The sequence below is a fragment of the Mixophyes fleayi genome, chromosome 3, assembly GCF_038048845.1.
Source record: "Mixophyes fleayi isolate aMixFle1 chromosome 3, aMixFle1.hap1, whole genome shotgun sequence".
NCBI classification, from domain to species: domain Eukaryota; kingdom Metazoa; phylum Chordata; class Amphibia; order Anura; family Limnodynastidae; genus Mixophyes; species Mixophyes fleayi.
In genome coordinates, this window is record NC_134404.1 from 6,633,796 (window position 1) to 6,777,974 (window position 144,179).

The window sequence follows — 144,179 nt, forward strand, 5'->3', positions numbered from 1 at the left end:
GTGTTTACGCAAATTTGGCTCATGCAGACCTGCAGAAAGACGTATATACCCCTGTTAGGAGGTGTGTGTATGATACCTGCTAGAGGGCAAGAGGTAATACTCGTTGATAATGATAAACCAGGTGCACGTCCTGTCATGCAGGCGCATCGTACAACTCTGGGCAGAAATATTCTTGTTTTCCTTGATCTTTTATAAAGAGTAAGTTACTCCCATATTACGACCCACCCTATATCAGCCGCTTTTGTTTATGTCACCGACCACCCCAGGAGGAGAGGACAACACAGAGACGTCTCTTCTCAGAGACACTTACACAGGGCCGGCTGCTCCTGTACACCTCATTGTTACATTATTGGGAGCTGGTCACTGTTGTACATAAAACTCACAGCCCAGCACAGACTTCCTGCCAAGTGTCACTTTTCTGTCTAATTATAAAAGCTGAGAAACTAATGTTCCTGTATGTATATACCTCTGTCTGAGACCCCCCAGAAGTAGTGACAATCCCCTTCCCCGTATTTCCCTGCTGACACTGTCTATGCAGACCAGTTTCTAGTCTACAACGTTATCACGCTCTGAGTATTGGGATTTCTAGTGGAATACTCAGATAAATCTTATGTATACCGATGTCCTCCACCTGTACAGCATTAACCATCTATTAGCAGCTGAATGTATGAATATTCCTCACAGACTGAGTTACCGGCAGCCTACGAACTGACACTGAGAATAGTTAAATTTCCGCTGCTGATGTGATTAATCATTTGTGACATCTCTGGTGTTTACATTGTACTCTAGGACTCCGAGTCTGACTCCTTCTCCATTACACACCAGCCCTTAGTCTGCCAGATGAGGGGCTGTGTCATCATTAGAGCTGTTAGCTTACACTCACTGATAAACTGTGAGGTGCACAATGTACTTCTGTATAAAGTGTTCTCTGGTATTAATACTGCTGGAAACAAGTCATTGGTCAGTATGGTGGAATATTGTAGATTGACATGAATCTGTGGATCTGGTGATTTCATGGCTGAAGACAGAGGGTGATTGTCACATTCATCTTCCACCATCAACAGTTGTAGTGAAAACTATCTTGTAGCATAAAGTGTCTGTGTCACCTAAACGCTGAGGTCCGTATTTATGAAGTGCGATGGTCGCACCCTACAAGCACTTTATGGTGTCTCAGCTTTCAGGAGACACCTCCACAAACTAGAAGTGTTTTCTTGGGAAGAGGAGCATTAGGTCAGAGAATAAACGTCACATCAAAGCTCGTCAAGAAACTCCCAACTCCTCCCACCAGCCGCCGCATACGTCTGCTCCACCACAAATGCCACCATCTTGCTCCACAAACTCACGCTCTTTAGGGATAAACTAGACGGTCCTGCGCATATTGGGGCAGTATCACCAAAGAGAAGTTTCGCACTGCGCCTTGGTCATTTTGTAGTTTCAAATGAAGACCTCTGGAGGCAGCCATCTTGTGGACTGCACCAATAGTTGCGACAATGCAGTCAACTGATTCACTAGGAAACAAAGCCACTAACTTGTACTAAATATATGGACAGCCCACAAAACGGCTGCTTCCCATATACTGTTTATCATTGCTGAAAAGAAAAGTGGAATTAACGCTTCATTGTTCAATACACGAATATCATAAATTAAGGGTGTGCAGACAAATTGTACATTTCTTTGTATATTTGTATCACTGTTCCAGTTACTGTTCTAGATTATTATTATTATTATCCTTTATTTGTTAGGCGCCACAAGAGTTCCGCAGCGCCGTACAATGCACAAACAATAGACAGTACAGGGTAAAATATTACTGAGCAGTAAACAAAAATACCAAAACTTCGGAAGCTCCAAGCAGGCTAATGCAGAAAAGACGGAGCAGAAGAGTAGGTAAGGACACAGGAGGGAAGAGGGCCCTGCTCGAATGAGCTTACATCCTAAGGGAGGGTGAACAAGACTCAGGTACAAAGGGGGCCAGATGATGTAAAGGAGAGAAGAGGGGACGGGAGGAGGGAGGGGAGAGCGGGTTAGGAGGAAGGATGGTAGGCTTTGAGGAACAGGTGGGTTTTTAGTGCCCGTTTAAAGGAGCTTAGAGTGGGAGAGAGACGGACGGAGCAAGGGAGGTCATTCCAGTGAAGGGGGCTGCTCGGGAGAAGTCTTGGATTCTGGAATGGGAAGAGGTGATTAGAGTGGAGGAGAGATGACGGTCATTGGCCGAGCGCAGGGAGCGGGCAGGAGTGTGAATGGAGAGGAGGTTGGAGATGTAGGGGGCAGTAGACTGGGAGAGTGCCTTGTATATGGTGGTCAGGAGTTTGAAGATGATTCTATAGGGGATGGGGAGCCAGTGTAGGGCAAGGCAGAGAGGGGAAGCAGAGGAGGAGCGGCGAGAGAGGAAGATGAGTCTGGCAGCCGCGTTCAGAATAGAGCGGAGGGGGGCGAGTTGGGAGAGGGGGAGGCCTGGTGAGAAGGAGGTTGCAGTAGTCGAGGCGTGAGATAATGAGAGCGTGAATGATGGTTTTGGTTGCATCCTGAGAGAGGAAAGGCCGGATGCGGGCAATGTTGCGAAGTTGAAAGCGACAGGCTTGGGCAAGGGATTGAATGTGGGGGGTAAAGGAGAGAGAGGAGTCGAAGGTAACGCCCAGGCAGCAAAGTTGGGTGACAGAGGAAATGGAGGTGTTGTTGACAATGATAGAGAGGTCATGGTGAAAGGGGAGCCTGGGGGGAGGAAAGACAATTATTTCAGTTTTAGAGATGTTTATTTTAAGAAAGCACGAGGACATCCAGTATGAGATGGCCAAGAGGCAGTCGGATACACGAGAGAGAAGGGAGGGGGAGAGATCGGGCGAGGAGATGTAGAGTTGGAGTCTAGATTGTTCTGTTGGGGCACCATGCTGGCCTCATGTATTCATATCGTTCCTTCCTCCTGGAAAAAAGGACACTTCCACACACAGGGTACACGTAGGACAGGTGTGCTGTTAGTCAGCAAATACATTACATGGAAAGTGTTGAGGAGGACACCTACTGTCCCTACATAGCAGTCATTGTCTAATCGCCATCTACACCGTGGTGGGTGAAGGAGGTTTGGAAAGGAGGTGACCATGGGGGTATGTAGATCCTGGGAAGATGATGGTAGCTCAGGATGAGACAGTTAGAGTGGGGTTCCTGGGGGGACAGATGGATCGATTGTGAGCAGGAAACAGGGGACGTTGTTGAAGATGATTTACAGTGAAAGGAAGGAGGTACTTTGGATGAGTAAGAAGTGACTTTATGGTTCATTTACAAAGTTGCGACTTTTGAGTTGGAAATCTTGAAGTAAAGTGGTGAACTTGTTAAAGATTTGTAAGATCTCTACAGACAACTGAAGGACACATTCTAGATGTGAGGCAGATACATAAAACTCCAACCCTCTGAGGATAAATGAAACTACAGGTGGCTGTATCTGCATCACGGCAGCAGGTATGACGGAATAAGAACGGTTCTGTAAGTAAACCATGAGATTCGGAAATGTGCTTTTGTGATTGGAGGGGGAAGTGATTGATACAGGGAGCTTGTCTTCCCCTGTCCAGCACATCGATACTGATATGAGGACACCGAGCTCTCCACTGCCCTCATCAGACTGCAGACACCGAGAAGAAAGTGTGCTAGAATCTGCGTAGATAGATCACTGATAATAACAACACATAGGACTCAATTTTGCTCTCTGATTGGGTGTTATTGATTATGTCAGTGTGGAGATCTGTCATCAAAATCACCCACAAAAGGAGAGGTCGGGGGTGTCTGAGTCATATTATGTTATGGTTGTTATTATTAGGAAGGTCTATGCAGTCTCTATGGTACTATCCCCTCATGCAGAGGACACAATGCTGTTCATAGTCCACACAAATGTCTTTCAGTGACTCTAAATCTGTCATTGAAAAATGGTCTCTGTAATGTGAGGCTTTTCAGATATTGGGTTTGTGTATGGACCCCAACCATAGGTACATTTCCATTGTAGACCAATCCTCCCTTCCTCACACACTCACCCTATGAAGAAAATCAGTGTAAAGTAAAATAAGAACTTGAATATTCCTATATTCCTATCTATAAAATATATATATTATGTATGGAATATAGCTCTATGTGAGAGTATAAAGAACACATTGGAGCTTTCCCACCATGTTCTCTAAAGTGTTCTGGCCATGTCAATTTAAACCAAATGTCCCTCAAATCATAGCATTTATGGGCCAAACTAACGGCCAATCACAAGCAAGGATCGATAGGGATCTGCCAGCTGTCCTTCATGTGGTCAGACGATGACTGTACAAGGTCAGGGTTTCCAACTGCAATGATCGTATATCCAGCCTTTCAGTGCTCAAGTGTTGCCAAATCTTTGTGCCTGAGTTATGGCCAGATCTTATCTAACGCTCTGTTCTCTTTCTTGTTTCAGATAGTGAGGATCTGGATAGACATTGTGAGAGAACAGGAGGGATGTGCATGGGAATCTGCTCTTACCCATTCACCCAGAGGGGCCTATGTGATAAAGAGATGTGCTGCTCTCTGCTGCTGAAATAGCACCCCAGTTATACTCATCATCGTCATCATCACCATCATCATCATCATCATCATCGTCCTCATGAGATAACACATTCCCACTCACCCAGAGCGGCCTATGTGATAAAGAGATGTGCTGCTCTCTGCTGCTGAAATAGCACCCCAGTTATACTCATCATCGTCATCATCACCATCATCATCGTCCTCATGAGATAACACATTCCCACTCACCCAGAGCGGCCTATGTGATAAAGAGATGTGCTGCTCTCTGCTGCTGAAATAGCACCCCAGTTATACTCATCATCGTCATCATCACCATCATCATCATCATCATTGTCCTCATGAGATAACACATTCCCACTCACCCAGAGCGGCCTATGTGATAAAGAGATGTGCTGCTCTCTGCTGCTGAAATAGCACCCCAGTTATACTCATCATCGTCATCGTCACCATCATCATCGTCCTCATGAGATAACACATTCCCACTCACCCAGAGCGGTCTATGTGATAAAGAGATGTGCTGCTCTCTGCTGCTGAAATAGCACCCCAGTTATAATCATCACCATCATCGTCATCACCACCATCATGAGATAAACCTGGGCGATGTGACATCTTCCACTGGATGAATGAGCACAATAAACACAGATGTTCATTTGCACTTTTCCTGCATATTCTATGTACATTAAAGGGTAAGGTAAGGGTATAATATATCACAATAGTTGGATTGGGAAGATTAAATACAGAGCTGGTTTCCTCACTAACGTTCTCCTGAGAGGTTTGTACATAGACATGTCATGAGAACTGTGACTGGATGGGCTTACATCACCACCCGGTCTGTTGGGGGAAGAGGAACGGAGGGATATTCTTCCTGCATAGTTTATGTGGGTTAGCTGGCACCTCCTGGCCACTTACTACGGTTTAGGACTGCTGGGTAACGGGCAGAGCGTTGACACAGAGACGCTGGGTTCAACACAGGACAGCCGGGGAACGGATTAGAGTGTAAGCTCTTATCTGTTGGTCGCAGGATACAGCAGGTATTAGGCATCAGGCAGAATCTTCAAGCAGTGATGTTTATTGCTCAAGGAGTCCTAACAAGGACCTTTACACACTAGTTAGTGGGACAGAACACACAGGATAGAAAGATAACGACCCCCTGTTGTGTATACAGGCTAAAAAGATTTGCTGGTCACTCTGATGAAAGACTTAATTATCATGGGATTTCATTTCTTCAGAAGAGTGCAAGAAACAAATTTCCTCCAAAATCTCAGAATAAATCAATACGTGGCCAATATGAAAATAAATACATTTACACTCCCAGGGCCCAGCGTCGGGACTCATCTTTTACGGCGGCCCACGATGGATACTAACCGGCGCCACAGCGCCTGTACATTAAATATATACATTTAAATTGATAAACGCTCACTTTAATACATGTTTACATCCCCTTCTGCTGCAGTTTAACCCCTGTGGTGCTGAGTATTAACCCTTCCAGCACTGGAGCACAGTTCAAGATGGACCCTGTCACAAGAACTTTTCAGCATTTTATCCTCCCCCATAGGACATACATAGAGTATACAAATATCTCCTGTGGGATTTCAATCCGTGTTCTGTTTTAAATAATGTCACTGGTTGCAGAACAAAACTTATCAGGAAAGATTTGTGACACCAACGTGGGAGCATCCGAGATAAACCTGTCAGGGGGCGCAGCCAGGCTCTGTCGCCGCTGCTGATTGGCTGATGACAGATTGACCTCTCCAGCTGATAGCACTTTATCCATTAGTGTTGTTACAATATTGTATGAGGTCAGCACAGTCCGTTCTCATGGCCTCACTTCCATTGTCTTCCTCAACGCTGTCTCTACACTTTCTCTGCGCCATCTTGTACACACTTATATGCCTACTTTACGTCTGTCTCAGATGCTGCTGGGTGCAGACAGAACATATACACGTCAATACGCTTTATCTTGGCAGAGTCTGTTCTTATTTATGTTCAGGACGCAAACCCAGCTCTCAATGTTCCCATTTGTAAATTTGCATTTTGCAGAATCTATAGTATATAAACACAGCTGGAAAACTGCTGATCTCCCCCATCTGATCTGTGACGGGTTCTAAATCCTGCTGGACTAAAAGGTTGTGGGCCTGAGTCATTAAGGAGAGCAAAGCAAAAAAAAATGAGTAACTTTGCACCTGGACAAAACCATGTTGAACTGGAGGGGGAGGTAAATGTAAAATGTGGGAACAGATTTATAGTTGGGGTAGGGCATTTTCTAGACAAACTTTTTCATTGTAAAAATAAAGCTATCAAGTATTTGTGTGCCAATATTTTCATTATGTGCAAAATAATAAACTCATTTGCACCCCTTGCATTGTAACATGGTTTTGTCCAAAAGACTGGAGTAAGAAAACTTACTCAATTTTTTGCTTTACTTTCCTTAATGAATCAGGCCCTGTATCATCATCACAGCAGCTCTCTCGCTTTTTTCTTCTTTTTTTTGGGTGGGAGAGAGAGAGATTGCTGGTTTTAAATTGGCAAAACCAGGACCAGGCAGCGGACCTTAATCCTACCTCTAACCCTATCCATAAACCTAACCCTAACCGCAAACCTAACTCTAACCCTATCCATAAACCTAACCCTAACCGCAAACCTAACTCTAACCCTATCCATAAACCTAACCCTAACCGCAAACCTAACTCTTACCCTAACCCTAAACCTAACCCTAACCATTGCTTAGATTATATATTCATAGGGGTTAGGTTTATGGACAGGGTCAGAGTTAGAATTAAGGTTTGCTGCCGGGTCCTGGCATTGCCACATTAAAACCGGCAATCTCTCTGTTGCCATGTTAAGTGACGCGAATCCCCACTGCCGAAATTTACTGCTGTCGTACATTTTACTACACCTGTTGGATATGTTACCTGTCTTTCTTGTGACAAGTCTGTCCTTACAACATATCTAGATTCTAAGCAGCGGAATTTTCCTGTCGTTTAAAGTAATGTTACAGATGTAGTCATCGCGATAATGACTATAATCACCACCGGTCTATATCCCATGTAACTGGTGGATATGGCAAATTATACAAAAAGTCCACTGACCAGAATACAACTCTCCCCCAACCAAAAGATAGTAATGAATAACCACCAACTCACATTCCCAAAACAGCAGCCTCTGAGCCAGACTACAACCTCAAATGTATTATTATTATTATTATTATCATTTATTTGTTGGGCGCCACAAGGTTTACGCAGCGCCGTACATAGTACAAACAGTAGACCATACAGGGTTAAATAGTACAGAACGATAAACACAAAGTACCAATACTTCAGTAACTCCAGAACAGCCATATGGAGTAAGGACAGAGCAGAAGAACAGGTATGGAGACACGAGGGAAGAGGGGCCCTGCTCATAAGAGCTTACATCCTAAGGGAGGGTGGACAAATCAGACATGAGAGGGAGCTGGTGATGCCAGGGGAGAGAAGAAGGGGCCGGGGAGAGAGGGAATAGCGAGCAGAGTAGATGAGGGGTTAAGTGGATGGTTGATAAGCTTTGAGGAACAGGTGAGTTTTAAGTGCTGCGAAGTCCAAACTCCTTTGCGGGGGTTCCTGGTGAAAACCTCCCTCTCCGTTTTACACTGCACCTCTTGGAGGGTAACGTAAACTCAAGAAGACCACATGGGTCCTTATCAGACCCATGGTTGTGACCATAAAGGACTAATACAGGGATCTAGATCTCTGCTTAAAGCTTTATTAAAGGCATTCTTGAAACCATCTGGACCTAGGGCTGTAATTTCCTCTAGGATATCTTTTTCTGTCCAGGGGTCATTCATTTTAGTAAGTTTTAAAGGTAGATTGTGATTGATTTATTAAGTTGAGGAAATCATTGATCAAATTTGTAGTGGGTTGATGTGTCAGGGGGAGATTATATAGTGAAAGATGGTATTCAACGAATGTATCAGCTATGTTTATAGGGCTGGTTTCGTCAGCTCCCCCTTAGATCCGGATGGAAAGTATTGGGGCGCAAACCTACCTGTCGTGTTCCTTCTGGTGTACAACATACTTGTCATTCTGCCCAGTGACCTATTTACTTCTGCCACAGATAGTGTTATATTCCCCCTCATAACCTACTTAACTCTTGGAGATTATCCTAGACGGCCTGTCTTACTTACTGTTACTAAAGTACTTACATGCTCCTGTAGATGGAGAAGGTACGACTGGCTCGGTTTTTCAGTCTGCGGGATATAACTTAACCTCATGCTGCTGTTTTAGAGGCATCACTAGGTTTATTTTACTGAATAAAGTTAGATGTAGTGGAAATCATGTTACATACACCTAAAGAACATTTCCAGAATACGCACATATCTGACACAAGACACCGCAAAAACACTAATTCATGCACTTATCATCTCCTGCATCAACTATTGCAATTCCCTCCTTACTGGTCTTCTCAAAGTCAGACTTGAACCCCTACAATCTATTTTGCACGCAGCGGCTAGACTGATTTTCCTTACAAACCGTTATTCCTCTGCTGAGCCACTCTGTCAGTCTCTACATTGGCTGCCTGTATTTCAACAAATCCAATATAAAATTCTTCTACCTACATACAAGGCCATCAACAAAATTGCACCGACATACATTTCCTCACTTGTTTTGAAATATCTCCCTACTCGACACCTCCGTTCTGCACAAGATCTACGTCTCTCCTCCGCTCTCATCGCATTCTACTATTCTCGGTTACAGGATTTTTTCCGGGCTGCACCTACTTTGTGGAATTTCCTCCCACGCACAGTAAGACTTTCCTCTAGTCTTCAAACCTTCAAGCGTTCACTGAAAACCCACCTCTTCAGACAAGGTTATGATATTCCTCATTTGAGAAAGTGCCCTGTGCAGGCACGAAAAGCGTCAGCGGGGGTTTCTTGTGTGATTGGATCCGGATGTCTGAATACCTCATCACCTGAACCACTACCACCCTGTGTTCGTCGCTAGAATTATACTGACACTAACCCTTCATCATCTGAACGCCCCGCTCTCTATTGCCAGTGTGTATATTTACCTGCAAATCACTTGGCAAGACTCACTTTCTACCATGGCGTGACTCACGCTAGAGTCGGGATCGAGAGACTGTGCTATGGGTATTATGTATTTACTCTGAAGTCCATGAAGGAGTTGGTCCGGATATCTCAGAAGGAGGCTATAGGAACACAGGCTGTGAGATTTACCTTGACGGACTTTTGGATTCAGGTGATTGGTGATATCTTTGTTCATTCATTATCCATCTACACCTGTGGATATTACTATTCATTCATTTGTGTTTATAACAAGCTGAGATTTTACTGACTGTATCTCAATCTAGATATCCTTGCATGTATATGGATCGGATCCTACAAGTGATGGCCACACTTTTCATTTTTTTGGTTGTGCATTCCAATATTTAAGTGTTCTATACAGCTGCGGTTGTTTACATTTTATTCCAGTACTGGATCCCATATGTCTGTTGCATATATGTGACAGAGAGATTTTTTCCAACTACCTATTATCGTGTAGTGTTTTTGGTTTTGTTATATTTTGATGTGGAATTTTTATAAATATTTGTATATATTATTATTCAGTGCCTCTCCTTATTTCTCAAGAGAACACCTGTCTGAATAAGGACTATTTTCCTATGCTCATACAGCAGCGCTACCTATATATAACTTTTTGTCTACATGTGCAATTTACACATACCAGCTGGGGCTTTTTATCTTTTTATGGAGCTTGCTCCTGTTTGGTCATTTTCAGTATTTAAGGCAGGGAGGGCTTAGCCTCTCTGACGGTTATAGCGTTCAGTTTCCTGTCTGCTGACCTGCTGTTGTTCTGACCTGTATTCCCGGATAGACCTCTCTTTGTATGACCTTTGGCTTGTTTATTGAATTGTGATTCTCTGCTGGTGACCCTGACTCCTGCCTCTGACTCGGATATCCTGTCTTTCTGCCGGACCTGACCCTTTGCCTGGACTCCACTTCGCTGCCTGCTTGTGCCCTTTGACCTCGGTCTGTCCCAGACTTCGTTTGCCTCGTGCTGCCATTTCCTTGCCGCGCTAAACCATAAGCTTGTTCTATGCAGAGCATAAGACCTGGGAGCATCTGAGTACCTGTGAGCACATCAATCTCTATGGGAAAGGCGGCTGCTAAAGGCGAAGACCTCTAGCACCTGTTCTACAAGCTTATGACTATAACCGGTAGTCATGACATAAGCATTATACATATAAGATAGAAAGGTGTAACCCTAGTTTATGGATTAAGGGCCAAGGGATAAAAAGACATGGTAAAGGCCATATTGTGCTATACGAGAGGAAGTTAGAGCTTAATTTGGGCAAGGCGTTTTTGATAAGTAAGCTGGCAGCCAGATTAAAGTCACCAAAGATTTTTACTGGTCCTGACTGTATATATGAGACGAGGGAGAATAGTCACCTAAGGATTTTAATTTGCTTTGTATATACTGTCCACATATTGGCCTTGGTGTAGGGAAAGGCATCAATAACCTAACTAGAATCAGATTGTGGCATTGGTTATCCAACACCATTTAATGTAGTCTAAAGGAGATGTGGTGTTAATCACTATGGCTTCTCCATGCCATGTAGCCGGGCCATTGGAGAAGTACTCTTGGGGTAAATGTTTACCTAAGAGGTGATTGGGAGCTGTCTCTTGTAACTCAATAATATCCGCTTTGTGAACCCAGCCTGTCAAAAGTGTAATTTGACTTTTGTTCAGGGAATTAAGCCCCTTATTGTTAAGAAAGAAAATATGTAGGACATATTGGCATGCCAGGAGGAGGAAGTGGATGCAAGTAGATGACGCGTATTTTATATATCGTTTATCTATATATAAATTTATCAAAATTGTGGCTTTCTTTGTTATTATGTATATTAACTTATAGTGAAACTCTAAATGTTTTTCTTCTGCTTTTAGACTATGCTGATTGCTATTCAATTATAGTGCTCCGATAAGCTGGGAGCCACAGCTGCAAATTATTGAAATGAGGCATTATAGGGACGAGGCAGACCCTCTAGTGAGACATATGTCACGAGCCGCGGCTTCTCCAGCAGCCGCCGCGGCTCGCTTTCTGCTCACACCTCACGTCTCGGCCGTCATCATGACAACCAGGACGTCACTTCCGCCAAGCACCCCGGCTGTCACCATGGCAATAGCCGAGACACTTCTGATATCACCACCGCGGCCAAGCTATTTTGACAGCTGAGCGCACGTGAGCTCTGTATTTATTAATTGATCATCATATGAGCCTTTTTGCCACCCCTGTGACTCCCCTCTCCTCATTGGCACTCTTATCTTTATAAGGGCTCCCTGCTGGTTATAGCGTCCTGTTCCTGTTAGTTTGTCTGCTCCAGTTGTTTGCTGAACGCTTTGGATTGATTCTCTGTGCATGACCCTCTGCTTGGTTCCTGAACCTTTGATTGTTTGCTTGTTGCCCTGACCTCTGCTTAGTTATCCAGACACTCGCTGATTGCTGCCAGTCCTGACCACTTGCCGGTACCTTGCCACGTTACCTGCTTCAGACCCACGGCCTGCTCCTGACCACTTTTCCTTTGTCATCTTCCGCTATCTCGTGCTGCGATACATTCATAAGCTTGTACTACGCTGAGTGTAAGACCTGGGGGCATCCGATTACCTGTAAGCGCAACGAGCTCTACGGGAAAGTCAGCTGCTATAGGTGAAGACCTCTACGTCCTGTTCTACAAGCTCACGATAATAGCCGTTAGCCTTAACAGTATCTACATGTAGGATACACCAACGTATGGGTATCTTTCAGAAAGTCATTGGAGTGTAATGAAACGCGTCAGCTGAAAGGGGATAGAAAGGAGATTTTACAAAGTGCCACATCTTCGGTGTTAAGCAGTCCACCTTCAAGTGTTATTTAGCATCTGAAAAATATCTTACATGGGACTGACTGTTCCTAAATAAGAAGTAAACTGGCCACTTACTTGTAAGTATGTTAATTTATATATTGATTTATATTTCCATTTATGAAATTCGAGATACAGAAAATCTACCTCAGGCTGTGTGCTCACTACAGAAAATGTCTCCTGATGCGATATTGATTTAGCCAACGACTGAAAGTCCCGATAGCAGCCGATTCCTTGTACACACTATAAACGTTTTATTCTATTTTCCATCAGATCCGTGCTCTTCATCTGTCATAACCATCGGCTTAAAAGTTGGTGACTCTGTAAACTTGATGGAGATCTCCCTACAGTGCTGGTTGTTTATCGTTGGAGTATACACACTAATGTGATATCGGGCTGAGCTGTCGGGTATCGAGTGATTGGCCCGATAGTCGGCTGAAGACCCGGTAGTGTGTACCCAGCCGCACTCAGAAGTTGCACCATCGTGTCTCTGCCTCTATGGCTACTATTGAGACTTCCGAATAACTAATGTAGGATTTATTTGCACATGGTGATATAGGACACTACCAACAGGAAATTAATTGTAAAGACAACATAAAGGAAGGTGAAACCACAGAGCATTGCCCCGTGTTACCAGAGCGCAAAAATACATATATCCATATAAATATCACAGGCCGGGGACATAGAGTGATGGGACAGAACATTGTCTATAATTGGGGTAATCAGTGAGAACCCTGGATGCTATAACACAGAATAATTACATCATTCTCAGTCATTGTTATGGGTCCATCATGTATAAATATTAATTACAGTCAGGAGAGACAGGTTACCAGACTTTAATGTATTTTATCATACTCCCATGTAATTATAGGTGGATCATCCATCATTACACATGTAATAACTTCCTTTAATGTCATGCCAGATCGGAGCTGGCCTCACCGAACGCGTCTCCTCTCCATCACTGTTTAATCTCTTACACCACCTAAGAAATTGTTTATTGTTTTTTCCCCATAAGATTTTCCTTGCATAGTATATTGAAATAGACAGCTTTTATTTCATGGGCATTAGATAAGAAAAGACCAAAATAAAAAAAACACCTCTTGTACATCATTTAGAGTTATATCAGCATTGACAGAGTCCATGAATAAAACCCACCCGTGTGCTGAAACACCCTTGTCCCGGCCACTAAAGCCAAAGTCGCTATTCTATTATTTCCTATCAATCGACAGTCCTGATTCCCGCCACCAAAAAGGGAGGGGCTTCAAGTTTTATGGGTGGGACCTATCCAATGGAATGCCTAAGGTAGATGACTGACGATTTGGGTGTCGATTGGAATGTCGGGATTTTCAAACCAGTAATGTTGGGATGATGGTATTTCATAAAGGTACATTATATAATTCACTATATTTTACATGTGATTACCTTTGACCTTGCTAAAAAAAAAGAAAAGATGTAACCCATGGATCGAATATTTCTGGATTTATCAGTTTATTTACGGAATATGTGTCATTGGCTGACGAGTTACTGAAGGTAATGAAATAAAAATGTAACCTTATCGTAAAACAGAAAAACGTCAGACTGTAAATGGAAATAAAACAGGACAGTTTTATCTCTGTGTAATCCATAAATACCAGGGAACGAGGCTCCACCGACTACCCACATTTTCCTTTATAATGTTTTCATTTATCTGTAAAGTCAGAAAGGTGGACATGAATTCATAAAAAGTAAAGACACTGCTGGGACTATCTGACATTATACTGAGATCTCACCGCTGGTCACTAAGTAAAGACACTGCTGAGACTATCTGACATTATGCTGAGATCTCACCGCTGGTCACTAAGTAAAGACACTGCTGGGACTATCTGACATTATACTGAGATCTCACCGCTAGTCACTAAGTAAAGACACTGCTGGGACTATCTGACATTATACTGAGATCTCACCGCTGGTCACTAAGTAAAGACACTGCTGGGACTATCTGACATTATACTGAGATCTCACCGCTGGTCACTAAGTAAAGACACTGCTGGGACTATCTGACATTATACTGAGATCTCACCGCTAGTCACTAAGTAAAGACACTGCTGGGACTATCTGACATTATACTGAGATCTCACCGCTGGTCACTAAGTAAAGACACTGCTGGGACTATCTGACATTATAGTGAGATCTCACCGCTAGTCACTAAGTAAAGACACTCCTGAGACTATCTGACATTATACTGAGATCTCACCGCTGGTCACTAAGTAAAGACACTCCTGAGACTATCTGACATTATACTGAGATCTCACCGCTAGTCACTAAGTAAAGACACTGCTGGGACTATCTGACATTATACTGAGATCTCACCACTAGTCACTAAGTAAAGACACTCCTGAGACTATCTGACATTATACTGAGATCTCACCGCTGGTCACTAAGTAAAGACACTCCTGAGACTATCTGACATTATACTGAGATCTCACCGCTAGTCACTAAGTAAAGACACTGCTGGGACTATCTGACATTATACTGAGATCTCACCGCTAGTCACTAAGTAAAGACACTGCTGGGACTATCTGACATTATACTGAGATCTCACCGCTGGTCACTAAGTAAAGACACTGCTGGGACTATCTGACATTATACTGAGATCTCACCGCTGGTCACTAAGTAAAGACACTGCTGGGACTATCTGACATTATACTGAGATCTCACCACTAGTCACTAAGTAAAGACACTCCTGAGACTATCTGACATTATACTGAGATCTCACCGCTAGTCACTAAGTAAAGACACTGCTGGGACTATCTGACATTATACTGAGATCTCACCGCTAGTCACTAAGTAAAGACACTGCTGGGACTATCTGACATTATACTGAGATCTCACCGCTGGTCACTAAGTAAAGACACTGCTAGGACTATCTGACATTATACTGAGATCTCACCGCTAGTCACTAAGTAAAGACAATGCTGGGACTATCTGACATTATAGTGAGATCTCACCGCTAGTCACTAAGTAAAGACACTGCTGGGACTATCTGACATTATACTGAGATCTCACCGCTAGTCACTAAGTAAAGACAATGCTGGGACTATCTGACATTATACTGAGATCTCACCGCTGGTCACTAAGTAAAGACACTGCTGGGACTATCTGACATTATACTGAGATCTCACCGCTGGTCACTAAGTATAGACACTGCTGGGACTATCTGACATTATACTGAGATCTCACCGCTGGTCACTAAGTATAGACACTGCTGGGACTATCTGACATTATACTGAGATCTCACCGCTAGTCACTAAGTAAAGACACTGCTGGGACTATCTGACATTATACTGAGATCTCACCGCTGGTCACTAAGTAAAGACACTGCTGAGACTATCTGACATTATACTGAGATCTCACCGCTAGTCACTAAGTAAAGACACTCCTGAGACTATCTGACATTATACTGAGATCTCACCGCTGGTCACTAAGTAAAGACACTGCTGGGACTATCTGACATTATAGTGAGATCTCACCACTAGTCACTAAGTAAAGACACTCCTGAGACTATCTGACATTATACTGAGATCTCACCGCTGGTCACTAAGTAAAGACACTCCTGAGACTATCTGACATTATACTGAGATCTCACCGCTAGTCACTAAGTAAAGACACTGCTGGGACTATCTGACATTATACTGAGATCTCACCGCTAGTCACTAAGTAAAGACACTGCTGGGACTATCTGACATTATACTGAGATCTCACCGCTGGTCACTAAGTAAAGACACTGCTGGGACTATCTGACATTATACTGAGATCTCACCGCTGGTCACTAAGTAAAGACACTGCTGGGACTATCTGACATTATAGTGAGATCTCACCACTAGTCACTAAGTAAAGACACTCCTGAGACTATCTGACATTATACTGAGATCTCACCGCTAGTCACTAAGTAAAGACACTGCTGGGACTATCTGACATTATACTGAGATCTCACCGCTAGTCACTAAGTAAAGACACTGCTGGGACTATCTGACATTATACTGAGATCTCACCGCTAGTCACTAAGTAAAGACACTGCTGGGACTATCTGACATTATGCTGAGATCTCACCGCTGGTCACTAAGTATAGACACTGCTGGGACTATCTGACATTATACTGAGATCTCACCGCTAGTCACTAAGTAAAGACAATGCTGGGACTATCTGACATTATACTGAGATCTCACCGCTGGTCACTAAGTATAGACACTGCTGGGACTATCTGACATTATACTGAGATCTCACTGCTGGTCACTAAGTATAGACACTGCTGGGACTATCTGACATTATACTGAGATCTCACCGCTAGTCACTAAGTAAAGACACTGCTGGGACTATCTGACATTATACTGAGATCTCACCGCTGGTCACTAAGTATAGACACTGCTGGGACTATCTGACATTATACTGAGATCTCACCACTAGTCACTAAGTAAAGACACTGCTGAGACTATCTGACATTATACTGAGATCTCACCGCTGGTCACTAAGTATAGACACTGCTGGGAATATCTGACATTATACTGAGATCTCACCGCTGGTCACTAAGTATAGACACTGCTGGGACTATCTGACATTATACTAAGTTCTCACCGCTAGTCACTAAGTAAAGACACTGCTGGGACTATCTGACATTATACTGAGATCTCACCGCTGGTCACTAAGTATAGACACTGCTGGGACTATCTGACATTATACTGAGATCTCACCGCTAGTCACTAAGTAAAGACACTCCTGAGACTATCTGACATTATACTGAGATCTCACCGCTGGTCACTAAGTAAAGACACTGCTGGGACTATCTGACATTATACTGAGATCTCACCGCTGGTCACTAAGTAAAGACACTGCTGGGACTATCTGACATTATACTGAGATCTCACCGCTGGTCACTAAGTAAAGACACTCCTGAGACTATCTGACATTATACTGAGATCTCACCGCTGGTCACTAAGTAAAGACACTGCTGGGACTATCTGACATTATGCTGAGATCTCACCGCTAGTCACTAAGTAAAGACACTGCTGGGACTATCTGACATTATACTGAGATCTCACCGCTAGTCACTAAGTAAAGACACTCCTGAGACTATCTGATATTATACTGAGATCTCACCGCTGGTCACTAAGTAAAGACACTCCTGAGACTATCTGACATTATACTGAGATCTCACCGCTGGTCACTAAGTAAAGACACTGCTGGGACTATCTGACATTATGCTGAGTTCTCACCGCTAGTCACTAAGTAAAGACACTGCTGGGACTATCTGACATTATGCTGAGATCTCACCGCTAGTCACTAAGTAAAGACACTCCTGAGACTATCTGATATTATACTGAGATCTCACAGCTAGTCACTAAGTAAAGACACTCCTGAGACTATCTGATATTATACTGAGATCTCACCGCTAGTCACTAAGTAAATGCACTCCTGAGACTATCTGATATTATACTGAGATCTCACCGCTAGTCACTAAGTAAAGACACTGCTGGGACTATCTGACATTATACTGAGATCTCACCGCTGGTCACTAAGTAAAGACACTGCTGGGACTATCTGACATTATACTGAGATCTCACCGCTGGTCACTAAGTAAAGACACTGCTGGGACTATCTGACATTATACTGAGATCTCACCGCTAGTCACTAAGTAAAGACACTGCTGAGACTATCTGACATTATACTGAGATCTCACCGCTGGTCACTAAGTAAAGACATTGCTGAGATTATCTGACATTATACTGAGATCTCACCGCTGGTCACTAAGTAAAGACACTGCTGAGACTATCTGACATTATACTGAGATCTCACCGCTGGTCACTAAGTAAAGACACTGCTGGGACTATCTGACATTATACTGAGATCTCACCACTGGTCACTAAGTAAAGACACTGCTGGGACTGTCTGACATTATACTGAGATCTCACCGCTAGTCACTAAGTAAAGACACTGCTGGGACTGTCTGACATTATACTGAGATCTCACCGCTAGTCACTAAGTAAAGACACTGCTGGGACTATCTGACATTATACTGAGATCTCACCACTGGTCACTAAGTAAAGACACTGCTGGGACTGTCTGACATTATACTGAGATCTCACCGCTAGTCACTAAGTAAAGACACTGCTGGGACTGTCTGACATTATACTGAGATCTCACCGCTAGTCACTAAGTAAAGACACTGCTGGGACTGTCTGACATTATACTGAGATCTCACCGCTAGTCACTAAGTAAAGACACTGCTGAGACTATCTGACATTATACTGAGATCTCACCGCTAGTCACTAAGTAAAGACACTGCTGGGACTATCTGACATTATGCTGAGATCTCACCGCTGGTCACTAAGTATAGACACTGCTGGGACTATCTGACATTATACTGAGATCTCACCACTAGTCACTAAGTAAAGACACTGCTGAGACTATCTGACATTATACTGAGATCTCACCGCTGGTCACTAAGTATAGACACTGCTGGGAATATCTGACATTATACTGAGATCTCACCGCTGGTCACTAAGTATAGACACTGCTGGGACTATCTGACATTATACTGAGTTCTCACCGCTAGTCACTAAGTAAAGACACTGCTGGGACTATCTGACATTATACTGAGATCTCACCGCTGGTCACTAAGTATAGACACTGCTGGGACTATCTGACATTATACTGAGATCTCACCGCTAGTCACTAAGTAAAGACACTCCTGAGACTATCTGACATTATACTGAGATCTCACCGCTGGTCACTAAGTAAAGACACTGCTGGGACTATCTGACATTATACTGAGATCTCACCGCTGGTCACTAAGTAAAGACACTGCTGGGACTATCTGACATTATACTGAGATCTCACCGCTGGTCACTAAGTAAAGACACTCCTGAGACTATCTGACATTATACTGAGATCTCACCGCTGGTCACTAAGTAAAGACACTGCTGGGACTATCTGACATTATGCTGAGATCTCACCGCTAGTCACTAAGTAAAGACACTGCTGGGACTATCTGACATTATACTGAGTTCTCACCGCTAGTCACTAAGTAAAGACACTGCTGGGACTATCTGACATTATGCTGAGATCTCACCGCTAGTCACTAAGTAAAGACACTCCTGAGACTATCTGATATTATACTGAGATCTCACCGCTAGTCACTAAGTAAAGACACTCCTGAGACTATCTGATATTATACTGAGATCTCACCGCTAGTCACTAAGTAAAGACACTCCTGAGACTATCTGATATTATACTGAGATCTCACCGCTAGTCACTAAGTAAAGACACTGCTGGGACTATCTGACATTATACTGAGATCTCACCGCTGGTCACTAAGTAAAGACACTGCTGGGACTATCTGACATTATACTGAGATCTCACCGCTGGTCACTAAGTAAAGACACTGCTGGGACTATCTGACATTATACTGAGATCTCACCGCTAGTCACTAAGTAAAGACACTGCTGAGACTATCTGACATTATACTGAGATCTCACCGCTGGTCACTAAGTAAAGACATTGCTGAGATTATCTGACATTATACTGAGATCTCACCGCTGGTCACTAAGTAAAGACACTGCTGAGACTATCTGACATTATACTGAGATCTCACCGCTGGTCACTAAGTAAAGACACTGCTGAGACTATCTGACATTATACTGAGATCTCACCACTGGTCACTAAGTAAAGACACTGCTGAGACTATCTGACATTATACTGAGATCTCACCACTAGTCACTAAGTAAAGACACTGCTGGGACTGTCTGACATTATACTGAGATCTCACCGCTAGTCACTAAGTAAAGACACTGCTGGGACTGTCTGACATTATACTGAGATCTCACCGCTAGTCACTAAGTAAAGACACTGCTGGGACTGTCTGACATTATACTGAGATCTCACCGCTAGTCACTAAGTAAAGACACTGCTGAGACTATCTGACATTATACTGAGATCTCACCGCTAGTCACTAAGTAAAGACACTGCTGGGACTATCTGACATTATGCTGAGATCTCACCGCTAGTCACTAAGTAAAGACACTGCTGGGACTATCTGACATTATACTGAGATCTCACCGCTAGTCACTAAGTAAAGACAATGCTGGGACTATCTGACATTATACTGAGATCTCACCGCTGGTCACTAAGTAAAGACACTGCTGGGACTATCTGACATTATACTGAGATCTCACCACTAGTCACTAAGTAAAGACACTGCTGAGACTATCTGACATTATACTGAGATCTCACCGCTGGTCACTAAGTATAGACACTGCTGGGAATATCTGACATTATACTGAGATCTCACCGCTGGTCACTAAGTATAGACACTGCTGGGACTATCTGACATTATACTGAGTTCTCACCGCTAGTCACTAAGTAAAGACACTGCTGGGACTATCTGACATTATACTGAGATCTCACCGCTGGTCACTAAGTATAGACACTGCTGGGACTATCTGACATTATACTGAGATCTCACCGCTAGTCACTAAGTAAAGACACTCCTGAGACTATCTGACATTATACTGAGATCTCACCGCTGGTCACTAAGTAAAGACACTGCTGGGACTATCTGACATTATACTGAGATCTCACCGCTGGTCACTAAGTAAAGACACTGCTGGGACTATCTGACATTATACTGAGATCTCACCGCTGGTCACTAAGTAAAGACACTCCTGAGACTATCTGACATTATACTGAGATCTCACCGCTGGTCACTAAGTAAAGACACTGCTGGGACTATCTGACATTATGCTGAGATCTCACCGCTAGTCACTAAGTAAAGACACTGCTGGGACTATCTGACATTATACTGAGTTCTCACCGCTAGTCACTAAGTAAAGACACTGCTGGGACTATCTGACATTATGCTGAGATCTCACCGCTAGTCACTAAGTAAAGACACTCCTGAGACTATCTGATATTATACTGAGATCTCACCGCTAGTCACTAAGTAAAGACACTCCTGAGACTATCTGATATTATACTGAGATCTCACCGCTAGTCACTAAGTAAAGACACTCCTGAGACTATCTGATATTATACTGAGATCTCACCGCTAGTCACTAAGTAAAGACACTGCTGGGACTATCTGACATTATACTGAGATCTCACCGCTGGTCACTAAGTAAAGACACTGCTGGGACTATCTGACATTATACTGAGATCTCACCGCTGGTCACTAAGTAAAGACACTGCTGGGACTATCTGACATTATACTGAGATCTCACCGCTAGTCACTAAGTAAAGACACTGCTGAGACTATCTGACATTATACTGAGATCTCACCGCTGGTCACTAAGTAAAGACATTGCTGAGATTATCTGACATTATACTGAGATCTCACCGCTGGTCACTAAGTAAAGACACTGCTGAGACTATCTGACATTATACTGAGATCTCACCGCTGGTCACTAAGTAAAGACACTGCTGGGACTATCTGACATTATACTGAGATCTCACCACTGGTCACTAAGTAAAGACACTGCTGAGACTATCTGACATTATACTGAGATCTCACCACTAGTCACTAAGTAAAGACACTGCTGGGACTGTCTGACATTATACTGAGATCTCACCGCTAGTCACTAAGTAAAGACACTGCTGGGACTGTCTGACATTATACTGAGATCTCACCGCTAGTCACTAAGTAAAGACACTGCTGGGACTGTCTGACATTATACTGAGATCTCACCGCTAGTCACTAAGTAAAGACACTGCTGAGACTATCTGACATTATACTGAGATCTCACCGCTAGTCACTAAGTAAAGACACTGCTGGGACTATCTGACATTATGCTGAGATCTCACCGCTAGTCACTAAGTAAAGACACTGCTGGGACTATCTGACATTATACTGAGATCTCACCGCTAGTCACTAAGTAAAGACAATGCTGGGACTATCTGACATTATACTGAGATCTCACCGCTGGTCACTAAGTAAAGACACTGCTGGGACTATCTGACATTATACTGAGATCTCACCACTAGTCACTAAGTAAAGACACTGCTGAGACTATCTGACATTATACTGAGATCTCACCGCTAGTCACTAAGTAAAGACACTGCTGGGACTATCTGACATTATACTGAGATCTCACCGCTGGTCACTAAGTAAAGACACTGTTAGGACTATCTGACATTATACTGAGATCTCACCGCTGGTCACTAAGTAAAGACACTGCTGGGACTATCTGACATTATACTGAGATCTCACCGCTAGTCACTAAGTAAAGACACTGCTGAGACTATCTGACATTATACTGAGATCTCACCGCTGGTCACTAAGTAAAGACATTGCTGAAATTATCTGACATTATACTGAGATCTCACCGCTGGTCACTAAGTAAAGACACTGCTGAGACTATCTGACATTATACTGAGATCTCACCGCTGGTCACTAAGTAAAGACACTGCTGGGACTATCTGACATTATACTGAGATCTCACCACTGGTCACTAAGTAAAGACACTGCTGAGACTATCTGACATTATACTGAGATCTCACCACTAGTCACTAAGTAAAGACACTGCTGGGACTGTCTGACATTATACTGAGATCTCACCGCTAGTCACTAAGTAAAGACACTGCTGGGACTGTCTGACATTATACTGAGATCTCACCGCTAGTCACTAAGTAAAGACACTGCTGGGACTGTCTGACATTATACTGAGATCTCACCGCTAGTCACTAAGTAAAGACACTGCTGAGACTATCTGACATTATACTGAGATCTCACCGCTAGTCACTAAGTAAAGACACTGCTGGGACTATCTGACATTATGCTGAGATCTCACCGCTAGTCACTAAGTAAAGACACTGCTGGGACTATCTGACATTATACTGAGATCTCACCGCTAGTCACTAAGTAAAGACAATGCTGGGACTATCTGACATTATACTGAGATCTCACCGCTGGTCACTAAGTAAAGACACTGCTGGGACTATCTGACATTATACTGAGATCTCACCACTAGTCACTAAGTAAAGACACTGCTGAGACTATCTGACATTATACTGAGATCTCACCGCTAGTCACTAAGTAAAGACACTGCTGGGACTATCTGACATTATACTGAGATCTCACCGCTGGTCACTAAGTAAAGACACTGTTAGGACTATCTGACATTATACTGAGATCTCACCGCTGGTCACTAAGTAAAGACACTGCTGGGACTATCTGACATTATACTGAGATCTCACCGCTGGTCACTAAGTAAAGACACTGCTGGGACTATCTGACATTATACTGAGATCTCACCGCTAGTCACTAAGTAAAGACACTGCTGGGACTATCTGACATTATACTGAGATCTCACCGCTAGTCACTAAGTAAAGACACTGCTGGGACTATCTGACATTATACTGAGATCTCACCGCTAGTCACTAAGTAAAGACACTGCTGGGACTATCTGACATTATACTGATATCTCACCGCTGGTCACTAAGTAAAGACACTGCTGGGACTATCTGACATTATACTGAGATCTCACCGCTAGTCACTAAGTAAAGACACTGCTGGGACTATCTGACATTATACTGAGATCTCACCACTGGTCACTAAGTAAAGACACTGCTGAGACTATCTGACATTATACTGAGATCTCACCGCTGGTCACTAAGTAAAGACACTGCTGGGACTATCTGACATTATACTGAGATCTCACCGCTGGTCACTAAGTAAAGACACTGCTGAGACTATCTGACATTATACTGAGATCTCACCGCTAGTCACTAAGTAAAGACACTGCTGGGACTATCTGACATTATACTGATATCTCACCGCTGGTCACTAAGTAAAGACACTGCTGGGACTATCTGACATTATGCTGAGATCTCACCGCTGGTCACTAAGTAAAGACACTGCTGAGACTATCTGACATTATACTGAGATCTCACCGCTGGTCACTAAGTAAAGACACTGCTGGGACTATCTGACATTATACTGAGATCTCACCGCTGGTCACTAAGTAAAGACACTGCTGAGACTATCTGACATTATACTGAGATCTCACCGCTAGTCACTAAGTAAAGACACTGCTGGGACTATCTGACATTATACTGAGATCTCACCGCTGGTCACTAAGTAAAGACACTGCTGGGACTATCTGACATTATACTGAGATCTCACCGCTGGTCACTAAGTAAAGACACTGCTGGGACTATCTGACATTATACTGAGATCTCACCACTAGTCACTAAGTAAAGACACTGCTGGGACTATCTGACATTATGCTGAGATCTCACCGCTAGTCACTAAGTAAAGACACTGCTGAGACTATCTGACATTATACTGAGATCTCACCGCTGGTCACTAAGTAAAGACATTGCTGAGATTATCTGACATTATACTGAGATCTCACCGCTGGTCACTAAGTAAAGACACTGCTGGGACTATCTGACATTATACTGAGATCTCACCGCTGGTCACTAAGTAAAGACACTGCTGGGACTATCTGACATTATACTGAGATCTCACCGCTGGTCACTAAGTAAAGACACTGCTGGGACTATCTGACATTATACTGAGATCTCACCACTAGTCACTAAGTAAAGACATTGCTGAGACTATCTGACATTATACTGAGATCTCACCGCTGGTCACTAAGTAAAGACACTGCTGAGATTATCTGACATTATACTGAGATCTCACCGCTGGTCACTAAGTAAAGACACTGCTGGGACTATCTGACATTATACTGAGATCTCACCGCTGGTCACTAAGTAAAGACACTGCTGGGACTATCTGACATTATACTGAGATCTCACCGCTGGTCACTAAGTAAAGACACTGCTGGGACTATCTGACATTATAGAGACCACCCAGCTCTCTTACCTCGGACTGGGGTCACACACTTCTGTTGACCTCCAGAAACGCAGCATTTCTCAGAGGCTTCACAGTCTGAATCCCGGCTGCACTGGACAGACGGACACTGCAGAGGGTCCAACTCATTCCCATCATTACTGGGGCAAACACCCTCTGGTTCTGCACCGAGAGAGAAGTTCTGTGTAAGAAACTAGACAGGGAATTATTTGTAACAAGCCAATAAAGAGCTGAGAAGAAGAATCTGGACACAACAGGAAAGCGTAGGGTGACACGTCTCGGATGGGTATTTCTCAGCACATGGAGAGACTGTACTATACCCCATGGACTGATATGTCCGAGGGACTTATAACACACACACTGATAACATGTATCTGTGATACCTGGCACAGGGTCCCAGCAGCTGTTCCCACAGATATTACAGCACTTCTGTACACCGGGGCACTGACTGTCACTGTCACACTTCGGGTCTGGAAGAGGCTCTGTACACTTGGCTTCTATAGGGGGGCAGCGGCCAGGTCTGACTGCAGAGAGAGGACGGAGAATGACGTTCAGTGCTCGGCTACCAGGACACCATACACACCAGAGCCACGTTATTACCTTCCACAGGGGCCACACATTTCCAGCCACAGTTGGAGCAGCAACATTTCGTGGAGCTGGGACACTGCTTGTCATTCTGACACTCGGCAGGTCCAGGTCTGGCATATTCACAGGAGGCCGGATTGAACGCAGGACACACATGACTCAAATCTACAAATATGTGGAAAAATTAGTAACTCTATGGTTTCCATATTTCTGCTTCACTTCTAGATCACTGGGATTAGTAGAATGTTTTTTAAAAAAATTAACAGATGGGTGTTTAACATGTATAGACAGAGGCGAACTGCGCCAGCACATAATACAGTGGACATATTGCTATTAACCTCAGCTCGCCCTGACATCAGACTGACTACCAGACTGTCTCGAAGGAGGTATCAGCACCTGCAAGTATTGGCACAACTACACAAGGAGGCGCGGAGTCTAACACGCAGCCGGTATTCACCAGGGACAAGGAGGTTTGGACTTCGCGGTGAACGACGTGTAGGTCGTGGCCCTCCCAGGTAGCTATTTGTGAGATGGCGGAGGTATTCTTGGTCGTACAGGCAGAATCAGGAACCAAGCGGGCAGATAAGGTACCGAATCAGGAAGCGAAGAAAAGTCAACAGGCCGAGGTCAAACCGGAGAATAAAATGCAGGACAAAAGGGTGATCCAAGAGCAAGGTCAGAGAGAGCCGGGTCGGTAACAGAAATCAGACAGACTATATGGATATATATATGTATATCAGGAACGCTGGAGGCTAGATAACTAGTTGCTCTGGCACCCTAGTGGATATTTAAAGGAAGTGGCCATCCCTCCTTGGTGGGTAGTGGCTCGGTGGTCAGACATGCTGACCGCCGACAGGAAGCCCAACAGCGCGTCCCGTTGCTATGGCGATGGGCGCGCATGCGCACCACGCCACCGGGAGAAGCGTCCCCGTTGCTTAGCAACGGGGCGCACAGACGGAACCAGACGTCCGTCCCTGCATAGCGAGGAGGCGCAGGGACGGTGTCTGATAGTGCCCCCCTCCTCACAATTGGGGGAAACATCGGGCACTGAGCGTCGCTTAAGGAAGCCATTCCTCAAGCGCAGACCTCACTGCGAGTAACTCTTTATCTCCAATGCCGTAGTTAGACTCAGAGGGGGAGAACCTCCTAGAGAAGAAAACGCAGGTTAATAGTTTCCCAGAAATAGACTCCTGCAACAGAACTGCCCCGACACCAACTGAAGAAGCATCAACTTCGACTAGGAATGGTTTGTTCTGATCAGGCTGAGCAAGCACAGAAGCAGAAGAGAAGGCTTTCTTAAGTATTTTAAAGGCGGAGACAGCCTCCGGAGACCAAACCTGAGGATTACCTGATTTTCTTGGCAGGGCGGTTATGGGCGCGATGATGGAGGAGAATTGTGGTATGAACTGTTGGTAATAGTTGGCAAAGCCAATAAATCTCTGAATAGCTTTCAGTCCCATAGGTCTAGGCCACTTGAGGATCGCAGATAACTTTACAGGATCCATCTGCAGACCGGCCCCAGACACAATGTAGCCCAGGAAGGGAATCTGTGGCACCTCAAAAGCACACTTCTCGAGCTTACATTAAAGCTTATTGGCGCGTAAGCGAGATAGGACCTCTCTTACATGACCACGATGGTTGGCCAAGTCTGAGGAGAAGATTAAGATGTCATCTAGGTAAGCTACTACCGAAACGTAGAGGAGGTCTTGAAAAATCTCGTTACTAAAAGACTGAAAAACAGCAGGGGCGTTGCACAATCCGAAGGGCATTACTAGATACTCAAAGTGACCTTCTATAGTACAGAAAGCGGTCTTCCACTCGTCTCCTGAGCGTATACGAATAAGATTATATGCCCCCCGCAGGTCTAGTTTAGTAAAGATCTTTGATCCAGCGATCCTATCAAAAAGTTCAGAGATAAGTGGCAACGGGTATCTGTTTTTGACGGTGATGGCATTCAGTCGCCGGTAATCAATACAAGGCCGTAAAGAGCGATCCTTTTTTTTAACAAAGAAAAATCCTCAGCCCGCGGGAGAAGTAGACTTCCTGATAAATTCACGCTGTAGATTCTCAGATATATAAGTAGCCATAGCAGAGTTCTCGGGAAGAGATAATGGGTAGATTCTACCTTTAGGGAGCGGTTTATCCAGTAGTAGTTCAATGGTGCAATCCCAGGGGCGGTGAGGAGGAAGGGTCTCTGCAGCGGCCTTGCAGAACACATCTTGGTAGGAGAGGTATGGAGATGGTAATTCAATCTGAGGAGATGTCAGGCGACAAGGGAGAGAGGACTGGCCAGGTTTCAGACCAGACAGACAGGACTTGAAACATTGTGGGCCCCAAGAGGTAACCATCGCACGATTCCAATCAAATTGGAGTGAGTGAAGCTTGAGCCAAGGTAATGACTGTATTAACAGAACGAGGGAGAACCAGGAACTCGATGACTTCAGAATGTAGCACCCGTACCGTCAGCCGAATAGGAGAGCAGATATGGGAAACCGACCCGTTAGAGATCCGATTCCCATCCACCGTGGTGAGAAATAATGGCTGAGGCAATTTTAGTGTAGATAATTGGAGTTGCGATGCCAGTGTGGCAGAGATGAAATTCCCGGCAGAGCCGGAATCCACAAAGGCTAAGGTCTCAAAGGGGCCGACAGGAGTATCCAAGGAGATGGGCATGAGGCAATCAGTGCCAGAAGCAGAGTAGGGAGTAGTAAGCCCAACTCCTAAGTCAGCCTCCCTGCCACCGTCTAGGAGGGGGCGTTTCCCGGTCTTTTGGTGCAAGAAGATATAATATGGCCAGGATCCCCGCAATATAATCAAAGGTTTTGCTTGAAGCGTCGCTGACGTTCCTCAGGGGAAACCTGAGACCGGCCGATTTGCATTGGTTCCTCCAAAGGTACCGGGTTCTGGAACAGAGGAGCAAGGCGAGTAGAAGTCCGTCTGGTGGCGGAACATTCCTGGGTACGCTCTCGAAAGCGTAGATCTATGCGATTGCATAGGGAGATCAGGGAATCCAGATCTGTAGGAAGTTCCCGTGAGGTTAACTCATCTTTGACTCGGTCTGCCAGTCCTTGCCAAAATGTCACCACCAAAGCTTCATTGTTCCAACTGAGCTTGGAGGACAGGGTGCGGAACTGAATTACGTACTGACCGACTGTCAGAGATCCCTGGCGGAGGTTTAAGAGACTGGAGGCAGCAGAAGATATGCGACCGGGCTCATCAAACACTTTTCGGAAGGCCTTGATAAAGGTAGAGGCGTTAGACAACATTGGGTCATTCCGTTCCCACAGGGGGAAGGCCCAGGCTAGAGCTTGTCTGGACAATAAGGATATAATGAAGGCGACTTTTATGCGTTCCGAGGGAAAGGATGCTGGATTACACTCGAAGTGGATAAGACACTGATTTAGAAATACTCTGCATCTCTTGGGCTCTCCATCAACTTATCCGGCGGGGGAAGTTTCAATGAAGCAGAGGACGCCACAGCAGGAGAGGATGAGGTTGCTGCAGCAGCCGAGGTCGTCACGGGAATGATCTGAGCTGATGTCACTGATGCCTGAAGGGACTCGAGGCGCGCTGTGACTCCTTGAATACATTGAAGCAACTGCGCCTGCTCGGACTCCTGTTTTTCAACTCTGTGAGCCAGGTGGAGTAGAAGGTCTCGAGCAGAAGGTTCGCTAGGTGTTTTGGTTGACATGGCCAGAGCAAGCTGTCACGAAGGAGGTATCAGCACCTCCAAGTATTGGCACAGCTACACAAGGAGGCGCGGAGTCTAACACACCGCCGGTATTCAACAGGGACCCCCGCAAGGAGGTTTGGACTTTGCAAGTCGCGGCCCTCCCAGGTAGCGAGGTCAGAGAGAGCCGGGTCAGTAACAGGAATCAGACAGATTATATGAATATATATATCAGGAACGCTGGAGGCTAGATAACTAGTTGCTCTGGCACACTAGTGGTGTCAGAGCAGGATATTTAAAGGAAGTGGCCATCCCTCATTGGTAGGCAGTGGTTCGGCGGTCAGACGCTCTGACCGCTGACAGGAAGCCCAACAGCGCGTCCTTTTGCTATGGCGACGGGCGCGCATGCGCACCACGCCGCCGGAAGAAGCGTCCCTGTTGCTCAGCAACGGGGCGCACAGCCGGAAGCAGACGTCCGTCCCTGCATAGCGAGGAGGCACAGGGACGGCGTCTGATACAGACTTGCCATGAACTTCTGCCCTCTCTGACCTCAACCTGGTTGCCAGGCATGTTCTTGACCTCTGCCCACCTTGACCTCCGCCTGATTATCAGACTTGCCCTTGACCTCTCCCCCCTGACCTTGGCCTGAATACAGCACTGACTATTAACCTCTGCCTGCCCTGATGTCGTCTGATTACCAGACTTGCCATTGACACCCCCCGGTGACCTTGATCGGAATTCCAGACTTGCTTTTGATCTCTGCCTGCCCAGACTGCAGGGATTGCTAAGTCACCGTCTGTCTCCACAGTGTTCTCTCCACATAACCCAGCAATATCTAGACAATGAGCCCTTACTACCACGAGTTAAAACCTTGTGGAAACTGAGTACTCTGAAACATATTTCATTCCTTGGAAAAAGGGGCAGCTTATAGATTTGGTGTTTTATTATTTCAAGTGATATTGTCATAACAAATAGCAAAATGCATCTTTTTATGAGTTCAAAGAGGAGATCTTATCTTCAGGACCTAGAGGTGGTAGAGAATTTGTGGGAAGGAAAAGACTGTGCGCCCTCCCGCAGAGCCGGGATGTCCCTTTAAATGTGTCTCATCCACCCATTTATATAATCCCTTCCTGCAAAATGAAATCTAATTGCTGCATTCAGTAGGAAAGTTTCTGTGTTCGTTCACCTTAACCGCAGTCAGAGTGGAACGTTCCTGGTACAATGTCACTAGGATCCGACATAGGCGATAGCCGGGGACTCCAGCATATCTACCAGTGTTGTTAATAAGACATTTACTTCACCACAGTTATGTGAACATAAAATGCTTCATTTCCCCACATAGACATTGATGTATGCAAAGACCACCCAGATCTCTTACCTCGGACTGGGATCACACACTTCTGTTGACCTCCATAAACGCAGCATTTCTCAGAGGCTTCACAGTCTGAATCCCGGCTGCACTGGACAGACGGACACTGCAGAGGGTCCAACTCTTTCCCATCATTCCTGGGGCAAACACCCTCTGGTTCTGCACCGAGAGAGAAGTTCTGTGTAAGAAACTAAACAGGGAATTATTTGTAACAAGCCAATAAAGAGCCGAGAAGAAGAATCTGGACACAACAGGAAAGCGTAGGGTGACACGTCTCGGATGGGTATTTCTCAGCACCTGGATAGACTGTACTATACCCCACGGACTGATATGTCCGAGGGACTCATGACTAGAGATGGGCGTGTCCGGTTCCCCGAGAACCGAACCCACCCAAACTTTGGGTATCCGAGTACCGAGCTGAGTAGCTCGGTACTCTCCCACCCACTCCGAATCCAAATCGAGGCCGAACGTTATCGTGACGTCGTCGGATCTCGGGGCTCGGTTCTCGCGATACTTCAACATTATCAATACACGCCTCCACAGCAATCCATTGCCATTTGACAGAGGGAGAGAGCAGGGTGTAGTCACAGGCTGATTAGAGCAGGGACAGAGAATCCAATATTCTTATTCCAATTGTTGTAACAAAAATCGCTAGAGAAGAGAGGAATATAGAGGTTTTTTTTCTTTTCAATATTTGGCCCTCCAAAGTGCTTTTGGGGTGTCTACCCTAATTGTGCATAAATATTTCTGGATGTCAAAATTACTATCTGTCAGCAGTATCTACCAGATAATTTTTAGCACTCCCCAGTGCTTTTGGGGTGTGCCCCCTAATTGTGCATAATTATTTCTGGCTGTCAAAATTACTATCTGTCAGCAGTATCTACCAGATAATTTTTAGCACTCCCCAGTGCTTTTGGGGTGTCCCCCCTAATTGTGCATAATTATTTCTGGCTGTCAAAATTACTATCTGTCAGCAGTATCTACCAACTAATGTTTAGCACTCCCCAGTGCTTTAGGGGTGTCCCCCCTAATTGTGTATAAATATTTCTGGCTGTCAAAATTACTATCTGTCAGCAGTATCTACCAACTAATTTTTAGCACTACCCAGTGCTTTAGGGGTGTCCCCCCTAATTTTGCATAAATATTTCTGGCTGTCAAAATTACTATCTGTCAGCAGTATCTACCAACTAATTTTTAGCACTCCCCAGTGCTTTTGGGGTGTCCCCCATAATTGTGCATAAATATTTCTGGCTGTCAAAATTACTATCTGTCAGCAGTATCTTACCAAATATTTTTTAGCACTACAAGTGCTTTGGGCTGAGAATGGATTCAAAGCAGTCCACATATGAGCAGAATGAGCAACCAGGTTCTGGCACCAGTCCTGATGCTAGTGTTCCCAGTACGTCATCTGGGCAAGGCGATGTCAAACTACAGAGTGTTTCGAAATCAGTCCAAAAAACAAAAACAAAACAAAAATTTACTGTGTTGAAGCGAAAAAGAAGTGTTACTGAGCAAAAGTTAAGTGCCGATAAAAAAAAAATTGCCAACATGCCATTCTACACACGCAGTGGCAAAGAGAGAATGAGGCCTTCACCTTTGGCTATTAGTGGCAGATCCCAAAAAGTTACCAAGCCTACAATTGGTGCACAACTACTGTTATGCGTCAAAGCCGAGCTGCAAGATAACAGTAAGGCATTAGAGGATAATGTTTGCTCTGATTCACAAATGACACCAATCCCTGTGGAGAGTCCATCCAACAGTGGGATGTCTATTCGTGAGCATTCTGCTGATGTGTGCCTTAATAGCCCGAGTGTAGCCGGTGATACACAAATTGAGGATGCCACTTTGGAATTAGAAGAGGATGAGGGGGAGATTTGTGTAGGCGACGAGGGCGCTAATGAGGATGTTGATGAGGTTGTTTGTGTAAGTCCTGCACCAGTGGCAGCAGTTCTGGCACGTGACAAGAAAAAGGCCATTGTCATGCCTGGGCATAAAACAAAAAAATCCACTTCTTATGTGTGGAATTATTTCTACCCAAATCCAGACAACAATTGTATAGCCATTTCTAGTGTATGTCAAGCCACAGTCAGTCGAGGGAGAGACCTTAACCATCTTGGAACCTTGTCATTGTTACGCCATTTAACGAGAGTTCATGGCAAAGTGTTGGGAAAAGCTGAAAGTTCTTCCCAAAAAATTACAAGCACTCCATTATCAGCTAAGACCCTCCGCTCACCGACATCCCGACGGCTACAAAATACACCCACCACACCATCCTCATCAATATCCTCAGTAGCGCTCGGAGTTAGCCCGGCATCCCACTTAAGGCTGGATGACTCCTGCACTATTATTGATTCCTCTGAAGAAAGCGTTAGTCCCACTGCTGCTGCTGTTGCTGCTGCTGGGGGTGAATCGTCATCCCAGAGGCAGGTCAAGAAAATGAGCAGTCCTACATTTCAGCAATTACCTGTGAAACAATCATTTGCGAGGGGAAGCAAATATGACAGCAGTCACCCAGTCGTCAAGCGAATCACAGACGCCATGGCTGTAATGTTAGTGTTAGATCTGCGTCCAATCTCCACAATAATTGCAGCTGGTTTTTTACAGTTAATTGAGGTTTTGTGTCCACGTTACAGAATTCCATCGCGACACCATTTCTCCCATAAAGCAATTCCACAACTATACCAAAAAGTGTGTAAAAATGTAGAGATTGCGCTGAAAAATGCCCTTCTGCCCACTGTCCACTTAACCACAGATATGTGGACAAGTGGAAGTGGCCAAACCAAAGACTATATGACTGTGACAGCCCACTGGGTTGGTAATTCACCTTCACCAGCAGGAACAGCAGCAGCATGTACACCACTACGTAACATTTGTCACAGGCAGGCCACTCTTTGTATCACTGGCTTCACTAACAGGCATACAGCTGACAATTTGTTACGCAAACTGAGAGATGTGATTGATGCATGGCTTATACCACTTGGACTCTCCCCAGGGTATGTCATTTCTGATAACGCCAACAATATAGTGCAAGCATTACAGCTGGGTGATTTCCAACACATTCCCTGTTTTGCTCACACCATCAACTTGGTGGTGCAGAGCTTCCTACGAAATAACCGTGAGGTGCAGGAGATGCTTTCGGTGGCCCGTAAAATTTCAGGCCATTTCAGGCATTCAGCCACAGCATGTAGGAGATTTCAGCAGCTCCAAGAGCAGTTTAACTTACCCTGCCACCAACTTAAGCAAGAGATGGTAACTAGGTGGAATTCCACCCTGTGCATGCTTCAGAGGATGGAGGAATGTCACTCACCGGACCATGAGTGCCTCTGCGCTGGTGCGTGGTTCTCTAGCCTTCCTGCCGGCGCCTGTTCTGAGCCGCGGCCGTCCGCCATCTTGATGGACTGCGCATGCGAAGCACCCAAGAACTCTTATGACCTTTGCTTTTAATCTAATTGGTGGATCAGGCACCTCTCCCTATTTAAGGCACCTGTGCTCATTACATCGTTGCCTGATCTTGAGTCTCATTCCCTGTGAGTCTCTGAAGGTGTCTGATGTGTCCTGCTCGTGTCTTCAGTTTCCTGCGGATTACCTGCTCTATCATCGGTGGTTCCCATACCCGCTACTGACTCCTGTGTCCTGCTCATGTCTTCAGCTTCCTGCTGATTATCTGTTCTACTCATCGGTGGATCCTATACCCGCTACTAACTTCTGTATCCTGCTCGTGTCCTCAGCTGTCTGCTGGATTACCTGCCCCGCTCATCAGCGGTTCTCATATCCGCTACTGACTCTTGTATCCTGCTCGTGTCCTCAGCTGTCTGTTGGATTACCTGCTCTGCTCACCTGCGGTTCCCATACCCGCTTCAGCCGTTCAGCGCTCCTGCTGTGCCTGCATATCCTCGTGGACAAGCTTCTCTACTCATCAGCGGTATGCTTACTTGTTATTGACTATCAACTGTTACCTTGCATATCCGCTTAGGACAAGCTTCTCTACTCAGCAGCGGTATCCATTACCGCCATAGACTATTAGCTATAACGCTGCATATCTGTTTGGAACAGTTCCTCTGTGCTCTCATTGTATTCATACAATTATTGACTCTATTCATTCCTCCACTTATCCTCACCTGGACAAGTCCTCACCTCCTCGCAGTGGTACAACTTGCTGTCCGCAGACCACTGACGCCTCCTCTACCTTCCTGCACCTGGACAAGTCTTCTCATCACAGCAGTGGTACAACTTGCTATACGCAGACCATTGACTTCCCGCTACCTACCTGCACCTGGACAAGTCTTCCATTCACAGCAGTGGTACAACTTGCTGAATGCAGACCACTGACTCTCCCGCTACCTACCTGCACCTGGACAAGTCTTCCCTACACAGCGGTGGTACAAGTTGCTGAACGCAGACCACTGACTTCCCCGCTACCTACTTGCACCTGGACAAGTCTTCCCATCCCAGCAGTGGTACAACTTGCTATCCGCAGACCACTGACTCTCCCATTACCTTCCTTCACCTGCTCACGTCCACCCTGCTCTCCGTGGTTGAAACCAGCCTTCTACTATAGCTGCAAGTCGCTGACTCATCTACCAGTATAGCTGCAAGTCGCTGACTCATCTACCAGTATAGCTGCAAGTCACTGACTATCATCAGTTCCATTGGCTTCCTCTCTCCATCTGCTGTTATATACGTTCCACTATTCACCCTGCTGCCAGAGGACCGCTGTGCAAACTCCGCCCCTCTGGTAAGCATAGTTAACTGGTGAATCCTGGGCAGAACTCCTAGTGCCCATGACAGTAAGATCAGGCCATGACAGACCCAGGATCGGAACCAACAGCTAAAGAGATGCTGCAGTACCTGGTTACTCGGATTGAACAACAAGATGTTCGACAGCAACAGTTGTTCCAATGTTGTCAGGCTTTAGCCTCCCGAGGAATCCCTGAGCAAAATGTAGCAGCTACTGTTGATCCTCCAGTACCTTCTTCTTCTTCCCCAGTGCCATCCCAGGTGTCTACCGTTTCCACGCTACACCTGCCTACTCCCTCTAAGTATGATGGAGACCCGAAAACCTGTAGGGGTTTTCTTAACCAATGTTCCATTCATTTCGAACTTCAACCTCACAACTATTCTACTAAAGTGGCCTATCCCATCTCTTGGTTTTCCGGACAGGCTCTCGCATGGGCCTCCCCTCTGTGGGAAAGAAATGACCCTTTATTGGAAGATAGTGCCATGTTTATTTCTACGTTTCGAAGAATTTTTGACGAACCTGGTCGTGTGATCTCTGCGGCTTCCAGTATTCTCCGACTACGCCAAGGATCCCAGTCAGTAGCCCAGTACGTCATCCAATTTCGGATTCTTGCCTCCGAGCTCCAATGGAACACTGAAGAGCTGATAGCTGCCTTCTGGCAGGGTCTTGCCGACAAGATCAAAGACGCACTGACCTCACAAGAGTTACCCTCCTCCTTGGACGATTTCTCTATGCCACCGTGTAGACATGAGGTTTCGTTAGAGAGATTCCGAAAGAGTAATTTCTTCCAAAGCGCCTGTTCGCTCAGTATTCCAAGTTCGTCATCTTCCACCTCCAGTAGAACCCATGGAGGTAGGACGCTCTAAACTAACATCTGAGGAGAGGGAGCGACGAGTGAAGAATAGACTCTGTATCTATTGCGCTGACTCTACTCACATGCTGAACTCATGCCCTAGAAGGTCGGGAAATGCCAGGCCCTAACCAGTTCTGGAGAGGTAAGGTTAGGGTCCCTGGAGTCCTCTCCAAATTCTATGGATGCTAAGGTCTGTGCTTTTGATGTTACCGTTTCCTTTGCCACCAAATCGTTTTTGTCTCAAGCACTTCTGGATTCTGGAGCTGCTGGAAACTTTATATCTAGTTCTCTAGTGAATCAATGGTCCCTACCAGTGATTCCTTTAAAAGCACCTGTAGCGGCCACCGCTATCGATGGTTCACGCATAATTAATGGACTCATCACTCAATGTCTTACACCAAGAGAAAATTTCCTTGTTGGTCCTTCCTGTTACCACCAGTCCCATCGTACTTGGCCTTCCGTGGCTTCAACTTCATTCTCCTCAGATTCACTGGAACACTCCTCAAGTCACTTCCTGGGGTCCAGATTGTCATCATAGATGTTTGTCTCAAGTTGTTCCATTAAAAATAAATCAGTCTTCCATTACACCCTGCCCACCGGGTCTTCCTCCACAGTATGATTCCTTCGCGGATGTGTTCGATAAGATTCAGTCTGAACGCCTTCCTCCTCATCGGGCGTGGGATTGTCCGATTGACTTACAACCTGGCAAGAACCCTCCTAGGGATCGTGTGTATCCACTCTCGCTACCAGAAACCCAAGCAACTTCTGAGTATATCAAGGAGAACCTCCAGCGAGGATTTATCCGACCTTCCACTTCTCCCGCTGGAGCGGGGTTCTTTCTTGTGAAGAAGAAGGATGGATCATTACGACCCTGTATAGATTATCGTGGTCTCAATGCCATTACTATCAAAAATCGGTATCCTATTCCACTAATTACCGAGCTCTTTGATCGCATTAAAGGAGCCTGGATATTCGCCAAACTTGATCTTAGAGGCGCCTATAATTTAATCCGGATCAAGTCTGGGGACGAATGGAAGACAGCTTTTAACACCAGGGATGGTCACTATGAATATCTAGTTATGCCCTTCGGGTTGTGTAACGCCCCCGCTGTCTTCCAGGGTTTCGTGAATGAGATCTTCCGGGACTTGTTGTATGTCTGTGTCGTCGTCTACATGGACGACATATTAATCTTTTCTCAGGATCTGCCGACTCATCATCAACATGTGGCAGAGGTCTTTTCCAGACTCCGGAGAAACTTTTTATTCAGCAAGTTAGAAAAATGTTCCTTTGAGCTATCCCAGATTCCATTCTTAGGATATATTGTGTCCGGAGTTGGTCTAAAGATGGACCCTGAAAAGGTGAACGCTGTACTACGTTGGCCCCAGCCAACAACTCTCAGAGCAATCCAACGCTTTTTAGGTTTTGCAAACTACTACAGACGTTTCATTCAAGGTTTTTCCTCCATCGCTTCTCCAATAGTGGCTCTGACCCGGAAGGGAGCTAACACTAAACAATGGTCCTCCGAGGCCCTTCAAGCTTTCCAGTTCCTCAAGAAGTCCTTCTCCTCCGCTCCTGTTCTTCGACAGCCTGACGTGACCCTTCCTTTCTTTTTAGAAGTAGACGCCTCTAATGTTGGCCTAGGGGCCATACTATCTCAAAAATCGGAGCAACAAAAACTCCATCCTTGTGCCTTCTACTCTCGAGGTCTTCTACCTGCGGAGAGAAATTATACCATCGGGGACAAGGAGTTGTTGGCCATAAAAGCAGCATTAGAGGAGTGGAGATATCTGCTGGAGGGAGCTCGTCATCCTGTTACTATTTTTACGGATCACAAAAACCTGTTATATTTGCAGTCAGTCCAATGTTTGAATCCTCGTCATGCAAGATGGTCACTTTTCTTTTCCCGGTTTGAGCTAATCATAACCTTCAAACCAGCTTCCAAGAATCGAAAAGCAGACGCCTTATCTCGGGCGTTTGTGGCGTCCTCCGACGCTGGAGATTGTCCTAATCATCCCATACTGGATCCCAAATGTGTGACTCTGGCCACTTCCTCCACCAAGGTGCTACCATTTGGGAGAACCCTTGTGCCTCCATCTCTACGTAAAAAAATATTATCGTGGTATCATTCTTCACGCTTTTCTGGACATTCGGGTGAATGCAAGACGTTAGAAGTCCTTTCTCGAAGCTACTGGTGGCCCTCTATGAGGAGAGATGTCAAAGAATTTGTGGCCGCGTGTGAGGTGTGTTCCCAGTTTAAAACCCCCCGCAGAACACCGGCGGGATTACTTCAACCACTACCCATTCCTTCCAAGCCTTGGACCCATATTAGGATGGACTGTGTCACCGATCTTCCTCCTAGTAAAAAGTGCAATACCATCTGGGTAGTGGTGGATAGATTTTCGAAAATGGCACATTTTGTTCCTTTGACCGGTTTACCTTCCTCGTCTACTCTGGCTGATCATTTTATCAAGGAGATCTTCCGAATTCATGAGTCTTTACTTGTAAATGAGCGAGATGTGAACTTTTGCAAGGAGCTATTGCTCAGCAAGTTGGCCGCTGAACTGGGCCTTGGTTTTGACGACGTGTCCTCCTTCACTTTCTCAAGCTGCTGCTGCTCGTAAAAAATTATATTTCCCAAAAAGAAGCAGGGAAGACGCTGGGGGCAGACCAGAACAATTTAACATCTGGGCTGGTTTGAAGGATTTTTCAAAAAAATGGGTCACTTTGCCCATAACTCCATCCAATACGAGTATAAACATGCAAAGGATGGTGGAGGATTACTTTCAAGAGGTAGTTGATATGGAAATGTCAGACAGTCCCTTTCCTTACTGGGAAGAAAAGCAGGCCATTTGGAAACCCATGTACAAACTTGCTTTGCAATACTTAAGCTGCCCACCCTCCAGTGTGTACTCTGAACGAGTGTTCAGCACAGCAGGGAACTTAGTCAGTGATCGCCGTAGAAGGTTACTTCCCAAAAATGTAGAGAAAATGATGTTTATAAAAATGAACTACATCTTCTACGAGGAAGGCCTTCACCATCCAAGACATCCAAGCACTGACTGTTCTCTAATGGCGGATTCAAGCGGCAATGAATTGATAGTCTATCAATTCATCCGCTCTATACTCAATGCGGCCGCAAGACTCATCTTCCTCTCACGCCGCTCCTCCTCTGCCTCCCCTCTCTGCCTTGCCTTACACTGGCTCCCCATTCCCCTACCGAATCCTTTTCAAACTCCTCACCACCACTTACAAGGCTCTCTCCAACTCTACTGCCCCTTATATCTCTAACCTCCTCTCCATTCACACTCCTGCCTGCTCCCTGCGCTCGGCCAACGACCGCCGCCTCTCCTCTACTCTTATCACCTATTCCCACTCCAGAATCCAAGACTTTTCCCGTGCAGCCCCCTTCTCTGGAATGATCTCCCTCGTTCCATCCGTCTCTCTCCTACTCTGTGCTCCTTCAAACGTGCACTCAAAACTCACTTCTTCCTCAAAGCCTACCAACCATCTACTTAACCCCCATCTCCTTCCTTTAGCTCGTCCTCCCTTCTCTCCTCTTGCCTCAACTGGCTCCTCTTGTTCCTGATCTGTTTACCCTCCCTTAGGATGTAAGCTCGTATGAGCAGGGCCCCTTCCCCTCCTGTCTCCATACCTGTTCTTCCGCTCCGTCTTTACTGCATATGACTAGCCGGAGTTTCTGAAGTATTGGTACTTTTTGTTCATTGTTCTGTATGGTTTCACCCTGTATAGTCTACTGTTAGTACTGTGTGCGGTGCTGCGGATACCTTGTGGCGCCTAACAAATAAATGATGATAATAATAATAATAATAATAGTCTGTGATGATGATGTACACACTGATGAGGGTGAGGATGAAGCTGAAGATGATGATGATAACATCTTTTTAAAACTTTCTATGCAAGTGTAGGGTGCAATCTACTCCCAAAGAGGAAAGGGACTTATGGCATTTCCATATCACGTACCGTCTTGAAAGGCTGCTGTTTGGGCAATTTATCCTTAAGGGTAGGGTGTCATAGGGCTAGATTTACTAAAGTGCGGGTTTGAAAATGTGGAGATGTTGCCTATAGCAACCAATCAGATTCTAGCTGTCATTTATTTAATACATTCTACAAAATGATAGCTAGAATCTGATTGGTTGCTATAGGCAACATCTCCACTTTTTCAAACCCGCAGTTTAGTAAATATACCCCATAGACAGAGTGACCGCAAACTGGCTTTGTGCATTTCTCCTAATATTGTACAGTCTATAACGGCTGAATTTTTTTGTATTTTCAACAAGTGGAGGGGTGCCTAGAGAGCAAGAAACCAAACTGGCTTTGTCCATTTCAATTAATATTGTACAGTGTATAAAGGCTGAATTTTTTTGTATTTTCAACAAGTGGAGGGGGGCCTAGAGAGACAGAAAGCAAACTGCTTTTTTCCTTTTCTTTACATATTGAACTATAAGTGTAGAGTGTAATATACATCCAAAGACAATGGCTGCATTGTCAATATGCATAGATGGAGAGGAAGACAATCTGTTTTGTGTGTACAATAAATGAAGGCCTACCTACCAGGAATTAAACTGTTTTTTGGATGATTTATTACCTCTACAATTATATTACTTATCTATGAAACAGTTGGAGCACTAAATTGGGTTATTTTAGGCCCAAAAACATTGATTTTCCAACAAAATAGCAAAACAAAACCAAACAAAACCAAAACCAAAACACGCAATGGCAGATTTGCAAAACCAAAACCAAAACACGACGGTAATCCAGATCCAAAACCGAATCCAAAACCAAAACATGGGAGTCAGTGACCATCTCTACTTATGACACACACACTAATACCATTTATCTGTGATACCTGGCACAGGGTCCCAGCAGCTGTTCCCACAGATCTTACAGCACTTCTGTACACCGGGGCACTGACTGTCACTGTCACACTTCGGGTCTGGAAGAGGCTCTGTACACTTTGCTTTTATAGGGGGACAGCGGCCAGGTTTGACTGCAGAGAGAGGACGGAGAATGACATTCAGTGCCCGGCCAGCAGGACACCAGGCACACCGGTACCACGTTATTACCTTCCACAGGGGCCACACATTTCCAGCCACAGTTGGAGCAGCAACATTTCGTGGAGCTGGGACACTGCTTGTCATTCTGACACTGACACTCGGCAGGTCCAGGTCGGGCATATTCACAGGAGGCCGGATTGAACGGAGGACACACACGACTCAAATCTACAAATATGAGGAAAAATTAGTAAGTCCATGGTTTCCATATTTCTGCTTCACCTCTAGATCACCAGGATTAGTAGAATGTTTATAAAAAAAAATGAACAGATAGGCGTTAAACATGAATATACAGAGGCGAACTGCGCCAGCCCATAATACAGTGGACATGTTGCTATTAATCTCAGCTCACCCTGACATCAGACTGACTACCAGACTTGCCATGAATTTCTGCCCTCTCTGACCTCAACCTGGTTGCCAGGCATGTTCTTGACCTCTGCCCACCTTGACCTCAGCCTGATTATCAGACTTGCCCTTGACCTCTCCCCCCTGACCTTGGCCTGAATACAGCACTTACTATTAACCTCTGCCTGCCCTGATGTCGTCTGAATACCAGACTTGCCATTGACACCCCGGTGACCTTGATCGGAATTCCTGACTTGCTTTTGATCTCTGCCTGCCCAGACTGCAGGGATTGCTAAGTCACCGTCTGTCTCCTACAGTGTTCTCTCCACATAACCCAGTAATATCTAGACAATAAGCCCTTACTACCACGAGTTAAGACCTTGCGGAAACTGAGTACTCTGGAACATATTTCATTCCTTGGAAAAAGGGGCAGCTTATAGATTTGGTGTTTTATTATTTCAAGTGATATTGTCATAACAAGTAGCAAAATGCATCTTTTTATGAGTTCAGAGAGGAGATCTTATCTTCAGGACCTAGAGGTGGTAGAGAATTTGTGGAAAGGAAAAGACTGTGCGCCCTCCCGCAGAGCCGGGATGTCCCTTTAAATGTGTCTCATCCACCCATTTATATAATCCCTTCCTGCAAAATGAAATCTAATTTCTGCATTCAGTAGGAAAGTTGCTGTGTTCGTTCACCTTAACCGCAGTCAGAGTGGAACGCTCCTGGTACAATGTCACTAGGATCCGACATAGGCGATAGCCGGGGACTCAAGTATATCAACCAGTGTTGTTAATAAGACATTTACTTCACCACAGTTCTGTGAACATAAAATGCTTAATTTCCCCACATAGACCGTGATGTACACAAAGACCACCCAGATCTCTTACCTCGGACTGGGGTCACACACTTCTGCTGACCTCCAGAAACGCAGCATTTCTCAGAGGCTTCACAATCTGAATCCCGGCTGCACTGGACGGACGGACACTGCAGAGGGTCCAACTGTTTCCCATCATTCCTGGGGCAAACACCCTCTGGTTCTGCACCGAGAGAGATGTTCTGTGTAAGAAACTAAACAGGGAATTATTTGTAACAAGCCAATAAAGAGCTGAGAAGAAGAATCTGGACACAACAGGAAAGCGTAGGGTGACACGGTCTCGGATGGGTATTTCTCAGCACATGGAGAGACTGTACTATACCCCATGGACTGATATGTCCGAGGGACTTATAACACACACACTAATACCATTTATCTGTGATACCTGGTACAGGGTCCCAGCAGCTGTTCCCACAGATATTACAGCACTTCTGTACACCAGGGCACTGACTGTCACTGTCACACTTCGGGTCTGGAAGAGGCTCTGTACACTTGGCTTCTATAGGGGGACAGCGGCCAGGTCTGACTGCAGAGAGAGGACGGAGAATGACATTCAGTGCCCGGCCAGCAGGACACCAGACACACCGGTACCACGTTATTACCTTCCACAGGGGCCACACATTTCCAGCCACAGTTGGAGCAGCAACATTTCGTGGAGCTGGGACACTGCTTGTCATTCTGACACTCAGCAGGTCCAGGTCTGGCATATTCACAGGAGGCCGGATTGAACGGAGGACACACTTGACTCAAATCTACAAATAAAAGGAAAAATTAGTAACTCCATGGTTTCCATATTTCTGCTTCACTTCTAGATCACCGGGATTAGTAGAATGTTTATAAAAACCCCTTAACAGATAAGTGTTTAACATTAATATACAGAGGCGAACCGCGACAACATTATAATACAGTGGACATATTTTCAATAAAAATATCACATCTAAATCCAACCTCCTATAACATAGGATCACTCCCTTCATTCTTTTACCCTTTTCTCCAAAAATGCTGCTTGGTTTAGCCTAATGTATGTGATAAACTGTTCACGAGTGTGAGTACATGTCGGGATGTATTTATTACACTTTCGTAGTTTGGAAGCTTTCCATTAGACTGGTCTAAGTGTACATAGATATGTCCTTTCTGTTAGCAATAGCGGTGGGGGCTGCCGACTATCCAGCTGTTTGTCAGGTACCGGAAGCCAGTACCTGGCATTGTCAGCTTATTGCCGAGCAATGGCAACCAGCGTCTTCTCTCCCTTCTGCCGGTGTCTAGATGTTTGTTAGGCAGCAGCACCAGACTAGCTGTATCTCTTCATCAGTTCATGTGTTTCCCATTATGGCTGATTAGTGCCCTATCTCTCATTGGTTCCCCAACCTTTATAAACCTCTTCCTTACCACCACCTGTGCTGGGGATAGTGTCACAGTCATATGTTTCTCTTGATCCAATTTGGGACCCTTGGGTTTTGCTGAAGCAGGAGTGTGGCAGAAACTGGAGGGCTTAATAAAACCACTGTTCATCTGGAATGCACTGAGTAGCACTAGCAATATGGGATTCTAGGACCGGAGTCTGTGCCAGAGTAATGAACTGGAATCCGCCGTAACAACACTCTGGAACTATTTGTGGTAATTGAGCTCCACACCACCAGGCTAAAGGAACTAGAAACCACTACTAGGAACTCAGAATGTGCAGCACACAGAAACTTGGAACAGAATGAGCTGGAACTGGAGAGAGGAACTCAGATCTGTGACTAGGGATAGAGGACTCGGGACTGTGAGACAACCACAGACCTGGAACCCACCCACAGATACACAGGTCTGGAACTGAGCTCTATAAACTCAAAACCAGCCTCAGCTACAGGACTGTCGATACCGGCAAAAACCCAGAGCACTGCAGAATTAGCAGATGATGCAAAGTTCTTGCTGAGGTATGACCACTCTGGAGGAACACAGAATTCTTGCAGGAAGATGAAAAATGCAAGGTATTTGCAGAAAGTTGAGCACTTTGGGAAGTGCAGAATGTTTTGCAGAAATAAGTGCCCTTTGGAAATGCATGGTACTTGCAGAGAGATGGCTACTAGGTAATGCAGAGTACTTGCAGAAATGTATTGGCTTTTAAATGCAGGATATACAAGCACAGTGCTGGAAACCACTAGAACCTGGAATCAAGAACTATCCTTAGAATAAAAAGGGGGTTATTCTGGCAATGAGCAGATCTCAGCAGCAGGTTTACATAGGGTCTCCCTAATAGCTATTTGTTGCACAGATCATGTGACCACAGCTCCTGAATCTGGTTCGTCTGGAAAGACCACATGTCTGAAACCAAGATGGCCACACCCATGCAGCCGAACAACTAATATAGGTTTGTTTACAAATAAAAATGTGGTGATCAGGAATGCTGCAGGCAACCAGGAGAGACCCGGATAGCCATGGCAGCGGATAAACACTTTCCCTTGCCCTCCCTTCCAACCTTGGCCTGAATAACACACTTGCTATGAACCTCTGCCTATCCTGACCTCGATCTGATTACCAGACTTGCCAATGATCAGCCCCTGTCCTTGGTTGGAATTCCAGACTTGCTTTTGATCTCTGCCTGCCCTGACCGCAGTCTGTTTCTCGGATTGCTAAGTCACCATCTGCGTCCTACAGTAATCTTTTCACATAACCCAGCAATATCTAGACTTGTTAAGCCCTTACTACCACGAGTTAAGACCTGGGGGCAACCGAGTACTCTGGAACATATTACATTCCTTGCAAAAGGGGCAGCTATAGGCAACGACCTTGGGAAGCAGTTCCTTAGGTTTTATTCTTTCAAGTGATGTTGCCAGAAGTCTTTCATGCAGAAGTTCTCCTGGAAGGAACACAATACACTTTTATATGAGTTCAGAGAGATCATATCTACAGGACCTAGAGGTGGTGAAGTACTTGTGGGAAGGAAAAGACTGTGCGCCCTCCCGCAGAGCTGGGATGTCCCTTTAAATGTGTCTCATCCACCCATTTATATAATCCCTTCCCACAAAATGAAATCTAATTTCTGCATTCAGTAGGAAAGTTGCTGTGTTCATTCACTTTAACCGCAGTCAGAGTGGAACGTTCCTGGTACAATGTCACTAGGATCCAACATAGTCGATAACCTGGGACTCAAGTATATCTACCAGTGTTGGTAATCAGAAATTTTCTCCCCACAGTTCTGTGAACATAAAATGCTTAATTTCCCCACATAGACCCTGATGTACACAAAGACCACCCAGCTCTCTTACCTCGGACTGGGATCACACACTTCTGCTGACCTCCAGAAACGCAGCATTTCTCAGAGGTTTTACAGTCTGAATCCCGGCTGCACTGGATGGACGGACACTGCAGAGGGTCCAACTGTTTCCCATCATTCCTGGGGCAAACACCATCTGGTTCTGCACCGAGAGAGATGTTCTGTGTAAGAAACTAGACAGGGAATTATTTGCAACAAGCCAATAAAGAGCCTAGAAGAAGAATCTGGACACAACAGGAAAGCGTAGGGTGACACGGTCTCGGATGTGTATTTCTCAGCACATGGAGAGACTGTACTATACCTCATGGACTGATATGTCCGAGGGACTTATTATACACACACTGATAACATGTATCTGTGATACCTGGCACAGGGTCCCAGCAGCTGTTCCCACAGATCTTACAGCACTTCTGTACACCGGGGCACTGACTGTCCCTGTTACACTTCGGGTCTGGAAGAGGCTCTGTACACTTGGCTTTTATAGGGGGACAGCGGCCAGGTCTGACTGCAGAGAGAGGTCGGAGAATGACGTTCAGTGCTCGGCCAGCAGGATACCATACACACCAGAGCCACGTTATTACCTTCCACAGGGGCCACACATTTCCAGCCACAGTTGGAGCAGCAACACTTCATTGAGCTGGAACACTGGCTGTCATTGTAACACTTGGCGGGTCCAGGTCTGGCCAATTGACAGATGCTCGGATTGAACGGAGGACACACACGACTCAAATCTACAAATAAAAGGAAAAATTAGTAACCTCAGCAGATTCCATATTTCTGCCTCTAGATCACCAGGATTAGTAGAATGTTAAAAAACCCATTAATATACATAGCGAACTGCGCCAGTCTCATAATACAGTGGGCATTTTCATTTAATATGTTTAAACATTTCCAGCATAGAGTGTGTAGAGTGCGTTGAGACAGAATGTGGGAATCCAGCGTTAGTGCACATTCTGATCTGCCTAGAACAATACACTCCCATTTCCCGATCTCCAGCGAGAACCCCGATAAACTCATATGTAGCAAGATATACCGGTTGGTGGATTTACTTCAAAGTGTGCAAAGTGAAAATACTAAAAATATCACATCTAAATCCAACCTGTAATAACTTTAGTGTCAGCTCTTTCATTCTTCACCTTTTGCTTCAAAAATGCTGCTGGTTTAGCCTAATATATGAGTTAAATTATTCAGGAGTGTGAGCAGCTATTGAGATGTATTTATTTCATTTTTGATTATTTCACGCTTTCCATTAGACTGGTCTAAGTGCACATAGATATGTCCATTCTGTTAGCAATAGCGGTGGGCGCTGCCATCTGCCCAGATGTTTGCCAGGTAGCAGCAACCGGTGTCCTGCCTCATTGTCAGCTTATTGCCAAGCAATGGCAACCAGCGTCTTCTCTCCCTTCTGCCGGTGTCTAGATGTTTGTTAGGCAGCAGCACCAGACTAGCTGTATCTCTTCATCTGTTCATGTGTTTCCCATTATGGCTGATGAGTGCCCTCTCTCTCATTGGTTCCCCGACCTTTATAAACCTCTTCCTTACCACCACCTGTGCTGGGGATAGTTTGTCTGATCCTGTGTGCTGTCTATTTCTGCTGTGATCCGGAACTTGCACCAGTACTGTGTGTTCTGTGTCTGCTGTGATCTGGACCTTCCACCAGTACTGTGTGTTCTGTGTCTGCTGAGACCTGGACCTTGCACCAGTACTGTGTGTTCTGTGTCTGCTGTGACCCAGACCTTGCACCAGTACTGTGTGTTCTGTGTCTGCTGTGACCTGGACCTTGCACCAGTACTGTGTGTTCTGTGTCTGCTGTGACCCGGACCTTGCACCAGTACTGTGTGTTCTGTGTCTGCTGAGACCTGGACCTTGCACCAGTACTGTGTGTTCTGTGTCTGCTGAGACCTGGACCTTGCACCAGTACTGTGTGTTCTGTGTCTGATGTGACCCGGACCTTGCACCAGTGCTGTTTGTTCTGTGTCTGCTATGACCTGGACCTTGCACCAGTACTGTGTGTTCTGTGTCTGCTGAGACCTGGACCTTGCACCAGTACTGTGTGTTCTGTGTCTGCTGTGACCTGGACCTTGCACGAGTACTGTGTGTTCTGTGTTTGCTGTGACCCGGACCTTGCACCAGTACTGTGTGTTCTGTGTCTGCTGTGACCCGGACCTTGCACCAGTACTGTGTGTTCTCTGTCTGCTGTGACCCGGACCTTGCACCAGTACTGTGTGTTCTCTGTCTGCTGTGACCCGGACCTTGCACCAGTACAGTGTGTTCTGTGTCTGCTGTGACCCGGACCTTGCACCAGTACTGTGTGTTCTGTGTCTGCTGTGACCCAGACCTTGCACCAGTACTGTGTGTTCTGTGTCTGTTGTGACCCGGACCTTGCACCAGTACTGTGTGTTCTGTGTCTGCTGTGACCCGAACATTGCACCAGTACTGTGTGTTCTGTGTAGACTGCTGTGACCCGGACCTTGCACCAGTACTGTGTGTTCTGTGTCTGCTGTGACCCGGACCTTGCACCAGTACTGTGTGTTCTGTGTCTGCTGTGACCCGGACCTTGCACCAGTTCTGTGTGTTCTGTGTAGATCTGCTGTGACCTGGACCTTGCACAAGTACTGTGTGTTCTGTGTCTGCTGTGACCCAGACCTTGCACCAGTACTGTGTGTTCTGTGTCTGATGTGACCCGGACCTTGCACCAGTACTGTGTGTTCTGTGTCTGCTGTGACCCAGACCTTGCACCAGTACTGTGTGTTCTGTGTCTGCTGTGACCCGGACCTTGCACCAGTACTGTGTGTTCTGTGTAGACTGCTGTAATCTGGACCTTGAACCAGTACTGTGTGTTCTGTGTAGACTGTATTGAAGTAATTCTATCGTTTTCAAATAAGCATTGCATAGGCGATTGTATTGTGTTTCTAACACACAAAGTGATTTATTTTAGCAGATGTAAATAGTCAACAATTCAATACATTATTATATTATGATACAGTACAGTACAGCCAATACCAAAAGATACATACATACCACTGCTATCGCATGCGCTCGCTGCGCTAACCACGGGCACCCCTGGACAGTGATTCACCTTTGAATACTGTGATCAGTGAAGTCTGAGATCTGGGTGCACAGCTATGATCATATATACACAGTCAGTGTTACAGAGAACAATGCAAATGACGTGGCTTGCTTCTATAGGTCCAGACATCAGATGGGTCCAGGCTAAACAGGTCATAGGCTGATTCAATCTAAGGAATCCAAAGGTGTGGGTCGTCTCTCCAGCGAATGAGCTCCTTTCTTCCCGCCAATGCTCCAGTTACAATTAGCATTTCATAGCCAACATCATACAAAGGTTTATTCCCTAATATCAATAACTAAAGTATGCAATGTGCGATCTCTTTGCCGACTGCACCGGACAGCTGCTGAAGATTAGGGTTTCAATATGATACTAGGCATGATACCTTTCCTATAACCTGAACCTTGAATATCACTGAAGTGTACATATAATCATTATATATATATATATATATATATATATATATATATATATATATAGACTAATAATAAACTAAATACTATCTGCTCATAAATTACAGTGTAACGGAACCAATATGAATATGACTTATATAAATAACTAAATGTTGTAATGCCAGTGTGTGCGTGCGTATTTTACCGTGCGATCGCACCATGCCACGTGTTACGTGGCGTACCGATTGCAATCGCACGGCAAAACAATATAAACCAATATACTTTCGTTCATCCAATTATACGACTTCGACAGTCCACCCTTTGATAGTACAATAAACTATCACCTTAAAGATGTTATATGCAGGATCTCAGTACCACGTTTCATTACACTTCTGGAGCTTGGAGATAACCTTTTATATGCCCTTCAAGGGTGCAGTAAAACACTTAATACATTATTTGGAAAGGTACAAAGTACAATAGAACATGTATCAGTTATACAGAATACTCTACTACAGTTCTTCATGTCTAACAGGTTCATTAGTCCAACGCATGTCTTTAAGCTCAGAATACATTTAAACACTTCATGTTCATCAATAGCATCATCCTATGTCTATCAATAATTTCATATACAATCTCCTTCAGCTTGCGTTAATATACACACTTCTAATAATGTCTTCAGTTCTTTTCATCGACACTTGTGGGCGGGCTATTTTCTGTTCGTTCTTCCCAGTCTCCCATTACTCAGATTTAACAGTGATCGGCTTGCAAAGCATTGGGAGACTTCAGACTAAGGGACCCATAATTCGGGTACCTCAAGAATATTTAGTGGAAAGAGAACTAATCCTACTTGATATAATCACTGAGGCACGTGTGAGCATGCCCGGCACTCTGTTTGGTCTAAGACCTTACCCTCCCAAGAATGATAATCATTCTCAAGGATGCCTGCTCAAGTCCGAATATTACTGGACTGGCATCGCTGGGTGTACCTCTTTTTAACCATGGGGTCGCTGTACTTACAGATGTAATGCTACTCAGACAATAGCCCCTTGCACTTTCTCCAAGCTCCAAGGTTTCCAGATTTTCCTTTACCCCTGAATTGAATAGAGTAATTGGCTGGACCGATTATGCTACTAACTTCTCCTTCATCCCCAATACCTCCTTATCATTACCTGAACCAGCCTCTGTCACCTGCTAATAATCAAAAGAATTAACTGTCCTGAGAAGAGAATGAAATGAGAGAACTCAAAACAGGAAAACTACAACTTCATGCTGGACACCTCTCTTAGCCTTTGGCTCAGGTGCTGGTAACTGCATTCGAGGCCTTCCAGAACAGACTCATGAGTGCCCTTGGACCCTTTTCTGAGTGTTGGCCCCTCTGCAGTGGGTGGAATGGGCACCAGTGTGTCTCTGCTACTGTTGTAGCCGTGATGCTGGTAGTCTACACTTGGTACCTGTCTGTCAAATAACTTGAGCCTAAGAAATTATTGCTCCACAACTTACTCTCCCGATCCAACATTCTGACAGTTAGTATGGCTTTTCAGGAAACAGTGTTTTGGACGTTCTCGGTTGCTGTCTCACTATTTATCTTCTCTCAAGGTCAAACCTAGCCTCACAGTTACAATCTCATCTCACGAGGGGTCAAGAACATTTCAAAAACTGACAGGTTAAGAGTCTGCCCAGGAGTGATCTTTTGGTAGCGGGACAGGATTAGTGGCCGAAGCTATCAGTCACTTCAATCAAGTTTCAACTCTTATTCTATTCAATTCGTTCTTCCGAGTACCGTTACTTTATGTTCACACTGGTTTATGGCTAATTGAAAGAATGTGATTTGTTACCACTACTCATACATTATACATCGGTTATTAATAACATAATTACCCCTATCATCTATTATAACTCTAGGACTATCACATTGAATAACAAAAGCTTTGAGTATGACACAGTAATACATTAGACACATTTCAATATACCTTTACCCAGACATATTTCATTGGTACACATGTGTATACTTGAGGATCCTGCATGGTGGTAATTGGATGACGTGTATTTGTTTTACCTGGAGGAAAACCCATCAGCAGGAGGGATATGGGATGGCTCTATTGGTATCATTTTCCTGACATTCTCTTAATCAAAATAGGACGTTGCCGTCCTACTAGCTTGAGATGAAATATGTGGTGCACCCCAATATACTCTTACCAGCTTGCACATACCTTCTGTACCCAGCTGAGCCAGACCATTTGCTGCCTCCTCTGAAACTGGGAGATACACTCTGGGAGCTTCTGGTCTACCTTGTCCATCTCTCCAGAGTCCACCATAGACAGCTATGTTCGCCCTGGTGTGACAGCCATGTATGGTTGTGTGTGTAAGTGTGGACTTTACTAGCAGTTACTTCAGTTGGTAACTGCGTCACTGTATAAAGTCCTCTATGTAGTGTCCTAATCATGTGCTGGTATTACTATAAAAAGATTTCTCAGTCACCTCAACATCGCCCCCTAGACTAGAAAAATGCTGAAGGCCAATGTATATCAATCGATTTTCCCTCTGCCAACTCACATGCCCTTCTCAGTACCTCACATTCATCTACTTGACTAAAAGAGAAAGACACAGGGGTCTATTTCTATAACACTTTCTTCAAATATAACAGTACCCAGTACATGTCTGTCTAACAGTAAAAAAATATAAAACACGAAAATTCTACATTTTCTAGGGTTTCACATTATGTCGTATCTTGTGGCACAAATCCTACTCCAATGTTCGATACAGAGATGCATATCTGTATGCCTAACCTCTAGCATTCTTCTGTCATCCTGTCCTCCCCACCCTTTTTGCATCCATATAAAGGCACATTTTTGTACAGGAGGCACGAACCAAAACAAAAACAAAAAACGAAACAGATATGCAATCTATAAAACATGAATCGTATTTCCACAACAGAACCTTTCTGCTTAAAATCAGCAGTTTTTATACACATGAAAACAAAACCCCTGACTGTTTCTGTAACTCATGTCAATCTAGTGTGTGTATCTCTGAATTTGTCTTATGTAAAAAAGATAAAAATATGTCTTAGCCCCATTGATGAGACTGTGTCTGATTTTATCTCTACCAGAGCAGAGAGAGAGAGAGAGAGGGAGAAAGAGAAAGATAGATGGGTACTAGCATTTGTGTAAAGAATGAGAAATAAGAAAGCAATGAATAATGGGAATACAAAGATTTGAATACAAACATACATGTAGAAAGAGAGATTTTACAACACAAATGACAGCTGGATTGGACTCTATGGGGAAATGGTTGTATTCATTCCACTGATCCCCTTAGCTATTTGCTAAACTATGACCCCTCCCCATACTTGACTAGGGGGTCTTAAACCAACCGTGCAATCCAGTGTCGTCCGTCATTTGTTCATTAAGAACTCGGTATCACATTGACTACATACCTTTTCAACGGACTTTCCTAACTTATGATAGAGAAATGAAAAATTTACTCTTGATGACTCATCTGAGATACATAAAACGATATTTTTGGAGAAAAGTATGTATATACTTCATTTTTGGATAATGATTCTCAGCCAAACAAATTATCATGAGTCACTGCAGCCTGAAACAAAGAGTGTTCTAATTGTCTATTGTTAATTTGTCTTTCAAGAGTGATTTTTTTTCTATTTCTCTATCCCACCCTTGTAAACACTAAGGGCTAGATTTACTAAGCTGCGGGTTTGAAAAAGTGGGGCTGTTGCCTATGGCAACCAATCAGATTCTAGCTTTCATTTATTTAGTACCTTCTACAAAATGATAGCTAGAATCTGATTGGTTGCTATAGGCAACAGCCCCACTTTTTGAAACCCGCAGCTTAGTAAATCTAGCCCTAAGTCTATATTTCTTTCGTGTACCCTTTATCTGTAAGAGGGAAACAAGATAGTTATCTCAAAACAGCAAACAAAACAAACATTTCCATTCTTTATCTTCGGCAAGCGATTAGGAAAACAAGCATTTGACAACATAAAACAAACAAACAAAATCAATAAAGATTACCTTTTAAAGCAGTTTTTTTTCTTTCTAAACCTGCTCACCAATACTTACCACAGATTAACTCTAGGTTGGCTATAGTTCTCCCCCAAAGTATTAGTTGCTATGGGGTGTGCAATCAATTGTTGGGGAACCTCTGAGACTTGTGTACGCCTCCTTTGTGGGTGTCTATATGATTTCCAACCCAGGTATCCCTTTTTCTCTCTACACAGTTCCTACTCCTGTGTCCCTTCTTAAGGCAGTAAAAACACGTCCTTGTCATGTCTGCACAATCTTTTGCTAGGTGTCCTATTTTATTGCATTGAAAACACTTCCTCAACTCATGTTGTTTCTTTTCCTTAACCCAGGTGTTATTACACTGTGGTCGTGTGTGCAATCCTGCTAATGCTGGGATACTTACCATCATTACCCTATCACTTAGTGCTTTTTCCTCTTTACATATATTTTTATCATGTCCTATAGCTGACTCCCTGAGAACACTTACAGTACTTCCTCTTCAGTATGGTAATGAAGTTTGCACCCTTCTTTTCAAGTTTTCCCTGAGGCCATCCATTAGAACTTTAACAGCAACTTCTCTGTAGTGTACATTATCCTTTATGTCTGATACCCCAGTATATTTGGCCATCGCTATCAGAGCCCTGCAAAAATAGTCTGTTGCATTTTCACTATCTTTTTGCTTGATAGTAAAAATTTTACTCCAGTCCACTATCACTGGAAAATATATGGCCAACCGTGTGATTATATGTCTAATATTGTCCTGATTATCATCTTCGGTTAAGGATTCATCCTCCTCCAACATACAATCCTTAATTAACTTTTGTATATCAGTATTGAGAGGAAGACAGGTCTTCAATAATACTCGCCAATCGTTATTAGATGGCTCGTACACATTACCATAATATCTAATAAACTTCTGACATTTAGTCAAATCCTTCCTAGGATCAGGGAAATCAGACAAAATTGAAAACATTTCAGACCTAGTCCATGGATCATGCTTTGCTACATGTTTTAAGGAAACGTCACCATCTCTGTCCGCTTTCCCATTGGGAACTGCTGTTGTGCAGACAGGATGTAAGTCTACCAAATCACTATGTTCTGAACTAGTTGCTGAAATTGCTGCTGCAGTACAATGGGTGTCTCCCCCTGTGTTAACCTTTACATTATTCTCACCACTTTCAGCCGCTGCCCCTGCTGGTGGGATTGTTCCTTTTCTTTGTCCTGAAACATTACTTTTAACATTACTTAAAACAACATACAAGTTACTAGTTACATTTTTTACATTTGTGGTATTGGCTGTACTTTCCGCCCCGACCAAATTTGTCAGGGGCGTGTTTGCGCTCAGTTTGTCACGCTTTGCAACGCACACTTCCGGAACGCTCATTTCCGGTACACTCATTTCCGCTGTGTGCGCGCTTTTCGCCCCACTTACTTCCGCTGTGCATTCGCTGCTCTGCCACATGCTACGTTCCATTTGCCACAATTTTAAACAGTCATCATGTTCAATTCTCGTTTTTGTTGATTTAATCAACCGCACTTTATCTCTAACATTATTTAACACCTCTGAGTCAAGACTACCTATGTTTGGGAAAGGTTTCACACACTCCCGGGTCATCTTGACCCATTTACCGCAGTATGCAGTTGTATACGCACCATATTTATTATACATAACATACTTCGCCGAACCAACCGGCCATTCATTAGGCAGCACAACATAAACTATCTCTAGCGTTTGCTTCGTATCCATTGTAAAAACAACCTATTTCTCAACGCTACACAAAAAGACTTTTGCTTGTTCTCCATTCATTCAGAACCTACTAGAGATTTTTATTCGTGGACGTTTTCAACAGGTACGTCCCCTTAAAAATATCAATGCCTTTCCTAGTTTGAGTACTTTACCACTGTTAGCAACCGATATCAATCAAGAATATCAGTGGTTGCAGCGTATTTCCTCCCACATCTCCCAAGTCGCAATCACGGCTGCACTAAATCAACCATGCGGTCCGATCGCACCGCTTACGGATACTAACTATCAGTAAGCTTTGCGATTAATATTTGGGAATGCCGCGAAAACCTGTTATTTTCGCTTCGAGTATACCTGCCAAGTATACTCTGTGGTGTCTCTTTATCACCTGCTCTTAATCAGAACAAAACACCACTTCACACAAAGGTCTCTTTATATCCTGCTCACCCGGTGAACAGAACCTTTGTTGTCAGGTCCCCTTTTTATCGTGCCCCGTCAGACACACCTGAACCAAAGCGCTATCTATTTTCAATAGTTCCACACTGCCCTCCCAATACTTAATCAAGGCCCTGCCATGCGGTCCAACCGCACTGCTCAGAGATACTAGTTATCTGTGAACATCGAGATTAGTATTGGGCACACGTGCAGAACCCTATATTGCGTTACCTGTATACTTTTGTCTTTATGCATAACATTCGCATACACACACACACAACCTTTCCTTAAACAATGGCACTATCTTTTCAGAGATTTTACCAAGTGATTACACTATGCATAGCTAACAGACTATGATCATGACTGTTTACACACATGGCAACAATACCGGAAGTACACATACTCTATGCAGGAAGTACACATACCTTATGCAATGCTATACACTTTAAAACGCAAAATGACAATAAAAAGAAACATTTTTCTTTCTTGTCCCTAGATTCAAATTAGCGTTCCTTCAGTCTATGCAACAACGGACATTCGGTTTCGCAACACAAAGTGAACCACAGGTCTTAAACACATTGCGTTCTTTCCTGTATGTGACGCGTCTGTCAATCCACCCTTTGTTGAGGAACCAAATACTGTAAGCGTTGCATACCTGCCGATAAGGTAACTCACCTTCGAGCCTCCCAAATTATTAAAGTAATTCTATCGTTTTCAAATAAGAATTGCATAGGCGATTGTATTGTGTTTCTAACGCACAAAGTGATTTATTTTAGCAGATGTAAATAGTCAACAATTCAATACATTATTATATTATGATACAGTACAGTACAGCCAATACCAAAAGATACATACATACCACTGCTATCGCATGCGCTCGCTGCGCTAACCACGGGCACCCCTGGACAGTGATTCACCTTTGAATACTGTGATCAGTGAAGTCTGAGATCTGGGTGCACAGCTATGATCATATATACACAGTCAGTGTTACAGAGAACAATGCAAATGACGTGACTTGCTTCTATAGGTCCAGACATCAGATGGGTCCAGGCTAAACAGGTCATAGGCTAATTCAATCTAAGGAATCCGAAGGTGGGGGTCATCTCTCCAGGGAATGAGCTCCTTTCTTCCCGCCAATGCTCCAGTTACAATTAGCATTTCATAGCCAACATCATACAAAGGTTTATTCCCTAATATCAATAACTAAAGTATGCAATGTGCGATTTCTTAGCCGACTGCACCGGACAGCTGCTGAAGATTAGGGTTTCAATATGATACTAGGCATGAATCCTTTCCTATAACCTGAACCTTGAATATCACTGAAGTGTACATATAATCATTATATATATATATATATATATATATATATATATATATAGACTAATAATAAACCAAATACTATCTGCTCATAAATGACAGTGTAACGGAACCAATATGAATATGAATTATATAAATAACGAAATGTTGTAATGCCAGTGTGTGCGTGCGTATTTTACCGTGCGCTCGCACCACGCCACGTGTTACGTGGCGTACGGATCGCAATCGCACGGCAAAACAATATTAACCAATATACTTTCGTTCATCCAATTATACGACTTCGACAACTGCTGTGATCTGGACCTTGCACCAGTACTGTGTGTTCTGTGTAGACTGCTGTGACCCGGACCTTGCACTAGTACTGTGTGTTCTGTGTAGACTGTTGTGATCTGAACCTTGCACCAGCACTGTGTATTCCTTCTACCTTTGACCTATTGGATTTTCTATTAACCTCTGCCCACCCTAACCTCAGCCTGATTTACCAAGCTTGCCATTGACCTCTCCCTCCTCACCTTGACCTGAATATCGGACTTGCTATTAACCTATGGCAGCCCTGACCTAAGTCACCACCTGGCTCCGACCAGGTCCTGTCCACATAACTTAGCAATATCTAGACTTTATGTCACGACTACCAGTTATAGTCATAAGCTTGTAGAACAGGTGGTAGAGGTCTTCGCCTTTAGCAGCCGCCTTGCCCATAGAGGCTGATGTGCTCACAGGTCTTATGGTCTGCGAGGTACAAGCTTATGGATTAAACCATAGCGTGGCAAGGAAATGGCAGCACGAGGCAAATGAAGTCAGGGACAGGCCGAGGTGAAAAGGACACGGGCAGTCAGCGAGGTGGGGTCCAGTCAAAGGGTCAGGTCCGGCAGAAAGACAGGATATCCATGTCACAGGCAGAAGTCAGGGTCACCAGCAAAGAATCATAATCCAATAAACAAGCCAAAGGTCATACACAGAAAGGTCAATCCATAGGAGGTACAGCAGTACAGGAACACAGAACAATCAGCAGGTCAGCAGCCAGGAAACTGAACGCTATAAGATAATGACCAATCAGGAGCAATGTCCATAAATGGACAATAAGCTGATATGTGTAAACTGCGCATGCGCCCGAGCAACAGCTTGCCGGGTCGAGCGCTAACTACATTAATTAATTGCACACGCGCCCGGCTGTGTTTGCCTGCCGGGATGCATCATGGGATGAGGAAGCGTCCGAACGTTGCCCTGGCAATGGCCTGGCAGAGGTGGAAGTGACGTCCTAATCGTCATGGCGATGGCCGGGACAAGAGGCAGTGAGAAGAAGCAAGCCGCGGCGGCTCGTAGTAAAGCTGTGGCTCGTGACAGTACCCCTCCCCCCTTGAGGAGGGGTTAAGGAACCCCGACATCAAGGTTTGTTAGGAAATTGTTTGAAAAACTCCCTAATGAGTTTGCAGGCATGTAAACGTCTCTACGGAACCCAAGATCGTTCCTACAGGCCACGATCTTTCCACTGAACCAAGAAATGTATTTGCCCCTGGAACTTTTTAGAGTCAATAATTTTTTCCACCACAAATTCCTGATGATCCTCCAAGTTGACAGGTTGAGGTTTCCGTAAGTAGCGGAGCCTAGACTTGCATGCAGAGATAGCAGGCTTCAGGAGAGAACAATGGAAAGTGTTCAGAATCCTAAATGAATGAGGAAGCTTTAACCTGAAGGCAACAGGATTGACCTATTTAACAATAGAAAATGGTCCAATGAATGTAGGGCCAAGCTTTTTACAAGGCTGCTGGAGCTTGATATTGCTGGTGGAGAGCCAAACCTTTTGACCGATGCTAAATGAACAATATTTTCTATAACGAGGCCCGTAGTAAAGCATCATGAACTTTCTTCCAGACAGTCCTGAGATGCAAAGCCATAGGAACGCATCTCCGGGAGGCCAGAATGGTTGAGAAAGGAGAAGGAATTGGATCTTGGATGAAAACCAAAATTGGAGAAAAATGGAGAGTGGAGGAATGGCACGAGTTATTATATGCGAACTCATCCCACGGGAGCAAAAATAACCAATTGTCTTGAAATTTGGTGGTATAAAAGTGTAGGAATTGATCCAAAGATTAGTTAACTGTTTCAGTCTAATGTAACAAACAGTGAACTGTGACAGTGGCGCCCCACTAGGATATGCTGCCCAGTGTGTATCAACAAAGTATCACCAATACTTCACAAAAGAGACATGTAAAGCTACAACTGATACATACATATGGTGCTACCTTCACGCACACTTGAACCAGATGATAGATGGCCAAATGTATGATGACCATATGTGATTCTCTGGAATATGAAAAAATGCAACACAAAAGGAACTGATAGTATAGTATGTTGACATATCAATTGGATAAAAACATGATGCAAAAATGCCCGTGCTTGAATACAAAATACACATGACACCCATGACTTCACTCTAGATGAAACCCCTCCAGGGTAAATGCTTACTAGAGCCAAGGCGAAAACAAGCCCATCAAGGTAAAACGGATGTCCCACTTGTCCTCAGGTTGCACCAACGGTATCAAAAGCTCAAAATAAAAAGGAACATAGAGGATCTAGCGCATTATCTTTTTAATACAGATGATGTTGTACATAAACAATTATGCTCGTACCAGAAAATTAGTGGAAAAAAGCACACATATATCAATATATCAATGGAGATGGAAATGTCCACAATCTTTCATCGTTTCAGTCTGTCCATTGGACTGAGGCTGATAGGCTGATGAGAGACTGATTTTAATCCCAAGGAGGTTACAGAAGGACTTCCAGAACTGGGCAACAAATTGGGAGCCACGGTCAGAAACAATATCGATAGGTAAGCCATGAAGACGTAAAACATTCTGTACAAATAGCACAACCAAACTCTGAGCACTGGGGAGCTTGGTCAGTGGAGCAAAATGGGACATCTTACTAAAACAGTCCCCTACTACCCAAATAGTGTTGTTTCCTGAAGAATATGGCAGATCCACAATAAAATCCATTGACATATGTGTCCAGGGTTTCGAAGAAGTAGACAAGGGCATAAGCGGACCTGAAGGACAGGTTCTGGAAGTTTTGTTTTTTGTGCAATCTTCACAGGACAGGACAAAACTCTCGAAATTCCAGATAAAGGAAGGCCACCACACTGCCCAGCCCATTTGTTCTCAGGGGCCTCAAAAAGGACAGCTCTTCGTAGATGAACCGGAACAAATAGGCACCCTGCAGGTGTTTCAGGAGGGGCTAACTTCTGGAATTAACGAACGATGTTACCTAGGTCTTGAGTCAAACCCGCATGAATAATGGAAGATGGAAAAATGGACTGCGGTTCTCCAGCAGGTAGTTGGAGGAATGAAACTCCTAGACAAAGTATCCGCCTTGGTATTCATAGATCCAGGTCTATAGGTTAAGACAGGGGTACCCAAAGTGTGCGCCGCGGCCGCCCTTGCAAAAGAAGAAGTAAAAAAGGGAAAAAAAATACTTACCTATCCAGCGCCAGATCCTCCTCCCCATTGTTCTCACTGACTGCCGAGGGTGACGTCATCACGTCCGACAGTGACAGTGTCAGTGAGGAGCAGCAGCAGAGAGGACATCAGGAAAGAAGACAGCAGAAAATGAGGAAAGAAGGTAAGTAAAGGAACGGAGAGTGAAGGGGGACAGAGAGAGATGCTGAAGGGGAGGGGACAGAGTGAGATGCTGAAGGGGGGGACAGAGTGTGAGATGGTGAAGGGGGACATAGAGTGTGAGATGGTGAAGGGGGACACAGAGTGTAAGATGCGAAGGGGGTTACAGTGATTTGATGAAGGGGATACAGAGTGATATGGTAAAGGGGCCTAAATACATCTTACGTCATTTTGACCCAACTACTTAAAAATCTGGACTACTCAGTAATTATTTTGGCTTAGAGGTGCCTTGGAAAAATTATGGTGACCCTAAGGCTACCTCGAACTGAGAAAGTTTGGGAACCACAAAGTTAAAAGGAGTGAAAAATAATTCCCATCGAGCTTGTCTGGAGTTTCAATATGCAAAAGGTTTTTATGATCAGTGAAAACTGAAATTGTATGAACCGCTCCCTCCAACCAGTGACGCCACTCCTCAAAGACCCACTTAATTTCTAGAAGTTCTCGGTCGCCTACATCGTACTTAACCTCAGCAACAGAAAATTTGTGTTAAAAGAACTTACATGGATGCAATCTATGATCACAGGGGTCCCTCTGGGATAGGAGGGCACCAGCGTATAGTTTAGAGGCATCTACCTCCAGGATGAATGATAACTGCGGATTGGGATGCTTGAGGACCGGAGAAGTGGTGAATGCCCTTTTAAGGGCTTCAAATGACACTATGGCCTCCGATGACCAATTACTGGAATCCACCCCTTTGCGGGTAAGAGCTGTGATGGGAGCCACCAAATCAGAAAAGGCTAGGATGAATCTCCGATAATAATTTGCAAAGCCAAGAAATCTTTGGATAGCTTTTAACTTCGTGGGACGTACCCATTCCAGAATGGCATGGACCTTGCTAGGTTCCATAGAGAATCCATCAGGGAAGATTATATATCCAAGGAAGGACACCTTTTGAACTTCAAATTCACATTTTTCTAGTTTGGCAAAGAGGTGATGCTCTCTGAGTCTTATGAGAACTTGTTTGAAATGGACTCGATGCTGTGGCAAAGACGGAGAATAAATCATGTCTCATGCAGATATAATATAACGAACTGTCCAAGGAAATCACTGAGAACCTAATTGATAAGATCTTGGAAGACAGCAGGCGCATTACACAGGCCGAAGGCCATGACCAAGTACTCATAATGGCCAGATAGAGTGTTAAAAGCCGTCTTCCACTCATCGCCCTCCCTGATGCGTATGAGGTTGTAAGCAACATGAAGATCAATCTTGGTGTAAATAGTAGCATCTCTAAGTTGGTCAAACAAGAGTGAGATGAGTGGAAGCGGATAAGTGTTTTTAATGGTGATCTTGTTTAAGCCACGAAAATCAATGCACGGGCATAGACTACTGTTCTTCTTAGATACAAAAAAACACCCAGCTCCCACTGGAGATTTTGAAGGTCTAATAAAACCTTTCTGTAAATTTTCCTTCACATAATCCTGCATTGCCTTAGTATCAGGACCAGAGAGGGAGTATAACCTTCCTTTGGGTAATTTAGATCCTGGAACTAGATCAATGGCGCAATCAAGTCACAGTGTGGAGGCAGAGAGTTGGCCGCCTTCTTGGAAAATAAGTCCTGGAATTCATAAGGAGGAGAAAGTTGCTCCGGTAGGGGCTGCAGAAACCAAAGAGACAAGGTCAAACAATTTTGAGAACAATGATTACTCCAGCGAACAATCTATAACCAGGTTCTGGAGGTGGAGCCAGGGATGACCCGGAATTAATGGAATGGAAGGACAATTAATAGAATAGAAGAACAGGGTTTCGGAATGAAGGGACCCCACTGTAATGACGGGGTTATGAAGGAAATCCTGCCTCCGGGTAAAGGGCGTCCATCCAGACCACAGACAGTGATTGCAGTGTTGATTTTCATGAGAGGTATCCCAAGAGGGTTAGCAAAGCCGATATCTAAAAAAAATACCTGAGGCACCACTATCAAGAAAGGCTGAGATGGCGGAGGAATGTGGTCTAAAGGCAATATGAGCGGAAACTAGTAACGCATTTTTGGAAGAAATGAACTACAGACCTGGATGAACCTCTTCCACATTCTCTAGGCCTGTTCTTTTCCCGACTTGTTGGGACAGGAACAAACAAGGTGACCTTTGGTTCAACAATATTAACAAAGACCTAAGGTGCGTCTCCTAGTTCTTTCCTCCTGGGAGAGGCGATAGACCCTAGCAGCATAGGTTCCACTGCTTCCATAGAAGGAGGAGACACAGAAAGGAGTCTACATGAAGTCGGTGCTTCCTTCTCAGCTTTTCTTTCTTTGAATTGTCTATCAATCTTAATAGCGAGCTGCATAAGTCCCTACAGGAAGATAGGTGAAGGATATTGTACCAGAGAATCCTTAAATTGTTCTGACAACCTTAAACAGAACTGGCTGCGCAGTGCTGGGTCGTTCCACTCGCTGTCAGTGGACCACCGCCGGAATTCGGCAGAGTGTTCTTCAGTGGAGCGTCGGCCTTGTTTTAATGATCTGAGGTGAAACTCAGCAAAAGCCACCCGATCCGAGTCGTCATATAGGAGACCTAAGGCATTGAAAAATGAATCCACTGATCTTAATGAAGGACTGTCAGAAGGCAAGCTAAAAGCTCAGGACTGAGGGTCACCCTGAAGGAGTGATATCACTATACCCACTTTCTGCTGCTCAGAGCTGGAGGAGTTGGGTCGTAGACAAAAATAAAGTTTACATCTCTCTTTAAAGTTACGGAACAAGCTTCTGTCCGCAGAGAATCGGTCAGGTAAATTCAACTTGAGCTCCACAGTAGGTGCCGGAGGGGCCTGTGAGGTTTGGGCGGCTTCCTCTTTCACAGAAAAGTGGTGAGAAAGACTTTGGACCATTTGTGATAAGGTTTGAATATGGCCAACAGCACCTGAGCTGGAGATGTATTAGTCCCGAGGTTCATCCATGGAAGCGAGTTCTTCCAGAGTCTTCACTGACCTGTCACGACTGCCGGTTATAGTCATAAGCTTGTAGAACAGGTGGTAGAGGTCTTCGCCTTTAGCTGCCGCCTTTCCCGTATAGCTTAATGTGCTCAAAGGTACTCAGATGCTCCCATGTCTTATGCTCTGCGAGGTACAAGGTTATGGTTTAAACCGTAGCGTGGCAAGGAAATGGCAGCACAAGGCAAATGAAGTCAGGGACAGGCCAAGGTCAAAAGGCACGAGCAGTCAGCGAAGTGGGGTCCAGGCAAAGGGTCAGGACCGGCAGAAAGACAGGATATCCGAGTCACAGGCAGGAGTCAGGGTCACCAGCAGAGAATCACAATCCAATAAACAAGCCAAAGGTCATATACAGAAAGGTCAATCCATAGGTACAGCAGTAAAAGAACACAGAACAATCAGCAGGTGAGCAGCCAGGATACTGAGCGCTATAACCGGCAGGGAGGCTAAGCCCTCCCTGCCTTAAATACAGATAATGATCAATCAGGAGCAATCTCCATAAACAAACAATGAGCCCCAGCTGGTGTGTGTGTAAACTGCTCATGGGCCCAAGCAACAGCTTGCCGGATCACAGCACTATCTACATTATTTACTTGCACACGCGCCCGGCTGTGTTTGCCTTCCAGGACACGTCAGGGGCTGAAGAAGCGTCTGACTGTTGCAATGGCCGGGTAGAGGCGGAAGTGATGTCCCGGTCATCATGACAACAGCTGGGACGAGGGGCAGTGAGAAGAAGCGAGCCGCGAAGGCTCATAGTAAAGCCATGGCTCGTGACACTTTATAAGCCCTTACCACCACAAATTGGGGGCAACCAAATACTCTGGAACATATTTCATTCTTTAGAAAAGGGGCAGCTATAGGCAAGGCCCCTGTAAAGCTGTTCTTGATGTTTTATGATTTCAAGCGATATTTCCATAATACATTCAAACAGAAGTGCTCTTGGAAAGAGCACAATGCATCTTTTTATGAGTTCAGAGAGATCTGATCTCCAGGACCTAGAGCTGGTGAAGTACTTGTGGGAAGGAAAAGACTGTGCGCCCTCCCGCAGAGCCGGGATGTCCATTTAAATGTGTCTCATCCACCCATTTATATAATCCCTTATTGCAAAATGAAATGTAATTGCTGCATTCAGTAGGAAATTTGCTGTGTTCGTTCACCTTAACCACAGACAGAGTGGAACGCTCCTGGTACAATGTCACTAGGATCCGACATAGTTGATAACCTGGGACTCCAGCATATCTACCAGTGTTGTTAATAAGACATTTACTTCCCTACAGTTTTGTGAACATAAAATGCTTAATTTCCCCACATAGACCCTGATGTACACAAAGACCACCCAGCTCTCTTACCTCGGACTGGGGTCACACACTTCTGCTGACCTCCAGAAACGCAGCATTTCTCAGAGGCTTCACAGTCTGAATCCCGGCTGCACTGGACGGACGGACACTGCAGAGGGTCCAACTCTTTCCCATCATTTCTCGGGCAAACACCCTCTGGTTCTGCACCGAGAGAGAAGTTCTGTGTAAGAAACTAGACAGGGAATTATTTGCAACAAGCCAATAAAGAGCCGAGAAGAAGAATCTGGACACAACAGGAAAGCGTAGGGTGATACGGTCTCGGATGGGTATTTCTCAGCACATGGAGAGACTGTACTATACCCCATGGACTGATATGTCCGAGGGACTTATAACACACACACTAATACCATTTATCTGTGATACCTGGCACAGGGTCCCAGCAGCTGTTCCCACAGATATTACAGCACTTCTGTACACCGGGGCACTGACTGTCACTGTCACACTTCGGGTCTGGAAGAGGCTCTGTACACTTGGCTTTTATAGGGGGACAGCGGCCAGGTCTGACTGCAGAGAGAGGACGGAGAATGACTTTCAGTGCTCGGCCAGCAGGAAACTAGACACACCGGAGCCACGTTATTACCTTCCACAGGGGCCACACATTTCCAGCCACAGTTGGAGCAGCAACATTTCGTGGAGCTGGGACACTGCTTGTCATTCTGACACTCGGCAGGTCCAGGTCTGGCATATTCACAGGAGGCCGGATTGAACGGAGGACACACACGACTCAAATCTACAAATATGTGGAAAAATTAGTAACTCCATGGTTTCCATATTTCTGCTTCCCCTCTAGATCACCGGGATTAGTAGAATGTTTATAAAAAAAACCTTAACAGATAAGTGTTTAACATTAATATACAGAGGCGAACCGCAACAACATTATAATACAGTGGACATAGTTTCAATAAAAATATCATATCTATAGTAAATCCAGCCTCCTATAACATAGGATCACTCCCTTCATTCTTTTACCTTTTTCTCCAAAAATGCTGCTTTTTTTAGCCTAATGTATGTGATAAATTATTCACGAGTGTGAGTACATATCGGGATGTATTTATTACACTTTCGTAGTTTGGAAGCTTTCCATTAGACTGGTCTAATTGCACATAGATATGTCCTTTCTGTTAGCAATAGCGGTGGGCGCTGCCATCTGCCCAGATGTTTGCCAGGTAACGGAAACCGGTGTCCTGCCTCATTGTCAGCTTATTGCCGAGCAATGGCAACCAGCATCTTCTCTCCCTTCTGCCGGTGTCTAGATGTTTGTTAGGCAGAAGCACCAGACTAGGGGGTAAATGTGTCAAGCTGCGATTTTGCAACTCCAGCGATTTTCTCGGGAGAGTTGAAACTCGCCGATGTATGAAGCTGAGTTTTCATACAAAATCGCCGGAGTTCTGCTTCTGTCAAAATTGCTACTTGCAAAATCGCCAGAGATCAAACTCACCACTGTTTGCCACTGCAGCTATACAAGTCTACAGTGTATGAAGCTGCGAGTTAGCAAACTCAGGAGATTTTGCTTCTAAACACGCCAGATACAACACGCTGCTTGATAGCAGCGTGTTGTATCAACACATCACTGTTACACTGCCCTGGCAGTGTAAAAAAGTTAAAGAATAGATAAAAGTAAAAAAAAAAAAAAAGGGTGGGGTCACCCTGCTATTTATGCTTAACCCTAGTGCTGCCTGACTAGTGCTGGTCCCGTGAAAATCGGGTTTTTATGAGGGACTTGTGGTTTTGTAAACTTTTTTCTTTGTGGAACTACAGGGCCCAGCAAGCCAGGGATGTCAGGGCATGTTGGCACTTGTGGTTCTCCAAGTGCCAACATGCCCTGGCTGCCGTGGGTATGCTGGTGCTTGTAGTTATACAAGCAACAGCATGCCCACAGTTTTTAGGGCAACCTGGCTGGCTGGGACTTGTAGTTCCACAAACAAAATTGGTGTCAGTTTGTTTTTTTTAAACCTTTACCGCCGTATTACCCTACTACCCACAGCCCAGGGGTAGTAGGAAGAGCCCTAGTGCTATCAGCACTGGGCTGGTTCTTTCTAGGGGGGGGGCCCGCTCGTTTTTTTCGGCGGACCCCACTCCCTTGGGAATCCAGCTCAGCGCTGAACAGTCTAGGGTTGGTTAGTCATTATGGCAGGGGGACCCCTGCCGCGCGTCCCCCTGCTATAGTGCCGCCAACCCTGGCTGGTAAAGGGAAAATCAGGGGGGCACCACGCAAAAATTTTCCCCGATTTTCACGGGACCAGCACTAGTCAGGCAGCACTAGGGTTAAGCATAAATAGCAGGGGGACCCCACGCTTTTTTTTTTTTAACTTTTATCTAATCTTTAACTTTTTAGCAGGGCCATTGTAACAGTGATGTGTTGACAACTCACTGTTACAACACAGGAGAGATTGCCAAACACAGGAGAGTTAGCTAAACTCGGGAGTGTTTACATCGCTCAAACTCGCCAGAGATGACCAGCGATTTTGAACATGAGTGTCAAAATCGCAGCTTGATACATTCCCATTTTTTTTTAAAAAAATTGTGGGTAAACATCAGCGATTTTCCGCGATTTAAACACGCTGGCAAACTCGCACTTTGATACATTTACCCCTAGATGTATTTCTTCATCTGTTGATGTGGTTCCCATTATGGCTGATGAGTGCCCTCTCTCCCATTGGTTCCCCATCCTTTATAAACCTCTTCCTTACCACCACCTGTGCTGGGTATAGTTTTGTCTGAACGTTTGTGCTGTGTAGATATATTGTGACCCAGATCGTCTGTGTATCCTGTGTAGATCAGCTATAACTGGACTGTGTCTTACTCCTGCCATGGCCCTCAGCTTGTTACTGGATTTGCTATTAACCTTTGCCCGCTCTGACCTCTGCCTGATTACCAGACTTGCCCTTGACCTCTCACCCCCTGACCTCTGTCACGTTCGTATGTTTCTCTTGATCCAATTTGGGACTCTTGGGTTTTGCTGAAGCAGGAGTCTGGCAGAAACTGGAGGGCTTGATAAAACCACTGTTCATCTGGAATGCACTGAGTAGCACTAGCAATATGGGATTCTAGGACCGGTGTCTGTGCCAGAATAACGTACTGGAATCTGCCGTAGCAACACTCTGGAACTATTTGTGATAATTCAGCCCCGCCACCAGTAACCAGACACAAGGAACTAGAACCCACTACTAGGAACTCAGAATGTGCAGCACACAGAAACTTGGAACAGAATGAGCTGGAACTGGAGAGAGGAACTCAGATCTGTGACTAGGGATAGAGGACTCGGGACTGTGAGACAACCACAGACCTGGAACCCACCCACAGATACACAGAACTGGAACTGAGCTCTATAAACTCAAAACCAGCCTCAGCTACAGGACTGGCGATACCGGCAAAAACCCAGAGCACTGCAGAATTAGCAGATGATGCAAAGTTCTAGCTGAGGTATGAGCACTATGGAGGAACACAGCATTCTTGCAGGAAGATGGAAAGTGCAAGGTATTTGCAGAAAGTTGAGCACTTTGGGAAGTGCAGAATGTTTTGCAGAAATAAGTGCCCTTTGGAAATGCAGGGTACTTGCAGAGAGATGGTGTGACAGGATGGACCGCCTATGCCACCCTGTCTGTTGTTGCGAGGAACCGACTGGACTTACTTTGCCACCGTTCCCTTTCGTTATTTCGAATACGCCCCTCCTGCCGCAGTGGGAGGGGCCTGCTGCCACCAATTAGCTCCTTTTATGGCACTCATAACCACATTCCTTCTGGGTCACTGACGCTGCTAGCGTGTCCTTGCTGGTGTACCTGGACTGGTCCTCCTGACCTATTACTATGGATCAGGGATGCTGTGGATGGATCCCCCCTGGCCTATCACACTAACCAGGGCTGCAGGTAGCAGGCGGGCGATGGTACTGGAAACGCTTGGGTCCAACCGCAGACACAGCCAGAGAACGGATTAGATTTTAGGGTCTAATCTGTAGATCACAGGAAACAGCAATATTGAAGATGTTTTCAAGCAGTTTTTTGAAGCAGAGTCATGTTTTATTGCTCAAGTGTCCTGACAAGGACAGTCCCACTGATTTAAGGTATCAGTGGTCAGGTCAGATGAAGTCAGAAGAACGATTACATGCTCACAGAGCACATCTTTTATACAGTTCAGAAATAATCTATTTTTAGAAACAGGATATACTCTATTCATACAAACATAAATTTACATACATTGCAAAGTCACTAGTATTTATACTTAGCTTTTAAATTCTTAAAAACCTTGCTACGATTTCCTGCACCTTTGAGATGCAGGAAATGGGGCAGCACGTTTTAAATTAAAAACCTTCCTGTCTCCAAGTTAAACCTCACACCTCAAAAGATGTATTTAAGACATGGCCTTTCATCAGATCATTCGGAATTCATATTCACACAACAACAAAAGGGACATACAACAAGCTAGTTTCCCAAGCCACAATAGACTTGGTAAACACAGGCTCATTGTGTCAGATATATCATAATTGCCAACTCTCCCTGAATGTCAGGGAGACTCCCTGAAATAGGGGGGATCTCCCTCACTCCCTGAAGAGTCTGGTATTCTCCCTGATGCTGAGCCAGTACAAGACGTGGTTGGCTTCGCCATCTGTGACATGATGACAGTTCAGATATTGTGTCCTATGTCCATGTACTGATGCCTATGGAGGTGGCCATTTTCATGGAGATCAAGATTTAATCAAAGACTGACAGGTAAGACAACATGACTTCAGTAATTTAGACAGAAATGTAAAAGACACTTCAGTCTCTAGAGATTGATTAGCTGCTTTACTTTAACGCATAGTTGCCTACTCCCGGGAGAGCAGGGCAACCTCCCAGTTCTCGCCCTCGCAATAGATAAGTTGTGGGGTCGGGGCTTAATGATGCAAATACTGTGTCATCTTAGCCCCACCCCCTGCTGTAATTGGGCTAATTTGTGACAATCGTTTAGAGGGCGTGACCAAAATAATGCGAGTCGTCAAACCCCGCCCCCACACGCCCACCTCCTCCGGAATCTCCCTGAAGCCAAAAAGGAAAAGTTGGCAAGTATGAGATATATACATCAGAAATAGGAATTTCCTACAGCAAAGTTAGACAAAAGACAAATTTCTTCCCTGATCTCAGAAATAACGATTACCTATCCCACAATATAAACAATATCAAAAAATAAGTGCAGATGCAATTACATAAATAAGTGCCCTGCGCTATTCGCTTTAAATAAGTTTTTACCAAAAGTTATTTATCAGTAATCCAGTCACAGATGGCTACTAGGCAATGCAGGGTACTTGCAGAAATGTATTGGCTTTTAAATGCAGGATATACAAGCACAGTGCTGGAAACCACTAGAACCTGGAATCAAGAACTATCCTCAGAATAAAAAGTGTGTTATTCTGGCAATGAGCAGATCTCAGCAGCAGGTTTACATAGGGTCTTCCTAACAGCTATTGGTTGCACAGATTATGTGACCACAGCTCCTGAATCTGGTTCGCCTGGAAAGATCACATGTCTGAAACCAAGATGGTCATACCCATGCAGCCGAAAAAACTAATATGTGTTTGTCTACAAATGAAAATGTGGTGGTCAAAATTCTGCAGGCAACCAGGAGAGACCCGGATAGCCATGGCAGCGGATAAACACTTTCCCTTGCCCTCCCTTCCAACCTTGGACTGAATAACACACTTGCTATGAACCTCTGCCTATCCTGACCTCGATCTGATTACCAGACTTGCCAATGATCAGCCTCTATCCTTGGTTGGAATTCCAGACTTGCTTTTGAACTCTGCCTGCCCTGACCGCAGTCTGTTTCTCGGATTGCTAAATCACCATCTGCGTCCTACAGTGTTCTTTTCACATAACCCAGCAATATCTAGACTTATTAAGCCCTTACTACCACGAGTTAAGACCTGGGGCAACCGAGTACTCTGGAACATATTACATTCCTTGCAAAAGGGGCAGCTATAGGCAACGACCTTGGGAAGCAGTTCCTTAGGTTTTATTCTTTCAAGTGATGTTGCCAGAAGTCTTTCATGCAGAAGTTCTCCTGGAAGGAACACAATACACTTTTATATGAGTTCAGAAAGATCATATCTACAGGACCTAGAGGTGGTGAAGTACTTGTGGGAAGGAAAAGACTGTGCGCCCTCCCGCAGAGCTGGGATGTCCCTTTAAATGTGTCTCATCCACCCATTTATATAATTCCTTCCCACAAAATGAAATCTAATTTCTGCATTCAGTAGGAAAGTTGCTGTGTTCGTTCACCTTAACCCCAGTCAGAGTGGAACGTTCCTGGTACAATGTCACTAGGATCCAACATAGTCGATAACCTGGGACTCAAGTATATCTACCAGTGTTGGTAATCAGAAATTTTCTCCCCATAGTTCTGTGAACATAAAATGCTTAATTTCCCCACATAGACCCTGATGTACACAAAGACCACCCAGATCTCTTACCTCGGACTGGGGTCACACACTTCTGCTGACCTCCAGAAACGCAGCATTTCTCAGAGGCATCACAGTCTGAATCCCGGCTGCACTGGACGGACGGACACTGCAGAGGGTCCAACTCTTTCCCATCATTCCTAGGGCAAACACCCTCTGGTTCTGCACCGAGAGAGATGTTCTGTGTAAGAAACTAGACAGGGAATTATTTGTAACAAGCCAATAAAGAGCCGAGAAGAAGAATCTGGACACAACAGGAAAGCGTAGGGTGACACGGTCTCGGATGGGTATTTCTTAGCACATGGAGAGACTGTACTATACCCCATGGACTGATATGTCCGAGGGACTTATAACACACACACTGATAACATGTATCTGTGATACCTGGCACAGGGTCCCAGCAGCTGTTCCCACAGATCTTACAGCACTTCTGTACACCGGGGCACTGACTGTCCCTGTCACACTTCGGGTCTGGAAGAGGCTCTGTACACTTGGCTTTTATAGGGGGACAGCGGCCAGGTCTGACTGCAGAGAGAGGTCGGAGAATGACGTTCAGTGCTCGGCCAGCAGGACACCAGACACACCGGAGCCACGTTATTACCTTCCACAGGGGCCACACATTTCCAGCCACAGTTGGAGCAGCAACACTTCATTGAGCTGGAACACTGGCTGTCATTGTAACACTTGGCGGGTCCAGGTCTGGCCAATTGACAGATGCTCGGATTGAACGGAGGACACACACGACTCAAATCTACAAATAAAAGGAAAAATTAGTAACCTCAGCAGATTCCATATTTCTGCCTCTAGATCACCAGGATTAGTAGAATGTTAAAAAACCCATTAATATACATAGCGAACTGCGCCAGTCTCATAATACAGTGGGCATTTTCATTTAATATGTTTAAATATTTCCAGCATAGAGTGTGTAGAGTGCGTTGAGACAGAATGTGGGAATCCAGCGTTAGTGCACATTCTGATCTGCCTAGAACAATACACTCCCATCTCCCGATCTCCAGCGAGAACCCCGATAAACTCATATGTAGCAAGATATACCGGTTGGTGGATTTACTTCAAAGTGTGCAAAGTGAAAATACTAAAAATATCACATCTAAATCCAACCTGTAATAACTTTAGTGTCAGCTCTTTCATTCTTCACCTTTTGCTTCAAAAATGCTGCTGGTTTAGCCTAATATATGAGTTAAATTATTCAGGAGTGTGAGCAGCTATTGAGATGTATTTATTTCATTTTTGATTATTTGACGCTTTCCATTAGACTGGTCTAAGTGCACATAGATATGTCCATTCTGTTAGCAATAGCGGTGGGCGCTGCCATCTGCCCAGATGTTTGCCAGGTAGCGGCAACCGGTGTCCTGCCTCATTGTCAGCTTATTGCCGAACAATGGCAACCAGCGTCTTCTCTCCCTTCTGCCGGTGTCTAGATGTTTGTTAGGCAGCAGCACCAGACTAGCTGTATCTCTTCATCTGTTCATGTGTTTCCCATTATGGCTGATGAGTGCCCTCTCTCTCATTGGTTCCCCGAACTTTATAAACCTCTTCCTTACCACCACCTGTGCTGGGGATAGTTTGTCTGATCCCGTGTGCTGTCTATTTCTGCTGTGATCCGGAACTTGCACCAGTACTGTGTGTTCTGTGTCTGCTGTGATCTGGACCTTCCACCAGTACTGTGTGTTCTGTGTCTGCTGAGACCTGGACCTTGCACCAGTACTGTGTGTTCTGTGTCTGCTGTGACCCGGACCTTGCACCAGTACTGTGTGTTCTGTGTCTGATGTGACCCGGACCTTGCACCAGTACTGTGTGTTCTCTGTCTGCTGTGACCCGGACCTTGCACCAGTACTGTGTGTTCTGTGTAGACTGCTGTGATCTGGACCTTGCACCAGTACTGTGTGTTCTGTGTTTGATGTGACCCGGACCTTGCACCAGTACTGTGTGTTCTCTGTCTGCTGTGACCCGGACCTTGCACCAGTACTGTGTGTTCTGTGTAGACTGCTGTGATCTGGACCTTGCACCAGTACTGTGTGTTCTGTGTTTGATGTGACCCGGACCTTGCACCAGTACTGTGTGTTCTGTGTATGCTGTGACTCGGACCTTGCACCAGTACTGTGTGTTCTCTGTCTGCTGTGACCCGGACCTTGCACCAGTACTGTGTGTTCTCTGTCTGCTGTGACCCGAACCTTGCACCAGTACTGTGTGTTCTCTGTCTGCTGTGACCCGGACCTTGCACCAGTACTGTGTGTTCTGTGTATGCTGTGACTCGGACCTTGCACCAGTACTGTGTGTTCTGTGTCTGCTGTGACCCGGACCTTGCACCAGTACTGTGTGTTCTGTGTAGATCTGCTGTGACCCGGACCTTGCACCAGTACTGTTTGTTCTGTGTATGCTGTGACCCGGACCTTGCACCAGTACTGTGTGTTCTGTGTAGACTGCTGTGATCTGGACCTTGCACCAGTACTGTGTGTTCTCTGTCTGCTGTGACCCGGACCTTGCACCAGTACTGTGTGTTCTGTGTATGCTATGACCCAGACCTTGCACCAGTACTGTGTGTTCTGTGTATGCTGTGACTCGGACCTTGCACCAGTACTGTGTGTTCTGTGTATGCTGTGACCCGGACCTTGCACCAGTACTGTGTGTTCTGTGTAGACTGCTGTGACCCAGACCTTGCACCAGTACTGTGTGTTCTGTGTATGCTGTGACCCGGACCTTGCACCAGTACTGTGTGTTCTGTGTAGACTGCTGTGACCCAGACCTTGCACCAGTACTGTGTGTTCTGTGTCTGCTGTGACCCAGACCTTGCACCAGTACTGTGTGTTCTGTGTCTGCTGTGACCCGGACCTTGCACCAGTACTGTGTGTTCTGTGTAGACTGTATTAAAGTAATTCTATCATTTTCAAATAAGCATTGCATAGGCGATTGTATTGTGTTTCTAACTCACAAAGTGATTTATTTTAGGAGATGTAAATAGTCAACAATTCAATACATTATTATATTATGATACAGTACAGTACAGCCAATACCAAAAGATACATACATACCACTGCTATCGCATGCGCTCGCTGCGCTAACCACGTGCACCCCTGGACAGTGATTCACCTTTGAATACTGTGATCAGTGAAGTCTGAGATCTGGGTGCACAGCTATGATCATATATACACAGTCAGTGTTACAGAGAACAATGCAAATGACGTGGCTTGCTTCTATAGGTCCAGACATCAGATGGGTCCAGGCTAAACAGGTCATAGGCTGATTCAATCTAAGGAATCCGAAGGTGGGGGTCGTCTCTCCAGGGAATGAGCTCCTTTCGTCCCGCCAATGCTCCAGTTACAATTAGCATTTCATAGCCAACATCATACAAAGGTTTATTCCCTAATATCAATAACTAAAGTATGCAATGTGCGATCTCTTCGCCGACTGCACCGGACAGCTGCTGAAGATTAGGGTTTCAATATGATACTAGGCATGATACCTTTCCTATAACCTGAACCTTGAATATCACTGAAGTGTACATATAATCATATATATATATATATATATATATATATATATATATATAGACTAATAATAAACCAAATACTATCTGCTCATAAATTACAGTGTAACGGAACCAATATGAATATGAATTATATAAATAACTAAATGTTGTAATGCCAGTGTGTGCGTGCGTATTTTACCATGCGATCGCACCATGCCATGTGTTACGTGGCGTACGGATCGCAATCGCACGGCAAAACAATATTAACCAATATACTTTCGTTCATCCAATTATACGACTTCGACAGTCCACCCTTTGATAGTACAATAAACTATCACCTTAAAGATGTTATATGCAGGATCTCAGTACCACGTTTCATTGCTATGTAATGCAAATTCCCCTTGGTGTATGACCACACTGTTTGTAGCTCTAAGCAAGTTATCATAAGGGAGAGTCTTAATCCTCTAAACGACTTCTGCTTTTACTATAAACCGTACACTTCTGGAGCTTGGAGATAACCTTTTATATGCCCTTCAAGGGTGCAGTAAAACACTTAATACATTATTTGGAAAGGTACAAAGTACAATAGAACATGTATCAGTTATACAGAATACTCTACTACAGTTCTTCATGTCTAACAGGTTCATCTGTCCAACGCATGTCTTTAAGCTCAGAATACATTTAAACACTTCATGTTCATCAATAGCATCATCCTATGTCTATCAATAATTTCATATACAATTTCCTTCAGCTTGCGTTAATATACACACTTCTAATAATGTCTTCAGTTCTTTTCATCGACACTTGTGGGCGGGCTATTGTCTGTTCGTTCTTCCCAGTCTCCCAATACTCAGATTTAACAGTGATCGGCTTGCAAAGCATTGGGAGACTTCAGACTAAGGGACCTAGGTGTTGTACTTTTCCCCTAGTGACCTCCCACCCATAATTCGGGTACCTCAAGAATATTTAGTGGAAAGAGAACTAATCCTACTTGATATAATCACTGAGGCACGTGTGAGCACGCCCGGCACTTTGTTTGGTCTAAAACCTTACCCTACCAAGAATGATAATCATTCTCAAGGATGCCTGCTCAAGTCCGAAAATTACTGGACTGGCATCGCTGGGTGTACCTCTTTTTAACCATGGGGTCGCCGTACTTACAGATGTAATGCTACTCAGACAATAGCCCCTCGCACTTTCTCCAAGCTCCAAGGTTTCCAGATTTTCCTTTACCCCTGAATTGAATAGAGTAATTGGCTGGACCGATTATGCTACTAACTTCTCCTTCATCCCCAATACCTCCTTATCATTACCTGAACCAGCCTCTGTCACCTGCTAATAATTAAAAGAATTAACTGTCCTGAGAAGAGAATGAAATGAGAGAACTCAAAACAGGAAAACTACAACTTCATGCTGGACACCTCTCTTAGCCTTTGGCTCAGGTGCTGGTAACTGCATGCAAGGCCTTCCAGAACAGACTCATGAGTGCCCTTGGACCCTTCTCTGAGTGTTGGCCCCTCTGCAGTGGGTGGAATGGGCACCAGTGTGTCTCTGCTAAAATTGAAGCCGTGATGCTGGTAGCCTACACCTGGTACCTGTCTGTCAAATAACCTGAGCCTAAGAAATTATTGCTCCACAACTTACTCTCCCGATCCAACATCCTGACAGTTAGTGTGACTTTTCAGGAAACAGTGTTTTGGACGTTCTCGGTTGCTGTCTCACTATTTACCTTCTCTCAAGGTCTAACCTAGCCTCCCAGTTACAATCTCATCTAACGAGGGGTCATTAACATTTTAAAAACTGACAAGTTAAGAGTCTGCCCAGGAGTGATCTTTTGGTAGCGGGACAGGACTAGTGGCCGAAGCTATCAGTCACTTCAATCAAGTTTCAACTCTTATTCTATTCAATTCGTTCTACCGAGTACCGTTACTTAAACTTTATGTTCACACTGGTTAATGGCTAATTGAAAGTATGTGATTTGTTACCACTACTCATACATTATACATTGGTTATTAATAACATGAATACCCCTATCATCTATTATAACTCTAGGACTATCACATTGAATAACAAAAGCTTTGAGTATGACACAGTAATACATTAGACACATTTCAATATACCTTTACCCAGACATATTTCATTGGTACACCAGTGTATACTTGAGGATCCTGCATGGTGGTAATTGGATGACGTGTATTTGTTTTACCTGGAGGAAAACCCATCAGCAGGAGGGATATGGGATGGCTCTATTGGTATCATTTTCCTGACATTCTCTTAATCAAGATAGGACGTTGCCGTCCTACTAGCTTGAGACGAAATATCTGGTGCACCCCAATATACTCTTACCAGCTTGCACATATCTTCTGTACCCAGCTGAGCCAGACCATTTGCTGCCTCCTCTGGGACTGGGAGATACACTCTGGGAGCTTCTGGTCTACCTTGTCCATCTCTCCAGAGTCCACCAGACTCCTCACCACATCTCTTCACCTTCCAGACAGTTTATTCCTCAGGTAACACAAATCTTCATATATTAACCAATATGTGTATGTGTGCATGTTTGTGTGTGTGTGTTCACTTTTTAAAACTAAAACAATACAACGAAAAACAAAACAAAACATAGATTTGTTAGCTGTCACATAAAACCCTGCTGTCTATGTTCGCCCTGGTGTGACAACCATGTATGGTTGTGTGTGTAAGTGTGGACTTTACTAGCAGTTACTTCAGTTGGTAACTGCGTCACTGTATAAAGTCCTCTATGTAGTGTCCTAATCATGTGCTGGTATTACTATAAAAAGATTTCTCAGTCACCTCAACATCGCCCCCTAGACTAGAAAAATGCTGAAGGCCAATGTATATCAATCGATTTTCCCTCTGCCAACTCACATGCCCTTCTCAGTACCTCACATTCAGCTACTTGACTAAAAGAGAAAGACACAGGGGTCTATTTCTATAACACTTTCTTCAAATATAACAGTACCCAGTACATGTCTGTCTAACAGTAAAAAAATATAAAACACGAAAATTCTACATTTTCTAGGGTTTCACATTATGTCGTATCTTGTGGCACAAATCCTACTCCAATGTTCGATACAGAGATGCATATCTGTATGCTTAACCTCTAGCATTCTTCTGTCATCCTGTCGTCCCCACCCTTTGTGCATCCATATAAAGACACATTTTTGTACAGGAGGCACGAACCAAAACAAAAACAAAAAACGAAACAGATATGCAATCTATAAAACATGAATCGTATTTTCACAACAGAACCTTTCTTCTTAAAATCAGCAGTTTTTATACACATGAAAACAAAACCCCTGACTGTTTCTGTAACTCATGTCAATCTAGTGTGTGTATCTCTGAATTTGTCTTATGTAAAAAAGATAAAAATATGTCTTAGCCCCATTGATGAGACTGTGTCTGATTTTATCTCTACCAGAGCAGAGAGAGAGAGAGAGAGAGAGAGGGAGAAAGAGAAAGATAGAGGGGTACTAGCATTTGTGTAAAGAATGAGAAATAAGAAAGCAATGAATAATGGGAATACAAAGATTTGAATACAAACATACATGTAGAAAGAGAGATATTACAACACAAATGACAGCTGGATTGGACTCTATGGGAAAATGGCTATATTCATTCCACTGATCCCCTTAGCTATTTGCTAAACTATGACCCCCTCCCCATACTTGACTAGGGGGTCATAAACCAACCGTGCAATCCAGTGTCGTCCGTCATTTGTTTATTAAGAACTCCGTATCACATTGACTACATACCTTTTCAACGGACTTTCCTAACTTATGATAGAGAAATGAAAAATTTACTCTTGATGACTCATCTGAGATACATAAAACGATATTTTTGGTGAAAAGTATGTATATACTTCATTTTTGGATAATGATTCTCAGCCAAACAAATTATCATGAGTCACAGCAGCCTGAAACAAAGAGTGTTCCAATTGTCTATTGTTAATTTGTCTTTCAAGAGTGATTTTTTTTCTATTTCTCTATCCCACCCTTGTAAACACTAAGTCTATATTTCTTTTGTGTACCCTTTATCTGTAAGAGGGAAACAAGATAGTTATCTCAAAACAGCAAACAAAACAAACATTTCCATTCTTTACCATCGGCCAGCGATTAGGAAAACAAGCATTTGACAACATAAAACAAACAAACAAAATCAATAAAGATTACCTTTTAAAGCAGTTTTTTTTCTTTCTAAACCTGCTCACCAATACTTACCACAGATTAACTCTAGGTCGGCTATAGTTCTCCCCCAAAGTATTAGTTGCTATGGGGTGTGCAATCAATTGTTGGGGAACCTCTGAGACTTGTGTACGTCTCCTTTGTGGGTGTCTATATGATTTCCAACCCAGGTATCCCTTTTTCTCTCTACACAGTTCCTACTCCTGTGTCCCTTCTTAAGGCAGTAAAAACACGTCCTTGTCATGTCTGCACAATCTTTTGCTAGGTGTCCTATTTTATTGCATTGAAAACACTTCCTCAACTCATGTTGTTTCTTTTCCTTAACCCAGGTGTTATTACGCTGTGGTCGTGTGTGCAATCCCTCTAATGCTGAGATACTTACCATCATTACCCTATCACTTAGTGCTTTTTCCTCTTTACATATTTTTTTATCATGTCCTATAGCTGACTCCCTGAGAACACTTACAGTACTTCCTCTCCAGTATGGTAATGCAGTTTGCACCCTTCTTTTCAAGTTTTCCCTGAGGCCATCCATTAGAACTTTAACAGCAACTTCTCTGTAGTGTACATTATCCTTTATGTCTGATACCCCACTATATTTGGCCATCGCTATCAGAGCCCTGCAAAAATAGTCTGTTGCATTTTCACTATCATTTTGCTTGATAGTAAAAATTTTACTCCAGTCCACAATCACTGGAAAATATATGGCCAACCGTGTGATTATATGTCTAATATTGTCCTGATTATCATCCTCGGTTAAGGATTCATCCTCCTCCAACATACAATCCTTAATTAACTTTTGTATATCAGTTTTGAGAGGAAGACAGGTCTTCAATAATACTCGCCAATCGTTATTAGATGGCTCGTACACATTACCATAATATCTAATAAACTTCTGACATTTGGTCAAATCCTTCCTAGGATCAGGGAAATCAGACAAAATTGAAAACATTTCAGACCTAGTCCATGGATCATGCTTTGCTACATGTTTTAAGGAAACGTCACCATCTCTGTCCGCTTTCCCATTGGGAACTGCTGTTGTGCAGACAGGATGTAAATCTACCAAATCACTATGTTCTGAACTAGTTGCTGAAATTGCTGCTGCAGTACAATGGGTGTCTCCCCCTGTGTTAACCTTTACATTATTCTCACCACTTTCAGCCGCTGCCCCTGCTGGTGGGATCGTTCCTTTTCTTTGTCCTGAAACATTACTTTTAACATTACTTAAAAAAACATACAAGTTACTAGTTACAGTTTTTACATTTTTGGTATTGGCTGTACTTTCCGCCCCGACCAAATTTGTCGGGGGCGTGTTTGCGCTCAGTTCATTTCCGGTACACTCATTTCCGCTGTGCGCGTGCTTTTCGCCCCACTTACTTCCGCTGTGCATTCGCTGCTCTGCCACGTGTTACCTTCCATCTGCCACAATTTTAAACAGTCATCATGTTCAATTCTTGTTTTTGTTGATTTAATCAACCGCACTTTATCTCTAACATTATTTAACACCTCTGAGTCAAGACTACCTATGTTTGGGAAAGGTTTCACACACTCCCGGGTCATCTTGACCCATTTACCGCAGTATGAAGTTGCATACGCACCATATTTATTATACATCGCCGAACCAACCGGCCATTCATTAGGCAGCACAACATGAACTATCTCTAGCGTTTGCTTCGTATCCATTGTAAAAACAACCTATTTCTCAACGCTACACAAAAAGACTTTTGCTTGTTCTCCTTTCAAACAGAACCTACTAGAGATTTTTATTCGTGGACGTTTTCAACAGGTACGTCCCCTTAAAAATATCAATGCCTTTCCTAGTTTGAGTACTTTACCACTGTTAGCAACCGATATCAATCAAGAATATCAGTGGTTGCAGCGTATTTCCTCCCACATCTCCCAAGTCGCAATCACGGCTGCACTAAATCAACCATGCGGTCCGATCGCACCGCTTACGGATACTAACTATCAGTAAGCTTTGTGATTAATATTTGGGAATGCCGCGAAAACCTGTTATTTTCGCTTCAAGTATACCTGCCAAGTATACTCTGTGGCGTCTCTTTATCACCTGCTCTTAATCAGAACAGAACACCCCTTTACAAAAAGGTCTCTTTATATCCTGCTCACCCAGTGAACAGAACCTTTGTTGTCAGGTCCCTTTTTTATCGTGCCCCGTCAGACACACCTGAACCAAAGCGCTATCTATTTTCAATAGTTCCACACTGCCCTCCCAATACTTAATCAAGGCCCTGCCATGTGGTCCAACCGCACTGCTCAGAGATACTAGTTATCTGTGAACATCGAGATTAGTATTGGGCACACGTGCAGAACCCTATATTGCGTTACCAGTATAAACATTCGCATACACACACACAACCTTTCCTTAAACAATGGCACTATCTTTTCAGAGATTTTACCAAGTGATTACACTATGCATAGATAACAGACTATGATCATGACTGTTTACACACATGGCAACAATACCGGAAGTACACATACTCTATGCAGGAAGTACACATACCTTATGCAATGCTATACCCTTTAAAACACAAAACGACAATAAAAAAAATCATTTTTCTTTCTTGTCCCTAGATTCAAATTAGCGTTCCTTCAGTCTATGCAACAACGGACATTCGGTTTCGCAACACAAAGTGAACCACAGGTCTTAAACACATTGCGTTCTTTCCTGTATGTGACGCGTCTGTCAATCCACCCTTTGTTGAGGAACCGAATACCGTAAGCGTTGCATACCTGCCGATAACGTAACTCACCTTCGAGCCTCCCAAATTATTAAAGTAATTCTATCGTTTTCAAATAAGCATTGCATAGGCGATTGTATTGTGTTTCTAACGCACAAAGTGATTTATTTTAGCAGATGTAAATAGTCAACAATTCAATACATTATTATATTATGATACAGTACAGTATAGCCAATACCAAAAGATACATACATACCACTGCTATCGCATGCGCTCGCTGCGCTAACCACGGGCACCCCTGGACAGTGATTCACCTTTGAATACTGTGATCAGTGAAGTCTGAGATCTGGGTGCACAGTTATGATCATATATACACAGTCAGTGTTACAGAGAACAATGCAAATGACATGGCTTGCTCCTATAGGTCCAGACATCAGATGGGTCCAGGCTAAACAGGTCATAGGCTGATTCAATCTAAGGAATCCAAAAGTGGGGTTGTCTCTCCAGGGAATGAGCTCCTTTCTTCCCCCCAATGCTCCAGTTACAATTAGCATTTCATAGCCAACATCATACAAAGGTTTATTCCCTAATATCAATAACTAATGTATGCAATGTGCGATCCCTTCGCCGACTGCACCGGACAGCTGCTGAAGATTAGGGTTTCAATATGATACTAGGCATGAATCCTTTCCTATAACCTGAACCTTGAATATCACTGAAGTGTACATATAATCATTATATATATATATACAGAATAATAATAAACCAAATACTATCTGCTCATAAATTACAGTGTAACGGAACCAATATGAATATGAATTATATAAATAACGAAATGTTGTAATGCCAGTGTTTGCGTGCGTATTTTACCGTGCGATCGCACCACGCCACGTGTTACGTGGCGTACGGATCGCAATCGCACGGCAAAACAATATTAACCAATATACTTTCGTTCATCCAATTATACGACTTCGACAACTGCTGTGATCTGGACCTTGCACCAGTACTGTGTGTTCTGTGTAGACTGCTGTGACCCGGACCTTGACCTAGTACTGTGTGTTCTGTGTAGACTGCTGTGATCTGAACCTTGCACCAGCACTGTGTCTTCCTTCTGCCTTTGAGCTATTGGATTTTCTATTAACCTCTGCCCACCCTAACCTCAGCCTGATTTACCAAGCTTGCCATTGACCTCTCCCTCCTCACCATGACCTGAATATCGGACTTGCTATTAACCTATGACAGTCCTGACCTAAGTCACCACCTGGCTCCGACCAGGTCCTGTCCACATAACTTAGCAATATCTAGACTTTATGTCACGACTAACAGTTATAGTCATAAGCTTGTAGAACAGGTGGTAGAGGTCTTCGCCTTTAGCAGCCGCCTTGCCCTTAGAGCCTGATGTGCTCACAGGTCTTACGCTCTGCGAGGTACAAGCTTATGGATTAAACCGTAGCGTGGAAAGGAAATGGCAGCACGAGGCAAATGAAGTCAGGGACAGGACGAGGTCAAAAGGACACGGGCAGTCAGCAAGGTGGGGTCCAGGCAAAGGGTCAGGTCCGGCAGAAAGACAGGATATCCATATCACAGGCAGAAGTCAGGGTCACCAGCAAAGAATCATAATCCAACAAACAAGCCAAAGGTCATACACAGAAAGGTCAATCCAGAGGTAGAGCAGTACAAGAACACAGACCAATCAGCAGGTCAGCAGCCAGGTAGCTGAACGCTATAACCGGCAGGGAGGCTAAGCCCTCCCTGCCTTAAATACAGATAATGATAAATCAGGAGCAATCTCCATAAACGGACAATGAGCCCCAACTGGTATGTGTAAACTGCTCATGGGCCCGAGCAACAGCTTGCCGGATCACAGCGCTATCTACATTATTTACTTGCACACATGCCCGGCTGTGTTTGCCTTCTGGGACACGTCAGGGGCTGAGGAAGCGTCTGACCATTGCAATGGCCGGGTAGAGACGGAAGTGACGTCCCGGTCATCATGACGGGACGAGGGGCAGTGAGAAGAAGAGAGCCGCGAAGGCTCATAGTAAAGCCATGGCTCGTGACACTTTATAAGCCCTTACCACCACAAATTAAGACCTGGGGCCACCAAATACTCTGGAACATATTTCATTCCTTAGAAAAGGGGCAGCTATAGGCAAGGCCCCTGTAAATCTGTGCTTGATGTTTTATGATTTCAAGCGATATTTCCATAATACATTCAAACAGAAGTGCTCTTGGAAAGAGAACAATGCATCTTTTTATGAGTTCAGAGAGATCTGATCTCCAGGACCTAGAGCTGGTAAAGTACTTGTGGGAAGGAAAAGAATGTGCGCCCTCCCGCAGAGCCGGGATGTCCATTTAAATGTGTCTCATCCACCCATTTATATAATCCCTTATTGCAAAATGAAATGTAATTGCTGCATTCAGTAGGAAAGTTTCTGTGTTCGTTCATCTTAACCGCAGTCAGAGTGGAACGTTCCTGGTACAATGTCACTAGGATCCGACATAGTCTCCAGTATATCTACCAGTGTTGTTATTATGACATTTACTTCCCTACAGTTTTGTGAACATAAAATGCTTAATTTCCCCACATAGATCCTGATGTACACAAAGACCACCCAGCTCTCTTACCTCGGACTGGGGTCACACACTTCTGTTGACCTCCAGAAATGCAGCATTTCTCAGAGGCTTCACAGTCTGAATCCCGGCTGCACTGGATGGACGGACACTGCAGAGGGTCCAACTGTTTCCCATCATTCCTGGGGCAAACACCCTCTGGTTCTGCACCGAGAGAGAAGTTCTGTGTAAGAAACTAGACAGGGAATTATTTGTAACAAGCCAATAAAAAGCCGAGAAGAAGAATCTGGACACAACAGGAAAGCATAGGGTGACACGGTCTGGGGTGGGTATTTCTCATCACATGGAGAGACTGTACTATACCCCATGGACTGATATGTCCGAGGGACTTATAACACACACACTAATACCATTTATCTGTGATACCTGGCACAGGGTCCCAGCAGCTGTTCCCACAGATATTACAGCACTTCTGTACACCGGGGCACTGACTGTCCCTGTCACACTTCGGGTCTGGAAGAGGCTCTGTACACTTGGCTTTTATAGGGGGGCAGCGGCCAGGTCTGACTGCAGAGAGAGGACGGAGAATGACATTCAGTGCCCGGCCAGCAGGACACCATACACACCGGAGCCACGTTATTACCTTCCACAGGGGCCACACATTTCCAGCCACAGTTGAAGCAGCAACATTTCGTGGAGCTGGGGCACTGGCTGTTATTCTGACACTCGGCAGGTCCAGGTCTGCCATATTCACAGGAGGCCGGATTGAACGGAGGACACACACGACTCAAATCTACAAATATGTGGAAAAATTAGTAACTCCATGGTTTCCATATTTCTGCTTCCCCTCTAGATCACCGGGATTAGTAGAATGTTTATAAAAAAAACCTTAACAGATAAGTGTTTAACATTAATATACAGAGGCGAACCGCAACAACATTATAATACAGTGGACATATTTTCAATAAAAATATCATATCTATAGTAAATCCAGCCTCCTATAACATAGGATCACTCCCTTCATTCTTTTACCTTTTTCTCCAAAAATGCTGCTTGGTTTAGCCTAATGTATGTGATAAATTTTTCACGAGTGTGAGTACATGTCGGGATGTATTTATTACACTTTCGTAGTTTAGAAGCTTTCCATTAGACTGGTCTAATTGCATATAGATATGTCCTTTCTGTTAGCAATAGCGGTGGGCGCTGCCATCTGCCCAGATGTTTGCCAGGTAACGGAAACCGGTGTCCTGCCTCATTGTCAGCTTATTGCCGAGCAATGGCAACCAGCGTCTTCTCTCCCTTCTGCCGGTGTCTAGATGTTTGTTAGGCCGCAGCACCAGACTAGATATATTTCTTCATCTGTTGATGTGGTTCCCATTATGGCTGATTATTGCCCTCTCTCTCATTGGTTCCCCAACCTTCATAAACCTCTTCCTTACCACCACCTGTGCTGGGGATATTTTTGTCTGAACGTTTGTGCTGTGTAGATATATTGTGACCCGTCTGTGTATCCTGTGAAGATCTGCTATAATTGGACTGTATCTTACTCCTGCCATGGCCCTCAGCTTGTTACTGGATTTGCTATTAACCTTTGCCCACTCTGACCTCAGCCTGATTACCAGACTTGCCCTTGACCTCTTACCCCCTGACCTCTGTCACGTTCGTATGTTTCTCTTGATCCAATTTGGGACCCTTGAAGTTTTTCTTAAGCAGGAGTGTGGCAGAAACTGGAGGGATTGATAAAACCACTGTTCATCTGGAATGCACTGAGTAGCACTAGCAATATGGGATTCTAGGACCGGTGTCTGTGCCAGAATAACGTACTGGAATCTGCCGTAGCAACACTCTGGAACTATTTGTGATAATTCAGCCCCGCCACCAGTTACCATGCACAAATAACTAGAACCCACTACTAGAATTTTAGAATGTGCAGCACACAGAAACTTAGAACAGAATGAGCTGGAACTGGAGAGAGGAACTCAGATCTGTGACTAGGGATAGAGGACTCGGGACTGTGAGACAACCACAGACCTGGAACCCACCCACAGATACACAGAACTGGAACTGAGCTCTATAAACTCAAAACCAGCCCCAGCTACAGGACTGGCGATACCGGCAAAAACCCAGAGCACTGCAGAATTAGCAGATGATGCAAAGTTCTTGCTGAGGTATGAGCACTATGGAGGAACACAGCATTCTTGCAGGAAGATGGAAAATGCAAGGTATTTGCAGAAAGTTGAGCACTTTGGAAAGTGCAGAATGTTTTGCAGAAATAAGTGCCCTATGGAAATTCATGGTACTTGCAGAGAGATGGCTACTAGGTAATGCAGAGTACTTTCAAAAATATAATGGCTTTTAAATGCAGATATTACAAGCACAGTGCTGGAAACCACTAGAACCTGGAATCAAGAACTATCCTTACAATAAAAAGTGTGTTATTCTTCTGGCAATGAGCAGATCTCAGCAGCAGGTTTACATAGGGTCTTCCAAATAGCTATTGGTTGCACAGATCATGTGACCACAGCTACTGAATCTGGTTCGTCTGGAAAGATCACATGTCTGAAACAAAGATGGCCACACCCATGCAGCCGAACAACCAATATGTGTTTGTTTACAAATGAAAATGTGGTGATCAGGAATGCTGCAGGCAACCAGGAGGGACCCGGATAGCCATGGCAGCAGATAAACACTTTCCCTTTCCCTTCCCCCCAACCTTGGCCTGAATAACACACTTGCTATGAACCTCTGCCTATCCTGACCTCGATCTGATTACCAGACTTGCCAATGATCAGCCCCTGTCCTTGGTTGGAATTCCAGATTTGCTTTTGATCTCTGCCTGCCCTGACCGCAGTCTGTTTCTCGGATTGCTAAGTCACCATCTGCGTCCTACAGTGTTCTATTCACATAACCCAGCAATATCTAGACTTATTAAGCCCTTACTACCACGAATTAAGACCTGGGGGCAACCGAGTACTCTGGAACATATTTCATTCCTTAGAAAAGGGGCAGCTATAGGAAAGGCCCCTGTAAATCAGTTCTTGATGTTTTATTATTTCAAGTGATATTGCCATAATACATTCAAACAGAAGTGCTCTTGGAAAGAGCACAATGAATCGTTTTATGAGTTCAGAGAGATCTGATCTCCAGGACCTAGAGGTGGTGAAGTACTTGTGGGAAGGAGAAGACTGTGCGCCCTCCCGCAGAGCTGGGATGTCCCTTTAAATGTGTCTCATCCACCCTTTTATATAATCCCTTCCCACAAAATGAAATCTACTTTCTGCATTCAGTAGGAAAGTTGCTGTCAGAGTGGAACGTTCCTGCTACAATGTAACTAGGACCTGACATAGTCGATAGCCGGGGACTCCAGCATATCTATTAGTGTTGTTAATCAGAAATTTTTTCCCCACAGTTCTGTGAACATAAAATGCTTAATTTCCCCACATAGACCCTGATGTACACAAAGACCACCCAGATCTCTTACCTCGGACTGGGGTCACACACTTCTGCTGACCTCCAGAAACGCAGCATTTCTCAGAGGCTTCACAGTCTGAATCCCGGCTGCACTGGACAGACGGACACTGCAGAGGGTCCAACTGTTGTCCATCATTCCTGGGGCAAACACCCTCTGGTTCTGCACCGAGAGAGAAGTTCTGTGTAAGAAACTAGACAGGGAATTATTTGTAACAAGCCAATAAAGAGCCTAGAAGAAGAATCTGGAGACAACAGGAAAGCGTAGGGTGACACGGTCTCGGATGGGTATTTCTCAGCACATGGAGAGACTGTACTATACCCCATGGACTGATATGTCCGAGGGACTTATAACACACACACTGATACCATTTATCTGTGATACCTGGCACAGGGTCCCAGCAGCTGTTCCCACAGATATTACAGCACTTCTGTACACCGGGGCACTGACTGTCACAGTCACACTTCGGGTCTGGAAGAGACTCTGTACACTTGGCTTCTATAGGGGGACAGCGGCCAGGTCTGACTGCAGAGAGAGGTCGGAGAATGACGTTCAGTGCCCGGCCAGCAGGACACCATACACACCGGAGCCACGTTATTACCTTCCACAGGGGCCACACATTTCCAGCCACAGTTGGAGCAGCAACATTTCGTGGAGCTGGGACACTGCTTGTCATTCTGACACTCAGCAGGTCCAGGTCTGGCATATTCACAGGAGGCCGGATTGAACGGAGGACACACACGACTCAAATCTACAAATATGAGGAAAAATTAGTAACCCCATGGAATCCATATTTCTGCTTCACCTCTAGATCACCGGGATTAGTAGAATGTTAAAAAAAAAATTAACAGATAAGTGTTTAACATTAATATACAGAGGCGAACTGCGCCAGCCCATAATACAGTGGACATGTTGCTATTAACCTCAGCTCGCCCTGACATCAGACTGACTACCAGACTTGCATGAACTTCTGCCCTCTCTGACCTCGGCCTGGTTGGCAGGGATGTTTTTGACCTCTGCCCACCTTGACCTCAACCTGATTATCAGACTTGCCCTTGACCTCTCCCCCCCTGACCTTGGCCTGAATACCGCACTTACTATTAACCTCTGCCTGCCCTGATGTCCTCTGATGACCAGACTTGCCATTGACACCCCCATGACCTTGTTCGGAATTCCTGACTTGCTTTTGATCTCTGCCTGCCCAGACTGCAGGGATTGCTAAGTCACCGTCTGTCTCCTACAGTGATCTCTCCACATAACCCAGTAATATCTAGACAATAAACCCTTACTACCACGAGTTAAGACCTTGCGGAAACTGAGTACTCTGGAACATATTTCATTCCTTGGAAAAGGGGCAGCTTATAGATTTGATGTTTTATTATTTCAAGTGATATTGTCATAACAAGTAGCAAAATGCATCTTTTAATGAGTTCAGAGAGATCTGATCTCCAGGAACTAGAGGTGGTAAAGAACTTGTGGGAAGGAAAAGACTGTGCGCCCTCCAGCAGAGCCGTGATGTCCCTTTAAATGTGTCTCATCCACCCATTTATATAATCCCTTCCTGCAAAATGAAATCTAATTTCTGCATTCAGTAGGAAAGTTGCTGTGTTCGTTCATCATAAACGCAGTCAGAGTGGAACGTTCCTGGTACAATGTCACTAGGATCCGACATAGTCGATAGCCGGGGACTCTAGTATATCAACCAGTGCTTAATTTCCCCACATAGACCGTGATGTACACAAAGACCACCCAGCTCTCTTACCTCGGACTGGGGTCACACACTTCTGTTGACCTCCAGAAACGCAGCATTTCTCAGAGGCTTCACAGTCTGAATCCCGTCTGCACTGGACGGACGGACACTGCAGAGGGTCCAACTCTTTCCCATCACTACTGGGGCAAACACCCTCTGGTTCTGCACCGAGAGAGAAGTTCTGTGTAAGAAACTAGACAGGGAATTATTTTTAACAAGCCAATAAAGAGCGGAGAAGAAGAATCTGGACACAACAGGAAAGCGTAGGGTGACACGGTCTCGGATGGGTATTTCTCAGCACATGGAGAGACTGTACTATACCCCATGGACTGATATGTCCGAGGGACTTTTAATACACACACTAATAACATGTATCTGTGATACCTGGTACAGGGTCCCAGCAGCTGTTCCCACAGATCTTACAGCACTTCTGTACACCGGGGCACTGACTGTCACAGTCACACTTCGGGTCTGGAAGAGGCTCTGTACACTTGGCTTTTATAGGGGGGCAGCGGCCAGGTCTGTCTGCAGAGAGAGGTCGGAGAATGACGTTCAGTGCTCGGCCAGCAGGACACCAGACACACCGGATCCTCTTTATTACCTTCCACAGGGGCCACACATTTCCAGCCACAGTTGGAGCAGCAACATTTCGTGGAGCTGGGACACTGCTTGTCATTCTGACACTCGGCAGGTCCAGGTCTGGCATATTCACAGGAGGCCGGATTGAACGGAGGACACACATGACTCAAATCTACAAATATGAGGAAAAATTAGTATCTCTGATGCCTTCCCCCTTCACTCTAGAACACTGGGATTTCTACACTTTTTTAAACTTTTACTTAGATACGTGTGTTACGTTAATATACATAACCGAACTGCGCCATAATACAGTGGGCACTTTCATTTAATGTTTAAACATTTTCAGCATAATGTGCATGAAGAAAGTATGAGGGAGATCCACCCACATCACAATGGTTCTTTATGTGCATAAGAGCACTATCTGAAGCACCTAGAGCGGCGGTTCCCAAACTGTGCGCCGCGGCTCCCAGGGGTGCCGCGGCGCTGTCACTGGGGTGCCGCGGGCCAGGCATAAAAAAAAATAAAAGCACAGAAACTTACCAATCCGTCGGGCGCCGGGACCCAGGAGCCTCCTCTCTCCCGCAGCTGTCACTGAATATCGACGTCAGTAACAAGCTGCGGTAGAGAGGAGGCTGCTGCGTCCCGGTGCCCGTCGGATTGGTAAGTTTCTGTGCTTTGCTTTTTTTTATGGCTGGCGCCTGGCGCGGGGCAGAGTGAGAGGGATCGTGGCAGAGGAGGAGAGCAGAGGATGGTGACAGCGGGGCAGAGGATGGTGACAGGGGGCAGAGGAGGAGAGCAGAGGATGGTGACAGTGGGGCAGAGGAGGAGAGCAGAGGATGGTGACAGCGGGGCAGAGAAGGAGAGCAGAGGATGGTGACAGCTTGGGCAGAGGAGAGCAGAGGAAAGTGACAGGGGGCAGAGGAGGAGAGCAGAGGATGGTGACAGCGGGGCAGAGGATGGTGACAGGGGGCAGAGGAGGAGAGCAGAGGATGGTGACAGCGGGGCAGAGGATGGTGACAGCGGAGCAGAGGAGGAGAGCATAGGATGGTGACAGGGGGCAGAGGAGGAGAGCAGAGGATGGTGACAGCGGGGCAGAGGATGGTGACAGGGGGCAGAGGATGGTGACAGCGGGGCAGAGGAGGAGAGCAGAGGATGGTGACAGGGGGCAGAGGAGGAGAGCAGAGGATGGTGACAGCGGGGCAGAGGATGGTGACAGGGGGCAGAGGATGGTGACAGGGGGCAGAGGAGGAGAGCAGAGGATGGTGACAGCGGGGCAGAGGAGGAGAGCAGAGGATGGTGACAGCGGGGCAGAGGAGGAGTGCAGAGGATGGTGACAGCGGGGCAGAGGAGGAGAGCAGAGGATGGTGACAGTGGGGCAGAGGATGGTGACAGCGGGGCAGAGGAGGAGAGCAGAGGATGGTGACAGGGGGCAGAGGAGGAGAGCAGAGGATGGTGTCAGCGGGGCAGAGGAGGAGAGCAGAGGATGGTGACAGCAGGGCAGAGGAGGAGAGCAGAGGATGGTGACAGCGGGGCAGAGGAGGAGAGCAGAGGATGGTGACAGCGGGGCAGAGGAGGAGAGCAGAGGATGGTGACAGGGGGCAGAGGAGGAGAGCAGAGGATGGTGACAGGGGGCAGAGGATGGTGACAGCGGGGCAGAGGAGGAGAGCAGAGGATGGTGACAGCGGGGCAGAGGATGGTGACAGCGGAGCAGAGGAGGAGAGCATAGGATGGAGACAGGGGGCAGAGGAGGAGAGCAGAGGATGGTGACAGCGGGGCAGAGGATGGTGACAGGGGGCAGAGGATGGTGACAGCGGGGCAGAGGAGGAGAGCAGAGGATGGTGACAGCGGGGCAGAGGATGGTGACAGGGGGCAGAGGATGGTGACAGGGGGCAGAGGAGGAGAGCAGAGGATGGTGACAGCGGGGCAGAGGAGGAGAGCAGAGGATGGTGACAGCGGGGCAGAGGAGGAGTGCAGAGGATGGTGACAGCGGGGCAGAGGAGGAGAGCAGAGGATGGTGACAGTGGGGCAGAGGATGGTGACAGCGGGGCAGAGGAGGAGAGCAGAGGATGGTGACAGGGGGCAGAGGAGGAGAGCAGAGGATGGTGTCAGCGGGGCAGAGGAGGAGAGCAGAGGATGGTGACAGCGGGGCAGAGGAGGAGAGCAGAGGATGGTGACAGGGGGCAGAGGAGGAGAGCAGAGGATGGTGACAGGGGGCAGAGGATGGTGACAGCGGGGCAGAGGAGGAGAGCAGAGGATGGTGACAGCGGGGCAGAGGAGGAGAGCAGAGGATGGTGACAGCGGGGCAGAGGAGGAGAGCAGAGGATGGTGACAGCGGGGCAGAGGAGGAGAGCAGAGGATGGTGACAGGGGGCAGAGGATGGTGACAGCGGGGCAGAGGAGGAGAGCAGAGGATGGTGACAGCGGGGCAGAGGAGGAGAGCAGAGGATGGTGACAGCGGGGCAGAGGAGGAGAGCAGAGGATGGTGACAGCGGGGCAGAGGAGGAGAGCAGAGGATGGTGACAGCGGGGCAGAGGAGGAGAGCAGAGGATGGTGACAGCAGGGCAGAGGATGGTGACAGCGGGGCAGAGGAGGAGAGCAGAGGATGGTGACAGTGGGACAGAGGAGGAGAGCAGAGGATGGTGACAGCGGGGCAGAGGAGGAGAGCAGAGGATGGTGACAGCGGGGCAGAGGATGGGGACAGAGAGCAGAGGATGGGGACAGAGAGCAGAGGAGGGGGACAGAGAGCAGAGGAGGGGGACAGAGAGCAGAGGATGGGGACAGAGAGCAGAGGAGGGGGACAGAGAGCAGAGGAGGGGGACAGCGGGACAGAGGAGGGGTACAGAGGGACAGAGGAGGGGTACAGAGGGGCAGAGGAGGACATTGTGAGAGAGAGCAGAGGAGGGGGGACAGCATGACAGAGCAGAGGAGGGGGGACAGCGTGACAGAGGGGGCAGTGTGAGAGAGGGCAGAGTGTCTGGATGCAGAGGGGGCATTTTTGCATACAACTAAATAAGTATTTCTGTCCTGACCTAAATACTTATTACTTCTAAAACAGGACTGCTCAATAATTATTTTGGAGTGGTGCTTTGAAAAAATTTGGAGACTTTAAGGGTGCCGCGAACTGCAAAAGTTTGGGAACCACTGACCTAGAGCATTGGACAATACACGCCCGTCTCCTGATTTCCAGATCCCCGTCATAGTTCGTGGTTAAACCTCCTGTATAGTATGTGTGATGGAAGTATGTGGGGATTCCAGCCACATCCACATATATTCTTTACATGTATTTCATGACCTGCCGCCGTCTGCACTACAGCATCTTGCATAGCTTACCTCCTGCAGTTCCTGTATGCTAAGAACAATGTTTGAACTTTGCCACTATGTGAATCTGACTTGTATTACCTGCATACCACCAGTGGTGTTGCTGTCTCACCATTGTACTTTCCATTACACTAGTAGGAGTTACCTCCTTTCCTAATAAGCACCCACACCTGTTTCACTGCCTTACCCACCAAATTGTGTCAGTTCATTGTTGTCTTGCCTGCTGCTGCTGATTCTTAAGAGTATCCTGTGTCCTGTTCCAGTTTGTTTCTCGGTTTTGTGGCTTATCTTCTGAACCAGACTATGACTCTGTTGTTGAATATGCTCCAGCTCATTCCCTTGTACCTTTGTGGCTCTCCTGGCTTTTGAGTCTTTGGCTTGTTTGCATCCCCTCTATTCTGACACCCGTGGATTGATCCAGTGCCTCGTGCCTCCTGGCAAAACCTTGATCCCTGACTACCGTGGTTCATCCAGTACCTCGTGCATCATGCCTCCTGAATAAACCTGCTATCTTGCCATCTGTGACTCATCCAGTACCTCATTCCTCCTGAGTAAACCAGGTATCCTGCCATCCATGGTTCTTCCAGTGCCTTGTGCCTCCTGAGTCTACCACGTATCCTGACACTGTGGTGCATCCTGTGTCTTCAGCTATCTCTGCTTCTCCAGCCTCTGAGCTAGGTCTGGTATCAGGCTACTCTGTAGTGACTCTACGACTTCCTGAGTTATTCAAGCTATAATTGCCAGTCCTGCTGTTGTATCTGCTGCCTTGAGCTGTGTTGTCGTTTATCATTTACTGCACCATTCTTTGACTGTGAATCTCTGCCTTATAAAGACACCTTATTTTTACACTATCATCTCTCTGGAGTTGATGCTAGGAATCTTAACAGTGCATAAGTGTGCATTCTGCTCGCCTACCATTGGAGACAACCCATTGGAAGGGGGGCTGGGGGCTCCTGGAACATGCTTAAAATAACCTTTAAAGCTAAAAGATGTTCGCTTTGGGGAGTCAATATCATATTGAATGTTGCAGGGAATTCATGCTCTTGCAGGAGGCAGAAAGCTCACCCTTCACATGTCATTTTTATATTTTCTATAGAAGTGTCATTTTTGTAAATGATTTGTAGCGTAAGCATTGTGGATTCATTTTGCATAATAAACAATGTTATAAATCAAATGGAATTTGGATTAATTCAAGTAATATACAATACTGTTAAAAAGTTTTAGGCAGGTGTGAAAAAAAATGCTGCAAATGAAGAATGATTTCAAAAATAGGAGTGTTAATGGGTTATTTATATAAATTAGCAAAATGCAAAGTGAATGAACAGAAGAGAAATCTAAATCAAATCAATATTTGGTGTGACAACCCGTTGCCATCAAAACAGCATCAATTCCTCTAGGACAAAGTCAGGGATTTTGTAGGATTATAGTCAGGTGTATAATTAACCAATCACAGCAAACAGATGATAATGATCATTTTCATATGTTGGTTGGAACACAGTCATTAACTGAATCAGAAACAGTTGTGTAGGAGGCTTAAAACTGGGTGAAGCACAGCCAAAGTCTGTTGCAAAAGTGAGGTTGTTGAAGACAGCTTTATGTCACACGTCATAGACCATGGCAAGACTGAGCACAGCAACAAGACACAAGGTAGTTATACTGCATGAGCAAGGTCTCTCCCAGGCAAAGATTTCAAAGCAGACTGAAGATGTGCTGTTCAAGCTCTTTTGAAGAAGCACAAAGTAACAGGCAACGTTGAGGACCATAGACACAGTGGTCGGCCAAGGAAACTTGTGCATCAGATGACAGACACATAATGTTTATTTCCCTTCAAAATCATAAGATGTCCAGCAGTGCCATCAGCTCAGAACTGGACAAAAACCAGTGTGACCCAGGTACCCCTGTTTACTGTTCGGAGAAGTCTAGCCAGATGTGGTCTCCATGAAAGAAGTGCGGCCAAAAAGCCATACCTTCGCATTGGAATCAAGGCCAAGCGACTCAACAATCTACGAAAACATAGGAACTGCGGTGCACAACAATGGCAACAGGTGCTCTGGACTGAGGAGTCAAAATAAATTTGAAATATTTGGCTGTAACAGAAGGCAGTTTGTTTGCCGAAGGGCTGGAGAGCGGCACAATAATGAGTGTCTGTAGGCAACGGTGAAGCATGGTGGAGTTTCTTTGCAAGTTTGGGTCTGCATTTCAGCAAATAGAGTTGGGGATTTGGTCAGGATTAAAGGTGTCCTCAATGCTGAGAGACACAGGCAGGTACTTATCCATCATGCAATACCAGGGAGGTGTCTGAGTGGCTCCAACTTTATTCTGCAGCTCGACAATGACCCCAAATATACAGCCAATGTCATTAAGAACTATCTTTAGCATAAACAACAAGGAGTCCTGGGAGTGATGATATGGCCCCTACAGAGTCCTAATCTCAACATCATCGAGTCTGTCTGGGATTACATGAAGAGATAGAAGGATTTACATCTACATCCACAGAAGGTCTGTGCAATTACATTCAATTCATCTCTTAATGCAAAGGACACTTACTAATGCTTGTGACTTGAAGGACGGAATGTGGGAGGGAGGGAGGGGTGGACAAACTTAGGCCATGTCCATTAGGGGCGTGCTGAGGGTGTGCCAATGCAGAAGAGGCTGATCCAAGCTCCGGGCTCCTCATAAATACGTCTCATTTGCACCAGCTACAGGACAGGTGTAAGCACCGACTGACAGTGTGTGACTACACATATGAATGGCACCAGCTAGCACAGAACATGTACATAGCAATATAGATGTAGAATCAAAGCGCAAACACTCAAAAACCTATAAAACACATATAGCACAGATTGGACGGCTATTCAACGCATCAAACAGAGTCTTTAGTCTGTATTTGTTATTGTTCTTTTCCAGATAATTTTCTTCAGAAAGGCCCCAAAAGATGTCACATGTATGAAAAAAGAAATGAAAAAAAGAGCTAATTTACTGTAATATTTTTTGTAAATTATGGGATTGTGCACCATAAAATATCCTCCTATCAATATATATTGGTAAGGTGAGTTTACTATTACCACCATGTGTTGTGCTTTCTGTTCCTTACAATAGCCCCTCTCGTCATTGTCCTTACTTCATACAAGCAGAGCGATTCGTTTCAAGGAGACTGAAATAAGTTCAGCTGTAGTCGCTTCCTTTAATCAAAAAGCTATTTTCTTGTGGTTCTTTTACTTACCGATAGTCAGTATATATGCAAAATAAACAAAGGGACCAAATATAGCATATTACCCTTAGAAATACCCTTTAATAGCCATAATACAAAGCCGCACTCCCACTAAAAATGGAATGCATAGTAAATGAATGAATGAATTATTTTAGAGTAGAAGCAAATTCACTCCTGCCCAAGTCTATTGAGTATGTCAGTGACTAGATGAGAATCAAGGTCCTGGGATGAACAGCTGGCATACAATATCTATCCAGACGGGTGGTTTGCCTATGATCCCAGTCATTCCAACGCGTTTCGACCCATTCACTGGAGTCTTTGTCAAGGCCTGTGGGAGGTTTAAACCCGGCTTCGTTCTTATAACATGTCCAGCTAATCGCATCATACTTACAATTCATTGCATAAAAAAAAAACACATAAATCTTATTACATAAATTACATCTTGTGTGATTGTGTTTATATATGTGACAATTCATTATTTCTCAATTAATATTCATAACCTAATTCATACATAAAAGATGAACTGTTTCTAATCAGGGGGCAGGGATATACAAAATCCATTTATCGTATTTTCATAAAATAAAATTTAAACTGTGATTTATATAATTATAAGTTCTTTCCACTCCTTCAAACGTCTAATAATTAAAGTACTATCCTATTTACACAGTACAAATTGTAACCTCTCTCTACAAAGACACAGAGAGACGTCGTCACAGGAACAGACAGACGTCTAGAGCCTGATTCATAAAGGCAGGTATGTGCCGATTTTGTGTATATCGTACGAAAAATCACCGGGAGATACGGCCTTGTAGGACACTTACTACAGATGGCGACTTCGGTGAGTGAATGGGGTGGGGAAGGGGCATTTCGCCTGAGTCAATGTACATTAGGGGCGTTCCAAACTCAAGCGCACGTGGCCATGTCCAAGACCAGCTCTGAGCATCTCAGAGTTACTTGTTTTTCTGCCATATCTCTTGCTCCAGCTACAGCGCTAGTCTAAGTCCTGATCACTAGTGATACGACTGGGTATACATGCTATAACATGTGTTTGCAATCACGAGCAAGTGTAAAAATGTATTTTATGCTCAGTAGAAATTAACAACATCCTAATAAATATTTTTCATAGAAAAAAAAATAAAAAAAATAATATTACTTTATTTTAACCGTTTTAATGTTAACGCCTTTATTATTAACAGGTGACATTAATTCAACTTTTTTTTTTATTTCCCTATGCGCTCTTTTGCTCATTTATAATCCTCAGCAGTATGGGATATATCCTGCAGCGTCCCATGTAGTAGAGCCCAGCAGACATACAACAGCGCACGTATCCTAAGATCCGCGCCTTGATGAATCCGGGTGGAAACAAAACCTAAATACGTGCGTGTAACACTGAACGCGGGCTGCGCTCAGAATACATACCTTGATGAATCAGCCCCTTAGTGTCCTGCAGTCATTACTTATAAACGACTTATTTTATCAGTGAACACATGAAAAGCACAGAACATGTGTGTGCTAGTAGGAGAAACTATACAAGCGCGAGAACAATTGCTTCCTATACCCGGTATAATCAGAAAATGAAGGAGAGGTGATATAAATAAATAAATAAATCAACCAAGAACTTTTATAAAAAAATATTCAATTGAGTAGAAATATATGAACATAATGAACAACATAGCTGTACTACTTGCTCAACCACTCCCTACCCATGCTACAGTTATTTCAGTCCCCTATCTCATCACTGTGCTTTCAATTCTACTTAATGCTTTGTCTGCCATCACAAGTAGGAAGAAATGATACTGAATTTGAACCACTCTCCTCTCTCATGACTCTGCAAAAACTCAGCTATTCAATCACCTGCTCTTTATTATTCTCCATTGAACACTTCCACCCATTCCCCCACATGGCTCCCACATCATTACTCTATACTATCCAGACATCCAGGAATACACTACATTTGCTGCAGCCTAGCTCTGCACTACTTATCTGATTACACAGGACATTGCAATTAGGTAATTCCTTAATTCCCTCATTTTTGCTATTTGACTCATAAATCCCAATGCTTGCCAAGATATTTTTCTTTCTCTCTTTTCATGGCATTATCTTCAGGACTATATCATCCCTCACCCATCCTGCAACACACACCTCTGTCCACATTGCCCCTTCATTACTTCACTCATCTCTAGTGAACACTCATGAACTGTTTTCCTATTTAAATTCAATAACTTTAACAGCCTCACCCTGCCGCCAGAAACTAAAAAAACACACATCTTACAATCATCTTTCCTACCTTTCTTCCTCCCTGCTTCTATTAGCTGGTGATATATCACGTAATCCAGGTCCCCCTCAATTCTCCCACACGCATATATCTGAACACTACAGAAATCCAGCAAACCTCAAACGCATCACCTGTTTCCCCTCTCTTCCAAAGTCCTTTAGATGTGCCCTTTGGAATGCACGCTCTCTTTGTAACAAACTTACCTCCATTCATGATCTCTTCCTCTCAAACAACCTAAACCTTCTAGCAATAACAGAAACATGGCTCACGCAATCGGACACTGCCTCACCTGCAGCCCTTTCACATGGTGCTCTCCATTTCACCCACACCCCCAGACCAGGAGGCAGACAAGGAGGGGGGGTTGGACTACTTCTTTCCCCACAGTGCACGTTCACAGTTCTACAAAGTGTCCCATCACTCACGTTCACATCTTTTGAAGTACATGCTGTTAGGATTTTTAACCCATTCTCTATGTGTGTTGCTGTCATCTATCGCCCCCCTGGTCCATACCAACAATTTCTTGAACACTTCTCTGCATGGCTCCCTCACTTCTTATCTACTGACACCCCACCATCATCTTGGGTGATTTCAACATCCCTATATCTAATCCACGTTCCAATGCTGCTTCCAAACTAATCTCTCTAACATCCTCACTTGACCTCTCCCAGTGGATTGAATCTGCTACTCATCAGGATGGCCACTGTCTTGATCTTGTTTTCTCTAGACTATGCTCAGTTTCTCATTCCTTAACACTCCTTTCCCCCTCTCGGATCATCACCTTATTAGCTACTCGCTCACCCCCAGTTCTTTACTCTCCCTAGTGTCAAAGTCTTCCAAGCCTCCTCCCAACCGCAGGAATTTCAACTCTATTGATTTTCAACAGTTTTCCACCTCTCTTCAACACCTTCTCTTCCCAATTTCTACATTCTCCTCCCCTGATCGGGCAGTACCCCATTTTCATCGAACCCTAGTAACTGCCCTGGATCAAGTGGTTCCAGCAACCAACCGTGGTACACTACAGTAACATGAACTCTACAAAAACTTTCTCGTAAAGCTCAACCTTCTAGCAATAACAGAAACATGGCTCACGCAATCAGACACTGCCTCACCTGCAGCCCTTTCACATGGTGCTCTCCATTTCACCCACACCCCCAGACCAGGAGGCAGACAAGGAGGGGGGGTTGGACTACTTCTCTCCCCACAGTGCACGTTCATAGTTCTACCAAGTGTCAGAACGTCACTGGCGTAAATCTTGTACCTCTAATGATTTCATCACATATACTGATATCTACCACTCCTATAGAAATGCTCTGGACACTGCTTAACAAACCTACTTCCAATCACTCATCTATGCTCAGGCTTCTAACCCCAAACGCATCTTTAACACATTTAAATCTCTTCTGAATCCTCCTGCCCCATATCATCCAACTACCATCAGTGCACAGGATCCTCACAACTCTCTCCTCATACAAACGCTACAATCCCTAGGTCTTGAAGGCACTGTCCTATCCTGGTTCTCATCCTACCTATCTAATCGCTCTTTCAGTGGTTATTTCTATGGATCCACCTCTGCTCCGCTTCCTTTATCAGTTGGAGTACCACAAGGCTCAGTCCTAGGTCCTCTGCTATTCTCTATCTATACCACTTCTCTTGGAAAACTAATAAGCTCCTTTGGATTTCAGTATCATCTCTATGCGGATGATACACAAATTTATCTATCCTCTCCTGATCTTTCACCATCTGTGTTGTCTCGACTGTCTTTCTGCCCTTTCATCTTGGATGTCTTCTCACCAACTCAAACTTAATCTTTCAAAAAATTAATAATATTCCCACCCAAAAACAGAAGCTTCCTGCCTGACATTTCTATTTCTGTTGATAACATGACCATAAATCCAACCCCACAAGCTCGTTGCCTAGGTGTAATCCTTGATTCACAACTGTCGTTTATTTCCCACATCAACTCTATATATAAATCATGTTACATACACCTAAAGAACATTTACAGAATACGCACATATCTGACACAAGACACCGCAAAAACATTAATTCATGCACTCATCATCTCCCGCATCGACTATTGCAATTCCCTCCTTACTGGTCTTCCCAAAGTCAGACTTGAACCCCTACAATCTATTTTGCACGCAGCGGCTAGATTGATTTTCCTTGCAAACCGTTCTTCCTCTGCTGAGCCACTCTGTCAGTCTCTATATTGGCTGCCTGTATTTCAACAAATCCAATATAAAATTCTTCTACTAACATACAAGGCCATCAACAAAATTGCACCGACATACATTTCCTAACTTGTCTCAAACTATCTCCCAACTCGACACCTCCGTTCTGCCCAAGATCTACGTCTCTCTTCCACTCTCATCACATCCTCCCATTCTCGGTTACAGGATTTTTTATGATATTCCTCAACCACCATCTTAATCTCCCTAGGTTACCCTATTACCATCCTCTACACTGTTAACACAAGACAACAACCCTCTGACCAACACTGCAACACACACAGCCCACTCAGTACTTTTACCTTTGCGTTCTAGCTGGTCCATTGTGCAATATGATGTAGCACATGCCCTTGTGTTTCAGACTCCCATTGTCCTATAGATTGTGAGCAGGGTTCTCTTACCTCTCTGTCTGTATGTATTACCCAGTATTGTCTTATCAATGTTTGTTCCCAATTGTAAAGCGCTTTAGAATTTGCTGGCGCTATATAAATAAATGTTGATGATGATGATGATGACCACTCACTCTGCAGCGAGCTCACAGGCCTGTTACTTACCAGAGACAAAACCTGAACACAGAACAAGAAAGAAAACAACTGTGCTGTGTAGATTGGACACTAATTCAAATAAAAGTAATATTAATCCATCCTATATACAAATATAGTACAAAAAAGAGGGTCTCTAAGGTAAAAAGCAGTAATTTAATTCACACACAATATATAAAACACGTATTTAGAAATAGGACACATAAAGAATGTGCACAAACAAGCAAAAGAAAGTTCCAGCAATATCTCCAATTCAATCCAACACCATCTTAATGGGACCTGGGGGTAAATGTATCAAGCTGAGATTTTTCTGTCAGGTTTGAAAAACCAATCGGATTCTAGCTGTCATTTATTTAGTACTTTCTACAAAATGACAGCTAGAATTTGATTGGTTGCTATAGGCAACATCTCAACTTTTCAAACCCACCGGAAAACTCTCAGCTTGATACATTTACCCCCTGGTCTAAAAGAAATCTCCTGAGGAATCCCGGTAGCACTAATATTAGGGAGAAAATATATCCCCATTCAATGAGGTCACATGCTCCAATACGGATCCCACTATTCAAGTGTCACGGAGAAACCAAGGTCCTCGATATAAAAACACTCTAGATCAATTATTGCCACCTAATCCTTCTGTTCCAGAAACGGGTATAATAGCAGTCCCAATATAAGACAAAGAACCGTCTTACCAATGTCCTTGCATATAACAACCCTCTGGAGGGTAATCAGAATGAACATGCATGGAAAAGAGAACCGGGCAGCCCGTTTGTACCATCTCCACAGTCCACTGGTGGGTGCAGTGAGAAAGAGAAAGTATCAGAGGGTACAGGAAAGGAACTGAGCAGGCTGTAGGTGCAGGATGAGGATACTATTGTAAAAGAAATTATGATCTTTTTAATTAAGCAATATATAGCTTTCATATAAACAGTTAATAATATGTAACTAATTGGCTTCTACTTTAACTACAGACCTTCATAGCTAAAGGAATTCCAATTAGATTAACGACTTGTTTTGCTTCAAAAGCTTAGATATAACTCATTTTCAGTAAAGATGAGCAAGATAAGCTGCCTGTCCTGCTCTAAGTAAGAAAGATTTACAGATGTCTTTGTACAACTGATTGAAGGTCATAACTACAAAGTAAAAAGATTGTGTTAATTATTATACTATGTAACCACAAGAGGGTACGCTATGTTTTCTGTATATCAATTCTCCAGTGCGCACTGTATACCTGAATTAGAAGGGATTTTACAAGTGGCAAAAGGTCTATTGCCTTTAACATTATTTGGAGGTTCCACTGAGATTCGAAAACCTTCCTGAAAACTGTGAAGGAGTCGGGGAGAGGCAGAACTAGGAACGACAAAACCGCGGTGGGTAGAAGTTTTATTCTGCTCTAAAAAAGGTCGTTGTTATTTCTGTGTCTTCTAAGATTCGTCAGTTTGATGTGAAGGTTCAAGAATACTCACCCTTCTGGTTCAGGTAAGATTCATTGGGGGGTATTTAATTGTCCGTGATTTCGCGATACTGCTACTATTTTACGCGTTTTAGCGTTAGCATAGAGTGCACACAATTCAATTCCCCTTATTTTACGCGTTTAAGTCGGAAATACGCAAATTCTTACCAAGCCCATAGAACAAGTGCAGGCAGTCTATTCAATTGTAAATTATCGCGTTACCGCATGTAGAATAAAATCGCGTTTAGTCATTTTTTCGATCGCACCATTGAAGGTGTTTTAAAAGCGTTAATGCATTCTTTAGTTTCAAAACTTATTTTAATATGGGTCTTTTTTTGTTAATATTATACTTATTAAACTTCTCTCAAATGATAATTGTGTATTAAAAAAAACTTTAATCCCATGAAAATAAAAAAGTTTGTAAAATGATATTTAAATACACCCCCTTTAGAAAAAAGCAAATGGTATAGTCCACTGGATTAAAATTTAAAACATTAGTTACATTTCTCATTTAACTGACCTGAGAGAACACTTTGCAGAGCTGTAGACTGAGCCAACTGTTTGGATTTGTATTTCTATTATATTTTTATCTAAAATTGTTAATAGTTTTATATCCAGCAGTATTGATATAGTTAAGGATTTGTATTTCTATATTTTTTTCAAAAACTGTTAATAGTTTTATATCTAGCAGTATTGATATAGTTAATTAATACTTAATTTTTTTATTTTATTATTTAAATAGAAATTTTTACAATTTACAAAGGCATTAGTAATGGAGCCATTTTCTATAACTGTTTGGCAGTTTATGTATGCAGCATGTATTGATGATTATGCACATGCTGGTTTGCTAGTTGGGGGACAGGAAGGAAATGCTTTTGAAATAGAGGAGAATGTTGCTGTGCATGTGGCTGCAAGTGAGGGAGAGAATGCTGTGGCTCCATTACTTGATGCAAGGCGTCGGGTCCCACGGCCCCGTCTGTACCGCACACGTCGGTTACTTGATGGGGTCCCTGAGGATGAGGTGATAAGATTATATCGCCTATCCTCAGATGCAATTTATTGCTTATATGACCTCCTTAAAGAGGACTTGGAACCAACAGTCGCCACAAACCATGCTGTGCCTGGATTGGCAAAGCTGCTTGGGACATTGCATTTTTTAGCGTCAGGAACTTTTCAACCGACATTGTCCGTAATTGCGGGTTTCTCCCAACCCACATTTTCACGGAGTTTGTTCCAGGTCCTTAAAGCCATGAAAAAACATACTAAGGAATTTATTAAATTCCCACAGTCTGAATTAGAATGGCGGAAGGTCAAATCCAATTTTTATAGTGTGGCACATATGCCAAATGTCCTGGGTGCAATAGATTGCACCCATGTGGCACTCACACCTCCGCACAGAATGGAAGAGAGCTTTCGAAACCGAAAGCACTTCCATTCCATGAATGTGCAGATGGTGTGTGATGCCAGAAAAAAAATCCTAAATGTTTGTGTTGCCTTCCCTGGTTCCTCTCATGATTCTTTTATTTTGCAGAATTCAGGACTGTTCAAGAGGTTTGAGGAGGGAGATTTTCCTCTTGGATGGCTCCTGGGTAAGTTATATCAAGGTAATCGCTATTAATAATTATTTCTAAAATGAGAAGAACAGTAATAAAAAAAATAAAAATTTTTATTAGGTTATGCAGGATATGGGAGCCGGCCCTGGTTGCTCACTCCAGTGTCCAATCCAATTTCTGATGCTGAAAAAAGGTACCAAGCGGCACATATAGCCACCAGAGGTGTAATTTGGGCTACTTAAGAGCCGGTTCCGATGTTTGGACAGGTCCGGCGGTGCGCTTCTGTACTCACCATCAAAAGTTTGCCTTATTGTTATTGCTTGCAGCATACTGCACAATATCTGTTTGGCAAATAATTTGGAGGTAGAGATAGATCCTGCTGTTTTACAGGATCAACACCTTTCTTCAGCCACAGCATTTGGTCGGGAAACAGGAACTCGTGAGCGCCAGCGTTTAATTTTGGATTTTTTTTCATGTAAGTGTGAATTTTCTTATGTCATAATTTTTTTTAGAAATATAATTTAAATAATAACTAATACTTTATCTTTTTTTTTTTTTTTTTCAGGACTTCAAATTAATTAGTGGGAGATATCTCAAACAATCCTTGTTCAGTGTTCGGTTAAAGTTTTTTTTTATATATATATATATATATATATATATATATATATATATATATACATATATATATATACCGTATATACTCGTGTATAAGCCGAGTTTTTTAGCACATTTTTGTATGCTGAAAAAGCCTTCTCGGCTTATACACGGGTGAACTAACCTGGTGTCCGGTCCCTGAGCTCCTATCTTCCGCAGTGGAACGCATGTGCGTTCCACTGACAGGAAGTTCGGCATTTGGAACGCAAATGCCGAACTTCCTGTCAGTGGAACGCACTGCGGGGTAAGTGAAAGGCTGTCTCGCTCGCTCTCTCGCTGTTTTGCTGTCTCTCTCGCTGTCTCGCTCGCTGTCTCGCTGTCTCTCTCGCTGTCTCGCTGTCTCGCTGTCTCGCTGTCTCCTTGTAAAGTATATTTGTTGCGCTGGTCAGGAAACAGTGTGGCTTTATATTAAGTTGGTGCACATTGTAAAATAGAGCAGCTAATAGGTCCATGAAAATATTGTGCCAAATATACAGTAAAGTAAAGTAAAAGGTTAAAGTGTGGACTATTTGCAAGCCATCACATCTCCATTAAAATATATGGAAGACATGTAGTGCATGTTCATTTAAGATAAATAGACTAATGCATACAAGACCATTCACAATTATCCTTGGAATGCCTGGTTTTTGGGAGTGTGAGTAAAACGAGAATGAATGGCACATAAACATTTAAAGTCCTCTAATATGGACTTTAATAGACCTACAAAAGATCTGGTGAGAATCCCTATAGAAATGTTTGAGTTATGACATCATTTTTTAAGACTGTGATTATCCTGAGTGTTTAAAACTCTGACTGAAATTACAGTAATTAAACAGAAATGAGCTTTTGAAGAAAAAAAAATTACCAGTAGCTGCTGCATTTCCCACCCTAGGCTTATACTCGAGTCAATAAGTTTTCCCAGTTTTTGGTGGTAAAATTAGGTGCCTCGGCTTATATTCGGGTCGACTTATACTCGAGTATATACGGTATATATATATATATATATATATATATATATATATATATATGTTTTTATTTTAAAATAAGTTTAATGTTAATAACAGTTAGTTAAGATTTTAAAAGGATGATTGCAGACGGAACCAGCGACTGGATTTTGAAGACCAAGTCCATGACACTTTGCAAGAGTCAGCTTCTTGGCCAGGTGGGTGTCATCATTTTTAAACTGCACTATGCTATGTTCTGTGTAATGTAACCTTATGTAAAGTATCACTACTGACACATATTCACACTGAAATTACCTTTTTTTATCTTTTCCTTTCTCCAAAATCTACCTGTCACAACCATTTGACTGTGGATTGCAGACGGAAACAGCGACTGGATTTTGAATACTGCATGGATTATTGACCCACTTGTATTGATTTTTTTTTGTTATATATAATGTATACTGTTGAAATACCACATAAATCTAAACTATAAGAGAGATGATTGTTTGGTTGTACAAAAAAAAGTTAATCACTCTTTAAAATGTATTAATACATTTTTTATAACCAATTTGATGTGTTGAACTAATATTTCTTTTCCTATTATATTGTACAACAATCTATATAGATTATAATAATGAAAGACACATATTTTAAAGAAAAAATTTTTTTTTTTTTAATAATTAACATATTTTCTTTGTGCAATAAAATTTCTATATCATTAAGTATTTTAGTTTTCTGTTGTCTTTGCTTTTCTCCAATTTCTTGTATTTTTCACAGTAGTTCTTCTATCCTCTTCAGTCGTCTGTGAATTAGGAAAAAAATATGTTTTAATTTTAACAATTTTTTTTACAATTGTAAAAAACATTAGCATATAAAAATATTTTTCATATACATTTATATATCAATAACATACCATGGTTAATTATATGTTAAACTAAATTCTTGTCTTCTTTGGGATAACATCATGATTTGTAGCATAGACCATTAGATAATTATAAAATCTTCTATCTGAAGGATTTAAACAGAAAAAATTTATATATAATACCTAATAATATAAAATGTAACATAATCAGATTAATGTAAACACAAATATATATTACACTTACCATTGTTAAATATTCTTCCACTATTTGAAGGATTACCAGCATGTTTTCATACTAACTTTATGTATTTTCAACTGCAAAATAAAATATATATTTTTTTAAAAATACATACATATACGCATATTCATATACACATATACCTATATATATATATATATATACCTATATATATATATATATATTATATATATATATATATATATATATATACACACACATATATATGTATAAATGTGTGTGTATATATATCTATATATGTATATATGTATATATATGTATATAACAAAAATGTATATCTTTATGAACTTTTAAAAATATCCAAATACATACCTTTTTACATGTAAGGTTCATTGTGATCATCAAAATGAAATATTTCAAAATGTTCAAACATTGAAAACTTTTAAAACTTGTTGCTCCATATTTATAAATGAATCAATTATATCTTCTATTTCTGAAAAAAAATAATAAAAAATAAAAAAAATTAATAAACACATCATCATAGATATAAACATATATACATACCTTCAGATAAACATGTTGAAGGTTCCTCTGTGTCCACAGCACCTTCCACGAGTACAGGATCCAGGACCTCAGACAGCCTCACTTCCCAGGGTTTCATGCTGATATTTGCAGGTTTCCCACCACCAGTTCCTTTTGCGTGCCTCTTGGACGCAGCCATCTTCTTCTTTACAATCCGCTTGCAGTCCCTGAAACGTTTCCTGCAATGCTCAACAGATTTTGGAACTTGCCCACAAGAAGTCACCGTGTCAGAGATCTGACGCCAGATCTGGTTCCTCTGCTGGTGACTTGTGACATGTGCCCGTTTACCATAAAGTACATCATAGTTAGTTACTATCTTGTCCACCAGGATGTTGTTCTGCTGCTCAGAGAATCGAGGTGCTCTGGTGATGTTACTACCACCTTCCTCAGGATCATCACCATCATCTTCTTCTTCAGCCACTGAAGATTGCTGCGAGGGTCTGGTAGACACTTTTTGAAGGAATCTGTCTTCTTCTTTCTTGTGCTCGATCTCTGTCCTCTGTTCCATGCTGCCACTCTTCTCCACTGCTGATATCTTCTTCATCCTGGTGTACCTGTTCAGAAAGATTTTCCCTATGCTCCCTAGACATACTGATATATATATATATATATATATATATATATATATATATATATATATATATATGCTGCTATATATATAGCTGCTATGTAGCTAAAATAAATAAAACTAATGCTAGGAGATAAAAAGTAACTAAACTTTTATTTAATTGTGACTATTGCACACTTTTTCTGTATGCAGTATATTGATGTCTGCAATGAAATAAAATATGTGTGGTGTTGTGTAGTGTTTGATGTAGTGTGTGGTGTTAGTACTGTGTAAAAATATAACTTACTAAAGGACTGTGTAATGCACAATAAAATGTATGCAAATAATGTGAAAATAATGAAAAAATGTATATAAAGCTGCAAAAAGAACAATCCAGAATCTCACAAAACCAGAGGGTCTCAGGAATCAGCCACCAGCATCGAAATCTCTGCAAAATGGCACTTTGCAGAAAAAAAAATTTTTTTCATAGAAATGTGGGCAGGAAATCGCGAACGGTGGGAAAAGTGTAAAAAAAAAAAGAACATCGTACAAGAAGGATATTACGCGATAAGGGGCTGGGTTAGGTATTACTATTGAATACCGTCATTTCCGGAAAGTTGATTTTTTGCGATGTCCGCGGTTCCGCTTATTCGCGATATATTACGCGAATAAGCAGACAATTGAATACCCCCCATTGTTTGTATTTTGTTATATTTTGTCATATTGTTAATTGCTTAAATGTCTGTTGTTGAAGAAAAGTGTACAATAATATTTAAATTAACAACTGAAGTAGAGTTAACAGTATTTGTGCTGGTAGAAATTCGAGAAAACCTTTAATATTAAAGGGTCATTCTTTTTGGCTATTGATTGTACAACATGAATTGATCAAAGAAAATTTGTGGGTAAATTGTGGAAAAAAAATACCACGTGAAGGTTTAGAAGGTGCAATATTTGATATTTGGCAAAGATAAAGTAAAGTGATAAGAGAAAGGTTCTGTATATGTGTGATTAGGGTGTCTTTCTGAATCTCAGGAAGGGCATACTCCTATAAGTATGGGAAACTCAGGTACTACTTCCAGTAAGGGACCCAGGTGAGCATGGATATTATGAAAATGATAGATGGTGAGGCAACCCTGAAGGGTAAGAGTAAATTATTTCAGCGGGGCGGTTTAGACTTCGAGGTGGGGGAGAGTTTTAGTCCCAGATAAGTTACGAGCATTATGGAAAACACAAAATCAATATAAGAATATAAGGAGGGTGAAATAGAATGTTGGATGCAAACAGCTGAGTTGTTGGAATATGAGACAGAATGTGATGAAATGAATGAAATGATAACTGATTTGCAGTTTGGTGATAACCCACTAAGATAGAGAAATAACAAGGGACCAAATTGGGAATCTCCTGTTTGTGGAGTAATCTTAGTACAGAAATGTATATGTGTATTTGCTGTCACTTTAATCCACTAAAGCAGGGTTGTCCAACCCACGGCCCGCGGGCCGCATGCGGCCCAGCACGCCTGTTAATGTGGCCCAGAAGGAGTTTTGGTTGTGGCAGGGGGCAGCACTATTAATGGAAAAAAAAAATCCTGCAAAAAAAAAAGAAAAGAAAATACTTACCTTGCGGTCACATCAGCTGGTTCTCCGGCTCCCTCCCTTGTCTCCTCCTCCGTACGGTGCTCGCAGTGAATGTCGGGCGTGATATCATCACGCCCAACATCCATTGCGGAGCGCAGCACAGAGGAGACACCTGCGCGAGAAGAACAATCAGCAGCACAGAATTGGAGAAAAGAAGAGAAGAGGACAGGAGAACAAGCTGATTAAAAGGTAAGTTAAGGGGGATTTTTTTTATTATTTCAAGGGACGCTGACCAGTGAATAAAAGTCACCTGGTCCTGGAGCATCATGGACCTTATCTCCCTGCTACATACTTCTACTTTTATTACTAATGGGGCATTATATATTATTCTCTTTGGCCCATTATAAGTTGTTATCCCTTAACTAACATAGTGGTGTAATTAGCAAACAGGTCACAATTTGGGGTCACAGTGATGTATATGTCAGGTACCGCAGGCCTGGTCAGGGCACCCTGATATACAATGCCTGGCATAAATGCACCTTAGTGATATTGCATAGAAACAATACAAAAAGTGATTATAGTATAATAACTAGAGAGGATTTTTTTGAACAGGGCGATTGAAAGGTAAGTATAGGGGGATTTGAAAAAAAAGTGATATATATATATATATATATATATATATATCACTTTTCTTCTCATATATATATATATATATATATGTTAACTATGTTTTCTATGGTTTTTTGGATGATCAGCTATCGTTACTGTTAGTGTATCTTATGTGCGGCCCAAACCAACTCGTCGTCTTCCAATGTGGCCCAGGGAAGCTAAAAGGTTGGACACCCCTGCACTAAAGCAAATTTGGGCGGAAAATGGGAAAAAATATTCTTACTGACATTTTTTTAATTTGGTCATTGTACAAACCTCTGAGGTTAATTTATTCTTTCTGGTTTTGTATTGTGACCCTTTCGCTGGACACAGTGATTGGGTCTTACTGCTAAGACAAGGGTAATTTGTTTTGTCTGTAATATTGTAATTTACAGGAACTAGACAGGTTTCAATATTGTAACTATCATTATTTATTTTGTGAATCTGTCATTAAAATGAGTTAAAAACAAGCTTTACTGAAGGGTCAGTTGCTACCAACATGTATAGGAAGAATAGTTGCAGAAGTCGAACAAAACTTACCTTCTCTGTAACGGGTACTGTTGATGTTGAAATTTAAAGCCATATAATCTGTGATATAAGAGGGGGCAGGTGGGTTGGGTACTGTGGATGTATGTATATGGGACAAAAATTACACATTGTGCATATGTTTAAAAAAAATAATTCTGTTTTACTACGTGTGAGTGAGATATAGAGAATGGAATATCCCCCCCTAGTCTGTGTTAAAGACTGCAGTGTGTAGAGAAAGGGAGGGGGGACTATGAGCAGAGGGGGGATGAAGCTGCATATTCTCTCCCTATTTTGTTCAGTGTGAAAGAGAATGACATATTTGATAATATATGTGTTTGATAGGAAAAAGTTTTTCGAATGTGCTTCAGTAATTCAAATATCTCTGGAGTGGTAACAATACTTTGAAGCTAATTAGTATTAATTGAATGCTGGGACTTGTAGTTCCACAGCTGTAAGCTGTAACATATCAGTTATTTTTATTTATTTTTTTCTCTCTCTTCCTCTTTTAGTAAGAAAGAAAGTGTTTTGTGGGGTACTGAAAAAATAATCTTTGTTTTCTGCTTTTTCACTTTTAAACTTGTATGAGTATAATTTTATTACATTTCTGGATATTGATTTGAAGGGATTTTTGTTAGTAATTTGGCTCGTGATACAGGGTTAGGATTCCAGCTAGGTTGTTTAGTTCTATTGTAGGTGTAAATGATTTATTATTTGGGGTAAGTAAGTAAAAAATGTTGCTTCAATGGATAAATGTATGTCTGCTGAAGTATACTCTGCCAGGAGAATGTTAGGTGAACCTTTGTGTGTGATTTAATGTCAGACCTGTAGACCAGGTAAATTGAAACCAAAAGAACCTACTGCCCCACCTGCATGCAACGCATAAAGCGATATGTCAGATGGAGCAGCAGGAGTCTTTCTAGTAGTGACAAAAAGCAGAAGGGGAGAACCTCCAGCAGCTGGTCAACCAGTCCCTCCTGCAGTCACTACAACATGGTATAAGCCCTGGAATAATACAGAATTAATGTCAATAGCAAAAGAAATACCAGGAATCAACCAATGGCAGCTTATAGATATATGTAAAGATTGCATACTCTCTATTCAGCTGCCTGGATAGATCTGGATGAAGCCATAAGGGCAGCACAGGCTATTTCACAGATTCAAATAAATGAAGTATCCGGTCCCGTTGGAGTAGCAGAACTAAAAAACTGTACATTCTGGGCACTTGTAGATTGGTGATTAATACATTGTACACAATTAATAGAACTGGCTCCAGCAGCTGTTAAACAAAAACAAGACACTCTTGCAGTAAGTAGATGATTTACTACTGTGTTGTGACAGTGAGTTTGAATGTGTGGAAGTCACAATCTTTCTTTTAAAGTTTTTTAACACAAGCTGGCTGCAAAAATACAATTCTTAGGACTCTGCATTTCTGAAGGGAAAAGCATTTGACAACAGACAGGAAAAAAAATCCATAACAAAGTAAATGGTCACGTACCCCACATGAACTTCGTTCCTGCTGCTGGACTAATTAAGTATAAGGCAGCTTTTGCTAATAGCCTCCAATGTCACAATAAAAGGGTCTACTAGTTTGAACACAGCTATATTATTATCATATCACTATCGCTGAGTTCAAAAGAGGGGAGAACAGTGACAGGGTGGACCTATAATAAGGAGGAAATTGAGATTAAAGCAGAGGTCACAGGAGAAGGTGCAGAAACAGAATATAACCTTTCTTTTCATTTTGTGACAGTCGTGATTGTCTCGAGTTACTGAATCTAGGAACAGCCAGTACTCCCCACATACGTGATGTTCCTATACCTGAGGCTGACCTGCAGCTCTTTGTGGATGGTTCATGGTACTACACAGAAGGAACCCCACACACAGGTTATACAGTCACCACAGAACAGACCCACTGACACAGGAACCACTACCTGCAACCTGTTCAGCCCAACAGGCCGAAGTGGCAGCTCTGACCTCAGCCTGTATTTACGCTGAAGGGGAGACGGTCGTCATGTACACTGACTTACACTGTGATTTTGGGGTAGCACATGATGATGGCCCTATATGGAGGAGCAGGGACTTCGTAGGATCTGCGGGTAAACCCATAAAGAATTCAAACTATGTATGGTCACTTTTTACAGCATTACAGCTGTCCAGACAAGTATCAGTGGCAAAATGTCAAAGCACACACTAGGAATGATAATATGCAGAACAAAGGTAACGCTCTAGTAGACCAAGCAGCAAAGCCAGCAGCTCTAAAGCCCTGACCTACCCCAGTCATGACTGTGAGTATTGAATCATCTGACTTTGAAACATAAAACCTTGCAGAGCTTTATCCCATCATGGCTCAGCTTGTACACAGAAAGGCTCACATATCATGTGATTACATGTTTAACATGTTAGAGAAAAATTTAATTGTGTCTGGCTTCTCCCAGTCAGCTCAGGCCTATGCATTGGTTGCACTAAATTTGCCCTTAATAACCCAGGTAAAACTGTGCCTGTACCCAAGAGACACACTGTCAAGATGTGTCCTACTATCCCTTCCAAAGACTACAGATAGATTTCATCCAGCTGTCAAAGGTCTCGGGCTATGAGTATGTCCTGGTCTGCATAGATCTTTTTTCAAACTGGCCAGAAGCCTGGGCTTTTAGAACATAAAACATAAAAACTGAAGCAAAGAAACTTCTAGCTGAAGTTGTCTGCAGATATGGGGTCCCAGAGGTCATCGGGAGTGACAGAGCTACCCACTGTACAGGGGAAATTCTAGGCCACTTCCTAGCTGAGGTAGGCATCACACAGGCTTTCCACACACCATACCGTCCACAGAGTGGTGGGAAAGTTGAAAGGTTAAATAGAACTATCAAATAAAAATGTATTTTTATTTTATAGGGCGCCTAGTGGCGCCCTATAAATAAAGATTATTAATAATAATAATAATAACAATGATGGCTGAGACTAATAAAACATGGTTGGAGTGTTTACCACTAGCTTTGTTTTCTGTAAGGAATACCCCAAATACTAAAACTACGCTAACTCCCTATGAGATACTGTTTGGAGCCCCCACTATGTTGAATGTTATTTTCCACAGCGATTACAGCATAAGCATGGTGATCCGACAGATTATGTGATAAATCTTTATAAAGAACTAACTAAAATCCACCATCAGGTTTTTGCTTCAATTCCAGACCCTGATCAAACCGAGGGAGCTCCCAGCCTTGAGCCGGGAGACTGGGTCTACAAAAAGAAACACGTCAGGAAAGGACTTGAGCCAAGGTTTGAAGGCCCTTTTCTAAGTGGGGGTCCTTTTTATTAGACCCTTACACACAAGAAACTGATCCAGATAAGAGGTTAACGTATCACAATTCCAGCACAAGAGAGCTACATGCACATTTGCAGGAGACTTGGGATAATAAGTTTGTGAACATGCATTATATGTTTGCTAAAGTACTGACTAATGTTAGTGATTGCTAGATATGTACACACTCCCCAATATCATCAAAAACCAGGTCAGCTGTACCAATTTCTTCGGATGAACTAAGATTGCAAGATAATGAAAATTGTAAGGCCCCTACCAGTCTAACAGGTCAAGTGTTTAGTAATACCAAGGTATCATTATACAGTCAAGTCCATAAATATTGGGACATCGACACAATTCTCATATTTTGGGCTCTATGCACCACCACAAGGAATTTGAAATGAAACAAACAAGATGTGCTTTAACTGCAGACTTTCAGCTTTAATTTGAGGGAATTTACATCCAAATCAGGTGAACAGTGTAGGAGTTACAACGGTTTCTATATGTGCCTCCTGCTGTAAGAAGCCAGCTATGACCCCACAGAAACATGAGAACATTTATTATATGGACTATGTCTCAGATACGCAGGAAGGCTCAGATGAAGAAACCGAACAATATGACATAATGAATGATGTCTATTGTTTATTAATGATATACTTCTGTTTATTCTCTCTATCTTTCTCTCTCATTTAGTCTTTGTGTGAACACAAGTATACATAGCTAAAGGGTTCGCTAATGGCAATAATACTTATACATATACATACTACCGGAATGGAACTGCGGTTCCCACCCTATCATATCGTTAGGTTGGATAGGGTGAAGTAAGGTATATGTGGGTAGTTTTGCCTAGTAGGGACAGATAAGGCTTAATTAAGATGATCATTAGAAGGGAAATGTAAAAGAGATTATGATTTTTTTTTTAATTAAGCAATATATAGCTTTCATAGAAATAGTTAATCATTTTAACTAATTGGTTTCTACATTAACTACAGACCTTCATAGCTAAAGGAATTCCAATTAGATTAACAACTTCTGTATTAAGGATGAGCAGTTTTACTTCAAAAGCTTAGATATAACTCATTTTCAGTAATGATGAGCAAGATAAGCTGCCTGTCCTGCTCTAAGTAAGAAAGATTACAGATGTCTTTGTACAACTGATTGAAGGTCATAACTACAATGTAAAAGGATTGTGTTAATTATTATACTATGTAACCACAAGAGGGAATGCCTTGTTTTCCGTATAAATATTAGTATATCAGTTTCAGTAAAACAGAACTGATTATTCCAGACAACTGTATGTGTCTCAGATCAATTCTCCAGTGCGCACTGTATACCTGAATTAGAAGGGATTTTACAGATGGCAAAAGGTCTATTGCCTTTAACATTACTTTATGTTGGATCTCATCAATCTTTACTTTGAAGTAGGATGGAAGATCTTGGGGATTGATGAAGGGTGTTTTGTTTGGCAGTGACTAAGGGCTAGATTTACTAAGCTGCGGGTTTGAAAAAGTGGGGATGTTGCCTATAGCAACCAATCAGATTCTAGCTGTCATTTTGTAGAAAGTACTAAATAAATGACAGCTAGAATCTGATTGGTTGCTATAGGCAACATCCCCACTTTTTCAAACCCGCAGCTTAGTAAATCTAGCCCTAAAGCTTTTCAGGAGGGGAAAACAGCATCGGAGGATGTCCAGACTTACCAGTTAGATTCTTTAATGTGCCACAGGTGAGGTTGTGGTTGATGCTGTAAAGATTACCTGACACCGCTTTATCAAGGACTATTGCTAGTGTTTGGATAAGATGTGGTACTGCCACAGAAAACGAGAATGTAGAAAACAGAAGTTGTTGCAGAGGTGGAAAGTTGTTGAATATTTATAGAAATTATTTTTGTGCAGATATGAGCAGGTTTGGTACAGATTGAGAGGAAAGGGGTTGACGAGGAGGCGGAGTGAGTGTGTGTGTGTGTGTGTGTGTGTGTGTGTGTGTGGGGAGGAGTGTGTGTGTGTGTGTAGGGATAGTGTGTGTGTGGGGGGGGGTGAGTGTGTGTGTGTAGGGATAGTGTGTGTGTGTGTGGGGGGGGGGGGTGAGTGTGTGTGTGTAGGGATAGTGTGTGTGTGTGGGGGGGGTTGAGTGTGTGTGTGGGGGGAATAGTGTGTGTGTGGGGGGGAGGAGTGTGTGTGTGTGTGTGGGGATAGTGTGTGTGTGGGGGGGGGTGAGTGTGTGTGTGTAGGGATAGTGTGTGTGTGTGTGTGGGGGGGGTGAGTGTGTGTGTGGGGGGAATAGTGTGTGTGTGTGGGGGGGAGGAGTGTGTGTGTGTGTGGGGGGGAGGAGTGTGCGTGTGCGTGGGGGGGAGGAGTGTGTGTGTGGGGGGAATAGTGTGTGTGTGGGGGGTGATAGTGTGTTTGTGGGGGGGGAGGAGTGTGTGTGTATGTGTGGGGGGGATAGTGTGTGTGTGTGTGTGGGGGGGGTGAGTGTGTGTGTGGGGGGGATGGTGTGTGTGTGTGGGGGGGAGGAGTGTGTGTGTGTGTGTGGGGGGGAGGAGTGTGAGTGTGCGTGGGGGGGAGGAGTGTGTGTGTGGGGGGAGGAGTGTGTGTGTGGGGGTGATAGTGTGTGTGTGGGGGGGATAGTGTGTGTGTGTATGTGTGTGGAGGGGATAGTGTGTGTGTGTGTGTGTGGGGGCGGGGGGTGAGTGTGTGTGTGGGGGGGATAGTGTGTGTGTGTGGGGGGGAGGAGTGTGTGTGTGTGTGGGGGGGAGGAGTGTGTGTGTGGGGGGAGCAGTGTGTGTGTGGGGGGGAGGAGTGTGTGTGTGGGGGGGAGGAGTGTGTGTGTGGGGGGATAGTGTGTGTGTGGGGGGAGGAGTGTGTGTGTGGGGGGGAGGAGTGTGTGTGTGGGGGGGATAGTGTGTGTGTGGGGGGGATAGTGTGTGTGTGGGGGGGAGGAGTGTGTGTGTGGGGGTGAGTGTGTGTGTGTGGGGGGAGGAGTGAGTGTGTGGGGGGGAGGAGTGTGTGTGTGGGGGGGAGGAGTGTGTGTGTGGGGGGGATAGTGTGTGTGTGGGGGGGATAGTGTGTTTGTGGGGGGGAGGAGTGTGTGTGTTGGGGGGGTGAGTGTGTGTGTGGGGGGGAGGAGTGTGTGTGTGGGGGGGATAGTGTGTGTGTGGGGGGGATAGTGTGTTTGTGGGGGGGAGGAGTGTGTGTGTTGGGTGGGTGAGTGTGTGTATCTGTGGGGGGGATCTGGGGTAAGAGTGTAGGGTGGGTGTGAGTGATATATCACTGACTAACAGAAGGAGAAGCAGAGAGAGGTAGTAAATATAAATCAGATCAGTTATCAGTGTTAAGGAATTAAGATAGTAAAGATGTTAATGAGATGTAGCTGGAGGGGAGTTTATCAGTGAGGGATAAGGGTGTGATGGACATTGTGCTGCAGGCAGAGCCGTAACTTAGAATTATAGCGCCTGGGGCGAGAAAGACAAATGCCGCCCCCCTAGCCCTCACTTTTAACCAAATGAACCTAAAATATTCCTAAATTCCCCCTTCAGCGTTGCGCCCTGGGCGGTCGCCCCTGTCACACAGCCCTAGTTACGGCCCTGGCTGCAGGATAATAAGGGACAATGGACTAAGGCAAAAAAACAATGGAAATAGAGAGTAACCATCAGCAAGTTACATCGAATAGATTGATACGCTATAGAGAGGTGTATTTACAACACAGCCACATGTGGGCGGACTGGTCAGCTAATCACTGTGATGGTGAAACAAAGGGTACATAGTATCTGAGTACCCGGCAGTATCTGAGTACCAGACAGTATCTGAGTACCAGACAATATCTGAGTACCCGACAGTATCTGAGTACCAGACAGTATCTGAGTACCCGACAGTATCTGAGTACCAGACAGTATCTGAGTACCCGACAGTATCTGAGTACCAGACAGTATCTGAGTACTAGACAGTATCTGAGTACCCGACAGTATCTGAGTACCAGACAATATCTGAGTACCCGACAGTATCTGAGTACCCGACAGTATCTGAGTACCAGACAGTATCTGAGTACCAGACAATATCTGAGTACCCGACAGTATCTGAGTACCAGACATCAGCATAGAAGGGGATGTCCGCGCTGCTCCAGCAATGTTGTGCAATGGAAGGATCAGGGTAAATATCTGCTTCCACATAGATCTCAGAAACAGAGTAAATGACTGAAACTAAACAACTCAAAGTCCATTCACTGTCTCACACCCTCAGCACCTGGGATCCAATGTTACTTAGTAGTAATAAATTAAAGTATTTCTATATCTGTGTGTCCTGTGTATAATGACACATTACCTGTTCTGTCCTCTATATAACCACACATTACCTGTTCTGACCTCTATATAACCACACATTACCTGTTCTGACCTCTATATAACCACACATTACCTGTTCTGACCTCTATATAACCACACATTACCTGTTCTGACCTCTATATAACCACACATTACCTGTTCTGACCTCTATATAACCACACATTACCTGTTCTAACCTCTATATAACCACACATTACCTGTTCTAACCTCTATATAACCACACATTACCTGTTCTGACCCCTATATAACCACACATTACCTGTTCTGACCTCTATATAACCACACATTACCTGTTCTGTCCTCTATATAACCACACATTACCTGTTCTGACCTCTATATAACCACACATTACCTGTTCTGACCTCTATATAACCACACATTACCTGTTCTGACCTCTATATAACCACACATTACCTGTTCTGACCTCTATATAACCACACATTACCTGTTCTGACCTCTATATAACCACACATTACCTGTTCTGATCTCTATATAACCACACATTACCTGTTCTGATTTCTATATAACCACACATTACCTGTTCTGATCTCTATATAACCACACATTACCTGTTCTGTCCTCTATATAACCACACAATACCTGTTCTGACCTCTATATAACCACACATTACCTGTTCTGACCTCTAAATAACCACACATTACCTGTTCTGACCTCTATATAACCACACATTACCTGTTCTGATCTCTATATAACCACACATTACCTGTTCTGACCTCTATATAACCACACATTACCTGTTCTGATCTCTATATAACCACACATTACCTGTTCTGATCTCTATATAACCACACATTACCTGTTCTGATCTCTATATAACCACACATTACCTGTTCTGTCCTCTATATAACCACACAATACCTGTTCTGACCTCTATATAACCACACATTACCTGTTCTGACCTCTAAATAACCACACATTACCTGTTCTGACCTCTATATAACCACACATTACCTGTTCTGATCTCTATATAACCACACATTACCTGTTCTGACCTCTATATAACCACACATTACCTGTTCTGATCGCTATATAACCACCCATTACCTGTTCTGACCTCTATATAACCACACATTACCTGTTCTGTCCTCTATATAACCACACATTACCTGTTCTGATCTCTATATAACCACACATTACCTGTTCTGATCGCTATATAACCACACATTACCTGTTCTGACCTCTATATAACCACACATTACCTGTTCTGTCCTCTATATAACCACACATTACCTGTTCTGATCTCTATATAACCACACATTACCTGTTCTGACCTCTATATAACCACACATTACCTGTTCTGACCTCTATATAACCACACAATACCTGTTCTGACCTCTATATAACCACACTATACCTGTTCTGACCTCTATATAACCACACAATACCTGTTCTGACCTCTATATAACCACACATTACCTGTTCTGATCTCTATATAACCACACATTACCTGTTCTCACTCACCTGCAGCCAGCACTGACCACAGAGAGCACAGGTAGAAGAGGACTGTAGCTGCTGTCATGTCTGGATCAGATGTGGCGTCTCAGATGCTGTGCACACTGATCGTTACTCCCAGACATCAGGATAGGACACAGAACAAGCTGTAACACAAAGTACACAAACACCCACATCACTCTCATACAGCGCTTGGATGTTACAGACCTGGTCCCAGCCAGAGAGTCTCAGGTCATTGCTGAGCAAATATCAGAAGGCTCCGTGCTGACATCACTATTATGATGAATGTATTCATAAAAAACATAAAACAATAGTAGACGAGGGCAGTAGAACACAAGCTGGGGGCTTAATGCCTAACAATGTCATATTTAACAAATTTATGTCAATGTAAGGAGGCAGGGTGACTCTATGGGGCTATTCTACAGCGATAAGTCATTGTATTAATATTGACACCAGTTTAATGTAGTTTATAAATCACGAAAGTGAAAATTAATACTAACAAGGCAAAATGTGCCTAGTTTAGACTGTATGTAGGTGACAGGTATTACTCAAAGTCCGTCCTAACAATACGGGTTGAAACAAACCTGTTAGAGCCCTGGGACAGGGTGAGGTAGACAGAAAACAAATTATCCTACACTTTGGTACAATATTCATTACTTAATATGTCCTTTAATATTTACATATATTACATCACAACCAGGAGATTTGAGAGAGTCGTCTGTATCTAGTCCATGAGGAAAGAACCATCAGAGAGGAAAGTAAATAAACCAATTGTACAACTGCACCAGCGTGTCAGAAACTTCACATGACTATTCTATATCACTATACCGGATATCTCTATTCTATATCATTATACCGGATATCTCTATTCTATATCACTATACCGGATATCTCTATTCTATATCACTATACCTGACATCTCTATTCTATATCACTATACCTGACATCTCTATTCTATATCATTATACCTGACATCTCTATTCTATATCACTATACCTGACATCTCTATTCTATATCACTATACCTGACATCTCTATTCTATATCATTATACCTGACATCTCTATTCTATATCACTATAACTGACATCTCTATTCTATATCACTATACCTGACATCTCTATTCTATATCACTATACCTGACATCTCAATTCTATATCACTATACCGGATATCTCTAATCTATATCACTATACCTGACATCTCTATTCTATATCACTATAAATGACAACTCTATTCTATATCACTATACCGGATATCTCTATTCTATATCACTATACCTGACATCTCTATTCTATATCACTATACCTGACATCTCTATTCTATATCATTATACCTGACATCTCTATTCTATATCACTATACCGGATATCTCTAATCTATATCACTATACCTGACATCTCTATTCTATATCACTATAAATGACAACTCTATTCTATATCACTATACCGGATATCTCTATTCTATATCACTATACCGGATATCTCTAATCTATATCACTATACCTGACATCTCTATTCTATATCACTGTAAATGACAACTCTATTCTATATCACTATACCGGATATCTCTATTCTATATCACTATACCGGATATCTCTAATCTATATCACTATACCTGACATCTCTAATCTATATCACTATACCTGACATCTCTATTCTGTATCACTATACCTGACATCTCTATTCTATATCACTATACCTGACATCTCTATTCTATATTACTATACCTGACATCTCTATTCTGTATCACTATACCTGACATCACTGTACTATATCACTATACCGGATATCTCTATTCTATATCACTATACCGGACATCACTATTCTATATCACTATACCTGACATCTCTAATCTATATCACTATACCGGATATCTCTAATCTATATCACTATACCTGACATCACTATTCTGTATCACTATACCTGACATCTCTAATCTATATCACTATACCTGACATCTCTATTCTATATTACTATACCTGACATCACTGTTCTATATCACTATACCTGACATCTCTATTCTATATCACTATACCTGACATCACTGTTCTATATAACTATACCTGACATCTCTATTCTATATCACTATACCTGACATCACTAATCTATATCACTATACCTGACATCACTATTCTATATCACTATACCTGACATCTCTAATCTATATCACTATACCGGATATCTCTAATCTATATCACTATACCTGACATCACTGTTCTATATCACTATACCTGACATCTCTATTCTATATCACTATACCTGACATCTCTATTCTATATCACTATACCTGACATCACTGTTCTATATCACTATACCTGACATCACTATTCTATATCACTATACCTGACATCACTATTCTATATCACTATACCTGACATCACTATTCTATATCACTATACCTGACATCACTATTCTATATCACTATACCTGACATCACTATTCTATATCACTATACCTGACATCACTATTCTATATCACTATACCTGACATCTCTATTCTATATCACTATACCGGACATCTCTATTCTATATCACTATACCTGACATCTCTATTCTATATCACTATACCTGACATCTCTATTCTATATCACTATACCTGACATCTCTATTCTATATCACTATACCTGACATCACTGTTCTATATCACTATACCTGACATCACTATTCTATATCACTATACCTGACATCACTGTTCTATATCACTACACCTGACATCTCTATTCTATATCACTATACCGGATATCTCTATTCTATATCACTATACCTGACATCACTGTTCTATATCACTATACCTGACATCTCTATTCTATATCACTATACCTGACATCACTATTCTGTATCACTATACCTGACATCACTGTTCTATATCACTATACTGGACATCACTATTCTATATCACTATACATGACAACTCTATTCTATATCACTATACCTGACATCACTATTCTATATCACTATACCGGATATCTCTATTCTATATCACTATACCTGACATCACTGTTCTATATCACTATACCTGACATCTCTATTCTATATCACTGTAAATGACAACTCTATTCTATATCACTATACCGGATATCTCTATTCTATATCACTATACCGGATATCTCTAATCTATATCACTATACCTGACATCTCTAATCTATATCACTATACCTGACATCTCTATTCTGTATCACTATACCTGACATCTCTATTCTATATCACTATACCTGACATCTCTATTCTATATTACTATACCTGACATCTCTATTCTGTATCACTATACCTGACATCACTGTACTATATCACTATACCGGATATCTCTATTCTATATCACTATACCGGACATCACTATTCTATATCACTATACCTGACATCTCTAATCTATATCACTATACCGGATATCTCTAATCTATATCACTATACCTGACATCACTATTCTGTATCACTATACCTGACATCTCTAATCTATATCACTATACCTGACATCTCTATTCTATATTACTATACCTGACATCACTGTTCTATATCACTATACCTGACATCTCTATTCTATATCACTATACCTGACATCACTGTTCTATATAACTATACCTGACATCTCTATTCTATATCACTATACCTGACATCACTAATCTATATCACTATACCTGACATCACTATTCTATATCACTATACCTGACATCTCTAATCTATATCACTATACCGGATATCTCTAATCTATATCACTATACCTGACATCACTGTTCTATATCACTATACCTGACATCTCTATTCTATATCACTATACCTGACATCTCTATTCTATATCACTATACCTGACATCACTGTTCTATATCACTATACCTGACATCACTATTCTATATCACTATACCTGACATCACTATTCTATATCACTATACCTGACATCACTATTCTATATCACTATACCTGACATCACTATTCTATATCACTATACCTGACATCACTATTCTATATCACTATACCTGACATCACTATTCTATATCACTATACCTGACATCTCTATTCTATATCACTATACCGGACATCTCTATTCTATATCACTATACCTGACATCTCTATTCTATATCACTATACCTGACATCTCTATTCTATATCACTATACCTGACATCTCTATTCTATATCACTATACCTGACATCACTGTTCTATATCACTATACCTGACATCACTATTCTATATCACTATACCTGACATCACTGTTCTATATCACTACACCTGACATCTCTATTCTATATCACTATACCGGATATCTCTATTCTATATCACTATACCTGACATCACTGTTCTATATCACTATACCTGACATCTCTATTCTATATCACTATACCTGACATCACTATTCTGTATCACTATACCTGACATCACTGTTCTATATCACTATACTGGACATCACTATTCTATATCACTATACATGACAACTCTATTCTATATCACTATACCTGACATCACTATTCTATATCACTATACCGGATATCTCTATTCTATATCACTATACCTGACATCACTGTTCTATATCACTATACCTGACATCACTATTCTGTATCACTATACCTGACATCACTGTTCTATATCACTATACCTGACATCACTATTCTATATCACTATACTGGACATCACTATTCTATATCACTCTACCTGACAACTCTATTCTATATCACTATACCTGACAACTCTATTCTATATCACTATACCGGATATCTCTATTCTATATCACTATACCTGACATCACTATTCTGTATCACTATACCTGGCATCACTATTCTATATCAATATACCGGACATCACTATTCTATATCACTATACCGGACATCACTATTCTGTATCACTATACCTTACATCACTATTCTATATCACTATACCTGACATCACTATTCTGTATCACTATACCTGACATCACTATACCGGACATCACTATTCTATTTCACTATACCGGACATCACTATTCTGTATCACTATACCTGACATCACTATTCTATATCACTATACCGGATATCTCTAATCTATATCACTATACCTGACATCACTGTTCTATATCACTATACCTGACATCTCTATTCTATATCACTATACCTGACATCTCTACCTGACATCACTATTCTATATCACTATACCTGACATCACTATTCTATATCACTATACCTGACATCACTATTCTATATCACTATACCTGACATCACTATTCTATATCACTATACCTGACATCACTATTCTATATCACTATACCTGACATCACTATTCTATATCACTATACCTGACATCTCTATTCTATATCACTATACCGGACATCTCTATTCTATATCACTATACCTGACATCTCTATTCTATATCACTATACCTGACATCTCTATTCTATATCACTATACCTGACATCTCTATTCTATATCACTATACCTGACATCACTGTTCTATATCACTATACCTGACATCACTATTCTATATCACTATACCTGACATCACTGTTCTATATCACTACACCTGACATCTCTATTCTATATCACTATACCGGATATCTCTATTCTATATCACTATACCTGACATCTCTGTTCTATATCACTATACCTGACATCTCTATTCTATATCACTATACCTGACATCACTATTCTGTATCACTATACCTGACATCACTGTTCTATATCACTATACTGGACATCACTATTCTATATCACTATACATGACAACTCTATTCTATATCACTATACCTGACATCACTATTCTATATCACTATACCGGATATCTCTATTCTATATCACTATACCTGACATCACTGTTCTATATCACTATACCTGACATCTCTATTCTATATCACTGTAAATGACAACTCTATTCTATATCACTATACCGGATATCTCTATTCTATATCACTATACCGGATATCTCTAATCTATATCACTATACCTGACATCTCTAATCTATATCACTATACCTGACATCTCTATTCTGTATCACTATACCTGACATCTCTATTCTATATCACTATACCTGACATCTCTATTCTATATCACTATACCTGACATCTCTATTCTATATCACTATACCTGACATCACTGTTCTATATCACTATACCTGACATCACTATTCTATATCACTATACCTGACATCACTGTTCTATATCACTACACCTGACATCTCTATTCTATATCACTATACCGGATATCTCTATTCTATATCACTATACCTGACATCACTGTTCTATATCACTATACCTGACATCTCTATTCTATATCACTATACCTGACATCACTATTCTGTATCACTATACCTGACATCACTGTTCTATATCACTATACTGGACATCACTATTCTATATCACTATACATGACAACTCTATTCTATATCACTATACCTGACATCACTATTCTATATCACTATACCGGATATCTCTATTCTATATCACTATACCTGACATCACTGTTCTATATCACTATACCTGACATCACTATTCTGTATCACTATACCTGACATCACTGTTCTATATCACTATACCTGACATCACTATTCTATATCACTATACTGGACATCACTATTCTATATCACTCTACCTGACAACTCTATTCTATATCACTATACCTGACAACTCTATTCTATATCACTATACCGGATATCTCTATTCTATATCACTATACCTGACATCACTATTCTGTATCACTATACCTGGCATCACTATTCTATATCAATATACCGGACATCACTATTCTATATCACTATACCGGACATCACTATTCTGTATCACTATACCTTACATCACTATTCTATATCACTATACCTGACATCACTATTCTGTATCACTATACCTGACATCACTATACCGGACATCACTATTCTATTTCACTATACCGGACATCACTATTCTGTATCACTATACCTGACATCACTATTCTATATCACTATACCTGACATCTCTATTCTATATCACTATACTGGACATCACTATTCTATATCACTATACCGAATATCTCTATTCTATATCACTATACCTGACATCACTGTTCTATATCACTATACCTGACATCTCTATTCTATATCACTATACTGGACATCACTATTCTATATCACTATACCGAATATCTCTATTCTATATCACTATACCTGACATCACTATTCTGTATCACTATACCTGACATCACTATTCTATATCACTATACCTGACATCACTATTCTGTATCACTATACCTGACATCACTATTCTGTATCACTAGACCTGACATCTCTATTCTATATCACTATACCTGACATCTCTATTCTATATCACTATACCTGACATCTCTATTCTATATCACTATACCTGTGTAACAGATTCTGGATACTATATTACTAATCTTGATTAGCGCTGGCTTACCTGAGGTGCGGAGTCTAACGATCTCCCCGATGTTCACCAAGAACCGCCGCAAGGCGGGGCGGGCTTCGCTGCCAGGAGTCGCAGGTCGCGGTCCCCAGGTTCGCCTCAAGATGTAGTACAGCGGACTGAAGCGGTGGTAGCGGAGTCAAACAAGCCGGTTCGGTACACAGGAATGGAGTCAGGCAGAATCAGAAGGCAACTTGGAGTCAACAAGCCAGGTTCGGTACACGGGTCACAAGAATAGGAGAATGGTCAGCAAGCCGGGTCAGTACACAGGATTAGGAGAACCAGGGAAGTCAAACAGGCAGAGATCAGCACACAGGAAGACACTGGAAACTGGAAGACACTGCAATCCACGAAGAACAGGAGCCAGGAACAGGTAAGTGTTGCTCTGACACTCAGCAAGTGCCAGAGTGAGGTTTTTATGCTGAAGGGGATTCAAAATCCCCGCCTCTCGGTTGTGGTCATGTGACCGCCTCCGGGTGCAGTCACGTGGTCCTGGATGCGGAAGTGTGGCTTCTGGACGGAGCGGCGGGGATCAGGTAAGTCCGTTACAGTACCCCCTGCCATAAAGGTGGACTCCGAACACCTAATAGGGTTTCAACGGAAATTTTTTATGGAAGGATTTAAGCAGACGGGGAGTATGCAGATCAATGGCTCTTACCCATGAGCGCTCCTCAGGGCCGTAACCCTTCCAATCCACCAAGAACTGTATGGCACCTTGAACTTTACGAGAATCTAAAATAGTTTTAATCTCGTATTCGACTTGATCCCGATCCACAACAGGAGGAGGAGTTCTGGACGAGGTGGAGAATCTGTTGGTTACCATCGGTTTTAACAAGGAGACATGAAAGATATTGGGTATATGTAAAGAGGGAGGCAGACTCAATCTAAAGGCTACGGGATTAATAATCTCAGAAATAGCGAATGGGCCAATAAACTTGGGAGCAAATTTTTTACTGGGAACCTTTAAACGAATGTTCTGGGTGGATAGCCATACCCTGTCACCGACTGAAAAACTTGGAGTCATTCTTCTCCTTTTATCATAGAATTTCTTGGAACGAGTGGTTGCTTTCTTTAAATTTATCTTGGTCTGTTCCCAAATAGCGGAGAAGTTACGAAACCGAGAGTCCACCGCCGGAACTTCCGAAGATGAGATTTGAGAGAAGGTGGGTAGTCTAGGATGGCAGCCATAAAGAACAAAAAAGGGGGTTAGAGATGGCCTCATGGAAATGGTTGCTATGGGCGAACTCGGCCCAAGGGAGAAGGTCCACCCAGTTAGCTTGGTAACTTGAGATAAATATTCTTAGAAACTTCTCTAATTCTTGGTTGGTTCTCTCAGTAGCCCCATTGGACTGGGGATGATATGCGGAAGAGAAGTCAAGCTTAATCCCGGATTTATTGCAAAAAGACCGCCAAAATTTTAATATGAATTGTGATCCCTTATCTGAGACAATATGTTGAGGACAGCCGTGGAGGCGAAATATTTCTTTGATAAAAATATCGGCTAAGGAGGAGGAAGAAGGAAGGCCTTTAAGAGCAATAAAGTGAGCTGTTTTAGAGAAACGATCCGTGACCACAAGCACCACAGTACAGGATTTGGAAGGAGGAAGGTTCGTGATAAAATCCATGGAGATATGTGACCACGGGTAATCAGGAATGGGTAATGGGAGCAAGCATCCATAAGGCTTCTTCCTAGAGGTCTTGTGTTGAGCACATTTGGAACAAGCAGCAACAAATCTCTTCACATCTTCCAGCAAGGAAGGCCACCAGTAACTTCGGGACAATAAGTCCTAGGTCTTGCGAATGCCGGCATGCCCAGAGAAGAGTGAGTGATGAGCCCAGTTAAGGAGCCGGGTGCGTAGATGTGGCAAGATGAATGTTTTGCCCGGAGGACAACCCTTTTTCAGGTGTGTAGCTGCCAATACTTGACATGGATTTACAATGAATTTATTATCTTCCGAGGATTCCATGTCAGCTGGATCAAAAGAGCGAAATAAGGCGTCTGCCTTCGTATTCTTGGATCCCAAGTGAAAAGTGATGTTGAAATCAAAACGTGAGAAGAATAAGGACCACCTTGCTTGTCGAGGGTTTAGACATCGAGCAGTGCGTAAGTAAAGCAAATTCTTATGGTCGGTATATATGGTGATAGGAAATTGCGCTCCTTCTAGTAGATGTCTCCATTCGGAGAGAGCCAACTTGATGGCCAGGAGCTCTTTGTCGCCAATCCCATAATTCCTCTCAGCAGGTAAAAAGCGACGGGAAAAGAATCCGCAGGGATGAAGTTTTCCAGAAGGGCTTCGCTGTGATAGTACAGCTCCTGTGCCAACAGAAGAGGCATCTACCTCCAGGACAAAAGGACGTGAACAATCCGGCTGTTGAAGAATGGGTGCAGATGAAAAAAGAGACTTTAAATATATAAAGGCTTGGATAGCCTCAGTGGACCAAATACTAGCATCAGCAGATTTACGGGTCAATGCTGTGATGGGAGCCACGAGAGAAGAGTATCTTTTGATAAATTGACGATAATAGTTGGAGAATCCTAGGAAGCGTTGAGTGGCCTTAAGGCCTGAAGGTTGAGGCCAGTCAAGTATGGATTTCAATTTCAGGGGATGCATCTGTAGACCGGTGCCCGAAATAATATATCCCAGTAAGGGAATTTGTTTCTGCTCGAAGGTGCATTTCTCCAATTTGCAAAATAGATGATTTTCTCGGATACGTGAGAGGACCTCCAATACATGAGTGCGATGGGATACTAGATCTTGAGAAAAGATGAGAATGTCGTCCAAGTAGATGACTACGGATTGGTACAAGAGGTCTTGAAATAGCTCATTCATAAAGCCCTGAAAGATGGCCGGGGCATTGCATAATCCGAAGGGCATGACTAGGTATTCAAAGTGGCCATCTTGGGTGTTGAACGCCGTCTTCCATTAATCCCCCTCCTTAATGTGTATGAGGTTATACGCTCCTCTGAGGTCAAGTTTAGAAAAGATGGTGGCACCCTTAATCCGGTCAAATAATTCGGAAATCAGTGGCAGTGGATACCGATTTTTAACGGTAATGGCATTCAGGCCTCTGTAATCAATGCAAGGGCGGAGGCCCCCATCTTTCTTTTTTACGAAGAAGCCAGCCCCAGCTGGGGAGGCAGACTTGCGGATGAAGCCCCTTTTTAGATTTTCTTGGACGTACTCCTCCATAGCCTTAGACTCCGGGAGGGAAAGGGGGTAAACACGGCCCCTGGGAATGGGTTTACCAGGTATCAGATCAATGCCACAATCCCAGATTCTGTGAGGGGGAAGTCTAGTGGCTTCTTGTTGACAAAAAACATCAGAGAAGGTTTGGTATGGTTCAGGCAAAAGAGTCACAGGAAATTCTTGGGAACGTCTGGGACTATTCGGAGGAACCACTCTCTGTAGGCAGTGAGAGAAGCAGGACTGTCCCCAGGACAATATGTGACCTGATTTCCAGTCCAAGGTGGGGGAGTGGAGACGAAGCCATGGAAGTCCTAGGATGACTGGGTTGGTAGATCTTTGAATTACTAGGAAAGAAATATTCTCCCGATGAAGCGCTCCTATCTGAAGCAGTAGGGGAATAGTGCATACCAGAATGGACCCCTCAGGAATTCTTTCCCCATCAATGGCCATTAGAGAGATGGGTTGTTCCAAAGCTTGTGTGGGAATAGCAAATTGTTTAACTACCGCGGCAGAGATGAAATTTCCTGCGGCTCCGGAATCAAGAAGAGCCGACTGCGGGAAAGTCTTTTGTCCTAACTGAAGGGAAATGGGAATAGACAGGCAATCATTACTACTGGGAACTGACTGACACTGAGAAAAGAGGCCCAACGATACAGCTCCTGAACTCGTTAGGCCCTGTCGTTTCCCAAGCGTTTAGAACAAGAACTCAGAAGATGGCCGCTCTCTCCACAATATAAACACAACTTGTTCCGAAATCTCCTCTCCCTTTCTTCGGCTGACAGGCGGGTCCTCCCTAGTTGCATGGGCTCTTCAGGAGGAAGAACAGGGGTTTGGAAGTTGGGGGCCAAGCGAATCATACTATGCCGAGACTGTTCCGTCTCGGAATTACGTTCCTTGAAACGCAAATCAACTTTGACACAGAGGGAGATAATATCGTCCAAAGACGTAGGGAGTTCCTGAGATACCAGCTCGTCTTTGATTTGGTCTGAAAGGCCCTGCCAGAACGTAGCTACTAGGGCTTCATCGTTCCAGCTAAGTTCAGAGGCCATAGTTCTGAAGTGGACCGCATACTGTCCCACAGACTGGTTTCCCTGGCGGAGACGTAATAAGCCGGAAGCGGCATTGGACACCCTTCCTGGCTCATCAAATATTTTCTTGAAAGTGGACAAAAAGACGCTGAAGTTATGTAGAATGGGGTCGTCCCTCTCCCATAAGGGGGAAGCCCTTGCTAAGGCTTGACCGGACAATAACAAAATCACATAGGCCACTTTCGTTTTTTCGGAAGGGAAGTTCCCTGGTAAAAGCTCGAATTGTATGGAGCATTGATTTAAAAATCCTCTGCAATACTTGGGGTCTCCATCGAACTTGGGTGGGTTAGGTAACCGTAACTGTGAGGAAGAAGCTGCTGCTGCGGCCTGAGGTACAGGGGCCACTGCCGGCCCAGGTGATCCACCAGCCACTAGGGTGTTCTGGACAACATCCAACCGAGTAGATAAACTATTGAGGAATTTTAAAAGTTGCTCTTGGTTAGCTTCTTGCTTATCCATCCTTCCTACTAAATGCTCCAACAGATCTTTAGCTGTGGTATCCATGGTCAGAGCAAACTGTAACAGATTCTGGATACTATATTACTAATCTTGATTAGCGCTGGCTTACCTGAGGTGCGGAGTCTAACGATCTCCCTGGTGTTCACCAAGAACCGCCGCAAGGTGGGGTGGGCTTCGCTGCCAGGGATCGCAGGTCGCGGTCCCCAGGTTCGCCTCAAGATGTAGTACAGCAGAGTGAAGCGGAGGTAGCGGAGTCAAACAAGCCGGTTCGGTACACAGGAATGGAGTCAGGCAGAATCAGAAGGCAACTCGGAGTCAACAAGCCAGGTTCGGTACACGGGTCACAAGAATAGGAGAATGGTCAGCAAGCCGGGTCGGTACACAGGGATAGGAGAAGCAGGGAAGTCAAACAGGCAGAGATCAGCACACAGGAAGACACTGGAAACTGGAAGACACTGCAATCCACGAAAAACAGGAGCTAGGAACAGGTAAGTGTTGCTCTGACACTCAGCGAGTGCCAGAGTGAGGTTTTTATGCTGAAGGGGATTCAAAATCCCCGACTCTGGGTTGTGGTCATGTGACCGCCTCCGGGTGCGGTCACGTGGTCCTGGATGCGGAAGTGCGGCTTCTGGACGGAGCGGCGGGGATCAGGTAAGTCCGTTACAACCTGACATCACTATTCTATATCACTATACCTGACATCTCTATTCTGTATCACTATACCTGACATCACTATTCTGTATCACTATACCTGACATCACTATTCTATATCACTATACCTGACATCTCTATTCTATATCACTATACCTGACATCTCTATTCTGTATCACTATACCTGACATCACTATTCTGTATCACTATACCTGACATCACTATTCTATATCACTATACCTGACATCACTATTCTATATCACTATACCTGACATCTCTATTCTGTATCACTATACCTGACATCACTATTCTATATCACTATACCTGACATCTCTATTCTGTATCAATATACCTGACATCTCTATTCTGTATCACTATACCTGACATCACTATTCTGTATCACTATACCTGACATCACTATTCTATATCACTATACCTGACATCACTATTCTGTACCACTATACCTGACATCTCTATTCTATATCACTATACCTGACATCTCTATTCTGTATCACTATACCTGACATCACTATTCTGTATCACTATACCTGACATCACTATTCTATATCACTATACCTGACATCTCTATTCTGTATCACTATACCTGACATCACTATTCTGTATCACTATACCTGACATCACTATTCTATATCACTATACCTGACATCACTATTCTATATCACTATACCTGACATCTCTATTCTATATCACTATACCTGACATCTCTATTCTGTATCACTATACCTGACATCACTATTCTATATCACTATACCTGACATCACTATTCTGTATCACTATACCTGACAACACTATTCTATATCACTATACCTGACATCTCTATTCTGTATCACTATACCTGACATCACTATTCTATATCACTATACCTGACATCTCTATTCTGTATCAATATACCTGACATCACTATTCTGTATCACTATACCTGACATCACTATTCTATATCACTATACCTGACATCTCTATTCTGTATCACTATACCTGACATCTCTATTCTATATCACTATACCTGACATCTCTATTCTGTATCACTATACCTGACATCTCTATTCTGTATCACTATACCTGACATCACTATTCTGTATCACTATACCTGACATCACTATTCTATATCACTATACCTGACATCTCTATTCTATATCATTATACCTGACATCTCTATTCTGTATCACTATACCTGACATCACTATTCTGTACCACTATACTGGACATCACTATTTTATATCACTATACCTGACATCACTATTCTATATCACTATACCTGACATCTCTATTCTATATCACTATACCGGACATCACTATTCTTTATCACTATACTGGACATCACTATTTTATATCACTATACCTGACATCACTATTCTGTATCACTATACCGGACATCACTATTCTATATCACTATACCTGACATCACTATTCTGTATCACTATACCTGACATCATTATTCTGTATCACTATACCTGACAACACTATTCTGTATCACTATACCTGACAACACTATTCTTTATCACTATACTGGACATCACTATTTTATATCACTATACCTGACATCACTATTCTGTATTACTATACCGGACATCACTATTCTATATCACTATACCTGACATCTCTATTCTATATCACTATACCGGACATCACTATTCTATATCACTATACCGGACATCACTATTCTGTATCACTATACCTGACATCACTATTCTATATCACTATATCTGACATCTCTATTCTATATCACTATACCTGACATCTCTATTCTGGTAGTCAGCATATCGATACTGACTACCCCAACAAGACTGCCCCCGACATCTTCACACCTAAGGGCTCCTTCCCGACGAGGCTACAGGACGACTGATGTGCACACCGACTGCAAGCAATCGCAATGAATGAAGAAGCCGGCCAGACTTGATGACGTCACTGGGAACCGCGATGCTGTTATCGGTGCTGTTAAGGATGCAGGCATAGACAATGTACTTTACAAAGCGTTGTGAGGACTGAGCCTCACTGCCGGTTATAGTGTTCTGTTCCAGTTTGCTACCTGCTTATGTGCTGTGTTGGTGTTAAACCTTGGATTGCCTTTTCTGTGTATGACCTCTGCCTGTTTTCTGGACTCTGAAAATTTGCCTGTTGCTCTGACCTTTCTGCCTGTACCCGGACTCCGAACCCTTGTCTGTGGCCCTGAACTTCTGCCTGTACCCGGACTCTGAACCTTTGTCTGTGGCCCTAACCTTCTGCCTGTACCAGGATTCTGAACATTTGCCTGTGGTCCTGACCTTCTGCCTGTACTCTGAACCTTTGCCTGTGGCCCTGACCTTCTGCCTGTACCTGAACTCTGAATCTTTGTCTGTGGCCCTAACCTTCTGCCTGTACCAGGATTCTGAAAATTTGCCTGTGGCCCTGACCTTCTGCCTGTACCTGGACTCTAAACCTTTGCCTGTGGCCCTGACCTTCTGCCTGTACCTGGACTCTGAACCTTTGTCTGTGGCCCTAACCTTCTGCCTGTACCCAGACTCTGAACCTTTGTGTGTGGCCCTGACCCTGCTTGTACCAGACGTCTCTGTTGTGCTCCGTCAGACTTTATCATCTCAGTCCAGTCCGCAGACCTCTGGCCTGTCTCTACTCTGTGTATTACCTCCCGTTCCTGTGTGCCGCTGTGTGACCATAAACTTGTGCTACATTGAGTGCAAGACCTGGGGGCATCCGAGTACCTGTGAGCATAACCAGTCTCTACAGGAAAGGCAGCTGCTATAGGTAGTTCTACAAGTTTATGACGCAGTGGTGGCCATAACAAACGATGAGCGATAATCATTCCTGTTTCTGGGAGTCCCAACAAAAATTATCACGCCTTGATCTATTCTCCAAATCATCAATTTTATTTAACATTTGGTTTGCGTTTTTTTCAACGTAGTGACTGGATGTGACAGTAGATAACTTGCATATGCTATTCTGTGCTCATTCATTTTAACATGTTTCACTATAGTTAAAATCTGTCCGGGAGGTCTTTTACAGTTTCGATAAATTTAGACCCTTGAGCCAGCATCAATGATTCCTTGATGGCCTACACAACCATGTTATAAGATAAGGGAGTTTCAAAGTCAGCAACAACAGATATCCTGCCCATCAAACTAGCATGTGATAGTGATATATTCATAGTGGGGTCTAGGGCCCCATATCCAGCAACTGGATTTGTCTCTTTCTCTCTTTAGATACAAGTAAGGGCTACGCTCTTCGTTTCTCAGATTTTACAGGTGTATAGTTGTGAATTTATCCATCATCAGCTCCAGGAGGTTCAAATATTAAAGAAATGATCTAAAAGGACCAAAAATAAAAAATACATCTTTACATGTTGTTGTGGTTAATAGTTATATCTCCATATGTCTATAGTGTAGTATCCTTATAGATAGACAATTGCCCAGTTAACTGCCAACAGTATATCTGACCACTAGATGGCAGTTTATTAACATAAATGTTCGTCTTTAACTTTATTTGTGATATTTATACTATATTGTGCTGTCACACTGGATATTGTCATCGTTCTTACTCACTGTCCCGTAAATAACTTGATCTGCATTATTTGACGTCCATTGCGGGCAGCACGGTGGCTAAGTGGTTAGCACTTCTGCCTTACAGCACTGAGGTCATTACCGACCATGAACTTATCTGTGTGGAGTTTGTATGTTCTCCCCGTGTTTGCGTGGGTTTCCTCCGGGTGCTCCGGTTTCTCTCCCACACTCCAAAAAACATACTGGGAGGGTTAATTGGCTGCTAACAAATTGACCCTAGTCTGTGTGTGTGTGTGTATATTAGGGAATTTAGACTGTAAGCCCCAATGGGGCAGGGACTGATGTGAGTGAGTTCTCTGTACAGTGGTGCTATATAAATAAATGGCAATACTAATAATAAATACTATATTGTATAGACAATACCAATAAATGTTTGGTTATCTTCGGTATAAATAGTTACATTCAGAGTTCTCTTTGTCTCTCTTCTTCTCTCACTGAGAACACTAAGGTGAATGGAGCACTATCTAATACAAATTGGTACTATCTAAAACAAAAACACAAAAATATAAAACATAAAAACATATTGGTTCTCGTATCATAAACCATTAATTGAACAACAATGATTCCCCCCAGGTAGACCTATAGTCTCCGGAACAGGGTCGGTTACAATCAATCTTTCGGAGGTACTTGATGTGTACCTCCAACCGTTAGCTCAGAGTTCTAGACGCTGTTTGACATCTGTTTTCCGGTAAAGTTCCTCTATTTTTTGTTGAGATTCAGTTTATTAAAAGACAAAGCACCAGATTGAAGTTACATCTTGTGAGTTTAAACCCCTAGGGGGCGATACGACGGTGTCTGGATGGTGGATCTCTATATAACTACACACTTATCCCATATTGATTCCCATATGGTTTATACTGTAATACACTATGTGAGCTTGTATTTTTCGATATAGAGATTTCTACAATTGGATACCATCTTTGTTTTGTGGGAAAATATCAAGTGCAAAGCAAGGAAGCATCTCCTGATATACTCTGTGCTGCTGGGGCCTTTTCCTTACATTATATTTTAGCCTGCTGGATCCTGCGGTCTACATTACACTCCTCACCTTTCCTGCAGCCGTATACTCACTAATATAATCTTATAAGCAGATTGATCATTGCCTCCCACATGATCAGTACACATCTGCTAAAATACTATGTACCGCTGTGTTGGTTCCTACGATATCATTGGCTACAGGTTATTCTATCTCCACACAATTCAAAACTGGGACCCTATTAAGCAGGAGAAGGAGAGTAAAGTGCTAAGGGATCTGCTGGCGCTATATAAATAAATGTTGATGATGATGAGTAATAACAAAAAGTGCTTTGACCATATTATAACACCTAAACAATCATTTTCTGACAATTGGATATGAAATTCTGAGACAGACTGCAGCCTAAGCACAAAAATGTATCAGACATTGTAAAACGTGTTCTAAAGCAGAGGTGACAAACACTGGACTGCTGTTTGCAGTCAAATACTGTTACTTGGAAGTCATATCTCCAAATGCACATTAATAACAGAAAACCCAAGTAGGGTGTCTAAACAGGTACCTAACAAAACAAATCAGGAAAGACATGAAGAAGACATGTTTATGCGCAGCATAAACAGATAGGACAAAGGGAAGATGACAAAGGTCAGTTCGTCAGTTCCATGTCCGGGTCAGAGGAGGGAAGGGACAGAGGTCAGGGACATGTCCCAGTAAAGAGGAGGGAAGGGACAGAGGTTAGGGACATGTCCAGGTCAGAGGAGGGAAGGGACAGAGGTTAGGAACATGTCCAGGTCAGAGGAGGGAAGGGACAGAGGTTAGGAACATATTCAGGTCAGAGGAGGGAAGGGACAGAGGTTAGGAACATATTCAGGTCAGAGGAGGGAAGGGACAGAGGTTAGGAACATATTCAGGTCAGAGGAGGGAAGGGACAGAGGTTAGGAACATATTCAGGTCAGAGGAGGGAAGGGACAGAGGTTAGGAACATGTCCAGGTCAGAGGAGGGAAGGGACAGAGGTTAGGAACATGTCCAGGTCAGAGGAGGGAAGGGACAGAGGTTAGGAACATGTCCAGGTCAGAGGAGGGAATGGACAGAGGTTAGGAACATGTCCAGGTCAGAGGAGGGAAGGGACAGAGGTTAGGAACATGTCCAGGTCAGAGGAGGGAAGGGACAGAGGTTAGGAACATGTCCAGGTCAGAGGAGGGAAAGGACAGAGGTTAGGAACATGTCCAGGTCAGAGGAGGGAAGGGACAGAGGTTAGGAACATATTCAGGTCAGAGGAGGGAAGGGACAGAGGTTAGGAACATGTCCAGGTCAGAGGAGGGAAGGGACAGAGGTTAGGAACATATTCAGGTCAGAGGAGGGAAGAGACAGAGGTTAGGAACATATTCAGGTCAGAGGAGGGAAGGGACAGAGGTTAGGAACATATTCAGGTCAGAGGAGGGAAGGGACAGAGGTTAGGAACATATTCAGGTCAGAGGAGGGAAGGGACAGAGGTTAGGAACATGTCCAGGTAAGAGGAGGGAAGGGACAGAGGTTAGGAACATATTCAGGTCAGAGGAGGGAAGGGACAGAGGTTAGGAACATATTCAGGTCAGAGGAGGGAAGGGACAGAGGTTAGGAACATATTCAGGTCAGAGGAGGGAAGGGACAGAGGTTAGGAACATATTCAGGTCAGAGGAGGGAAGGGACAGAGGTTAGGAACATATTCAGGTCAGAGGAGGGAAGGGACAGAGGTTAGGAACATGTCCAGGTAAGAGGAGGGAAGGGACAGAGGTTAGGAACATGTCCAGGTCAGAGGAGGGAAGGGACAGAGGTTAGGAACATGTCCAGGTCAGAGGAGGGAAGGGTGAGAGGTTAGATGAGAGGTCAGGAACATGTCCAGGTCAGAGGGAAGGGACAAAGGTCAGGAACTGGTCCAGGTCAGAGGAGGGATGGGACAGAGGTTAGATGAGTTCAGGAAGACAATATGTATATTAATAAGAGGATTTCTAGAATGAGGTGACACAATGAAATTGGAGGGATGAAGACTGAATGGTAACATGAGGAAGAACTTTGTTACAGAAAGGGTGATTTGATTATGGAGCCGTCTCACAGCAGTTCTGGTGGGGTTCATAGTAAAAGAACGTATGGAACAAAAACGGTTATTGTGGATAGATCTAAAATAGAAAAAAACATTGAGCAGCCTAAATGGACCTGTGGGTTCTTTTCTGCCATCAAATTCTGTTTATCAACAAGGCCCAGTATTCAGCCTGTGCTGGGAACTACAGTCCCACAATAGCTGGAGCATCACGTTTCCTAAGTTTGTTTTAAGGAGACAGTGTAATAAAAACGTTACATGTTGGACACAAGAGACTTATTTTGCATATTGTTTTCATGAGGAAGCTGTGTGATCTCTTACGTCTGATATAGTACTTACAACGCACTCCTCGGTTGTTTTTGATCAATTAGGCCACTGTTCCATCAGTATTACAGAGTAGGGTTACATAAGGAAGCTCTCTAATTACCAATGAAAAGATCATCGGTCCCTACTTAACTTCCCCTACTGACACCCAATACACTATTTCCCCTTTAAATGTATATACCCGTTTTGTTGAATGGTTAATAGGAACCCATAAAAAAGCAAGTCTCCGCTGGCATCGGAAGGACGGAGTGATGTAAAATATTTACCAGCCGCGTTATGTGGGGCAGCGCAGAGCAGCCTGTCCGTCAAATCAAGCAGGAGGATACTTGAAATAAAAAAATTTAACCGGAGAACCCCTTTAATAAATACAAATACAAAAGAGAATACATGACCATATATGTATTGGACATTTCAAGAAAAATAAAGAGAAAATAAAATCTGGTTGGAGATTTCCTTTTAAAGTGTGGACTCACTAAAGATTTATCACACAATGTATTACTGAATGACAAATAGTGATAACGAAGTTTTGGGGGTATGTCAGGCAGACATTGTTACACAGAAGGCCTCTGGGTATTTCTCATGTAAAGGTCATGGTGCAAAGAGCAGCCAATCAGCTATCAGGTTAGCATTGTCAAAGAATGAAAGGGGATATATAATCAGTTCCCATTGATTACAAATCATCGCTTGGTGAGGAACGGTACTGGATTAGCCACTAAATCGGTTCCCATTAGATAAAAGTCTCTTCTCCACAGTATCTGTATGAGACATTCATGGAGGAGAGGCCACCACCATTTACATAGAGCAAGGTTACTGGACAAGGAGCCAGTGACATCACAGAGGCAGCGTCGTAAATAACTTTACTGGAGCAAAATCCTGTCTGTTTTCTCTCTCGCACGGACATAGCGCTTTATCTATCACCCATTAAAGAGGGGAAAGCAGACATCACAAAATATATCCTTTTCCATCATTCTTTACTCTTACACAGGGATTGCTTAATATTCCCCCAACATTTATTGGACTACGTCTCCCGAGCACAAGATTCTAAATTGATCTGCGGCATAAACTTTATTTTCCCTTACAAGGAATGGCTTTTTGGTCTCCATATATTTATCTAATAGACACCATGCAGACTGGACCCGACAATAACGGGAAGAGCAGTTACTACACCTCGATACTGAGTGCTCCCTCCAACGAGGGCCACAGTTCAGGGGGCCGATAAAGTGTCTGCATTATACAGCATCCAGATTTGTATCTCTGTCTGTGCCGACAGAAAAGCCAGGAACTGAACAGAAAATTATTGACCACATCAATGGATCCGTCAACTAGAAAGGTATGGAGGGGGCTGGGAGGGACAGCACAATCCCGCCTCAACATGAGATCTACTAAGCAGTGCTTACGTGACAACATTGCTTTCTGGTGAGCTGCAATAAGATAATGGCCGCCTCCACCGTGCCTAGTATAATGTACGTGTCAATCAAACAAAATGAAGAGCTGGAAGATAAAGTTTAAGGAAAGAGGCTCTGATTAATACTAAACTATGATTCACTATGAGGGTCCTGCGCTTCCGCTGTCCATTCACAGGCACCAGTCCTGCGCTTACGCTGTCCATTCACAGGCACCAGTCCTGCGCTTACGCTGTCCATTCGCAGGCACCAGTCCTACGCTTACGCTGTCCATTCGCAGGCACCAGTCCTGCGCTTACGCTGTCCATTCGCAGGCACCAGTCCTGCGCTTACGCTGTCCATTCGCAGGCACCAGTCCTGCGCTTACGCTGTCCATTCGCAGGCACCAGTCCTGCGCTTACGCTGTCCAATCACAGGCACCAGTCATCCGCTTACGCTCTCCAATCGCAGGCACCAGTCATCCGCTTACGCTCTCTAATCGGCACTAGACTGATCAAAGCCAATGACTGCAGAGGTTCAGGACCAATTTAAAAAAACAAAAAACACAATATATAGGCAATAATGAGAAAAAGCATCTTATCACACATAGAAATATACAAAAAATAATATTGCCATTACTGAAGATGTCTGACATTTAGTATAGGCTATTGTTATCTGCTATCAGTCACCTTAGGATCTGTGTCCCAAACTTAGAGAGGAAGAGAAGAATCGGATCCCTAGATCTATGGATGTTACTAGAAATGAAAAAATTGGACAAGGAGATTACACAGATTACAGCTATTAATAGCGAGTCCTATCAGCATTGTTCTATAAAACCTTACAGAGGATCTGTGGAACAGGTATGAGGGACAATAAGGTAAACACTTCCTTTCATGATTATTTCCACGCATTAAGTGCAATCCCTAGATTTATACCCTTAATGTATATAGCTGCTTATTCATTTGGATACCAAATATGTACATTTCTGGGTACTTGATTTGGTGTGTACCTCTTTCGGTCTGGAAATACACGGAGGGACACTGAATAGTTGCATTTGGCAAGTCATTGGTTTGTGAGTGAAATAGACAATAAGGGTCTGCTGAGACCGTCACTGAGGGGGGGCGGTCACTGATGGGGTCAAAGTGTACAGTCCGCCCACATGTGGACAGGGGTTGGTCGCCTATAACTAGGAGGAATATTACTGTATACAGGCTGATGGATTTACACAAGTCTGGGGGCTAAAAGAAAATACTGCCCTACACTAAACGGGGTCTTCCCTATCCATTTATGGCCCCCATAATAATAAGTTATTTGTACTTATAATCAGTTATTGACCTGTGAGTGTTATCAGCCTTTAGGAGTCTGCAATGTCCACTTTCTGCCTCCCCATGAATTAGACTCGGGAGCCACAAAGGGCCCCTCTGATAGATTCTAGGGTACTTCAATACTGTATCTGACAACACATTTAATTCATTAAAGAATAAAATATGTACTAGTCAGAAAGGGCATTTTGAGAGCATTTGAACGCAGAATACTTGGAATAAGTGTAGAATAAAGGGAGGGAACTATAAATGTGTCGCCTAAATCTGCACAGCGGTAAAGGCCGTGACAGTGTCATCAGGCAGCGGACACCACATCTCACTCCACCAGCGCAGTGTCACCAGGCAGCGGACACCACATCTCACTCCACCAGTGCAGTGTCAGGCAGCAGACACCACATCTCACTCCACCAGCGCAGTGTCATCAGGCAGCAGACACCACATCTCACTCCACCAGCGCAGTGTCATCAGGCAGCGGACACCACATCTCACTCCACCAGCGCAGGAATCACACCAGCGCAGTGTCATGCAGCGGACACCACATCTCACTCCACCAGCGCAGTGTCAGGCAGCGGACACCACATCTCACTCCACCAGCGCAGTGTCAGGCAGCGGACACCACATCTCACTCCACCAGCGCAGTGTCATGCAGCGGACACCACATCTCACTCCACCAGCGCAGTGTCAGGCAGCGGACACCACATCTCACTCCACCAGCGCAGTGTCAGGCAGCGGACACCACATCTCACTCCACCAGCGCAGTGTCAAGCAGCGGACACTACATCTCACTCCACCAGCACAGTGTCAGGCAGCGGACACCACATCTCACTCCACCAGCGCAGTGTCAGGCAGCGGACACCACATCTCACTCCACCAGCGCAGTGTCAGGCAGCGGACACCACATCTCACTCCACCAGCGCAGTGTCAGGCAGCGGACACCACATCTCACTCCACCAGCGCAGTGTCAGGCACCGGACACCACATCTCACTCCACCAGCGCTGGAATCACACCAGCGCAGTGTCAGGCAGCGGACACCACATCTCACTCCACCAGCGCAGTGTCAGGCAGCGGACACCACATCTCACTCCACCAGCGCAGTGTCAGGCAGCGGACACCACATCTCACTCCACCAGCGCAGTGTCAGGCAGCGGACACCACATCTCACTCCACCAGCGCAGTGTCAGGCAGCGGACACCACATCACTCCACCAGCGCAGTGTCAGGCAGCGGACACCACATCTCACTCCACCAGCGCAGTGTCAGGCAGCGGACACCACATCTCACTCCACCAGCGCAGTGTCAGGCAGCGGATACCACACCTCACTCCACCAGCGCAGTGTCAGGCAGCGGACACCACATCTCAGTCCACCAGCGCAGTGTCAGGCAGCGGACACCACATCTCACTCCACCAGCGCAGTGTCAGGCAGCGGACACCACATCTCACTCCACCAGCGCAGT

At 43.6% G+C, this 144,179-nt stretch overlaps 3 protein-coding genes across 3 annotated transcripts; all 3 read right to left on the minus strand.

Moving 5' to 3' along the window:
- Window positions 1–13,888: 13,888 nt before the first annotated feature.
- Window positions 13,889–65,265, minus strand: LOC142142549 (uncharacterized). Its single transcript, XM_075200428.1, has 15 exons — window positions 65,215–65,265; window positions 64,952–65,120; window positions 46,608–46,757; window positions 46,391–46,531; window positions 46,019–46,168; window positions 43,370–43,519; window positions 43,153–43,293; window positions 42,781–42,930; window positions 41,561–41,716; window positions 41,344–41,484; window positions 30,895–31,044; window positions 25,862–26,011; window positions 25,645–25,785; window positions 25,274–25,423; window positions 13,889–14,104 (listed from the first exon to the last, which is right to left on the minus strand). The coding sequence occupies exons 1-15, from the start codon at window positions 65,263–65,265 to the stop codon at window positions 14,097–14,099; spliced, it is 1,998 nt and encodes a 665-aa protein (XP_075056529.1). The 3' UTR covers window positions 13,889–14,096.
- A 33-nt stretch (window positions 65,266–65,298) lies between these two features.
- Window positions 65,299–120,445, minus strand: LOC142143319 (uncharacterized). The gene is made up of 15 exons (XM_075201057.1): window positions 120,354–120,445; window positions 90,170–90,319; window positions 89,953–90,093; window positions 89,581–89,730; window positions 88,420–88,569; window positions 88,203–88,343; window positions 87,831–87,980; window positions 84,993–85,142; window positions 84,776–84,916; window positions 84,404–84,553; window positions 71,992–72,141; window positions 71,775–71,915; window positions 71,403–71,552; window positions 65,541–65,690; window positions 65,299–65,464 (listed from the first exon to the last, which is right to left on the minus strand). Exons 1-15 carry the CDS (start codon window positions 120,409–120,411, stop codon window positions 65,301–65,303), a joined length of 2,136 nt encoding a protein of 711 aa, XP_075057158.1. The 5' UTR covers window positions 120,412–120,445; the 3' UTR covers window positions 65,299–65,300.
- Window positions 107,009–108,573, minus strand: LOC142142581 (myb-related transcription factor, partner of profilin-like). The gene is made up of 3 exons (XM_075200463.1): window positions 107,926–108,573; window positions 107,407–107,477; window positions 107,009–107,308 (listed from the first exon to the last, which is right to left on the minus strand). Exons 1-2 carry the CDS (start codon window positions 108,485–108,487, stop codon window positions 107,464–107,466), a joined length of 576 nt encoding a protein of 191 aa, XP_075056564.1. The 5' UTR covers window positions 108,488–108,573; the 3' UTR covers window positions 107,009–107,308; window positions 107,407–107,463.
- Window positions 120,446–144,179: the final 23,734 nt, after the last annotated feature.

What these genes read in the sequence shown, in the direction of transcription:
- LOC142142549 (XM_075200428.1), bottom strand. Translation starts at nt 65,265, where the DNA reads ATGGGGTATAGTACAGTCTCTCCATGTGCTGAGAAATACCCATCCGAG. An exon ending in AGAAATACCCATCCGAGACC is followed by an intron (nt 65,121 to 65,214) that starts GTATCACCCTAC and finishes TTTCTTACACAG; the next exon opens with AACTTCTCTCTCGGTGCAGA. An exon ending in CTGCTGGGACCCTGTACCAG is followed by an intron (nt 42,931 to 43,152) that starts GTATCACAGATA and finishes CTCTCGGTGCAG; the next exon opens with AACCAGAGGGTGTTTGCCCC.
- LOC142142581 (XM_075200463.1), bottom strand. Translation starts at nt 108,487, where the DNA reads ATGAAGAAGATATCAGCAGTGGAGAAGAGTGGCAGCATGGAACAGAGG.
- LOC142143319 (XM_075201057.1), bottom strand. Translation starts at nt 120,411, where the DNA reads ATGACAGCAGCTACAGTCCTCTTCTACCTGTGCTCTCTGTGGTCAGTG. An exon ending in GTGGTCAGTGCTGGCTGCAG is followed by an intron (nt 90,320 to 120,353) that starts GTGAGTGAGAAC and finishes TCATATTTGTAG; the next exon opens with ATTTGAGTCATGTGTGTCCT. An exon ending in ATGTGTGGCCCCTGTGGAAG is followed by an intron (nt 90,094 to 90,169) that starts GTAATAAAGAGG and finishes CTCTCTCTGCAG; the next exon opens with ACAGACCTGGCCGCTGCCCC.